Source organism: Gobio gobio, assembly GCF_949357685.1.
Source record: "Gobio gobio genome assembly, chromosome: 15".
In the NCBI taxonomy this organism is placed as follows: Eukaryota; Metazoa; Chordata; class Actinopteri; order Cypriniformes; family Gobionidae; genus Gobio; species Gobio gobio.
The window spans coordinates 7,560,752-7,662,387 of NC_137108.1; the positions used below are offsets into that span (position 1 = coordinate 7,560,752).

Genomic DNA, 101,636 nt, shown 5'->3' on the forward strand with positions numbered 1-101,636 from the left:
TCATCGGCTCTCTTTACCCAGCATTTTCCTTGCCAATGTACGGTCGCTAGTGAACAAAATGGAGGAGATTCGACTCAGCATCACACACAGTAAGAAACTTTTGAACTGTAACGTCCTAATATTCACGGAAACCTGGTTAAACAGCGGAATACCGGACACCGCTATCGAGCTAGCGGGACGCCACACACTCCGGGCGGATAGAACATTAGATGGCTCCGGGAAGAGCAGAGGGGGTGGATTGTGCATTTATATTAACAAAGCTTGGTGCACAAACTCTGCTATTGTTGGGAGTCATTGTTCAGCTAACCTGGAGTTTCTCATGGTTAAATGTAGACCGTTTTATCTACCCCGGGAGTTCACCTCCACCATTATCACAGCAGCCTATATTCCACCCGATGCTGATGCCAAGCTTGCTATGAAAGAACTTCACGCAGCCATCAGTAAACAACAGACTGATCACCCGGAAGCTGCGTTTATTGTTGCAGGTGACTTTAATCACTCAAACTTAAAGTCAGTGCTACCCAAGTTTCACCAGCATGTTTCCTGCCACACCAGAGGAAACAAAACCTTAGACCATGTTTACACAAACATGGCCGGAGCTTACGTTGCAACACCCCTCCCCCACCTGGGACAGTCAGACCACCTCTCTTTGTTTCTCAGACCCAAATATTCACCCCTCATCAACCGCGTGAAGCCATCAATGAAAACCATCAAGGTGTGGCCTGCGGGGGCAGACTCCACACTCCAGGAAAGGTTTCTAAACACAGACTGGAGTATGTTTGCTTCTCAAGCCACCAGTGGCGCTCACACGGACATTGACTCCTACACCTCCTCAGTATTGGATCATATCAATACCACCATCGACAGTGTTACAACCCAGAAACAGATCACCACATACCCAAATCAGAAGCCTTGGATGAACAGGGAAGTACGACTCCTGTTGAAGTCACGCAACACTGCCTTCAGATCAGGAGATGCACAAGCCTACAGCGCATCCAGGGCAAACCTGAAGAGGGGCATCAAAAAGGCCAAGCACTGCTACAAGCTAAAGATTGAGGGTCACTTTTCCAACTCTGACCCTCGACGCATGTGGCAGGGCATCCAGGCCATCAGTGACTACAAACCCCCCCACTCCACCCCCGCAGCCACTGATGTCAACTTCCTGAATGAGCTAAATTACTTTTATGCTCGTTTTGAAAGAGACAACAGAGAAACTGCCACCAAGCTCAAACCCTCAGCTGACCACCCACCAATCACACTCTCCTCCACAGATGTCTGCAAGGCACTGAGCCGGATCAGCGCACACAAGGCTGCTGGACCAGACAACATCCCTGGACGTGTGCTCAGGGCATGTGCGGAGCAGCTCGCTGGGGTTTTTACAGACATTTTCAACCTGTCTCTCGCCCAAGCAGCTGTACCATCATGCTTTAAACGCACTTCCATTGTGCCAGTGCCGAAAGACTCCAGCCCGAGGTGCCCTAATGACTACCGCCCTGTAGCACTCACACCCATCGTCATGAAGTGCTTTGAGCGGCTGGTCCTGGAACACCTAAAAGACTCTATACCATCCACATTGGACTCACACCAGTTTGCCTACCGCAGCAATAGGAGCACAGAGGATGCCGTTTCCATGGCACTGCACTCTGTGCTCACCCATCTGGACAGTAAAAACACTTATGCACGCATGCTGTTTGTTGACTTCAGCTCAGCATTCAACACTGTCATCCCATCCAAGTTAATTGCCAAACTTGGAGACCTGGGCATCAACACTTCAATGTGTAACTGGATTTTGGACTTCCTAACTGACAGACCCCAGAATGTTCGTTCAGGATCCACCTGCTCCACATCCATCACACTCAACACTGGCGTACCACAGGGCTGTGTGCTAAGCCCGTTTCTCTACTCCCTCTTCACCTCCGACTGCAAGCCTGTGTATGGAACTAATTCCATCGTCAAGTTTGCGGACGACACTACGGTGATTGGTCTCATCAGCAACAACGATGAGACCGCCTACAGGGAGGAGATCCAGCACCTGGCCACATGGTGCGCTGACAATAACCTGCTCCTCAACACCACCAAAACGAAGGAGCTCATCGTGGACTTCAGGAAGGAGTCAAGAGGCACACACGACACCATCCACATCAATGGAATGGCTGTTGAGCGTGTCTCCAGTTTCAAGTTCCTGGGGACCCACATCTCGGCGGACATGTCGTGGACGACCAACACCTCCAGCCTGGTCAAGAAGGCTCACCAGCGCCTCTTCTTCCTGAGGACACTGAGGAAGAATCAGCTCTCCTCGGCTATCCTGGTGAACTTCTACCGCTGCGCAATAGAAAGCATCCTGACCAACTGTGTGGCAGTGTGGTATGGGAGCTGCTCTGTTGCGGAGCGCAAGGCACTGCAGCGGGTGGTGAAAACTGCCCAGCGCATCACAGGAACTCCACTGCCTGCCATCGAACACATCCAGAGGAAACGCTGTCTGCATCGAGCTCGCAGCATCCTCAAGGACTCCTCTCACCCAGCCCACAGACTGTTTTCTCTCCTGCCCTCCGGCAGGCGTTTCAGGATCCTCCGGACCAGGACCAGCAGACTTAAGAACAGTTTTTTCCCCAGAGCTGTCTCTTTGCTGAACTCAAACCCCCGTTGATCCACTTCCCTCATAAACTGATAACTCTCCTACCTCACATCTGCCTTCACTTTGTTATTTGCACTACCGACTCTTTATTACAGTAACAACTGTTTACTTATGCATTCTTCTGCACCACCATACCTTAACTGGATTATGCTCATTTGCACTGCCGACTGTATTTACAGTAACAATGTTTACATTTGCATTTTGCACCGTACTTCTAACTGTAATATGCAACCACTTTCCACTGCACTTTTACACTTTCTTTCGGATAGCTTCTGTCCATAATTTATTGTACTAACTTAATCCACTGCTATATTCCTCATGTTAGCCTAACATATTATTGTATACCTCTAACTGTAAAATTCTGTTCAAAGTAATAGCCGTCTGTATATTTATTCATAGTACATATTCACCTGTAAATTCTGTTTATAGTAATAGCCATCTGTATATTATATTCATAGTACATATTCACCTGTAAATTCTGTTTATAGTAATAGCCATCTGTATATTTATTCACTGTATATATTCATCTGTAAATTCAGTTCTGCTTATAGTAATAACCATCTCTCTACTTATACATATTTATATATATTCAGAAAATTTTTATGTCCTGCACTTACGCAACCATTGTATATCCTGCACTTGCTGCTATTGCACTTCTGGTTAGACCTAAACTGCATTTCGTTGCCTTGTACTTGTACTTGTGTAATGACAATAAAGTTGAATCTAATCTAATCTAATCTATAAGTCGTTATTTAGGGGTTTTTTTGCGCACAAAAACTATTCTCGCCGATTCATAAAGTTATTGTAGAACCACTGTAGTGAGATGGACTTTGTAACGACGTCTTTAGTACCTTTTAAATTCTTGAGAGTGTAACGTGCCATTGAGCCAATGGAGGCCTTTCAGAGCCATCAGATTTCAACTAAAATATTTTCATTTGTGTTCCGAAGATGAACGGAGGTCGTACGGGTGTCGAACGACATGAGGGTAAGTAATTAATGACAAAATTTTCATTTTTGGGTGAACTAACCCTTTAAATTTGCTATTACTATTGTAAAAAAATTTTTTTGCTGACGTTCTTTAATAAGTCTTTGACGATAGTGGTTTGACAGAATTGACAGAAGCTACTTCCGTGTTGGCTTCAAGAGAGACCGTGGGAGGTTGCCGCTTGGCAGAAAAGATTTTTTTTCTTTGTCCAATCGAATGAATGGAAAGGCACGTCTTCCGTTGTGGTGACAGAGGTTTAGAGTTGCTTGGAATGGCCGGAGAGACTGCAATGATTGAGGAGAAACTTGTGGTGGCTGATTACCCTTTGCTTGACCTTTTTTTCTGCTAATATGTTTACTTAACAGCAAACCAAATATTCTAGAGCGCTCGCGCTATAGTCCTTCTAGCAACATAAAAAAAACCACTGCGCAATTCTCTTTTCTGTCAACAAAGAAAGGCAATGCGGTGCTCCTCGCGTTTTCGGCCTGATCAGTGTTACTCACGTGTTACAACGCAACCTCCGCATCTGTTTTCAGGCCTTCCCGCTTAGCTCTCTCCAGCACTAGAAAGCTTTTCTAATATTAATGCGAGTCCTAAAGCTCTTTCCTGATCATAACCCTTCATTTTCAAGTGATATTCTTATGAGCTTTTCTCTGTTTATAATGTCTCTCAGGCATGTCTCTTTCTACAGTCTCTTTTTCTTCAAATCTCCCACTTGTTCTCTCTCCTCCACCGTCAAACACCCCCTAATGCTCATTGGCTACACATGTTGTGTCGGTCCGACCAACTTTCAAACAGCGTTTTTCAAATATCGTTTACCCCACCTTTAACTTCTTGTTTGTTGAACTGTTTTATAATGTCAATATCACATTTGCCATATATTCTGGCATATGTCTACACTCTTGCTCATGTGATATTGCTGATAGCTATAGTTATAAATATAAAAAAAAGGAACTGATTATTGGCGCATTTTTGGCCCTCATAATTTTGGGGACATTTTTGTTAATTTTGATGGCATTTTTAGCACAAGCCCCGTTAATTTCAGTCCCTGGTGTGGGTCAATCAAGATCCAAGAAGAATGATAGCTTGATCCCGTTTCGAGATGTAAAATTACAACAATTTAATAAGAACAAAGGTTTGTAGAACACAATTTACAGGTAAATTCACTGCTGAAGGTTTACTGATTTAAAAATGACTGATTTCTTTATATTTAAAAAATGTGTTGTTTTATATAAACCTCTGAAAACAGTTCCCCGGCCAAATTAGAAGAGATCAGTCTTTTAGTAGTTAACAAGCTAACATTATCGTTCAAAACCTGTGCCGAGTAAATGTGATGCAGACAATGCTGTATTGTTTTTTAGAAAAACGTGTATGTGAACTTAGCATTCCTTAGTTTCCTAAATATCTGCAAACATATTATGGTATTTTTATGGTACCTTTACAGTACACTACAGTACCTTTTACAGTAAAAGGCCGTCTGAATTTTTTTTTGCAGGTATAAACGGCTGGAAATGGTCTCGACATACCACTCACTTTGACTGAAAAATTAAGTATGCCTTCCAATTATCACCAAAACCCATTCAAATTGGAATTTCACTTCTCCTCTGTTCACAGTAATGGCTGACCTTTCTTGGAAACTGCAAGATATTATTTAAAGGGTTGAGAATAGTCTTTTACCAGAATAAATGAAGGCCATTCTTTCCTTTCTGCAGGCACATGTCTCATTTTGTTCTCGTGTCATCCCTGTAGAGCCCAGGAAACTGGCGTATTTGTCTTCATTTATTGTAATGGTCAATTAATAAAACAGCAGGGAGGGATGAAACTGGCACTGTAAAATGCATCATAACTCCTTATTAAGCAGGAGGAGCTTTTCCCTTAATGTCAACATTAGAGACGTGGGGTCTAGAATTAGGGCTAGGGATGTTAGTATATATGCCACTAGATGCACTTGAGATGTCAAATCAATTTTTAATTTTTATAGCGTTTCACAATATATTTTCAAACCAGTTTACAGAATAATCCCTGGTTACACTTTATTTCTATAGTCACTTGAGACATTCTAATAATTATAAGTAGGGGAGAGCGGGGCACAACCTAACGCTTTTTGTGTAAATCCACTTGGGGTTCAGAGTAATAATTTTTCCCACATTAATTTCCCACATGTCTAGTACAATTATGTGGTTTTGTTTCATTAATACAGTGTATACCTTTATCTTGATTTACCCCGAAAGAATGGAAGTGAAATGTGACAAGATGCTCCATAGGTACTCATTAGGCACATTGTAACATGACCAAATAACAAACTAAAATATTTAGTCAATAAAATACAATTATTTACTTTTTAAAATAAAATAATGGCATTTTTAATCATTAAAAATAAAAATAAAATTTGAGTTTGACAACAAACACATCGCTAAATACAGCTATACAGCATAGTAAAAAACATAATAATAATAATTAATAAATAATATCTTCTAAAGATTTTTTAATTTTGGCACAATTTTTTCTCTAAATAATGTTGATATGGCAACTAGTAAATACACTAAGTTTCGTCATCCTGGCATGTGTGGAAAGTGTTAAACCATGTGTGTCACAACTAACCCCGCATTAGGATGTGCCCCGCTCTCCCCTACCCTATTTAAGGGTATAGGGGGTGATTTCAGACTCAGCCTATAAACCCTGTGTATAGATCGATTATATAAGCCCTGTGTATAGATCGATTATTTAAACCCTGTGTATAGATCGATTATATAAGCCCTGTGTATAGATCGATTATATAAGCCCTGTGTATAGATCGATTATATAAGCCCTGTGTATAGATCGATTATATAAGCCCTGTGTGTATAGAGGGTATGCATTGACGTCCTTTCCTGCTGGAACACACACCCTCAGCCGGACTGAGTGGCAAAAGAGCTGCTGCATGAATGGAGTTAATAGGGGAGACTATATATATCGTCATACCGTCCAGCCCTAAAACTTGTATCATTTTTGTCAGTGTTTGTTTAAAAACATAAATTTAACTGATGAGTTGTCAATACAATATATATGGTATGGGTTTAAGCCAAAATTCAACATATTGGCACAAAATGATAACTGCAAATCCACGCTTCGCTGCTTGGAGTTCAGTTTCTGTAGCTTTCGGCAGTCTGTAAACATGCACCTCAGATTTCTTGTCAAATACTGTATATTTGTACAGTCAATCTCAAAGCTCTTTCCCATTTTAGATGTGTTTTGTGTGTAAACCAATGCTGCCACTCAGTCTCACCATCCGGCCAATGGTGACGTCACGTGCATATCCTCTATTTACTCATTAAATTTAAAGTGTTTTTTTTTTATCACTTATAAGACTTTTTACTTCTTATCAATTATAAGAGATGAACCAGTCAAAAGTTCTTTAGGGGCTCCGTAGAGCACTAGTAATCCAGATTTGGTGTGTATCTGGATCAGGGTGATCCAATTCAATTTTGCTTTGAAAAACCGGCACAAAAGTAAGATGGATTACCTGATCCTGTCTAGCAAAACATGGGATTTCCAAATCCAGATCATTCTGACCCAGATTAAATGTTTTGAACAACTGGCCCGAGATTCTGTTAGGATAAGAGACCGCAGCACTGACCACAGACCCAGAGGACACATTAAACCCCTCAAACCAAGACTGAGATTGATATGATATGCTGTTCTAGTCAGGTGATATTAGAAATTATACAGTTCATATTTAACTTATCATATGAAATATTACAAATGAGCCATGGATCTTTCAAGGTGTTAGTTTGCAAAAAAAATTTATTTGCTCAAAGAAACGAGCAGAGATGAAGAGAGCAGTAGTTGCTTCAGCGTCTCTCTCACTCTTTTTCTCATCACTCCTTCTCCTTTTTCTTGGCCTGTATCCAGGTGAGCAGAACTGCCCATCTTCTTTTGCACCCTTCTTGGACAGGAGAGGTATGGCCTTGTTGGGCCCCGGAGTCTCCCATTTCACTGGGATCCTCTTCCTCATATCCCTGGATCTCCTCTACTTCACTCCTCCACCCTTCACTCCTCCACCCTTCCTCCTGTGCCTCGCTGACCTCCTCCAACCAAGCAACCGTCCTTCTTAGTTTCAATTCAGCCTCCGGCGTTTGGGAGCGTTCCGGCTTGAGTAAGTCGGCGGCCCGGTAGGTCTTCCCGGTGAACTCCACGTACTCCGTCTCCTCATCCTCTATGTCCACCAGGAAGAGCCGCGGAGGCTCAAACGGGGAAGAGGAGAACGGCTGAGGCTTCCGGCTGAGAGGACGTCGCAGAGCAACGACTTCATGGGTTGCAGGAGGAGACACTCGGGATGGGCGGAGGGAAAACAGCTCATCGGGAGCTGGAGTGGGACGTGGAGGAACCACCAACAGTCTGGGAGGATCCGCATGAAGACGGGATACCTCAACCTCAGATGGTTTCTGGAGACGCACGGGTGGTTTGGTCACTGGAGGCAGGGGGTTGAAGCGAGAGGCTGGTAGAGCGAGGCGTCCGGAGACACTGGGAAGCACTGGGAGCTTTCCCACTATGGGCTTCAAGACTGAAGATCTAACTGGAGCATGCAGAGGTTTGACCTCCACAACAACCTCTTGTTCCTCCTCTCTCTCTCCGTGCTGGCCCCTCTCAGGCACCTTGCGGTGTCTCTTCCTGCCATTGGCTGTGAGGTCGAAGGCCTTCATTGATGGAGAATCTGGAAGTTTCTCCAAGTCTTGCGCTGCACACCGAGGTGTCACCCTTCTGTGCAAGAAGTGAGCAAAACGCTCACACAGTTGCCCAAACACACTGACAATCAGCGCCATTATGAGCATCCAATGCTGCAAGTGAATTCAATATTCGTCACAAATATCTGCAGAAAGTCCCGAAAGTATCTTTGGATCTGTTCCACAAACAGCAGAGCCGAGTCAGAACTGCAGTTTAGACAGAGCGAAATCTCCACGATGATGTCACCGCGAAGAGAGAACTCTGCTGTATCTTAGCAACAGTAAACAAACACACACTCACATTTTTGAGTTTGAAAACAAACACATCACTAAATACAGCTATACAGCATAGTTAAAAACATAACTATAATAATTTCTGAATAATATCGAGGATCAGGTAATCCATGAATGGAGTTAATAGAGGAGACTATATATATCGTCATACCGTCCAGCCCTAAAACTTGTATCATTTTTGTCAGTGTTTGTTTAAAAACATACATTTAACTGATGAGTTGTCAATACAATATATATGGTATGGTTTTAAGCTGAAATTCAACATATTGGCACAAAATGATAACTGCAAATCCACGCTTCGCTGCTTGGAGTTCAGTTTCTGTAGCTTTCGGCAGTCTGTAAACATGCACCTCAGATTTCTTGTCAAATACTGTATATTTGTACAGTCAATCTCAAAGCTCTTTCCCATTTTAGATGTGTTTTGTGTGTAAGCCAATGCTGCCACTCAGTCTCAGTCGTCCGGCCAATGGTGACGTCACGTGCATATCCTCTATTTACTCATTAAATTATAAATCTTGTATGTTCAATGTTACACTGCAATTCTGAGCCCTTTAATCCTGTGTTTTAGTTTTGATATTTTGCCTGTTGTCCTGGATTTCCTGTGTTTTCTGGCTGTGTTTATTGTCTGGATTATCTGCAGACTTTTGACCTATTGTTTGTTATATGGATTATGATTCTGGACCGCCCAATAAAGATCAGAGCAGTTTCGTAACACTTTATAAGTAGTATTTTATCATTCATTCATATACTTTATCATCATCTTTCATCAGAAAAAAACAGGTAGCAAATGAAACGATGATAAAAGTTGGGTAATATGATCAAATTATCTGTCAAGGAGTTTGACAGCTGCATTTTGTTTATGGATCCTGCCAGACATCAAGCCAGTAATGCATTACAGTAAATCTTGAAGGCATGAACAAGCTTTTCAGCAAGAGCATGTGTTTCATAACTTAGCAATACTTTTAAGATGGAATATGTCCACATCAAACTGTCCATAAAATAACGATCTGAATATAAATTGGACAGTAAATCAGAATTTATAGTTTATATAGTTTTATCACCGATATATAAAACCGATACAGGCATAACATTATACACAGATGAAGTGAATAACACTGATTATCTCTTCATCACAGCATCTGTTAGTGGGTGGGATATATTAGGCAGCAAGTGAACATTTTGTCCTCAAAGTTGATGAGTTAGAAGCAGGAGAAATGGCCAAGCGTAAGGATTTGAGCGAGTTTGAAGGGGTCAAATTGTGATGGCTAGACGACTGGGTCAGAGCATCTCCAAAACAAACAAAAATAAGTATATGTACAAAATTAGTAATTTTTTAATAAGAGATTTGTTAAATGTACTTTGCTAAAAATTGCAAATGATTTTCTGGATCCATAAATAAATCCTGTAAAGTTTGTCCTGATAAAAAAAAACGCTAAAATTTTTAATCCCATAACATAAAAAATTGGGCAGCCCAAAACTGCAGGATAATGCGCCGCCACAAAGCACAAATGGTTCAGGAATGGTTTGAGGAGCACAACAACGAGTTTGAGGTGTTGATTTGGCCTCCAAATTCCCCAGATCTCAATCAAATTGAGCATCTGTCAGATGTGCTGAACAAACAAGTCCGATCCATGGAGGCCCCACCTCGCAACTTACAGCACTTAAATGATCTGCTGCTAACATCTTGTACAACCACAGCACACCTTCAGGGGTCTAGTGGAGTCCATGCCTCGACGGGTCAGGGCTGTTTAGGCAGCAAAAGGGGGACCAACATTGTATATTAACAATGGTAACGGTATTACATTTAAATTGCAGTGTACTAAAGTCAATGAATATAATAATTATTAAAGCTACACTGTGTGATATTTTCCCCCATCTAGCGGTGAAAAGGTATACGACCATCCAGTGAATATTAGTTTCTGTTCCTCTCAATTCCGATTTAGTTTTAACTCCTACGGTGGCCGATTTAGTCCAAGATTAACATGGCTTCCAGTTCGACCTCGTCCACATTGGACACGCTGCCATCGAGTGTTAACCTGTTAAACTGCAACCCCACTTTGGGGCTCACAGCTGAAAACGACCTACCTGAATTAAAACAATTATAGCTCCTGAGAACAGTGTGCTACAGGCACAATTAAGGTATCTTTGGAAAGAAGACACTTGGGACTCTACTAAAAAGCAATCAGAGTTGATAATTCTCAAACAGATAAAAAATTATAATAGTTGAAATGCCTCAAAAATTATTTGCACTACACAGAATGTTGTATTATTTCATGTAAAAATATATGAAAATAGACCTGGAGGAATCCAGTTCAGTTATGGATTGAAAGCCACACGACTTATCAGTTTATATTTCAAGTTTGAGGAAGATATAATGAAAAATGTGGTTCCTGCAAGCTTTTTTCCAAGACTATGTCTGTTCCATTTCTCCCTCCGCCTGCTTGAGGCACATCCCCAGAAATGACATCTCCCAACTAAAACAATTGCAGTTGCTAAACAATTTGCACTACATGCACAATTTAGACATCTTTAAAAAGAAGACACTTTACAGTTTATTACCCAAACATTAAAGTAGAAAAAAACTTAGAAAGACAAACAGTTATAGAAGTTGAAGTGTCTTGAAGATGATTTGTGCTACAATGAACACTTTATTATTTGATGTAAAAATATATGAAAATAAGCCTGGAGGAATCCAGTTAGTTAATGAATTGAAAGGCAAAAGTCTCATCAGTTTATATTTAAAATTTGACGAAGATATCATGAAAAATGGGGTTCCTGCATGCTTTTTTCTAAGAATATGTCCAGGTGCCAAGAAACCTACAGGAGACTTGATAACCTAATGTTATGAAGGGTACTGCAAGCTGTTTTAGCCATCATATATGATGCTTGAATGCTTTTTCAACTATAAAATAATAGGCAGAACCATAAGACTTTGTATTAGTGATTTATTTGTACAACAGAACTTATAAAAATATAATAAAAATGAAATATTAATAAAAAAGAGCTAAACTTCTTTGCAACTGAAAATACAACAAGTAATATAAGTATAATAACTATAAATATAACTAGTAATATAAATAACAATATAATATAAATATATAGCTATAAAAACACACACAATTTGCAAATGTAAAAAAAAAAAACATTTACTGGCCTTTTACTGGCGGATTCAGGTCTACAACAGCAAGTGCAGATCTTGAAGAATCTGAAAGCGTTCTTCTCTTTTCTGCTGGTTGGCTGGTGCTTGGATGCCATAGCTCATCTGAAGACTCAACCTGATGCCTGTAGAATGGCAAGGAAAGGAATGAGAATTAGCACTGCATGTCCTATTTCTGTATAGTTTGCCCATTCAATCAACAATCACACTGTCATCATTCACTCTAATTACAGGCCATCCCATGAACAATGAAACTGATGGGCAGTCGATTAGACAGCATTCATATTGACGGCGGCCCATACATTCTCACACAGCCCAAGCATCAATCTAACGGCCGGCTATACAGTGAGCATTCATATTGACGGCGGCCCATACATTCTCACACAGTCCTACAATCAATATAATGGCCGGTGAAACAGTGAGCATTCAACAATCACACAGATGGTCGGCCGTCCAGAACTTTTCTTTTTTCGTCAATTTGTTTTTGTAGCACAGGGGAAAAAAAATGCATTTTATATATTATATATATATATATTTTTTTTTTCTGTGTGCGCTAGAAAAAATGCTAAATATCAGTATATGTATAATCTATACTGGTATATTGTAATTTTTCTAGCACACAGGAAAAACATAAAATAAATACAGTCTCATATATATATATATATATATATATATATATATATATATATATATATATATATATATATATATATATATATAAACAATTACATGTGTTATATATATATATATGTTTTATTTACACACACATGGGGAAAAATTATATATACTTTTTCCCCATGTGTGCTAGGAAAAATGCAAAATATCAGCATATGTATAATGCATACTGGTATATTGTAATTTTTCTAGCACACAGGAAAAACATAAAATAAATACAGTCTCAATATATATATATATATATATATATATATATATATATATATATATATATATATATATATATATATAAACAATTACATGTGTTATATATATATATATATGTTTTATTTACACACACATGGGGAAAAATTATATACTTTTTCCCCATGTGTGCTAGGAAAAATGCAAAATATCAGCATATGTATAATGCATACTGGTATATTGCATTTTTTCTAGCACACAGAAACAATAAAATACATACATTCTCACACACATTCTCAATATACATAAACAACTACACATAGCAACTCACCGGTATGTTATTGGATCAACTTCTCTGTCAACAAGCACCGTCACCGCTGTGTTCACTCTCCTTTTTCACATCGCTGCTTCGAGTGAGCTCAAATAAAGCATTTCAGCACAATAAAAACTTCTTTTGACGATCCATTGGATAATACATTCCGTCCAGTTAGTAAGATTAGCAAACAGTTACTACAAAGAGACCTCTGTTTGTTTACTAGCGCGTTAGCTTTTAGCTGTCAGATGGGGGGTGTCAGGCTCGCAGCATCTCGTCGGAGATAGCGCCACATTGGCACATTCAGATGAATAAATATTCACGCCCATGTGACAAACATACACATGCAAGGTCTCGTTGGAATCGTGTGCTCATTGGCTACATTTTCTGTCAGTCATGACGATTCAATGCTTTTATTGGCTCCAGATAAACAGACATTATCATTGGATGAGCACGTCATGACATCAGATAAAACGATCGCTATGGTTGGATATTTTTGACTATATCGCGGCTATCTTTGCATGTTTTTGAGTGGGGTTAGTTGGATTTTGTTCGTAACATTCTAAGCTTTAAACCCATGCCACTTTATTCTACCGGGAGACTGTTTTTGGTGCATTATTTTATTGCATAACAGTCTAGTATGATACTTCGCTCCGCAGAAATGCAATGTAAACAAAGGATTAACCATCAATATTACACCGTTATTGTTTCGTTGGATTAAAATGCTCTATGGGATGTTATTCAGTGGACCCTCACCTTTCCATTCGTTCTGGAATTGTTTGCAATGGATGCGTGTGTGGCTCGTAATTAGGACACTAAAGGTATGTACTCTGTTTTTATTTATAAAATCGTTGATGTGTATTGCTTACATTGATGCAAAAATACAGCCGTTATAAGCTTTTCAATGAAAAACAGTGGTCTGTCCTCGATGCTTGAGGTTTAGACCTTTAGAATGATATATAGTTTGTCAAGATTAATGATGTTTTTTTACGTTAAATCTATTAACAAACATTACACTCGTGCTAAAAATAGCGCTTCAACCCGTGCACGCGCTCATGAAGCTTATCAGGTTAAAACGCGAAAGGCGAAGCTTGAATTTACGGGTATGTCCCTCTTTGGCTAATGTACTTTCAAGATGGAGGGGCAACATGGCGACCCGCATTTGAACCCCTCACCCGTATGTATTTTCAATGGCATATTATAAACTTACGAGAATACTTTATTACTTGAAAGAAGTAAATATACATTAATGAGCACATATATTTTTGAAAGAACAAAGTGTTTTTAGCTAAGAATAAACTGAAAAAGTTACACAGTGTAGCTTTAAAAGCAAGTAACAGCGAGACTAGAGCTGGAGTTTGCATTTATTTATGCAATTCTGTTTAGTGACATCAATGGCACAGAAATGACACTCTTCACTTTAACGAACTAAATTGGGGTTTTGCCGACTAGTGTTGATTAGTTAATCCGCTACTTGATGCATTCGGCCGCTTTGGACTAGTCAACTTCATATAATTAGCTTGATATAGTAACCTGAGTTATATCTGTGAAATCATCAGTACCTATACCTTTGATGGGCAAAAATTGTGTTGGCAAAGTCCTCACATAATCTTTTATACAGTTGGTCATAAACTGGAGTTTGGCCAATGAGTTCAAGTGGGCATGAAGTGATTTAAGACTTTTGTTTATTTAACAGGACACATTAAATCACTGCGTGATTGTGGTGCTTCATTTTCAAACATTTTACAAACGAAATATAATCTCTGCACCTATAAAATGTGCAACATTTTCGTTTCACAAACAAATGATATGTAACATCTAATTATTTTAACTTGCACTGGAAAGGTTTCCTAGACATGACGCGTGGCAAGTTCCTGAAAGTGATGAATGCTGGGATAAGCTTAGCCTCAAAGAACACTCAGAAGAGGCATTAGAGATTGTGTGGGTTTAGTGTGTGTTAAGTGTACTGTGCTTTGGCATTTTTCAGACCTGGAACAGTCTTGCACACTTACTTCCTGTCACGTGCACTCAAGTGTCCGAGCGCGCAAGTGTGGGTGTTTGGACAGGCCCAGACGGCGGTTGGTCATTTTACTCAGTCAGATGACGTCCTCTTCCTGTGGGCGTGAATAAGCTGCGATATGGACCAGACTCTATGCCATGTCCCTGAGCCTGGGCAAGCCCTAGAATGAAATAATAAAAGTGAATGTGAATCACATCTGTATTCCCGGTGTACATATTCAAACTAGTAAACGCATCAGTTGGAAAACAACACAGTGAGGACAAAAGCAGCTGGGAGTGATGGGAAGAGAAGCAGATTTTTACAAGCATCGGCAAAAAATGCTTTTCTTACTTAGTATTTTTGTCTTGTTTTCAGTCCAAATATCTAAAAAATCTTACATTAAGAAGCATTTACTAGACAAGCAAAAGTTTTGTCTTGTTTTGGGGGAAAATAACTCAAAATTAAGGGAGTTTTTGCTTAAAATAAGCAAAACATTCTGCCAATGGGGTAAGCAAAATAATCTTGTTTTCTGTTTGAATTAAGATTATTTTGCTTACCCCATTGGCAAATTATTTTGCTTATTTTAATTTCTCATTAATAACCAACTACTTCTTGAGTGTTAGAAAAACAAATGATTCCGTGAAGGGGCATTATGTAGTTAAACATTTCCGGAAACTTACCATGGGAAGATAAGATGGGGAATTTGGGGAATATTCCAAGTTGGACACTTAGAGAGAATTTACAGGAATTAAAGGGGATTCATTGGAAATTTTAGGTTATTTATACAAACTTTATCATATACAAATAAACATTTTGTTTGGTCATAAGCAGACATGCATGCAAACTAATACACATTTAAAAAAATAACATTTTAAACTGTACCCAGTATAATCATGTACTTTTGGGTACTTTGGTAACTGAGGTGAAAACACTTCATACACTTTGACTCTGGGACCAGTCGGCTAAATGACTAAAGTAATAATACAAATAATAATTTGCTAAATTTATATAGTGCTTTTCTAGGTGATACAGTCAAAGCAACATTTATTCAGACACCTTCGACATTGTCTCACATTATCATAGTTTATGATAAAATTAGACAAGAGTTAAACTGTGTCAGAACAAATTCATCTCAGTTAACTTTGATAGAAATATGTAGTGGATTACAATCAACCAATCAGCTGTTAAATTTAAGTACACAATTAGATAATACCAATTTAGGTCAACCAATGACCAAGCAATGCTTCAGTCTATGGTGTAAAAGTTCGCATTAGCAATTAAAGAAAAACACTTCGGCAAAACATGGTCAGGTCAAAGTGTCTCAATCATTTTGGTCCCAAATTTGTATCAATTGTAGTCACTGTATAAAGACTTTTTGGGTTTACTATGTCAGAATGTACTTTATTTTGCTATCCTCACTTACATAAATGAACTTTAGTGTCCTGCACCCACTAGTAAAACATGATATCTGGTGTCTGAATAATTTTTGGTTTGACTGTATGTTCTGAGATAAAGGCTAAAGCAGAAAGTTAGAAACAATCTGGGGCTTTTTTGGTCACAGACTAGTTATACACGTTTATTTAAAGGGATAGTTCACCCAAAAATGATTTACTCACCCTCAAGCCATCCTAGGTGTACATGACATTCTTTCTGACGAACACATTTAGAGTTATATTACAAAATGTCCTGGCTAATCCAAGCATTATAATGGGAGTGAATGGCAGCCCAAAAAAGTGCATCCAGCTCCGGGGGTTAAAAAAGGCCTTCTGAAGTGAAGTGATGCGTTCGTGTAAGAAAAATATCCATATTTAAAACTTTATAAAGTAAAATATCTAGCTTCCGCCAGACCGCCTTTCGTATTCAACTTACGAAAAAAGCATAACTGGCATGACTTATGACTAGGACGTAATGTAAGAGTTTGAACGGCGAAAGGCATTAACGTTACACTTTCTGCGTTTAATACAGAAGGTCATTTTTTAATATAACTCTGATTGTATTCGTCTGAAAGAAGAACGTCATACACACCAAGGATGGCTTGAGGGTGAGTAAATCATGGAGTAATTTGTGTTTAGAGTAAACTATTGCTTTAAGTTTCATTGCAAGCTATGGCAATACAAAAAGCGATTAATACATATTGAATCTTAATCTTTAATCTCTAGGTTTCAAATATACGTTTTGATTTGAATTTGTACTGTTTATACTTTTTTTTTTTAGGTTTTGAATGTATTTGTGCTGTGTATTTTGAATTTAATATGTACACATTTATGTGTATTTAAATTAAATGCTAGACTCCCCAATATTTAGTTTGACATTGAAAATGAATATTTTAAAACGTGTATTGTTTTATACAAATAAACAATCTGTATTTGAAAATGTGTATTTTATTTATTAAAATAAAGACATGAATAAAAATAAAAAGTTAACTCAACTGTTGGGTTACTTTTAACCCAACTGTTTTTTAACCCAATGCATTGTTGGGTTATTTGTAATCCAGATTTGGTGTGTATCTGGATCAGGGTGATCCAATTCAATTTTGCTTTGAAAACCCGCACAAAAGTAAGATGGATTACCTGATCCTGTCTAGCAAAACATGGGATTTCCAAATCCAGATCATTCTGACCCAGATTAAATGTTTTGAACAACTGGCCCGAGATTCTGTTAGGATAAGAGACCGCAGCACTGACCACAGACCCAGAGGACACATTAAACCCCTCAAACCAAGACTGAGATTGATATGATATGCTGTTCTAGTCAGGTGATATTAGAAATTATACAGTTCATATTTAACTTATCATATGAAATATTACAAATGAGCCATGGATCTTTCAAGGTGTTAGTTTGCAAAAAAAATTTATTTGCTCAAAGAAATGAGCAGAGATGAAGAGAGCAGTAGTTGCTTCAGCGTCTCTCTCACTCTTTTTCTCATCACTCCTTCTCCTTTTTCTTGGCCTGTATCCGGGTGAGCAGAACTGCCCATCTTCTTTTGCACCCTTCTTGGACAGGAGAGGAATGGCCTTGTTGGGCCCCGGAGTCTCCCATTTCACTGGGATCCTCTTCCTCATATCCCTGGATCTCCTCTACTTCACTCCTCCACCCTTCACTCCTCCACCCTTCACTCCTCCACCCTTCCTCCTGCGCCTCGCTGACCTCCTCCAACCAAGCAACCGTCCTTCTTAGTTTCAATTCAGCCTCCGGCGTTTGGGAGCGTTCCGGCTTGAGTAAGTCGGCGGCCCGGTAGGTCTTCCCGGTGAACTCCACGTACTCCGTCTCCTCATCCTCTATGTCCACCAGGAAGAGCTGTGGAGGCTCAAACGGGGAAGAAGAGAACGGCTGAGGCTTCCGGCTGAGAGGACGTCGCAGAGCAACGACTTCATGGGTTGCAGGAGGAGGAACTCGGGATGGGCGGAGGGAAAACAGCTCATCGGGAGCTGGAGTGGGACGTGGAGGAACCACCAACAGTCTGGGAGGATCCGCATGAAGCAGGGATAACTCAACCTCAGATGGTTTCTGGAGACGCACGGGTGGTTTGGTCACTGGAGGCAGGGGGTTGAAGCGAGAGGCTGGTAGAGCGAGGCGTCCGGAGACACTGGGAAGCACTGGGAGCTTTCCCACTATGGGCTTCAAGACTGAAGATCTAACTGGAGCATGCAGAGGTTTGACCTCCACAACAACCTCTTGTTCCTCCTCTCTCTCTCCGTGCTGGCCCCTCTCAGGAACCTTGCGGTGTCTCTTCCTGCCATTGGCTGTGAGGTCGAAGGCCTTCATTGATGGAGAATCTGGAAGTTTCTCCAAGTCTTGCGCTGCACACCGAGGTGTCACCCTTCTGTGCAAGAAGTGAGCAAAACGCTCACACAGTTGCCCAAACACACTGACAATCAGCGCCATTATGAGCATCCAATGCTGCAAATGAATTCAATATTCGTCACAAATATCTTTGGATCTGTTCACTCCTAAAACACACAAACAGCAGAGCCGAGTCAGAACTGCAGTTTAGACAGAGCGAAATCTCCACGATGATGTCACCGCGAAGAGAGAACTCTGCTGTATCTTAGCAACAGTAAACAAACAGACACTTACATTTTTGAGTTTGAAAACAAACAAATCACTAAATACAGCTATACAGCATAGTTAAAAACATAACTATAATCATTTCTGAATAATATCGAGGATCAGGTAATCCATGAATGGAGTTAATAGAGGAGACTATATATATCGTCATACCGTCCAGCCCTAAAACTTGTATCATTTTTGTCAGTGTTTGTTTAAAAACAAACATTTAACTGATGAGTTGTCAATACAATATATATGGTATGGTTTTAAGCTGAAATTCAACATATTGGCACAAAATGATAACTGCAAATCCACGCTTCGCTGCTTGGAGTTCAGTTTCTGTAGCTTTCGGCAGTCTGTAAACATGCACCTCAGATTTCTTGTCAAATACTGTATATTTGTACAGTCAATCTCAAAGCTCTTTCCCATTTTAGATGTGTTTTGTGTGTAAGCCAATGCTGCCACTCAGTCTCAGTCGTCCGGCCAATGGTGACGTCACGTGCATATCCTCTATTTACTCATTAAATTATAAATCTTGTATGTTCAATGTTACACTGCAATTCTGAGCCCTTTAATCCTGTGTTTTAGTTTTGATATTTTGCCTGTTGTCCTGGATTTCCTGTGTTTTCTGGCAGTGTTTATTGTCTGGATTATCTGCAGACTTTTGACCTATTGTTTGTTATATGGATTATGATTCTGGACTGCCCAATAAAGATCAGAGCAGTTTCGTAACACTTTATAAGTAGTATTTTATCATTCATTCATATACTTTATCATCATCTTTCATCAGAAAAAAACAGGTAGCAAATGAAACGATGATAAAAGTTGGGTAATATGATCAAATTATCTGTCAAGGAGTTTGACAGCTGCATTTTGTTTATGGATCCTGCCAGACATCAAGCCAGTAATGCATTACAGTAAATCTTGAAGGCATGAACAAGCTTTTCAGCAAGAGCATGTGTTTCATAACTTAGCAATACTTTTAAGATGGAATATGTCCACATCAAACTGTCCATAAAATAATGATCTGAATATAAATTGGACAGTAAATCAGTATTTATAGTTTATATAGTTTGATCACCGATATATAAAACCGATGCAGGCATAACATTATACACAGATGAAGTGAATAACACTGATTATCTCTTCATCACAGCATCTGTTAGTGGGTGGGATATATTAGGCAGCAAGTGAACATTTTGTCCTCAAAGTTGATGAGTTAGAAGCAGGAGAAATGGCCAAGCGTAAGGATTTGAGCGAGTTTGAAGGGGTCAAAGTGTGATGGCTAGACGACTGGGTCAGAGCATCTCCAAAACACACAAAAATAAGTATATGTACAAAATTAGTAATTTTTTAGTAAGAGATTTGTTAAATGTACTTTGCTAAAAATTGCAAAAGATTTTCTGGATCCATAAATAAATCCTTAAAAGTTTGTCCTGATAAAAAAAAACGCTAAAATTTTTAATCCCATAACATAAAAAATTGGGCAGTCCAAAACTGCAGGATAATGCGCCGCCACAAAGCACAAATGGTTCAGAAATGGTTTGAGGAGCACAACAACGAGTTTGAGGTGTTGATTTGGCCTCCAAATTCCCCAGATCTCAATCAAATTGAGCATCTGTCAGATGTGCTGAACAAACAAGTCCGATCCATGGAGGCCCCACCTCGCAACTTACAGCACTTAAATGATCTGCTGCTAACATCTTGTACAACAACAGTACACCTTCAGGGGTCTAGTGGAGTCCATGCCTCGACGGGTCAGGGCTGTTAAGGCAGCAAAAGGGGGACCAACATTGTATATTAACAATGGTAACGGTATTACATTTAAATTGCAGTGTACTAAAGTCAATGAATATAATAATTATTAAAGCTACACTGTGTGATATTTTCCCCCATCTAGCGGTGAAAAGGTATATGACCATCCAGTGAATATTAGTTTCTGTTCCTCTCAATTCCGATTTAGTTTTAACTCCTACGGTGGCCGATTTAGTCCAAGATTAACATGGCTTCCAGTTCGACCTCGTCCACATTGGACACGCTGCCATCGAGTGTTAAAACGCGAAAGGCGAAGCTTGAATTTACGGGTATGTCCCTCTTTGGCTAATGTACTTTCAAGATGGAGGAGCAACATGGCGACCCGCATTTGAACCCCTCACCCGTATGTATTTTCAATGGCATATTATAAACTTACGAGAATACTTTATTACTTGAAAGAAGTAAATATACATTAATGAGCACATTTATTTTTGAAAGAACAAAGTGTTTTTAGCTAAGAATAAACTAAAAAAGTTACACAGTGTAGCTTTAAAAGCAAGTAACAGCGAGACTAGAGCTGGAGTTTGCATTTATTTATGCAGTTCTGTTTAGTGACACCAATGGCACAGAAATTACACTCTTCACTTTAACGAACTAAATTGGGGTTTTGCCGACTAGTGTTGATTAGTTAATCCGCTACTTGATGCATTCGGCCGCTTTGGACTAGTCAACTTCATATAATTAGCTTGATATAGTAACCTGAGTTATATCTGTGAAATCATCAGTACCTATACCTTTGATGGGCAAAAATTGTGTTGGCAAAGTCCTCACATAATCTTTTATACAGTAGGTCATAAACTGGAGTTTGGCCAATGAGTTCAAGTGGGCATGAAGTGATTTAAGACTTTTGTTTATTTAACAGGACACATTAAATCACTGCGTGATTGTGGTGCTTCATTTTCAAACATTTTACAAACGAAATATAATCTCTGCACCTATAAAATGTGCAACATTTTCGTTTCACAAACAAATGATATGTAACATCTAATTATTTTAACTTGCACTGGAAAGGTTTCCTAGACATGACGCGTGGCAAGTTCCTGAAAGTGATGAATGCTGGGATAAGCTTAGCCTCAAAGAACACTCAGAAGAGGCATTAGAGATTGTGTGGGTTTAGTGTGTGTTAAGTGTACTGTGCTTTGGCATTTTTCAGACCTGGAACAGTCTTGCACACTTACTTCCTGTCACGTGCACTCAAGTGTCCGAGCGCGCAAGTGTGGGTGTTTGGACAGGCCCAGACGGCGGTTGGTCATTTTACTCAGTCAGATGACGTCCTCTTCCTGTGGGCGTGAATAAGCTGCGATATGGACCAGACTCTATGCCATGTCCCTGAGCCTGGGCAAGCCCTAGAATGAAATAATAAAAGTGAATGTGAATCACATCTGTATTCCCGGTGTACATATTCAAACTAGTAAACGCATCAGTTGGAAAACAACACAGTGAGGACAAAAGCAGCTGGGAGTGATGGGAAGAGAAGCAGATTTTTACAAGCATCGGCAAAAAATGCTTTTCTTACTTAGTATTTTTGTCTTGTTTTCAGTCCAAATATCTAAAAAATCTTACATTAAGAAGCTTTTACTAGACAAGCAAAAGTTTTGTCTTGTTTTGGGGGAAAATAACTCAAAATTAAGGGAGTTTTTGCTTAAAATAAGCAAAACATTCTGCCAATGGGGTAAGCAAAATAATCTTGTTTTCTGTTTGAATTAAGATTATTTTGCTTACCCCATTGGCAAATTATTTTGCTTATTTTAATTTCTCATAATTTCCCATTAATAACCAACTACTTCTTGAGTGTTAGAAAAACAAATGATTCCGTGAAGGGGCATTATGTAGTTAAACATTTCCGGAAACTTACCATGGGAAGATAAGATGGGGAATTTGGGGAATATTCCAAGTTGGACACTTAGAGAGAATTTACAGGAATTAAAGGGGATTCATTGGAAATTTTTGGTTATTTATACAAACTTTATCATATACAAATAAACATTTTGTTTGGTCATAAGCAGACATGCATGCAAACTAATACACATTTAAAAAAATAACATTTTAAACTGTACCAGTATAATCATGTACTTTTGGGTACTTTGGTAACTGAGGTGAAAACACTTCATACACTTTGACTCTGGGACCAGTCGGCTAAATGACTAAAGTAATAATACAAATAATAATTTGCTAAATTTATATAGTGCTTTTCTAGGTGATACAGTCAAAGCAACATTTATTCAGACACCTTCGACATTGTCTCACATTATCATAGTTTATGATAAAATTAGACAAGAGTTAAACTGTGTCAGAACAAATTCATCTCAGTTAACTTTGATAGAAATATGTAGTGGATTACAATCAACCAATCAGCTGTTAAATTTAAGTACACAATTAGATAATACCAATTTAGGTCAACCAATGACCAAGCAATGCTTCAGTCTATGGTGTAAAAGTTCGCATTAGCAATTAAAGAAAAACACTTCGGCAAAACATGGTCAGGTCAAAGTGTCTCAATCATTTTGGTCCCAAATTTGTATCAATTGTAGTCACTGTATAAAGACTTTTTGGGTTTACTATGTCAGAATGTACTTTATTTTGCTATCCTCACTTACATAAATGAACTTTAGTGTCCTGCACCCACTAGTAAAACATGATATCTGGTGTCTGAATAATTTTTGGTTTGACTGTATGTTCTGAGATAAAGGCTAAAGCAGAAAGTTAGAAACAATCTGGGGCTTTTTTGGTCACAGACTAGTTATACACGTTTATTTAAAGGGATAGTTCACCCAAAAATGATTTACTCACCCTCAAGCCATCCTAGGTGTACATGACATTCTTTCTGACGAACACATTTAGAGTTATATTACAAAATGTCCTGGCTAATCCAAGCATTATAATGGGAGTGAATGGCAGCCCAAAAAAGTGCATCCAGCTCCGGGGGTTAAAAAAGGCCTTCTGAAGTGAAGTGATGCGTTCGTGTAAGAAAAATATCCATATTTAAAACTTTATAAAGTAAAATATCTAGCTTCCGCCAGACCGCCTTTCGTATTCAACTTACGAAAAAAGCATAACTGGCATGACTTATGACTAGGACGTAATGTAAGAGTTTGAACGGCGAAAGGCATTAACGTTACACTTTCTGCGTTTAATACAGAAGGTCATTTTTTAATATAACTCTGATTGTATTCGTCTGAAAGAAGAACGTCATACACACCAAGGATGGCTTGAGGGTGAGTAAATCATGGAGTAATTTGTGTTTAGAGTAAACTATTGCTTTAAGTTTCATTGCAAGCTATGGCAATACAAAAAGCGATTAATACATATTGAATCTTAATCTTTAATCTCTAGGTTTCAAATATACGTTTTGATTTGAATTTGTACTGTTTATACTTTTTTTTTTTAGGTTTTGAATGTATTTGTGCTGTGTATTTTGAATTTAATATGTACACATTTATGTGTATTTAAATTAAATGCTAGACTCCCCAATATTTAGTTTGACATTGAAAATGAATATTTTAAAACGTGTATTGTTTTATACAAATAAACAATCTGTATTTGAAAATGTGTATTTTATTTATTAAAATAAAGACATGAATAAAAATAAAAAGTTAACTCAACTGTTGGGTTACTTTTAACCCAACTGTTTTTTAACCCAATGCATTGTTGGGTTATTTGTAATCCAGATTTGGTGTGTATCTGGATCAGGGTGATCCAATTCAATTTTGCTTTGAAAACCCGCACAAAAGTAAGATGGATTACCTGATCCTGTCTAGCAAAACATGGGATTTCCAAATCCAGATCATTCTGACCCAGATTAAATGTTTTGAACAACTGGCCCGAGATTCTGTTAGGATAAGAGACCGCAGCACTGACCACAGACCCAGAGGACACATTAAACCCCTCAAACCAAGACTGAGATTGATATGATATGCTGTTCTAGTCAGGTGATATTAGAAATTATACAGTTCATATTTAACTTATCATATGAAATATTACAAATGAGCCATGGATCTTTCAAGGTGTTAGTTTGCAAAAAAAATTTATTTGCTCAAAGAAATGAGCAGAGATGAAGAGAGCAGTAGTTGCTTCAGCGTCTCTCTCACTCTTTTTCTCATCACTCCTTCTCCTTTTTCTTGGCCTGTATCCGGGTGAGCAGAACTGCCCATCTTCTTTTCCACCCTTCTTGGACAGGAGAGGAATGGCCTTGTTGGGCCCCGGAGTCTCCCATTTCACTGGGATCCTCTTCCTCAAATCCCTGGATCTCCTCTACTTCACTCGTCCACCCTTCACTCCTCCACCCTTCACTCCTCCACCCTTCACTCCTCCACCCTTCCTCCTGCGCCTCGCTGACCTCCTCCAACCAAGCAACCGTCCTTCTTAGTTTCAATTCAGCCTCCGGCGTTTGGGAGCGTTCCGGCTTGAGTAAGTCGGCGGCCCGGTAGGTCTTCCCGGTGAACTCCACGTACTCCGTCTCCTCATCCTCTATGTCCACCAGGAAGAGCCGCGGAGGCTCAAACGGGGAAGAAGAGAACGGCTGAGGCTTCCGGCTGAGAGGACGTCGCAGAGCAACGACTTCATGGGTTGCAGGAGGAGGAACTCGGGATGGGCGGAGGGAAAACAGCTCATCGGGAGCTGGAGTGGGACGTGGAGTAACCACCAACAGTCTGGGAGGATCCGCATGAAGCAGGGATAACTCAACCTCAGATGGTTTCTGGAGACGCACGGGTGGTTTGGTCACTGGAGGCAGGGGGTTGAAGCGAGAGGCTGGTAGAGCGAGGCGTCCGGAGACACTGGGAAGCACTGGGAGCTTTCCCACTATGGGCTTCAAGACTGAAGATCTAACTGGAGCATGCAGAGGTTTGACCTCCACAACAACCTCTTGTTCCTCCTCTCTCTCTCCGTGCTGGCCCCTCTCAGGAACCTTGCGGTGTCTCTTCCTGCCATTGGCTGGGAGGTCGAAGGCCTTCATTGATGGAGAATCTGGAAGTTTCTCCAAGTCTTGCGCTGCACACCGAGGTGTCACCCTTCTGTGCAAGAAGTGAGCAAAACGCTCACACAGTTGCCCAAACACACTGACAATCAGCGCCATTATGAGCATCCAATGCTGCAAATGAATTCAATATTCGTCACAAATATCTTTGGATCTGTTCACTCCTAAAACACACAAACAGCAGAGCCGAGTCAGAACTGCAGTTTAGACAGAGCGAAATCTCCACGATGATGTCACCGCGAAGAGAGAACTCTGCTGTATCTTAGCAACAGTAAACAAACAGACACTTACATTTTTGAGTTTGAAAACAAACAAATCACTAAATACAGCTATACAGCATAGTTAAAAACATAACTATAATCATTTCTGAATAATATCGAGGATCAGGTAATCCATGAATGGAGTTAATAGAGGAGACTATATATATCGTCATACCGTCCAGCCCTAAAACTTGTATCATTTTTGTCAGTGTTTGTTTAAAAACAAACATTTAACTGATGAGTTGTCAATACAATATATATGGTATGGTTTTAAGCTGAAATTCAACATATTGGCACAAAATGATAACTGCAAATCCACGCTTCGCTGCTTGGAGTTCAGTTTCTGTAGCTTTCGGCAGTCTGTAAACATGCACCTCAGATTTCTTGTCAAATACTGTATATTTGTACAGTCAATCTCAAAGCTCTTTCCCATTTTAGATGTGTTTTGTGTGTAAGCCAATGCTGCCACTCAGTCTCAGTCGTCCGGCCAATGGTGACGTCACGTGCATATCCTCTATTTACTCATTACATTATAAATCTTGTATGTTCAATGTTACACTGCAATTCTGAGCCCTTTAATCCTGTGTTTTAGTTTTGATATTTTGCCTGTTGTCCTGGATTTCCTGTGTTTTCTGGCAGTGTTTATTGTCTGGATTATCTGCAGACTTTTGACCTATTGTTTGTTATATGGATTATGATTCTGGACTGCCCAATAAAGATCAGAGCAGTTTCGTAACACTTTATAAGTAGTATTTTATCATTCATTCATATACTTTATCATCATCTTTCATCAGAAAAAAACAGGTAGCAAATGAAACGATGATAAAAGTTGGGTAATATGATCAAATTATCTGTCAAGGAGTTTGACAGCTGCATTTTGTTTATGGATCCTGCCAGACATCAAGCCAGTAATGCATTACAGTAAATCTTGAAGGCATGAACAAGCTTTTCAGCAAGAGCATGTGTTTCATAACTTAGCAATACTTTTAAGATGGAATATGTCCACATCAAACTGTCCATAAAATAATGATCTGAATATAAATTGGACAGTAAATCAGTATTTATAGTTTATATAGTTTGATCACCGATATATAAAACCGATGCAGGCATAACATTATACACAGATGAAGTGAATAACACTGATTATCTCTTCATCACAGCATCTGTTAGTGGGTGGGATATATTAGGCAGCAAGTGAACATTTTGTCCTCAAAGTTGATGAGTTAGAAGCAGGAAAAATGGCCAAGCGTAAGGATTTGAGCGAGTTTGAAGGGGTCAAATTGTGATGGCTAGACGACTGGGTCAGAGCATCTCCAAAACAAACAAAAATAAGTATATGTACAAAATTAGTAATTTTTTAATAAGAGATTTGTTAAATGTACTTTGCTAAAAATTGCAAATGATTTTCTGGATCCATAAATAAATCCTGTAAAGTTTGTCCTGATAAAAAAAAACGCTAAAATTTTTAATCCCATAACATAAAAAATTGGGCAGTCCAAAACTGCAGGATAATGCGCCGCCACAAAGCACAAATGGTTCAGGAATGGTTTGAGGAGCACAACAACGAGTTTGAGGTGTTGATTTGGCCTCCAAATTCCCCAGATCTCAATCAAATTGAGCATCTGTCAGATGTGCTGAACAAACAAGTCCGATCCATGGAGGCCCCACCTCGCAACTTACAGCACTTAAATGATCTGCTGCTAACATCTTGTACAACCACAGTACACCTTCAGGGGTCTAGTGGAGTCCATGCCTCGACGGGTCAGGGCTGTTTAGGCAGCAAAAGGGGGACCAACATTGTATATTAACAATGGTAACGGTATTACATTTAAATTGCAGTGTGCTAAAGTCAATGAATATAATAATTATTAAAGCTACACTGTGTGATATTTTCCCCCATCTAGCGGTGAAAAGGTATATGACCATCCAGTGAATATTAGTTTCTGTTCCTCTCAATTCCGATTTAGTTTTAACTCCTACGGTGGCCGATTTAGTCCAAGATTAACATGGCTTCCAGTTCGACCTCGTCCACATTGGACACGGTGCCATCGAGTGTTAAAACGCCAAAGGCGAAGCTTGAATTTACGGGTATGTCCCTCTTTGGCTAATGTACTTTCAAGATGGAGGGGCAACATGGCGACCCGCATTTGAACCCCTCACCCGTATGTATTTTCAATGGCATATTATAAACTTACGAGAATACTTTATTACTTGAAAGAAGTAAATATACATTAATGAGCACATATATTTTTGAAAGAACAAAGTGTTTTTAGCTAAGAATAAACTAAAAAAGTTACACAGTGTAGCTTTAAAAGCAAGTAACAGCGAGACTAGAGCTGGAGTTTGCATTTATTTATGCAGTTCTGTTTAGTGACACCAATGGCACAGAAATGACACTCTTCACTTTAACGAACTAAATTGGGGTTTTGCCGACTAGTGTTGATTAGTTAATCCGCTACTTGATGCATTCGGCCGCTTTGGACTAGTCAACTTCATATAATTAGCTTGATATAGTAACCTGAGTTATATCTGTGAAATCATCAGTACCTATACCTTTGATGGGCAAAAATTGTGTTGGCAAAGTCCTCACATAATCTTTTATACAGTAGGTCATAAACTGGAGTTTGGCCAATGAGTTCAAGTGGGCATAAAGTGATTTAAGACTTTTGTTTATTTAACAGGACACATTAAATCACTGCGTGATTGTGGTGCTTCATTTTCAAACATTTTACAAACGACATATAATCTCTGCACCTATAAAATGTGCAACATTTTCGTTTCACAAACAAATGATATGTAACATCTAATTATTTTAACTTGCACTGGAAAGGTTTCCTAGACATGACGCGTGGCAAGTTCCTGAAAGTGATGAATGCTGGGATAAGCTTAGCCTCAAAGAACACTCAGAAGAGGCATTAGAGATTGTGTGGGTTTAGTGTGTGTTAAGTGTACTGTGCTTTGGCATTTTTCAGACCTGGGACAGTCTTGCACACTTACTTCCTGTCACGTGCACTCAAGTGTCCGAGCGCGCAAGTGTGGGTGTTTGGACAGGCCCAGACGGCGGTTGGTCATTTTACTCAGTCAGATGACGTCCTCTTCCTGTGGGCGTGAATAAGCTGCGATATGGACCAGACTCTATGCCATGTCCCTGAGCCTGGGCAAGCCCTAGAATGAAATAATAAAAGTGAATGTGAATCACATCTGTATTCCCGGTGTACATATTCAAACTAGTAAACGCATCAGTTGGAAAACAACACAGTGAGGACAAAAGCAGCTGGGAGTGATGGGAAGAGAAGCAGATTTTTACAAGCATCGGCAAAAAATGCTTTTCTTACTTAGTATTTTTGTCTTGTTTTCAGTCCAAATATCTAAAACAATCTTACATTAAGAAGCATTTACTAGACAAGAAAAAGGTTTTGTCTTGTTTTGGGGGAAAATAACTCAAAATTAAGGGAGTTTTTGCTTAAAATAAGCAAATAATTCTGCCAATGGGGTAAGCAAAATAATCCTGTTTTCTGTTTGAATTAAGATTATTTAGCTTACCCCATTGGCAGATTATTTTGTTTATCTTAAGCAAAAACTCCCTTAAAGGGTTAGTTCACCCAAAAATGAAAATTCTGTCATTAATTACTTACCCTCATGTCGTTCGACACCCGTCAGACCTCCGTTCATCTTCAGAACACAAATGAAGATATTTTAGTTGAAATCTGATGTCTCTGAAAGGCCTCCATTGGCACAATGGCACTTTACACTCTCAAGACCCTTAAAAGGCACTAAAGACGTCGTTACAAAGTCCATCTCACTACAGTGGTTCTAAAATAACTTTATGAAGCGGCGAGAATCGTTTTTGTGCGCAAAAAACCCCTAAATAACGACTTATATAGTGATGACGATTTCAAAACACGGTATCATGAAGCTTCGAAGCGTTATGAATCAGTGAGTCGAATCAGCAGTTTGGATCGCCAAATTTCAGCGGTTTGACACGCGATCCGAATCATGATTCGACTCACTGATTCATAACACTTCGAAGCTTCATGAGGCCGTGTTTTGAAATCGGTCATCTATAAAAGTCGTTATTTAAGGTTTTTTTGCGCCCAAAAACTATTCTTGCCGATTCATAAAGTTACTGTAGAACCACTGTAGTGAGATGGACTTTGTAACGACGTCTTTTTTTACCTTTTAAGGGTCTTGAGAGTGTAGAGTGCCATTGAGCCAATGGAGGCCTTTCAGAGCCATCAGATTTCAACTAAAATATCTTCATTTGTGTTCTGAAGATGAACGGAGGTCTGACGGGTGTCGAACGACATGAGGGTAAGTAATTAATGACAGAATTTTCATTTTTGGGTGAACTAACCCTTTAAGAAGCTTTTACTAGACAAGCTAAAGTTTTTGTCTTGTTTTGGGGGAAAATAACTCACGGGAGTTTTTGCTTAAAATAAGCAAAACATTCTGCCAATGGGATAAGCAAAATAATCTTGTTTTCCGTTTGAATCAAGATTATTTTGCTTACCCCATCGGCAAATTATTTTGCTTATTTTAAGCAAAAGCTCCCTTCATTTTGAGTTATTTTCCCCCAAAACAAGACAAAAACTTTTGCTTGTCTAGTAAATGCTTCTTAATGTAAGATTTTTTTAGATATTTGGACTGAAAACAAGATAAAAATACTAAGTAACAAAAAGCATTTTTTGCAGTGAGATTTCTACTTCGAGAAACAAAAAGCAGCGTCAAATGACAAAGTTGAAAAAAATAATATTCAATGCTGCTTTCATCTATTTGGAGTCCAGGTTTATTATGCACAAGGGGTTATTAAGAGGCTGCAATAGCAAAGCGAAAGCACCACCCCCTCCTGTACACCAGCTTTTATAGCTCCATCCAAATTACGCCTGCCCTACCAAGCATGTCTGAGCTACGTAGCTCAAACTCGTTAATAAAAGTCTGCCGAGAGTCACCCGCCGCACAGCGAGTGCATAAGTTCAAGATTGTCACCATGGAAACGTGAGATAGCAAGCACCTGCTTCTTCCCTGGAGAGGGGCGACCGAGCCCTGTCCTCCAGGGACGGAGTGACGACGCCTCAGAGTGTCATCGGCTGCCAGATTAAACTCAACACAAAGAGCCACATTCGATACAGCCATCGAGCTCTTGCTCCGCTCTGCAGGCGAACGCTGTCAACAATCCATCAAACGGTTGGAAAGCTGTGGTGTTGTTATTAATGCTACACTGGGCCACAAACACACTGTACAAGTGCTCACGTTTGGCCCACACATTGCAAGCGCGTGATGCTGCTGTTTGTTTTATTTTGGTGGTAATACACTTTCAGGTGGAGTTATTTTTAAATGTGGCGTTGATGAACTTTACCTCACTCTGGAAGATGTTTGCCTGCATAGATCAAATGGAAATTGCAATGCCAAGGTCAATGGCACAATAGCCAGGTAACACACATACTGATGCATTGCAATTGCATTCCTTGAATGCTAAATGTGTAATGGATGGTTAAAGGGATACACTCAAAAACTTTCACTCAAATCACCCTTGTTCACATTACTTAAAAACTTATGTGACTACACGAACTTAAATTTACTGAGTTGTTTCTACTAAAAATGAGCATTGTCAGCTTTACTTAAGTGTTTGTTCGGTCAACTTAACATTGCTGAGTGAAATCTGTAGAATCTGTAGTTCCCAGCATGCTTTGCAAGGGGCTGCATTATAATAAATTTAGGGATTAAAATGTTATTTTATGTGTTTTTTCAGTAAAGGGAAAGTTTATGTTAGTGTTTAATGTTCAGTTATCCATTATGGTGCCTGTGTTTAGGCTGTGGGAACTCATATACACATATTTATTGGATGGATTTTAGCATTTTGTTTCTAAAAATATGCTTGTTGTTATTTAATAGTTTTCCACTTACTCTTGTAGCGCAAATAGTTAATTTAACTATTTTTCGAGAATCGATAAATGTTCACTTTTATAAATTTAACAAAACATTATTAAGTAAACTGTATATATATATATATACATATACATACACACACACATATATATATATATATATGTGTGTGTGTATGTATATGTATATATATATATACACACACACATATATATTTATATATATATACACACACACACACATTATATATATATATATATATATATATACACACACACACACATATAAATATATTTATATATATACATATACACACACACACATATATATTTATATATATATATATATATATATATACACGTATATTATGTAACAGTGACAAATTCAAATGGTTTGTAACTAACTAAATTGTTATTTGTAAAAATTACTCAATATAGTTGTGTGGAACCACTTGACGCTGCTTTTGTAAGTAAATTCAAGTCATTTTTTTGAGTGTAGTTCACCGTGAAATTAAAATAAAGCCATCTTTTACTCCCCCTGCTGTTGTTCCAATGCCCTGTCTTTCTGTTCTCGGACCTCAAAAGCAGAAATTTAGTCCTGCACGCACTCCTTCATTTAATGGCAGTGAATAGCGACCAGGCTAAAACATTACAAAAATGATACAAAAGTATCACGTAATGATACAGTGAGACGCGCGCCATATATGGAAAGTGTTCAGGAGGCGTACTATGAGGTACTATGCGATAATCGTCCTGCTGTGCACAGGCCTTAACTTAAAGGGTTAGTTCACCCAAAAATGAAAATTCTGTCATTAATTCCTCACCCTCATGTCGTTCGACACCCGTAAGACCTCCGTTCATCTTCAGAACACAAATGAAGATATTTTAGTTGAAATCTGATGGCTCTGAAAGGCCTCCATTGGCACAATGGCACGGTTCACTCTCAAGACCCTTAAAAGGTACTAAAGACGTCGTTACAAAGTCCATCTCACTACAGTGGTTCTAAAATAACTTTATGGAGTGACGAGAATAGTTTTTGCGCGCAAAAAACCCCCTAAATAACGACTTATATAGTGATGACGATTTCAAAACACGGCCTCATGAAGCTTCGAAGCGTTATGAATCAGTGAGTCGATTCAGCAGTTTGGATCACCAAAGTCACGTAATTTCAGCAGTTTGGTGGTTTGACACGCGATCCGAATCATGATTCGACTCACTGATTCATAACGCTTCGAAGCTTCATGAGGCCGTGTTTTGAAATCGTCATCTATACAAGTCGTTATTTAGGGTTTTTTTGCGCCCAAAAACTATTCTCGTCGCTTCATAAAGTTATTGTAGAACCACTGTAGTGAGATGGACTTTGTAACGACGTCTTTAGTACCTTTTAAGGGTCTTGAGAGTGAACCGTGCCATTGTGCCAATGGAGGCCTTTCAGAGCCATCAGATTTACACTAAAATATCTTCATTTGTGTCTGAAGATGAACGGAGGTCTGACGGGTGTCGAACGACATGAGGGTAAGTAATTAATGACAGAATTTTCATTTTTGGGTGAACTAACCCTTTAAGCGTTCTGGGAAAATAGATAAAAACTGGAAGAGTTGAAGCTTAGTGATGGTTGAAGTACCTTTAGCTTTTTACTTCTGGCGACTGCATTTAGGCTTCAAAATTCATCAAATTTGTGTTCATCTGTGATCATTATCTTAATGGACAAAACTTTTGTTGATCAGATAGCTTGTTTTTAGCGGTAATCCAAAAGCCTACGGGAAAATCCTACTGGGTTTTTCTGGAGGGAACCGGCGTGATGAGAAATGGTTCAAATGCAAATTACTATAAAACTTCAGACAAAACAAGGATTAATGAAATATTTGTGTTATTAATATTATTATCATATTAATGTTATTAAACACAAATCATTTGTCATCACAATGACATTTTCATCATCATTCAATGATAAAAGAGAGCAGAGAACGGTTTGGGTAAAATGATGTGTAGTCACACAAGGCTGAATAGGAATAACATATTTGAGCTGTTGTTTGGGTGGGTTAATATGTTATTATTATATTTTGGGGAATATTCCAAGTTGGACACTTAGAGAGAATTTACAGGAATTAAAGGGGATTCATTGGAAATTTTAGGTTATTTATACAAACTTTATCATATACAAATAAACATTTTGTTTGGTCATAAGCAGACATGCATGCAAACTAATACACATTTAAAAAAATAACATTTTAAACTGTACCCAGTATAATCATGTACTTTTGGGTACTTTGGTAACTGAGGTGAAAACACTTCATACACTTTGACTCTGGGACCAGTCGGCTAAATGACTAAAGTAATAATACAAATAATAATTTGCTAAATTTATATAGTGCTTTTCTAGGTGATACAGTCAAACCAACATTTATTCAGACACCTTCGACATCGTCTCACATTATCATAGTTTATGATAAAATTAGACAAGAGTTAAACTGTGTCAGAACAAATTCATCTCAGTTAACTTTGATAGAAATATGTAGTGGATTACAATCAACCAATCAGCTATTAAATTTAAGTGCACAATTAGATAATACCAATTTAGGTCAACCAATGACCAAGCAATGCTTCAGTCTATGGTGTAAAAGTTCGTATTAGCAATTAAAGAAAAACACTTCGGCAAAACATGGTCAGGTCAAAGTGTCTCAATCATTTTGGTCCCAAATTTGTATCAATTGTAGTCACTGTATAAAGACTTTTTGGGTTTACTATGTCAGAATTCACTTTATTTTGCTATCCTCACTTACATAAATGAACTTTAGTGTCCTGCACCCACTAGTAAAACATGATATCTGGTGTCTGAATAATTTTTGGTTTGACTGTATGTTCTGAGATAAAGGCTAAAGCAGAAAGTTAGAAACAATCTGGGGCTTTTTTGGTCACAGACTAGTTATACACGTTTATTTAAAGGGATAGTTCACCCAAAAATGATTTACTCACCCTCAAGCCATCCTAGGTGTACAAGACATTCTTTCTGACGAACACATTTAGAGTTATATTACAAATATATTATAAATATATTACTAATCCAAGCATTATAATGGGAGTAAATGGCAGCCCAAAAAAGCTGCGGGGGTTAATAAAAGCCTTCTGAAGTGAATAAATCTGTGTAAGAAAAATATCCATATTTAAAACTTTATAAAGTAAAATATCTAGCTTCCGCCAGACCGCCTTTCGTATTCAACTTGCGATAAAAAGCATAACTGGCATGACTTATGACTAGGACGTAATGTAAGAGTTTGAACGGCGAAAGGCATTACACTTTCTGTGTTTAATACTGAAGGTCATTTTTTAATATAACTCTGATTGTATTCGTCTGAAAGAAGAACGTCATACACACCAAGGATGGCTTGAGGGTGAGTAAATCATGGAGTAATTTGTGTTTAGAGTAAACTATTGCTTTAAGTTTCATTGGAAGCTATGGCAATAACAAAAAGCGATTAATACATGTTTAATCTTACACATAGCCTCTTTAAAAATATTTGATTTTATTGATATTTTGATTGCTTTTTTAGGTACTATGTTGGGTCGCCACTGTCTGTGGTTTGAGAAATGTGCAGGGTAGAAATTCAACTGAATTTGCATTTAATCAGGTTGTTTAACCGAGATTATGCTGCAAGATTTCAACTCCATTTAAAGGGATAGTTCACACAAAAATGAAAATGAGCCAATGCTTTACTCACCCTCACGTCATCCGAGGTGTATATGACATTCTTCTTTCAGACGAATAAAATCTTTTGTCTTAATCTGAGTTATATTAAAAATGTTCTGGCTAATCCAAGCATTATAATAGCAGTAATAGTTGCTCTGTTTTTGAAATCCATAAAAAAAATCAAATCAAAAATCAAGTCAAAAAATCAGTCAATTAACTGCTCCACGCGGCTCTGGGATGTTAATAAAGGCCTTCTGAAGCGAATCGATGCGTTTGTGTAAGAAGAAAATCCATATTTAAAAATATATTTTTTTCTATAGCTCTGCATCAGCCGTCCCCGCGCCATAACTTCCGGCGAATAAGGTCAAAATACATGCAAAATACCGGCGTGATCATAGATATATACAGATTCCTCATTAGTGCCTGCGCGGATCGTCGAATGAGGCATCTACGTTTATATATCTTTGATCGCGCCAGTATTTTGACCTTATTCGCCGGAAGTTATGGCGCTGGGAATACTAGATGACATTCGTCTGATAAGAGGTAAAAAAAATAACAAATACTGTTGGGTTTCTCGCAGAAACCAATCGTTTCGTGTCTTAAGACATCAATGTGTCGCCACGAGTTTAATAAGGATTCGTATGTCTATGTGTTTTTACTCTCATACTCTAAATTGACATGCATTATACGACTATCACACTGCAACGGTTGGAGTTAAAAATCTTAATTTGTGTTCAACTGAAAAAACAAACACACCTACATCTTGGATGCCCTGGGGGTAAGCAGATAAACATAAAAAATCTTTTTTTGGGTGAACTATCCCTTTAAGTTCCCTGTTATAGGCTAACCTAATTTTGCAAATTTCCAGTTTGTTCTCTTTAATTCCCATTTATTCCTAAGTTTTGCAACCCTAATTTCAACATAGTCAATGTGCAGTGCTGTTTTGAGCTCTGTAGTCCAACATATTAGCAAATGCAGCAGAATTTTCAACAAGAAAGATTGGCATGAGGTGGTTTTGAGAGAAGGGATTTCTGAGATGGGATGAAAAATGATATTTCAATGCTTTTGTGTTCCGAGAAACGTTTGTGTTTGCTCACTAATCATTCACCCGAAACATTTTGTGAAACTATTTCAGTGCTTTTGTGAGTGAACACAAAGCTTCTCTGGGAACCCAAAACAATTACATTTTACCTTCAATCTCGTTTTTTTTTATTTTTTTTTTTACATCATGTCCCTCTAAGGGCTTCAGTTTTGTGATGTTGGCAAAAACAAAATCAGTTTCGGAGATGATAAAATGATTACACTGATAAAAATGACTGTAATAACATGCCCAACAAGACCAGGGTATGTGCATTAAGAAGTCCTTTTTAATTTCATGCGAACTCATGTGCAAGTGCTTCACAAGCATAAACATCACAAAATAACAAGCTAATAAATGCCGGCTATTAGTTCTGTTTCTGGAAATGATCAGGCATGTGCCTCTAATGTTTGTCATTTTAATATTATGCAAGGATCCGATGCACAAACAGATGTTTTGGATTGTTATGCAAGTCTTTGCAGCTTCAGTACCTTGAGTTCCTGCTTTACTGTGGTCAATCCCCACGGCCTGAAGGATGATATAAAAAAAATACTTTAATACAGTCACGAGTGTGAAACTGGGTGATAGCCCTAATAATGTAGTAATAGTGTCATTAGCTTTACACACACACCTCTTTGAACCTAAAACCACTGGACTGGAGAGAAAAGATCAGCGCAAGAGCTTTAATTCGACAGGGCATCCCGAGAAAAGAGTTGATCTATGTCCAGTCGACAAATTTAATATAAAACCAAATAACCCATCATTAAAAAAGTGGAATAATCAATGAAAAAATACTTAAATACATGCATGGCAGTATTTTTTGCAGAAGAACTCGCCTATAAAAATAACATTGACATTGTGCAAGAGGACCTGTAATCAGAATTTCCTCAGAAAAGACAATATAAAAAAAAGGGGGGGGGGAATGACTTCCTAATGTATTGATGTTCTTGATTCATGCATCACTGGACGACATTATAGCAACACACCAGCATACATAACAGGGTTGATGTCCTACAGAAAAGACTGCATGTCACAGCAAACCTCTACAGTTATACGTATTCATGCAAAGCTACAGTCATTGATCAGCAAGCCAGTTCTCCGTCACACATCGGAGTTGAGGCTGAGGTTGGCTAGCCGGGGGTCCGAATTGATCTCGTATCTGTAATGGTATCCCTCCATATGATCTCTGCAGGCGTCGCGGATATTGTAAATCCACTTCTTGATCCCTTTCCTGTTAAGGTAAAGGACCAGAAGGAAAATGACCCCAATGAGTGCAAGAACCATCCCCAAAAACACATAGGAGGGCTCCAGAGCACGCTCGATATCTCCAGCGTTTCTCCAGCACGGGAGCTGGGATTGTTCCAGGTGTAAAAGTGGGGTGTTTTTCAGTGATGCTGGGAAAGAACAGGTCAAGTTTAACCGGTCCACCACAATGTCATGACTCTCCAGCCAAATCAACATGTCCTCAATGTCGCAATCACAGCGCCAGGGGTTTCCTGCCAGACTGACCCGCAAATCGGGGCTCAGGGTCACGTTTGGAAAGACTTTCAACGCATTGTCTCTCAAGTCCAACTCTTTAAGAGCCTGATTTGCAAATGTGTCATTCCCGAATGAAACAAGGGTGTTGTTCCTCAAATCCAAAACGGCTAGGTTTGACAAATCTGTGAACATGCCCTCTGGAAGGAACATCAGGTCATTATTGGACAAATCAAGATGGGAAACTTTAGATAGGAGGCTGTGTTTGAAAAGATTCGCAAACACACTTATGTAGGAGTGATTGTATAAGGATTCGCTGAGGTTAAGAACCTCAATCTTGTTGTCTTGAGGTAAAGCCTCAATGTTAAACTCTGAAATCCTGTTGTTGCTGAGGTCAAGTAAACGCAAACTTGGCAAGTTTTTAAACACCATTGAGTCCAATTGCTCCACTTGGCTTCCAGACACGTAAAGACTTGTTAAATGTCCCAAAGTGCTGGGGAATGATTCATTGTTCAGACTCCTTATATTGTTTCCACTGAGGTTAAGAGTGGTGGTGTTTTCGGGAAGGGGCTGTGGGATGGAGCTCAAGTTTTGGCTTACACAGTTCACGACTGTGGTTTCGCACGAGCAATGGGCAGGACATAAAGATAAAGATGAGCAGGGACACGTCAGGAAGAGTAAAACACAGAGAGTCAGGTTACACGTACTCTTTTGTCTCCTCTGGAGTTGAAGCAAACGCGATAATCCAACATCGGACATTTTGAAGCGATATAAATCAAACGCCGGGAAAGTTCGTTAATTCTCCTCACAGAGACGAAAGGAACGGACACGCGCTTCTCCAACGGCCGTTTCTCGTAAAGTCTCACATCTTTCTTTGTTTTCATTCAGCGTGTGCTCCTTAACTCCTCAGTTGAAGTGCAAATCAAAGCGTTTATTTCTTGTACGTTTATGTCTTATATAGTCACTTCTTTATCAAGTTCGAAAAATGTGTTTCTTTTCATGAGTTTCCCCAAAAGTAGTGACCAATCCCACGAGCAAATCCTGTCCAAAACAATACCGATTTGTTATTGAAGGTCTTGATATGTTAAAAAGTAGACGTAGAAGATCCACAAACCTATAAACGTGTCTTTGCCGTGTTTCTCGAGTAATGTACGGGGCTAGTCATCTCACTGTCCCGCTGCGCTCGCGCTGCTCGCTCTCGCTGTAAATGAGTCTCCCCCGCCGCTCCCTGAATCCACACTATCCACGCTATTCACCGGACTGTACCATTGTACGCGCACAGGGGGGTCAAGGACCACACACGCTGAGTTGGGAAGTTTTGCAAGTGGTACATTCTTTTAGGGGGAATGTACAAGTAATAAAAACATTTTGGGTAGAAAACATTAAAAACACGCCATGAGTACATTCACTTATATAACTAAATAAAGTTTTGATATAATAAATAAACACCGGGTATTGAGGATAACGGCCAAAGTACTATAAGCCAGCACTGAGGTACTATTTCGAGTTTAATTATATATAATAAATAACCATTATAAACTTAAAAAAAGAGTCAGAATGATGATGTTTCAGATTGTACAGGTAAATAAACTAATAGTAACACATTCTATTGTAAGTACATTCACTTAAATAACTAAATATAGTTTTGATATAACAAATAAACAACATAACATTGGACCATAATTAACGGGCAATTGGATAAGTCAGTACTGAAGAGGTAATATAAAGGCTTCAAGTTCAATGAATTTTAATTAAAAAACATAATACAATAAAAAAAGTAGGATAAGAATGATGATGTTTCCCATTGTACAGGTAAATAAAATAATAGTAACACATTTGATGTAAAACCACACAAGTACATTCACTTAAATAACTAAATATAGTTTTGATATAATAAATAAACACCGGGTATTGAGGATAACGGGCAAAGTACTATAAGCCAGTACTGAGGTACTATTTCGAGTTTAATGATATTTAAATAACCATAATAAACACAAAAAAAGTGTAAGAATGATGATGTTTCAGAAACTAATAGTAACACATTTGATGTAAAACCACACGAGTACATTCACTTAAATTACATATAGTTTTGATATAATAAATAAACACCGGGTATTGAGGATAACGGGCAAAGTACTAGCCAGTACTGAAGAGGTACTATTTCGAGTTTAATGTTATTTAAATAACCATAGCCTAATAAACAAAACAAAAAGTGTAAGAATGATGATGTTTCAGATTGTACAGGTAAATAAGCTAGTAACACATTTAATGTAAAACCACACGAGTAGCTACATTCACTTAAATAACTAAATATAGTTTTGATATATAACAAATAAACAACATAACATTTGACCATAACGGGCAAGGTATTGGATAAGTACTGAAGCTTCGAGTTCAATGAATTTTAATTAATAAACATACTACAATAAAAAAGTATAAGATGATGCTTTAGTGTACAAGTAAATAAACGAATAACACATTTTGATGTAAAACCACACGAGTACATTAACTTAATTTAATTCAGGGTTGATTGGGACACTTTTTGCGATTGAGATGACTGGGAAAAAGTGTCCTAATCAACATGAATTCACCTAAATTAAGTTTTACTGTGGCCGAAATACAAGGGCAGGGTACTACATGTGTTTAATACGTCTGTTTGTGTTTAATTTGCATAATAAAAGACAAAATAATGTAAAAGAAAAAAAAATGTCATTATCACTACTTGTAATTTTTTACACGATTATTCATGCGAGGCAGAATTAAAACAATTGAAAGATTTAATTCTTAAAAAGGCATACCAATTATCTTTTAAAAAAACAACAACAAAAAACTATTGTTTTCCTGGGTGACGTATTATAAAGTCACGTGACTCTGTGGAAGGTATGCCCCGTACGCCCCGCCCCCACAGCGCTGACGCAAGAGAGGGGACTCCCATGCCAACTCGCTATGTCACTGGCAAGTGGAGTCCGTCTAACAAGCCATAAATAACGCATTAAGATTTGTGTCACAAGCGCAAGACTAGTTATAGATTGTTAAGTCGTTTACACGCCGATCTGTCCAATCACAAATAACGATGCAAGGCTTCAAGTTGAATTGCCCAATGAAATGTAAGGATACATGTCTGAGGGGCCAATCAGAATTCGGTTTACTCTTGTGTGCCTCCCTCCACCTCTAGATCTTACTTAACTGACTATCTCTGCTGCAACATATCCACAAAACACCTTTAAACATGTTCCTCTGGATCTGTCGCATAGGGGAAAACACAAACATGGCCTTTTCTTTCAACTAGCGTCAGGTGAGTGAGAGATATTAGCGCGTTGTCTTTCAATCTGGCAGTCATTCAGTACATCGTTCAGCCCAATATGGTTCATAAACTGATGATGATGATGATGTGTCAGTGACTCAGGACAGGCTTCATGACGGATCTCATGTCACCTATTATTAATGTACACGATCTGCTCGTGCTGTATTAAATATTACACATATTAAAGCTTGATGAGTGCGTAGCGTGTCCCTGACTGACATTACATGGAGTGAGTGAGAGGTTTGCGGTTTCAAAATGTAAACAAACGGCTTCAACTGACGACGTATTTAAAAGTATTGCATTTGTTGATTTGGGATCACAAAGTTATTGAATATCTAGAAACGGATGCAGTAAGACTGAAGCCATATTTAGCTGATGGATTTGGAAGGTGTCAAACTGCTCTGCCCAAGTGTGGCTCTTGATAATGCTGGGCTGTTTCTTTAACTATGTGTACTTTTTATTATTTTTAGTATTTGTTAACAGATTTAACTTTTTTTGTTTTTGTTTGTCAAGGTCACGCATCATTCTGCCATTTATTTACTTACTTACTACTTCTAAAATGCCTTTTTATTCTTTATATATATATATGTATATATATATATATATATATATATATATATATATATATATATATATATATATATATATATATATATATATATATATATATATATATATATGAACAGACCTAATCTTAAAGGTGCAGTGTGTAATATTTTTGAGGATCTATTGACATAACTGTGTTTTCAGTTGTGTATAAAGACCTTACATAATGAACCGTTATGTTTTTATTATCTTAGAATGAGCCATTTCTATTAGGGCTGTGTGATATTGAAGAAATATGCAATATCCTAGTTAAATAACGCGATATACGATATTGCTTTAAGTGTGTAAAATCTATTTCTTTCCCCAACTGATATCGTTCACTTAAAGCATAACCGACTGTGTTTACATGAACACTCATCAAGACAGCCGTTTTGACATATCTGTGTGTGTATTTGACAGTTCAAGTGTGTAACAAGACATGAAAAAAAGAACGGCTTGTGCGCACGTTTCGGTGTGTGTGTCAGACAGCGCGAGGCTGCAAGAAGATGTTTTTCGCAAGTTATTGCGTTTAATAACTCTTTTTAACGTCAAGCAAGTCACATTAGTAAAAGTCGTGTGCTCAGTCTATTCTCTGCTATATGCGTCAACCTAAAACGTACACTTTTCACAATGTTGAAGTAGCCTAAGATCATTCAGATATTGCGTACCCTTGCGATATGCATATTGCGAAATGTACATTTGCGATATTTCGATATATTGCACAGCCCTAATTTCTATCTACACACACACACACACACACACCGCGGGTCCCCTTTACAGTGAAGTCGCCATTTTGTGCCGTCATGTTTCTACGGTAGCCCTAAACGGACATACTGCTCTACAGAGCGCTAGCTAATCTCCGCTCTCTCCAACGACGACATCTTTGTCCTGCGTCAGCCACCGTAGCTTCTCTATGTGCTCTCACACCACACACATGTTCCCACGCAGTGAAAAACACATCTCAGAGCAAAGAGAGGATACTACAGGTTACTTTTAATATGAAACAAAGTCTCAACTCTAGCATTTTGTCTTTTTTTTTTATAGAAATGTAAACGATAAATACCGTTTTGTGGCTCTTTAATGTGTGGTGACAGGTCACTGTAGCGCCTCAGTTAAAGCTGCTCGTGAACCGATCATCTCTTCTAGTTAATTTACAGTATTAAATAAACATGAATGAAATTCAGAAGGAATGTTGTTTCAAATGCGGAAAGACGTCAGTACACACCGTTTTTCAAGTTCAGGTCCACCAACGTTAATCTACGAACTCTCTTGACTGCTTTGTCAGACAAAAATGGCGGATTCGGCGGATGGGGGATTATGATTGGTCAGATCGCCTGTCAATCAAACTCCTGGCAAAGAGTGAATTCACAACCTCACCACTAGATGCCGCTACAATTCAAACTGTGCACCTTTAAAGTATGACCATCAAATTAATAATAATTAGTACATTTTATTTCTATGGTATTAAGTGCTACAAAGTTCACTGCTGGATACTGTTTGTGGACGAACTAGTGAGTTTAAAAGCAAGTTTTTCTAAAAATCTACAGGGCCAAAAAGTGTCCATAATTGAAGAAACACCTACTCATATTTTGTATTTTACATCATTAAATTAGATTAAATCAAATAATTTTTTTTTTAATGCACAAATATAGGCACAACAGAAGTGATTTGTATGATGTAGAGCTTGCACAGACTTGTCGACTTTAAAGTTGCAGTAAGTGATATCTGAGAAACGCTGTTTATATTTATAATCACCAAAACATGCACGCCCTATATACCCAAAATGATCACACTTCTATCTTGATGGCTCCGCCCCCAAATTCACAAACGTGCTATGCAACACAGGCACCTCCCCCCTCATGAGTGGACACGCCCCTTGCTGCTGATTGGCTACAAGTGTGTTTTGGTGCTCGGTCCAATCCACTCTCAACAGTGTTTCTCAGAAATCGCTTCCTGCACCTTTAATGCTCTGCCATGATGCTTTAGGCTTGACGTTGTAGTCGCTGATCATGTGATTTTGACTCTAACAACATGGCCGCCTTGCAGAAGACCTTCAGACTGTTCTGACTTATTGTGCTATATATTTTCTATCTACATCAGACTTTTTCGTAGAAATCACGATCAAACATTAAAAAAAAACATAGCCCCACCCAATCTATGTTACACTCCATTTCTATCAGTTAAAATGAGTGGTCGGCCGATATTTGGCGTTCTTTAAATATCAGCATTTTTCTGTTTGGCTGATGTATCAGTTGAGAACTGAGCACACAGAGCTCCCATTCTCCGTCTTCACTAGTTTACCATCTCTGTTTAATAGTTGTTCTGTTAAACAAAGAAAGTAAACATACGGAAAAGTGTTATAGCGTTTGCTTTTTATATTATTAGTAATAGAATGGCAAACACTTGAATAATTTCTCATATACGGTCAGCATTCAGCAAATACACATTTATATAATTTAAACAAATCTTTTGAATATCTGATATATAAAAAATATATATATTATTTCACAAACCTTGCAGTTACGCACAATCAACAATAGGAGTGGAACAATAGATAGGGCAATATATTGTTGTCCTTCTCCATGCGATACGAGAATCGATGTGCTGGCGCCAAATATAGTCATTTCATTAATAAAATAAGGTGCTCAAAATAGATTTCCCTGCTCCCAGCATCGCTACTTCATGTGTGTGTGTGTGTGTGTGTGTGTGTGTGTGTGTGTGTGTGTGTGTGTGTGTGTGTGTGTGTGTGTGCGCGCATGTTACAATGTAGCAGCACATTCGTTTAGAACTTACCTGTAAAGTGTAAACTAAATGCATGTTTTAATCAAATGAATAACAGGTGACTGTTTAAAATGCATTCACCCCATCAATGTTGAGTATCCAGATGGTATAGACAAACATAGTTTGTGTAGTGCTCTCAGAGTATGCATTTATTTGTCATTTTAACTAGTGTTCGACAGAAATTGCCCAATGGCTTATATATATATATATATTACAGTGGCAAGAAAAAGTATGTGAACCATTTGCAGAAAATGTGAATAATTTTAACTAAATAAGAGATCATACAAAATGCATGTTATTGTTTATTTAGAGCTGTCCTGGAAACGATATTTTACATAAAAAATGTTTACATATAGTCCACAAGACAAAAAAAAAGCTGAATTTATTAAAATGACCCCGTTCAAAAGTTTATGAACCATTAATTCTTAATACTGAGTGTCGTTCCCTGGATGATCCACGGCTGTTTTGTTGTTTTCTGATGGTTGTTCTTGAGTCGCTTGTTTGTCCTGAGCCTGGGGGGGGCGAAACTTATTGAATTTGAAGATCAAGGAAAATTGTACTCAATTTGTCTTCTGGAAAACATGCAAGCATCTTCTGTTGCTTCTGAAGGGCAGTACTACATGAAAAAAAAAGATATTTAAACAAAATAAGAAACATTTGGAAACATCTCCATCCTGTTCAAAAGTTTTAACCCCCCAGCTTAAGGCATTGTGTTTCCTTCTGGAGCATCAGTGAATGTTTCAACCTGTTTTAATAGTTGTGTTTGAGTCCCTCAATTGTCCTCAGTGTGGAAAGATGGATCTCAAAATCATACAGTCATTGCTGGAGAGGGTTCAAATATGAAAAAGATGCTGGAAAACTGAAGAATGTGCAGGACCTGGAGGATTTTTCTGAAGAACGTTGGGCAGTTTAACTGCTCAAGACAAACAAGGGACTCAAGAACAACCATTAGACAACAAAAAAACAGCCGTGGATCATCAGGGAACGACACAGTATTGAGAATCAATGGTTCATAAACGTTTGAACGGAGTCATTTTAATAAATTCAGCTATTTTTGTGGGCTATAATGTAAACTTTTTTTTAAAATGTAAATTATTCAGGACAGTACTAAATGCATTTTGTATAATCTATTTTATTTAGTTAAAATTATTCACATTTTCACAGATTCTGCAAGCAGTTCACATACTTTTTCTTGCAATATATACAGTAGCCATATATATCAGCCATTGGGCAATTTCGGTCGAACACTAGTTAAAATGACTGAGAGCACTCCACAAACTACCGTCTGGATACTCAATATTCATCAGGTGAATGCATGTTTTAAACTGTTTATTGTACAGGTAAGTTCTAAACTAATGTGCTACATTGTAACATGCGTGCACACACACACACACACATATGGACAGTAGCTCACATATCACATACAGATCGCGCTCAAATTGAAAAGTTCTGTCATATATTTCTTTCTTTTTGAAGTAAGTAAAACCCACAGCTTCACTGTTAGTAGAGAAACGGTGCCAGGTAGGACTAATTCACACACAATCGCTCTCTCACTAATGCATTTGAATAAATGTAATCTGTACTGTGCTACTTTATCTGTATCTGGAGAAATCCGTAAGGAATATAGCGACCCATAGACAAAAGAACTGATAAAAATAAGCTGTTATGTAAGAACAATAGCCTTGTGGGCAGCGCTGTGTCATATGCCGCAGCTGTGCACAAGGCGACCCGAGTTCGAGTCTTGGCTCGAGGTTCATGCTTCTCAAGCCAAACATCAAACTTTAGCCTCTAGTCGCAATTCCCATCGTTTGTGTTTTTATTAATAGCGTCATCAGCGGTTACTCAAGTTCAATCACATGCCTATCGACCTATCGTTCATTCATATGATGTGCAGCTTAATTTCAGTTTTTGGGATATGAAGTTGATATTAATCCGAAATCCATTTTCTCTTTTCAGGCACCTTTTGCAATTATGGAGGCTTAAATGGTGGAGAGTTTTGGGGGGAAGGAATCTTTCCCCTCAAAGTTGGTGGACTCTTTGAATGGACAGTGCAAAGAACTGAAGGATTTGCCTTTTGTAAAATACGAAACACATATCACAAGTTAACTTATTTTTGAGTCAACTGGATTATATTTGTATGATTTTTGTACAGAAAAATGTGTATTTTCTTTGATGCAAATGATTGTTCCAAAGGTTTTGTTGAATGTGTTGCTGACATGGTGGACTGAGATGAGGTAGATCTTCACTCTGGGGCCGCTAGGGTGCCGTGGAACCGTAACACATGCACAAGTCTAGCGCCCTAAATTCACAGTAAGGCTGAACATATTCCCTGTGTTTTCATTTTTTTCTCCTTAATTTATTGCAGCTGTTTGAGAAAGTATTTGATAGAAAGTTTAAGCTCAAGCTTGCGAGTGTTTTTGGATTACTCTGGGGTTGTAACTCCGCTTGAGGGAAGCCAAAATGAGTCTGGGAATCCCAGACTGCACACCAAAGTGCCGTTCTGAAAGGCACGCTGATGAAGTGATATCCGCTTTGACCAGCGGTTCAGAGGGGTGTCTGCGGAGCTACCTGTCTGTCCACTGTCACAACGCGGCTACCCTGCGGGATGAGTTTGGACGCACGGCTCTGCACCTCGCTGCCTCGCTGGGTAAGCGCGACCTGCTTCAGTGGCTTCTGGACTGTAAACATGCCGACATGCTGGCAAAGGACAAGGAGTCTGGGTGGACCGCACTTCACCGCAGCGCCTTCTACGGGCAAATTCACTGCCTTATGACGCTCATCAAGGTGAGAACTGCTTCATTAATATGAATGTTTTAAAGGGTTAGTTCACCCAGGAATGAAAATTATGTCATTAATTCCTCACCCTCATGTCGTTGGACACCCGTAAGACCTCCATTCATCTTCGGAACAGAAATGAAGATATTTTAGTTGAAATCCGATGGCTCTGAAAGGCCTCCATTGGCACAATGGCACTTTACACTCTCAAGACCCTTAAAAGATACTAAAGACATCGTTACAAAGTCCATCTCACTACAGTGGTTCTAAAATAACTTTATGAATCGGCGAGAATAGTTTTTGTGTGCAAAAAAACCCTAAATAACGACTTACATAGTGATGACGATTTCAAAACAAGGCATCATGAAGCTTCGAAGCGTTATGAATCAGTGAGTCAAATCATGATTCGCGTGTCAAACCGCCAAACTGCTGAAATTCAAACTGCTGAATCGACTCGCTGATTCATAACGCTTCGAATCTTCATGATGCCGTGTTTTGAAATCGTCATCACTATATAAGTCGTTATTTAGGGTTTTTTGCGCACAAAAACGATTCTCGCCGCTTCATAAAGTTATTTTAGAACCACTGTAGTGAGATGGACTTCTTTAGTAACGACGTCTTTAGTACCTTTTAAGGGTCTTGAGAGTGACCCGTGCCATTGTGCCAATGGAGGCCTTTCTCAGCCATCAGATTTCAACTAAAATATCTTCATTTGTGTTCTGAAGATGAACGGAGGTCTTACGGGTGTCGAACGACATGAGGGTAAGTAATTAATGACAGAATTTTAATTTTTGGGTGAACTAACCCTTTAATATGAATGTTTTAACTAGGGATGGCGAAAACTAAACATTTTCTTGACCGACCACCGAGCCTCATTAACCGGTTGAAACCGGTTAACCGATTAGTTTAAAATATGCTGCGCTATTTGAAATAACAGCGGCGAGCCGCGCCTGCAATTTCGCAGCTCTGTCGCATCCCTCTGCCGCTCTGCCTCCCGCTCTCACACACACACTGTCCCGGCGCCGCCGCCTGCCTTCCACTCACGTCACTTTTTTAAAATCCCCTACAGCGCGAAACATATGTCCCGCAAACGCGGCGCCGAGGAGCTTGTTTGTAATCGGAGGACAAATGGCTCCTTAGTTTCGAAATGGTTTGGGTACAAGGTGATCGCGTTGAAAATAAAGGCATTTATCTAGCGTTAGAAGCTCATTTGAAACATTGCCGCGGCTCATTTAAGAAAATGACAGCTCCGAAGAGACGCCGCTTTAGTTCGAGGTAGTGCTAACAATAATAAAGAAAGATGATGATCAACACCTTATGTGTTACCACTGAAATGTAGATGGAATATATTTCCAAATGTAAGCCCATCTTATGCGGAATGTTGTCTAATAGACTGCAACACGATAAAGCCAATGGATAAAACCGGCACCTTCAGAATGCGTAAAAGACGCACCGGCCAAGGCAGGTCTAACTCACTGTGTGCCTTCTAATTAAGCACTGTATCACACAAGTTGCATCTTAAATCTGTGTCGTGCTTTTTGGTGAAATGGTCCCACACACTACTTTTCTTTGCATGCTTCATACTGTCGTCTGCCCTGGCTCTAACCGCAAACCTTGTGAGCGCGCAAACCCAAACGGTGTACCTCTTGCCAAATGTTTTTATTGGTTTATTAAGTACAAACAGTCGAGTTATGAAAAAATGAGTGTGAGGGATTTGTTCACTTCACACAAAAAGATTTTGGAATGAGATGGCTAACTGTAGTAGCGTTTAGTCCACTGTCTATAATAGCCTAATTTAGAGATCACTTTTTTTTTTTTAACCGACAACTTTGATCGGTTAACGTTGATACGGTCAACCATCGGTCAAACGGTCATCGGTTAACATCCCTAGTTTTAACCTATGTTGAGCTTGACCGATTGAACGGTTTTGCGGATTAATCGGCACGATAACTAATTGCTGGAATAATTGGTATTTTTGCAAAAGTCCATACCGATAGTTTTTGCGGGTTGTGTCCAGAATGGTACGCTGTCATTATTCAGGACGAGAACGGCCTCGTGGAGTTTGTTTTGACGTGAGACTGCGCGCTGCTCAGAGCGGGACACTTCAGATGCGGATTTAAAACAGCGATGAACATTGTATTGGAATATAATAATATCCACTTGTAACATTAACTAAATAAAAGTATTGTTGATTTCAACATACTAATAGATTTTTACATTTTAAAGTTGTATCTCTTAACCAGTGTTGGGGAGGTTACTTTGGAAATGTAGGTTGAAGATTACAAGTTACCCTATTTAAAATGCAATAAGTGCAATTATAAGTGTAATAATAGTAACTATTTTGATTACTTTATTAAAGTAATATAACTGATTACATTTGATTACTTTTCTAATTTCCTGCACTGGAACACATTTTTATCACTTGTCATGGTGGCAACTCCCATAGTTGAAAGCTTTAGGCTACAACCTGTCGGAAAGCTCATGAGTAGCAATTTGCAATGTAAAATGGCATTGCATTTCAGTATTTAAATTACATTTTCCATACCATGTGTGCAACATTTGGAGCAAAATGATGATTCAAATTGAATATAATTTACATTTGCTCTTTCCTACACTAGTTTTAACATAAAATATAAACATATTTAAACGTTTTATAAGTTGCAAATTTAAAATTAAAATGAAGTTATTAGATGTGTTTAACATGTTCAAGCAAAAATTTAGCAAAATTATCATTTAAATGTTATCTTTCTTAATTGCATTTACACTCACAGTTAAGATACTTGCGATTTTCATTAACTACTTAAGATCTGGGACCATTTCCGCCTGGATTTCGCCTACCCAAATTGAAAAGCTTCTCATACACACATACAGTGGTCTAAATACACAATTTTGGTGTAATTTTAAAGGAAACCCTTTGAAGTTTCATAAACCACTGCTAAAAGTGATAAACATGCAAGTATATGTTGCCTGAGCTGTAATAATCCACCTCCCCAAAAGAGAGGCGCTTTAAAAAATAAATTGGCTATAAATTCATTTTTGAAAGTGTGTAACTCAGGCCCTGTGTGCTCGAGCACCCTGCAGACAGTTTGGGCTGTTTCCACTAGATTCCAGAAAATACTGGAAAAAAAATATTTTGTCTGTATCATGTTGTATGCAGGATGTAATCAAATGGGAGGAAATGCAACATTTTGTATTTAGACGACTGTGTGTGTATGGGAAGCTTTTACATTTGGGAAGGCCGAAATGGTTCCAGAGTAATTTAGTGTAAATAAGTTACTTTGTGTAAAACAATTGCCAAAGTGATGCATGTCTCCAGAAAGTAGAGACTCTAAGCTTTCAAATGGTACCACATATGAGGTCCGAGCTCCTCCACAGACATTTAACATATAAAGTAGATACTTGATGATGTCATTCTGTACAGGGTCCGCAGAGTTTAATGGGTTTGAAAATGCAATCCGAGCCGATCAAGTCTCCGCCCCGTCAACCTTTGCATTAAGGCAGGACCAGGTGTTGGAAACATGGCGGCTGGCAGCAGAGCTATTAAGAGGCATTTACTGACAAATGAAGTGGCGCAAGAACAGAGAAATATCAATGTTCCTGAAGATTATGCGTGTCTGTCAGTGATAGAACCAGTACCAAAATTGCTACCCATGAGCTTCCATATTCAGCGGGAATGTGGGTTATTAAACGCCCTTTAAATAGCAGCAGGCATTGTGAACAGGGAAAGCAACAAATGAATATCATTCAACATATCCTAGCTTTTTACAGAAAATATTCAGATGTAACCCCCTTTGTAATTATTAAAATTTGTATAAGTAGCTAATTAAATTATTTTTTTTTCTTCTCAGAAACTGTAACCTAATTATGTAATCTAATTACATGTAAGTTACTCCCCAACACTGCTCTTAACATTAGTTAATGCACTATAAACTAACTTAATGATCAAGGTGTAATTTAATACATTAATATTTTAAAAGCACAGTACATTTTCATGGTTCAGTACTGTTTTTCAATTTTTGTAATGAAGCTCAGCACTACTTTAAGTGTGTTGTGTTTTTTTTCTTTCATTCCGTATCCATTTTAAAAACGATCAGTTATCGGCCAGTGTGGACCAACTTAGTTCTCATTATCGGTAAAATCCACTATTGGTTGACCTTTAAACCAGTGCCAATATTAGAGAGAAGGGTGACCGATGGCCAGTATAATGCCAATATACATTTTAAAGCAATTAAATACATTTAATGAACATTTTTTAAATTTCTCACCTTTTTAAAATATGGACTGAAAACCAAAAACGTGCATTTGCATGCAAAGCTGGTCGATTCGGAAACTGTCACATAAGAAATATAACACTTCTGTTAATTTGTCCAAGTGGGAATTATCATTTTAGGCCAATAATCTCAAAATAAGAAGATAATGCCTGATTAAATGGCCTGGGTTATTATTCAATCACTGTTGAAAACTGATTCTGAAACCCAGTGGACTGTGGAACGGGAATCACATTATCTTTTCCACCCCGTTCTATTGGTTTGCATTGCTGTATTTCATTGGTCCATGCATCTTTGTGTTCCAGCATGGTGGAGTACTGTCCATCCAGGACAAGGAGGGTCTTTCTGTCCTCGACCTCACCATGAAGGACCGCCCAGCTCATGTTGTGTTCCAGAACTCTGGTAATTACAATGGGTTTAATGGCCTTCCTTATATTTATAATTGTACCAGTGTTAATGTAGTATTTATAACAATAAAACCTTTCAATTCTGTCCTTATTTATTGATCCTCATATGGTTCCCAACCTGTCTGATTCTTTGTTAAAAAAACAAAGTTAGAACTGACCAGTGGTTGTCATGCTCCAAAAATAATGACAAAACATGACAGAAGTTCATTTTGTCATTTTATATAAATATTTTATTTTTAGCCATGGCACTTTTCCATATTCAAGCTAGATGCATGGCATCCTGTTATGAAACCTGTCAGAATAATGGTGTTTGGTTTCATTGTTGTCAAAACTGGTGTTTTGCATCTTTATGCTTCAAGTTCATATAAGTGTAAGCGCGTGAATGATATTTGACAATCTCGCAGTACTTGGGACGCTTCACAGTCCCTGGTCACTGACTACTTTCATTCAGTGGAAAAGAACAGCAAGGACATTCTTCCAATTGAAATATAAGGAACCATTTTAAATGCTGGTTTGGAAAGACATGAGGAGAGAGAGAGAGAGAGTTTAAAATGAGAGAGTTTATTTTTGGCTTAAACCTTAAATCAATAAACCCAAACTTCACTGTCGCAAACGTCGCACGTCACTGTTTTTCCAGGTCCAGCACTCTTATCAGATCCCAAAAGCAAACAACAAATGGTGCTAATATATACTGATGCTACAGAAATAGCATGATCCTAACCTTTATCTCCATTCCGTGACAGGTAGTGATTCATCGTGTTAAAATATTGGGGTCCGGGATGCCGTGAGCATATTAAAAACACTGAGTATTAAAAGCTTAGCTTAAATGTGTGATATGAAAGTGCTCATAAACAGCTGTTGAGATGGTATTCTCACTTGAAATGGACTTGGAAAAAGTTTTCAATGCGTCAAAACAAGCAGATGACAAACATTAACTTGTATTCTTGTTCTGATCTCATCGCAGATCCTACTGAAGTGTACACTTGGGGAAACAACACAAATTTTAGTCTTGGACATGGAAACCAGCAGAGCAGACACCATCCTGAGATCGTGGACTTGTTTTCAAGGTCTGGGATCTATGTGAAGCAGGTAAAAGTCTTTTTTAGGGTTTTTTTGTTTTACACTTTATTTTTTATTAAGCCATATTCGGATGGGATTAGTTTTTCAAGGGTAGATGGAGTAATGTAATCTGTAATATTATTGGCCAATTCGCACAGGATAAGAAATCTCATGTATTGATTAATTAATTAATTAATTAATCACGATTTATTAATTAAAATGATTCTGTTGGTAATAGGCAGTTTAGGCACTTACCCAAAGCTAAAAGAAGTTTTGTGCCTCTGACAAGTGCTTTTTTTATCTATATGGTAAGCAGTAAATATTTGAGGTTTGCCACAGACTTGCCCCACGGCCTAGTACGCAACTGAAGGCTTTTTCAAGCGCCTCCATATTTCAAAAACTGCCTTTAAACAGGAAATCACAGAATATTTACTTAAACTTTAATATTTACATATATATATTTACAGCAGGTCTATTCACACTGGATTAGTATTACCTGAGGTAATTTTTTCGGACATTTTTCCAGAAGGTAAAAGTCGCCATAATCTTTACTGACTTTGTCCGTAATGATTACTGAGATGACCCATTCGGACTGGACTAAAATCACTGAGAAGCTCTAGTAATAATTACTGTACCCCAACTCTCCATGTTAATCTAATCCCATCCGAATAGGGCTTTAGTTAACTGTGGTAGACCGTTAGGTTAGGGTTTGGTTTAGTAGAATAAGCTGACATGTACACTCACCTAGAAGATTATTAGGAACACCTGTTAAATTTCTCATTAATGCAATTATCTAATCAACCAATCACATGGCAGTTGCTTCAATGCATTTAGGGGTGTGGTCCTGGTCAAGACAATCTCCTGAACTCCAAACTGAATGTCAGAATGGGAAAGAAAGGTGATTTAAGCAATTTTGAGCGTGGCATGGTTGTTGGTGCCAGACGGGCCGGTCTGAGTATTTCACAATCTGCTCAATTACTGGGATTACTGGGCCGACTGATTCAAGCTGATAGAAGAGCAACTTTGACTGAAATAACCACTCGTTACAACCGAGGTATGCAGCAAAGCATTTGTGAAGCCATAACACACACAACCTTAAGGCGGATGGGCTACAACAGCAGAAGACCCCACCGGGTACCACTCATCTCCACTATAAATAGGAAAAAGAGGCTACAATTTGCACGAGCTCACCAAAACTGGACAGTTGAAGACTGGAAAAATGTTGCCTGGTCTGATGAGTCTCGATTTCTGTTGAGACATTCAGATGGTAGAGTCAGAATTTGTCGTAAACAGAATGAGAACATGGATCCATCATGCCTTGTTACCACTGTGCAGGCTGGTGGTGGTGGTGTAATGGTATGGGGGATGTTTTCTTGGCACACTTGGGCATCGTTTAAATGCCACGGCCTACCTGAGCATTGTTTCTGACCATGTCCATCCCTTTATGACCACCATGTACCCATCCTCTGATGGCTACTTCCAGCAGGATAATGCACCATGTCACAAAGCTAGAATCATTTCAAATTGGTTTCTTGAACATGACAATGAGTTCACTGAACTAAAATGGCCCCCACAGTCACCAGATCTCAACCCAATAGAGCATCTTTGGGATGTGGTGGAACGGGAGCTTCGTGCCCTGGATGTGCATCCCACAAATCTCCATCAACTGCAAGATGCTATCCTATCAATATGGGCCAACATTTCTAAAGAATGCTTTCAGCACCTGTTGAATCAATGCCACGTAGAATTAAGGCAGTTCTGAAGACGAAAGGGGGTCAAAGACAGTATTAGTATGGTGTTCCTAATAATCTTGCTTTTTACAGAAAATTTGTGGAAAACAAGAAAAGGTTTTGTTATGCATCCGTCTCCCATCAGCATCGCTTTCTGATTAGGTATAGTTTTGTTTCATGTGACAATCTATAGAGTGTGTGATTGTTTGTCCTCGGGGTTCCCCTCACACAACAGATTTCTGATGTTGGATGTTTACGATTTGAGTGTTTGTTTTCATGATATTGTATTTATAATATTATTTTGTAAAATGTTTAATATGTACCTGCCATGTAATATCCAATGATGCTGATATGGCAATAAACTCAAATACTTCTACTACTACTACTACTACTACTGCTACTACTACTACTTTACGATTTGAGATCGGTGCGGCCCCCCTGACGTTCTTCACTCCTAACTGACCTCACCACAGGAGAATCTGATGAGAGAGTCTGTAGAACCATCAAGATAATCAGGACTTTATCTAGGATTGTTGGGAGATTTGGGTGTGACTGCGTTTAGCAGATATTAAGCAAAAACTTTACTAATACTCTAATGAGAGTTAGTTGACAAATTGCAAAGTTACTTATAGTTAGTAGAATGTCTAAAGTGGACCATCAAAATAAAGTTACCTTTTTTTAAATTAAAAATTTAACTATTTGTTGTTTGTTTTTTTCCGTTTACTTGTTCAAAAGTTTTCATTAAAGTCTTCATGAAAAGGAAGTTGCGATTAGACTTTTCTTCCCTATTGTGACGTATATTTGAGTGAAACGGCTTCTGCAACAAGACTACAGGCTCTCTCATACTCAATGCATACTCGACATTGCGACGCAAGTGTTTTTTGCTAGTTTCAGCCTGACGCAGTTATCATTTTCACGTCCAGCGCCAGGTTGTTTAAATAGCAAAAGCCCTCGCAACCATCTGTTCGCCCATGCAGGTCCTGGTCTGAAAACCAGGTGTGTTCAGGCGCATTATTGGTGCGTTGCTATTTTGAGGAACTGAAAACGACTGCGCCATTGACACAGTATTGTTTGTGTTATTTAAAGGGCATGTTAGTAATGTGCACCTATAGGTGGGTACACAACGCACGTACACTCTGCTTATTAGCATACACAGGGACCAGCAGCAGCACACACACATTTTTAAATATGAAAAATAAAAGGATTCCTCTCTGGAGAAGCGTTCAGTCTTTCCTATCACAAATTCCTCCATGTAAATAGTGAATCTGCCGTGGTGTGAGCGCAACTAGCTTTTAAAGGGAATGGGAGAGGAGACTCTGATTGGTTTATTGCGCATTACGCCCAAAACACCCATGACTCATTAGGACACTAGGTACAACCCTTTTGGACCATGCGCCTGGTGCGCTGACTGTTTTTTTCCGTCGTTAAACTAGCAAAAGTTGATTTGGACACACCCTAAGTGCACCTGTGCCATGCGCTTCAGACCATTCGCTCAGATCGGATCGGCTCAAGTCAAAATAGGGCCCAAATGTAGGCCGAAATATGATTTTGTCCATGTGGAATTGATTGGATGGTGTGGTTTGCTATTGGTGGATCTCATGTGAGTGACAGGTTTACCCGCCTTCGAGGTGCCAGTAAACGTATCATCAGAGAAGAGAGGCCACTGCAAGAGGAAGGGGAACTTATTTTCATGACAGATTATGAGATGCATGAATAAAAAAGAAAACAAAAAGAAAAATTGATGATGTGCACTGGTACAGTATACATTTATTATAAATACTGCAAAGTCTATTTTGATTTCTTGGTGACTGATATACTCAATGTGGTCCCTCTCAAACTTCTCTTCATATTATTACTTCTATCTAGATACATTTTTGCTGATGAGGCGCATAATGCTAAGAATCCCTCATCTGCAATGTAGTTCCTCAGGGTTTATACAAACAGGGCCTAAAACTCCCCAGGGTCATGTGTGACAACAAGAGACGACGGTTAAAAACAGGACCTGCTAGTGCTAATGTTGCCTTGATAACAGGCTTCTCACGGGGGAACTCCTTCAAAACAAAGATCTCCAAGGGTCCTTGCAAACCATCTGAGGAGGCTTGGACCTCTTTGTTTCTCTGTAAATGGTTCTCAAATGCCCTGGAGGATGAAAACTGTTACTGCTGATGGAGAGAAGCTCTTTGTGTTGGAACTCGGGCGTTTAGCAGATGTGCATGAGCACTTTGGTGATTGTCACTGCTATGGCATACTTGATCCCGAAAGCTCAACTCATGCCAACATCGTGCTTTTAACGGTGTATAAGCTTCCCTTTTTTCCGTGATCATAGCGGGGACTCATTTCCATTTTGGATGGATGGATAACCAACATGTGCTCATATGTGGATGGGAAATGTGATCCAGTAGTGTTGCATGATCCCATTGTCAGCCTTTCATTTGGGATTTGGGCATTTTTGAAAGGAGAAGAGCAAGAAGGTTACGAGTGTGATTGTAAGTCAAATCTGTCAACCATTTGGGATAATGGGGAAACTTCTGGAGATGCTTCTCACCTATGGAAAGACACTTCATAAACACTTTTCATTGTTCGTTCGGTTGTGTGTACTTACAGTCGGCTGATTAATTTCTGAAGTGCAGGTCAGTCCTTTAATTTTACAGTGCTCATTGTGATGGCGGATCCTGTTTCCCGACCCTTTCATCAGCTCTCCAATGCCCCCAAAGCGCATTGTGACCTGCCACGCTGTTCTGCAGATGCTTTCAGTTAAATATTAAAATATTCATTCAGGGATAACAGCAGCAGATTAAATAAGCGCTGCGAATGCGTGCGCACGGCAGCGAGTGAGAGCGGGTGCCAGTCAGTTCTTTGGGCGCAGAGGTTGGACGCTCTACAGAACATCTCTTGCTTCTGTTTTGGCCTTGAGGAGTGTGTTAAATTAATGATGATGTTGACCCTGGCACTCCTGCTCCGCTGTAGTCGTCTCCGAGCCAATCCAGAGCTGGCAAGCTCTGCATAGAAAGGGCAGAGCTGTCATGGCTAAAAGTCAAGCCCTTATGATGAGCACAACACAGCAGGTTCATTCTGGCATAGTTTTCCTGTCTCAGTTCTTAATCAACCAATAATCTCACCACTATGAATTTGTCTATTGTATTTACAGTGGCCTCAAATAGTATTTGGTCTAAAAAACGATGTCTAAATTTCATTGCGTAAATGGCTCAGAAAAGTGAACATTTTCTTTGCTCTTGCTTTGATATTTTTGCAGTGACATTTAACCAGCTTGTCTTAATGGTTGTGTCTAAAACTGAAGCTGCCGAATCAGTCAGTGACTTAGCAGAAAGTGTGTTTGTGTGTATGAATTTACCTCCCAAGTGTACTTCCCAAAATAATTTCAGATTGAGTACCATAGCATCTTGTCTAAGGATCTTGATCAAATTTGTAATGACAACAAGACTAGACTGTGCATCTTTCTATCCTGCTTCTGTTACAAATTTGCGGGGACGAATCACAAACCGGCTTATCCACCTGGCGTGCTATTGGCGGGTTTAACACAATGGCGGATAGAGAAGCGATGAATCATTGGTCTGATTGGTTGAAGGACTATCCAATTTTGTACAGAGTCATTTGAACTATGCCCGTTGATCACACCTCTTGTGCAGTAGAAAATACAGAGCAGACTCCCCAGACTAATGTTCAATCTTAAAAGACTGAGCTTGGTCTGGTGATAGCCAGACAACAACAATTCTTATTTTTTTGGTAAAATAGAATTATGAAATGAAAGACAAAATAAAAAAGGCATTTAATGCATTAATTTATTTCAGTCATTCCACATATACTACCATTCAGAAGTTTGGGGTCAGTACTTTTTTTCTAATTAAAAACTAAGTAAAATTTTTACTTTTTATTAAATTGTGATGCATTAAATTGATCAAAAGTGACTGTTTGAAATAGAAATCTTTTGTAACATTATAAAATGTCTTTACAATGTTCATTTGAACTTTTTATTCATCAAAGAATCCTGAAATAAGCGTATCATATGAAAATATGAAGCAGCCCAACTGTTTTTAACATTAATAATAATCAGAAATGTTTCTTGAGCAACAAATCATCATATTAGAATGATTTCTGAAGGATCATGTGACACTGAAGACTGGAGTAATGATGCTGAAAATTCAGCTTTGATCACAGGAATAAATTACATTATATAATATATTACAATAGAAAACAGTTAATTTATACTAGTAATTTCACTATTTTACTGTTGTTTTATTTTATTAAAAATGCAGTCTCAATGAGCATATGAGAAATCTTTAAAAAACATAAGTTCTTACTGACCCCGAACTTTTGAACTGTAGTTTATTCTGGTTTCATATTGATCAGATGATGGCATATTAAAGGGGTGGTAAACCACGATTTCACTATTCTAACTTTAGCTAGCGTGTAATGTTGCTGCTTGAGCATAAACAACATCTGCAAAGTTACAACGTTCAAAGTTTAAAGCAAAGGGAGATATTTGCTTTTAAAGAAATCAGTTTCTAAGAACTACAGCAAACGGCCAGTAGGCGACTACACACATTCCTCCAGGGTTGGTGACATCAACAGGCTCAATATTTACATAAACCCCTCCTCCGAGAATATTAAATAGGGGGGGGGGGGTGAGGCCATTTTGTATCGCGGCGCTGTTGTGGTATAGTTAGGCTGGAGTGTTTTTGCCGCGATGCCGAGGAAACGCTGTTATTTTCATCCGGATTGCAGGTCTGGGGTACTTGCTTTGTTCAGCCTTCATAGGGACGGGGGTGCGTTGCAGAGCGTTTAACATACAGCATGTTAAATGCACGTGTGCATGAGACAGAAGGGAACAGGCACGTGCGGGGCTCCCGCAGCACATCTCACGGAGGGAAACTTTCACAATGTTCGCGAGTTCAACACCGGATTTGCACAACGTCAGCTGCATAAGACAAACACTGCCAGTGTGTGAATGGGAATGCACGACGCGCGCGGGGCTCCCGCAGCACATTTCACGGAGGGAAACTTTCACAATGTTCGCGAGTTCAATGCAGGATATGCACAACGGCTTGACCTGAAAGCTGGATTTACAAACAGAAGCTGTTTACGGGCCACAACCTGTAAGTCTGATTTATTTTTCATCGATGTGTTTTCCTGTAATGGGTTGTAGCAAGGAAGTAAACAGATGACAACACTGTTCTGCAAACCAGTCTGTTAAATGCTTATTCATACTTAACGTTATCCGACGAACACCTATCGTTACAAACACTAACGTTAAAATCTCAACAGCGAACTTGGCATTAGTGTAAATGATTCTTTGATTAGAGCTTTTATGTATTGTTTATCTACAGGCATGCTAAACATGATTCTGTGTGTGATTTGGCTAACTTACTAGTAAAGCCAGTGTTTAGTGTTCGTTTTGGGTTAATAGTTCTTGCGACAGATATTTGGCTATAATCGTTCTAAAAATACAAAAGTAACAGTGCCATTCAGTAGCGATCACTATAGATCCGCAGTCTTTACTCTTGAGGACTGAACAGGTTCTGCCGATCATCTTCACTAAAATGTTCTGGGTCTGATTCGGGCTCAGATTGGTGTGGTTTTATTGACGCCATCGTTTCTAATGCTGACCAAAGCAAAGTCTACCGGTAAGGTAAGGGGCGTGACGTTTCCGACAAACATACACTGCGTTTAGCGAATCACAACACACTGGGCCAGCTAACCAATCTCAGCCCATTGCGTATTTTTGAGGGACTGGCTTCATACAACCCGGAAAGCATCAGACCGTTTTACAAGGAGGGACAGAGCAGTGTAGAATAAATGTCAAATATATGAAAAATAATGTTTTTTTTTTTAAAAACGAAGCATTAACACATGTTACAGTGCACCCCACAAACACAATCAAGCCTTCAAAACAATGTGTTTTACCACCCCTTTAATATACAGCAGGGGTGTCCAAAGTCGGTCCTGGAGGGCCACTGTCCTGCAGAGTTTAGCTCCAACTTGTCTCAACACCTCTCAAGACCTTGATTAGCTGGTACAGGTGTGTTTAATTGGGGTTGGAGCTAAACTCTGCAGGACAGTGGCTCTCCAGGAGTAGGATTGGACACCCCTGGTATACAGGATGTTACACAAATGTTACTCATTCCTTGATGCATTCCACCTTACTAAAAACTGACAAAGGCAAAATGAAAATGATTGAAGTGATAATTATTGGCTAAAACCCAAATTTCTGAACTTGTGTGGGATGATAACGTAAAATGCAAATTGTCAAGTAGCCTTTATTTATTTTTATTTTTTTAAAGCTTTATTTTCCTTTTTTGCAAAGTTCTATTTATCTTTTGCTGAAAAAAACATGATTGTGCTAAATAAGTGTGGCTTATGAGTTGAAATATCAGAAAGAGGACCATGCATGCATGTGCAAACATGAAAGATGATGATGATGATGGCAACATTGTTGTGTTTCTGTGTCTTTTGAGGTGGTGTTGTGTAAGTTCCACTCGGTCTTCCTGTCCCAGAAGGGTCAGGTGTACACATGTGGACATGGCCAGGGTGGACGACTTGGACATGGTGATGAACAGACATATCTGGTAAGCTGTTTTGGTGTGGGGTAACGCATATATTTCTGCTTCTGCTTCTGCTTTCTAAGAGTTGGTGTCTGTTCACATCAAAGGTTCCCCGAATGGTGGAGGGTCTTTTGTCCCATCATTGCTCACAGATTGCAGCGGCCCGAGATCACACTGTCGTTCTGACAGAGGAGGGGTACGTCTACACTTTTGGGCTCAACACCCACCATCAGCTGGGTCTGGCACCTCCTCCTGCTTCCAGCCAAGTTCCCAAACAGGTCAGTCAGCCTGGGCCAAACATTCTTAAGAAAAAAATGATTTCTTACTTAAAGGGTTAGTTCACCCAAAAATGAAAATTCTGTCATTAATTACTCACCCTCATGTCGTTCGACACCCGTCAGACCTCCGTTCATATTCGGAACACAAATGAAGATATTTTAGTTGAAAGCTGATGCTGAGAAAGGCTTCAGATAGGCCTGCATTGGCATTCAGTACATTCACACTCCCAAGACCCATGAAAGGCACTTAAAACGTCGTTACAAAGTCCATCTCACCACAGTGGCTCTACAATAATTTTACGATGCGACGACAATAGTTTTTGTGCGCAAAAAAAAAATCAAAATAACACCTTTATCCAACTTGTTCTTGTCTTCCGTGTGCCTCCACGACGCATGCGCGAGAATATGACGTAGCGCCGGCGTTCGGGAATCCATGAAATGCGCACTTAAGCCCCATTTTGAGAACTACGCCGAGACCTAAAGCACGATCAATGTAGAATCCAACAGCTGAGACACGCGCGTCTTCCTCTGCTCGTAAACAAATCACTACAAAAAACCCTAAGATTGTTCCTAAATGAAGGAAAATAGTTCCTAGCCATATCGGCCTTGAAAATCACACTTAGTACACAATGTAACTACAGAAGAGTCAAGTTTTAAATAGGAAAAATATTGAAACTCTTTAGTCATTTTTTTGAGCGAGATGCTAACGGTCCAATCAGATTCAATGACCTATGCTAAGCTATGCTAAAAGTGCTCCCGCCAGACCCGGAGATCGGCTGAATGGATTAGAAAACGGTAAGACTCAACTGTTAACCTTTAGGGGAGCTGGAAAATGAGCCTATTTTCAAAAAAAGTGCAGTGTTCCTTTAAAGGTACATTGTGTAACATTTGTCGCTCTAGCAGTTAATAAACAAAACTGCTTGCTTCTCTCTGTTCAATGTATATGATGAGTCAGGCAGATACTGGGCTACTCTGCAGCGGTCGTCGTCCCGTCTGGTCTAAAATAGTCCATATATATATATACGATCAGACCACTAGTGAATTCAAATGTCACTAGCAGATCTATGTATTTATTCACAAATGCGAAGAATCTCGGGACTAATAATATATTTGACGCAAATTAATGCAAATATTGTTTGTAAATAGTCCCAAAAGTATTATTTCCCAACTAAAATTAGACCTAGAATTTCGTTCACTGTTTTATGATTATAAAATAAATATTGCCCCCCCTCCCTCCAATGTTCAAGACATGGTTATGGCCTTGGATTCAGGATAAGACAAAAATACAGTTTTAAAGATGGATTCATGATGTACTCACTCATTATATAAATTGTAAACAAAAAAGGGTAACACTTTACAATAAGGTTCATTAGCTAACTTTAGTTAACTACATTAGTTAACATGAACTGCACTAAAACAGAATTTATTTGTCTTTGTTAATTTCAACATTTAATAATGCATTATTAAAATCTTGTTAACATTAGTTAATGCACTGTGAACAAACAATACAAATACAGCTGTTCGTGGTTTATTCAACTAATGGTTAGTTCATGTTAATTAATACATTAACTAATGAAACCTTATTGTAAAGTGTTACCCAAAAAAGTTACGTAAGATTTTTGTGAATCCGACTCCTGGTCTTATGCATGACACACTGTATCACAAATTTGATAAACTCTAGGTAATTCCATAAATAGCTTTTTTTATGTTATTTTCTATTGACCACAGGTCACATCCAAGTCCCTGAAAGGGAGGTCCGTGATTGGTGTTGCAGCCGGCAGGTTCCACACTGTTCTTTGGACCCGAGATGCGGTATATACCGTAGGATTAAATGGTGGCCAACTTGGTAAGAGGCTCAAGTACTCAGTTCTGTTTATCACAGAAAACACTCTGGGCTGCCTTTGCCAAAAGCATTGTGAGCTAATTTGATCATAGAGACCATTGGTGGTCATAGTTCTACGATCTACTTCGGCTTACGATGCTTTTGGAAAACGCAGCCCAGATTGTTTAACTGATTTGAAATCTCTCGGGTGTTTAGCAAATCCTCTACATGCTATTTCATCAGAGAGTCTGCTTCATTTGCCTATCCCCATATGAAAAGTTGTGGTCTTACCATTGTGATACATTCAGGTTACCTGCTGGAGCCCAACGGAGAGAAGTGCGTGACTGTTCCTCGCCAGGTGTCCGCTCTGCACCACAAGGATTTGACCATCACTATGGCGGCAGCGGGCAATGGGGCCACTGTGTGCGTGACCGAAAAGGGAGATGTGTACCTGCTGGCAGATTATCAGTGCAAGAAACTGGCCTCCAAGTGAGTGGAGTTCAGAGACCAGAGTTTGACAGTTGTTGCCTTAGCAAACCAGATTTTGTACAGTTTTTAGAACTTGAAATGTAATTGGCAACAGGTAGCTAGGTTTCCATCCACATATTGTTATGCAAATTTTGGGGTACTGCATAAAAAAAGCTAGATGGAAATGCCAAGATGCACATACAATCTTAAAATGAGCATAAAAAATGTATGCACTCAATTAATCCTCTTTTTTTTTAAGAAACCAACAAATTCCAAACATTTTCCAAATACATTCCTGGATGTGCAACAAAAAAAACTTACATGACTTTACCTCAACAGATCGTGTGATAGGATAACTGGAGTAACCAATGGACCAATCTCATTACACACCTTTTAAAATATTGTTTTAGTCGCTCTGAAATGCCTGAGCCAAAGTAAAGATAACAAAATAAAGCTCTCTGAAATGCAAGTAAAAAGAGTAACAGGAGCTTTAAAATGAACTAATAATGAACTGCACTTCTACAGCATTTATTAATCTTTGTTAATGTTAATTTCAACATTTAACATATTCAACTAATACATTATTCAAATCAAAAGTGTGTTTACATTAGTTCATGCACTGTGAACAAACAATGAACAGCTGGATTTTTATTAACTAACATGAACAAATATGAATAAATACAGTAACCGCTGTATTGTTCATGTTAGTTAATACATTATACTAATGATCACAAATGAGACCTTATTGTAACGTGTTACCGAATTATTTTATTGCTGATACATGTCAGTTTGCCAGGAAGTTAAAATTGTTCTCTTGAACACATGGGATGGAAATGGTGCTTTATTTGGAAATGTTTTATGCAATATTACAATTACAATTCCACGTTCAATGTTCAGTTGGATGGAGGTCCAACACTGTCCTTGTGTTGTTCTCCAGACAGATGAACCTGAAAAAAGTTCTAGTGAGCGGTGGTAGTTTGGATCATCGTATTGATCCTCAGCTTCTGCATGATGGTGGAGGAGAGAAGCTGGTGATTCTGGCTCTAGATGAAACTGGAAGGGTGAGTGATTTACGACACTGAACTGAACTTCAATATGCACATCAGAGACGCTAACAGGATCAAAATATTACCCAATATTTACTTGTATAACTAAGTTTAAGATGAGATTGGGTTAACTTTAAATATTGGGTTAAAGCCTGAAACGGTCTGTTCCGATAATCAACTGTCATTACCATACAAATAAACATGTTCCTGCCTAAAAATGCCCACGAGGGAATTGTCACAATACCTTTATTTTACTGAAGGAGAGAATCTATCATTCAGGAGTCAGATGAAGATGCTGTTTGTATTCACAGGGGGGACAACAATACTGATGTAAACACAGTCAATCTCAAAAAGTCTCACTCTCTCAATATAGCTACTAAAAGTAAAATGTCTAGCTTTGCTCTGTAGCTGTAAAAGGTGCTTCCGTTAATCATAATTTGGCAAATGGAAATTTCTTGACATGCATTCTTTGCATCCACCAACATGGACAAATTTGATCTGGAAGAAGTATGGAGATGTTTGTGGTCTATATAACAGTGACAGCAAATGCTATGTTTCCTAATATTATCACCTAAAGTGCAAGAACAACAAAGGTCCTCAGACCAAGCCTTGTGGCATGCCATATTTTGCAACGGGTCAGGCAGATTTTCATTTACACAAATCGGTGGCAACGATTTGACAGGTAGGACCTAAACCAAACTAGTCCATATTTGCCAACATGATTCCCTAGCCTGTGTAAAATAATGCTTTGATATATAGTAGCACTTTGTTCTAGTGGTACTAGCATCAGATGACAGAAATAAGTCATTTGTCACTCTGTCAAGTTCTGTGTAAAATGCTGTGAGCAATACTTAGCTGCTTGAATGGTTGTTGAACCACTAACCCATTCCAGCTACTTATAAGTGTCCAAATAGTGTTTTATTGTTGACTCCCCCCACTTAATATACTGTGATGTTCAGCTGGTTCTAATGTCTGTTTAACCAAGATGTTCAGTCTTGTGGTCCTGATAAAAGACTATCAGCTGCAGCAGGCCAGTTAGTGGAGTGGGGTCCAATTTTTTAGTAATGTTTTATTCATTTTGCACCAGTTTTCTTATCTATAGATTTTTATTACATGTTTTTATGATATCATACAGGGCCATACTTGGGAATTTTTTTTTTCCGAAACTTGTTTGAATCCTGAAGGAGTGTATTTGGCACAGAAATACTCATCATACATCCAACTCATTAGACTGGCATTAGACCCCCCCCATTAATTGAACTGGGGTAGCGTATCATAGCTTGAAGCAGAAATTTATATATTTTTTTGCTTATTTTATGCCGTGATAAACTGTATGTTGATAGCTGTATGCTAACTTGATTAGCATTGCAAAATACTTTAATTGAAAGCACACCACAGAATTTCTGAAAAAAATAAAAACATAATCCCTATTTTTGTACAAATGTAAATTAATCATTAAATTGTTAAAGTATTATGGATTCAATTGATTAGACATTAAAATTTTGTTAAACCAATAAAATAGGGGGAACACAGAATTTGGGCAAAAAGATTAAATTTAATGGTTAAACTTTTAATAAATTGTTGTTCAACTGTATGTTTTCTGATTAGATTTGCTTTTTGATTTACTAAAATGAAATGTTAACCATTAAAATGTAATCCAGAAAAATGTAAATAGTGAAAAAGGCAGAATACAGAAAAAATATAACTTGAAAAACTGAATTTGAGAGAGATTTCATAGGGCCCCTGATTATTTTTTGTATTTATTTTTTTCTTGTGTTCTTTTGACTTGAGTCAGTAAGACCCCTTTCAACCACTCTGAACACTTGAGCAACCATGTAGCTGGCATTGTATTCATTTTATTCTTCTGTCTTTCTCTGATGTTCTTGCAGGTGTTTTGCTGGCGCTCCATGGGCACGTCAGTGAGGCCGTGTCGCTGGGCGTACGGACGACAGGTCATCATGTCAGACATCGCCCTGAGTAAGAACAGCATGATGTTTGTTACTCAAGATGGAGAGGGCTTCAGTGGACAGTGGCTGGAACAGTACAAGAAAGCTGTGGACAAAAAAGGTACTGAGAACATCAGTTTGAACTAAATATACATTAAAATAGAATTTCATAACTAGATATGCTTTGTTGTGTCAGATAACTTGGAGGTGTCCGGCCACACAGACGGAGGGGTTGCTTATGAACGAATCCGTCTGGAGAAGCTTCATTACGTCCACAGAGCCGTCAGCATCACCATGGATTCTAACGGCCGGAATTTCGGAGTGCTGCAAGCCGATCCCAAAACCAGGTGCAGATAATGATGACTAGGTTCACAGATGTGTGTGACTGAAGACATTTTTGGGGTTTTGAGTTTAACATTTCTGGCTTCTGATGTCACTAAATGGTTCCAGTTCCTTCTGATCATCAAAGTTGTTTATTGTACAGAGGTAAACAAAATGTCCTTCGAACCCGAACACTGATTTTGTTTAAATAACCATGAACTACATAGGCTCATCAAAACCAGGAAATTACCCACTTTACAGTTTTTCTAGACAAACAACACCAGAAGTGTGATTTACCAACATATAGCACAAGACTATAAATATTATATTAGGATCAGCCATGTTATAATAATAATACTGTAGTTTTATTGGACACAAAGCTTCACACCCTTCATCAGAAACAAAATATATGGCTGGCATTCTCTCCTCCCTTTTAACAGTTGATAAACCTGTTTATTTTGGTATCTTAAATATGTAGTAATTATGGTTAGTTAAAGGTAGGGTAGGCATTTTTTTTTCATAAACACTTTTTGTTATTCTGGTTGAAACTCTCTTCACATCCTGATAGCAATCAATAACAGAAGTGGTCTAAATATTAAAGGATTAGTTCACTTTAAAATGAACATTTCCTGATAATTTACTCACCCCCATCTCATCTAAGATGTCCATGTCTTTGTTTCTTCAGTCGAAAAGAAATTAAGTTTTTTTGAGGAAAACATTCCAGGATTTTTCTTCACACAATGGACCTCAATGGCAACCAAAATGTTTAATGTTCAAATCAATGCAGTTTCAAAGGAAGGGCTTCAGAGGCTCTGCACGATCCCAGCTGCGGAATAGGGTCTTATCTAGTGAGAAACCATCGTCATTTTCAAGAAAAAAGAAACATTTATTTACCCTAAATTGCTCATCTTGCGCTGCTCTGCGACATACCACGGATTGCGTAATCACGTCGGGAAGGTCACATTAGACGTAGGTGAAAGTACCGCCTCAAGCGAACGTGCGAAGACTAATGCAAACGCCCTTTACAAAAAAAAGGTCACACTAGGGCTGCTCGATTATGGAAAAAATCATAATCACGATTATTTTGGTCAATATTGAAATCACGATTATGTAACACCATTATTTCACATCACTTTGGGAATGTGTTGTATTTATTAAAAATACACCTTTCAACAATTCAATTGAAATTGTAACATTTGTTGTACTTTTTGAACTATTAAAATAAATAATATAACACATATTCAAATCAAAGTATAAAAGTATTCACGTAAAAATGATAACCACAAATAAATAAGATCAACAATATGGTTCGGCTAGATATGCTTTTCAGGTACGTCTAACATTAGTTTTCAGGTACAGAAATGTATCAAATGTAAAATAACATTGCATATTTGAGTGCATAAATTAAAGATGAATCCTATTAAACTTACAAAAGCTATTCAATCAAGAGCAGTGAGTGATATCCTTGTCTTTTGTTGTTTGACATTAAACAGACAGCAGTAAAGGCTACTGCCTCTTTAAGACCTAATGATCGGATATCTCGTATAAAGTTCACTTAACCCTTAATCGTCCCTTGGGGTCCAGCTGACCCCACTGGACTTTTCCTCCATTTTTTAAAAGTGTTCCCTTCATCTCAGGGCCATGAGACTCGGTGACTTTTACTAAATAATCTATCTAAACATGCACAAAAAATCTGGGCTTGATTTGGTTGTTCTAAAGGTGTGTAAAAAATGACCCCACATTGAAAATGAATGGGAAAGTGTAAAAAATACATTTTTTTCACTTTCTTTGTCAATTTTTTTTTACTAAATCCAGTATAAATCTGAAAATTTCCACATTTATATCAAGGTCTGGTCCTAGAGCATAAACACAAAGTAGAACGAACTTTCTGTCTCATACACACATGCACACACACACACACACACACACAAACACACACATGTGTGTGACTGCAACAGAGAGCATTTTTATAGAAACTGGCAAATAAAATCAACAAAACTGGCATAAATCTGAAAGATTTTCATACATAAATGAAGTGCTAATACTAGAGCACAAATGCAATATGGAACAAGCATGTTCACTCACACGCACACACACACACAAACACAGGTGTCTGGAGCATTTTTTTGTATTTTGGCAATGAATGGGAAAATGTAAAAAATGCTTTTTTTCACTTTGTTTGTAAAAACAAATCAACTAAATCCAGTATAAATCTAAAAATGTCTACATTTATATCAAGATCTGGTCCTAGAGCATAAACACAAAGTGGAACGAACTTTCTGTCTCATACACACACGCACACACACAGACAAACACACACATGTGTGTGACTGCAACAAAGCATTTTTATAGAAACTGGCAAATAAAATCAACAAAACTGGCATAAATCTGAAAAGATTCCATACATAAATGAAGGACAAATACTAGAGCACAAATGCAACATGGAACAATCATGAGAAAGAGAGGGAAAAGGGCAAATAAAAGGAAGATGAAAGGCAGCTTAACTTCTGCATAACTTCCCTATGGACCTCTATTGGATAATGTGGTCATTGCACTCTCTTTCTCTTTAAATATAATTCCTAAAGTTTTTCCACAAACCTACAGATGGCGGTATTCTATTCCTAACACATAGAGCAATGTCCAAAAACTATTTATATTTATTTAAGATCATCATTCAAGTGATTTTTTCATAAAACATTTTTTTTTAATGAGCCAATTTATGACATAGTTAAGTATTTGTGCAGTAAATAGGTAAAAAACTACCAAATACCCACAAAAACACAGCATAAATGTATAGTTGAGAAGTAAATAAAAAAAAAGATATATAGTTTTCCATGTAAAAAAATTATATTTCCTTATGCAATCGCTCTGTAAAAGTTTGGGGTCTATCTGACCCCAAGGGACTCAAACGTAAACCCAACTTGAGGGGCGATTAAGGGTTAAGGCATATACAGACTATGTCTGCTAGGATACTCATCAAGATGGACATGTTGACATACGTTTTGTGTGAGTTTGTCTGTTCAAGAGCAAGACTTGAAAGAGAACTCAATATTTGCGCGCTGAGAGATGTGTGCGCGCTCTCGGATGAGCGCACAGAGACACATTTTCTCACAGCGCGCACGGCTTCTCATTCGCGTCTTCTGGCACTAAACCCGGGTGATGACGGTGAAAACGACTGGTCATATTCAAACATACGGCAGCACTCGCATGCATTGAACAAAGTTTACAAAGAGAGAATTATTTGAAAAATATGAGGGGAAAAAAGGACGTTTACACGGCACCCCTGTTCTCGTCAGTTTTTGTTTCTTTATTAGATTGTCATAGGTCACTCTGTTTAATTTTCAAGTGGTTAAACAAATTCGTGGTGTTCCCTTGCGTCGCAGCCACTGCCATGTAGCAAATCTTGCACGTAGCATGTTTCTGCTCGTCGTCTGATTCCTCAAAGCCAAACTGTTCCCAGACAACGGAGTTGGTTTTGCCTTTTTTGCTCACCAAACGCTGCTGTAACTGCCCTCCTTCTGCCATCTTTACTCGCGCCGAGTTTTTAAATTCCAGCGGATGATATGCACACGAGACTCACAATCTGAGAAAGTTTGTGGCTTCGGGAGGGGCGGATGAGCGCGTGCGCGTTTCATTCAGAACGCAAGACAAAATAAGAGTGTTCTTGCAAAACTGAACATGGCAAAATAATCGTTTTTTCTCGATTGTACTATTTTGGTGATCGTTGGGAGGCGAAATCGAAATTCGATTAATTGCACAGCCCTAGGTCACACCCTTTATTTCTTTCCGATGTGATTACGTAATCCCTGGCACGTCGCAGAGCAGCGCAAAATGAGCCATTTAGTTAAAGTATATAAATGTTTATTTTTCTTTAGAAAATGACCGGTGGTTTTGTTAGATAAGACCCTATTCCTCAGCTGGGATCGTGCAGGGCCTCTGAAGCCCTTCCTTTGAAACTGCATTGATTTGGACCTTCAACCGTTGTTTGCCATTGAAGTCCATTATGTGGAGAAAAGTAATTAAATATTTTCCTCAAAAACGTAATTTCTTTTCCACTTAAGAAAGAAAGACATGAACATCTTGGATGGCATGGGAGTGAGTAAATTATCAGGAAATATTCATTTTGAAGTGAACTAATCCTTTAAAAAATGGACATATATCATCTCTGAAAGTTTCAGGACCAAAAAATGTTTGTCCAATCATTGCATTTGGTCTGAATTCGTTCGCTATTTAACGGCGTCTCTCTCATGACGCTTTGCAGACTCTGCTCTGGCTGTGTACACTCGCGTTTTGGATGAGGCGTGGCTTTGGAGACGCTCTTAAAGCTAGCTTGCAATTGCTAGCCTCACTGAAATTACCTACCCTACCTTTTAAAATGTATTATTTGTATTTAGTATTGTTTTCCCCCTGCTGCATGGCGGTTGTTCCAACTGAACAGATTTACCATCTGCCACAACCCCATTTTAGGGTTGCGGCTCATCCTTAAATTTTTTTGTTCCACGGAGCTCAGCTTTTCTCTTATCACATTAAGGGCCTATTTACACTTGTCACTTCATGCTTTTTTTTAAAAACTGATCATAAAGCTATCAGAGTTGTCAAAACTGCTTCATTTACACTTGGCCACATCAATGACTAAAAACAAGTAGGGCTGGGCGATATATCGCATGACATTGTTAGGCGCATCTCGTCAGTAAAGCCGGTTCCTTGATTAGCAGTAAATCGCCATCACCTGCTTTCAGATAGAGCGGCATTTACTACACAGAGCCATAGTTCACTGACAAGCTGAGCCATATCGCATTAATTATCACGGACGTATCGCCTATCTTCAATTCTTCTGCTATATGCAGATTTAAAAAAATTCACGTCAGCAAAAGCAAGAAATATGTTGCATTTTATCATTAGCTGATTTCAGGATCAAAAACCGCAATAGGAGAGAGAGAGGCGTCAACACTGGTGAAAGAATATTTAATGCAGATGAATGTGCGTTAAGCTTTAGGATGCAACACTGAACATTAAGTTTAATTAGCGGCAGTTTGAGTACTGAAGAGAGATGCTCATCTCCAGCGGGCCATATCTGTGGAGATTCGTGCTACTGGGAGCCGCTACAACACGATCTCTCACTTTTATTTTTTGCTGTTTTGGGAGGTGTAAAATGTACATGTGGCTTCAACAGCCAACTTATCCTGTTGTGTCTCAAACTATCTCCTGAAGTGTTTTTGTGCAGCTGGATTGCAATCCGTCTCACAATCGGACAGCTATTCGATCAGAGTAAACTAATTAAGTGGCAGAGTGTAAATAGGACCAATTTCAGTTTGTAAACTCACTATTCAGTTAAAACCATTCAGCTAAAATGTTTATCACAGTGGTGCAGCCAGAGCTCAATGCAGCACTTGTTGCTTGTAAAGTGTTTGGTCCACACCGGTGTAAGAAACTCTCAAGAACCATTAATGGAGCCAAATTAAAATTACTCAAACTCAGAGCAGATGGCGGTGGATCTTGAGCTGCTCACTTGTGAATGAACACAGTGCACAATAAAACTAAATCATTGTGCTTTTGTAAAATTAAGAAAACAAACACGATGCCGCTTTCTGCCGTCCTGGTTTCCTTTCTGTGAAGTTTGTGCAGCGCGTCAAAAAAGAATTGAAATTCAGCGTATAGGGCACTAGCAACTCTTGCGTTCCATCTGAGCTCTTGTTTTGGGTTGGTGTATAGATCGTCTCTTCTTCTTCTGCTCTTTTTCCTGTTTCCTGGCGGTTAGCAAACAGCGTTGCATTAGCACGTGCGCCTCGTTCTGGAATGTAGTGTGGATCGCATGTGACTGACTGTTTTCGTACATGTACCGTTAGACCCCTACCATATGTGATATTGCTTTTATTTAGTTTCAGGGTTCCCACGCTTCTTGAAAGTACATGAAAGTCCTTGAATTTCAGACACATGGATTCAAGGCCTGGGAAGTACTTGAAAACAAACATAGGTCCTTGAAAGTGCTTGAATTAAGCGTGAACTACATTTTGTTAGAGTAGCATGGTGCTATTACGAAAATTGGCCTTTATGCACTGCCAAAGCCATAAAAAAACAGCGCTACTGATTGGGGAGGAAGCGGGAAAAACCTGAAAAAATGCTGTGTGAGCGTACAAATATTAAGTTGTATTAGTATTAATATAAAGGAAAGTCCTTTTTTTAACAGTCATTTTATGGTTTAGGAAACTTTCCATAAATGCTGATATTACTCTGTGCAGGTCTTAAAAGTCTTAAAATAGATTTTTAAAAAGGTACCATGTACAGGTGATTAATAAATAATTTAGCATATTTTTAATGCCTAACAATTAACGTGTCCATATCTTTTCATTTAATTGGAAAATTCATGTATACAATATTATCTCTATATTGATGTTTTAATTAAGTAATGATTTATTAAAAAAAATAAAAAAATAAAACCAGTGTGAAATAAATGTTAAAAGCAGAAATAAGAGCTGCAAAATTGCATCTCTCGTTAAAACTCGCTCCTCCTCTTGTACACTCTACCTGCCTCTTTCCTCATTAGATTTTAAAAGTTGCATGCCCCTATTTAGTTGTCAGTATATGCCTTAGCGTTACTGCAGTAATGATAGACACAGGTACAGTAGGTATTTGATATACTGTGCAGTTTGGCTGTAACACACCCACCTTTATCGTATTGATTGTGCTTGATTTAAAATAAAAGAAAGTCCTTGAAAGTCCTTGAATCTGGTGTTCATGAAAAAGTGGGAACCCTGTAGTTTAATCATGCAGCCCTACATTCACTTTTCTTCGCTTTTTCAGCTTGTTTGAAGTTCCCACCACTTCTGGGTCCACATTCTCCCAGCACTTCCAGCGCCTCTTGGCCGAAGCCGATGAGACCGACAGCATCCATGACGTGACCCTGCAGGCCGGCGATCGCACCTTTGCAGCACATAAATACATCCTGTCCATGCGGTCAGACTTCTTCCGTAAATTGCTCCTCCCCGATGGCTGCAAAGAGGGTGATGGAGAGGTGAAGAAAGGGGAGGACGCGGTGGGCTGTGACCTGCTGGTTCTAGAGAAGGTTCCTCCTGAGATGCTGGAGCACGCGCTGCGCTTCATCTACACTGACTCCTGTGAGATGCTGGTGCATGGGACCCAGCCCATTATCCCCCGCTCCAACCAGAGCTCTGACCCCGAACCACAGCAGCAGCTTATCCACAGTCTACAGGCTTTGGGGCTGGAGAACCGCTCTGCTCTGGAGGTGTACCGCTCTCTTCCTGCTGAGACTTGTGAGGAAGCAGCCAAGGGTAAAACCACTAAGTCTGGGAAAAAAGCTAAGAACGGAAATATTGGTGAACCTGGACGCAACCCTGTGAAGATGCTGCAGGGAGTCGCCAAAAAACTGGGCTTGGGGAGTCTCTCCGCACGGTGAGATACTTTTTGTAGAGTATTTTTTCCCTTCACGTTCACCTACGATGTTAATCAAGGTGTCTTGCATCAAAAACAGTCATAATTTGTTTTAACAAGGCTGATAGTCGGCCTATATGCCATCTACATTAAGGATACATGCAATTCTGCCTTATAAATGGGTCAAAACAAGGTGTTTTTGGAGGAAGCATGTTTACACCCATACATACACACACCGATCTGGTATAACATTATGATCACTGACGGATCAAGTGAAAAACACTGATTATCTCTTCATCACGCTGCCTAATATATTCCACTAACAGGTGCCAAGTGAACCTTTTGTCCTCAAAGTTGATGTGTTAGAAGCAGTAAAAATGGGCAAGCGTAAGGATTTGAGCGAGTTTGACAAGGGCCAAATTGTGATTGCTAGACGGCTGGGTAAGAGCATTTCCAAAATTGCAGTCTCCAGTGGTCAGTGTCTATCAAAAGTGCTCCAAGGAAGGAACAGTGGAGAACCGGCGAGCAGATAATGCTCCCTGCCACAAAGCAAAAATGCTACAGGAATGGTTTGAGGAGCACAACAACGAGTTTAGGAAGACACAATATTAGGAAATATTGGTCATAATGTTATGCCTGGTCGATATATAATCACTTCCTTTTTTTCTGTAAAATAAGACTTAATTTAAATTCAACAATATATATCTAATTTGTTATCATTAATATATGATGGATACCAAATATTGGCCACCCTGTACTTTAAATATGAATATTAGCTGTTGTAAAAATGGGTTGAATTGCCTGTTTTTGCTGCTGTACCTTTAATATTTATGCATATAAATGAGGTGCTATTATTGTCTATTGCTGTAATGCATCAATAAGTATTTTATGATTGACTAGGCTTGATGGAGTGAAGTTTGAAAATGGGAAGATCAGTGTGGCGCAGAAGAAGACGGGCAACAAGCTACGACTCAACCAGAAAAAATGGTGTGTTCCTTTGAGAAACATCAGTCGAGGTCATACACTCTTTGAGTGGCTGTGAATACAGATCTTCTTGTTGTGTGTCCTCAGCTCGTACCTCTGTGACGTCACACTGCGCTCTGAAGATGGGAAGGAGTTTCCTTGTCACAAATGCGTTTTGTGCGCTCGGATGGGTGAGATCAAATGTTTTATTTCACACTTGTGTCCACCGCCGTAGATTTTATTCAGAATCATTCAGATACCATATTCAATTTGACTCAGATGAAACTGAAACTGTGAGCGTTGGAAGGTGAAGAAGTCTATTACATTGTGCTGTTGTGTACCGTTCAGCTGATGAAGCTTTGAAAATGTCTTAAAGGGTTAGTTCACCCAAAAATGAAAATTCTGTCATTAATTACTCACCCTCATGTCGTTCGACACCCGTCAGACCTCCGTTCATATTCGGAACACAAATGAAGATATTTTAGTTGAAAGCTGATGGCTGAGAAAGGCTTCAGATAGGCCTCCATTGGCATTCAGTACATTTACACTCCCAAGATCCATAAAAGGCACTTAAAACGTCGTTACAAAGTCCATCTCACCACAGTGACTCTACAATAATTTTACGATGCGACGACAATAGTTTTAGTGCGCAAAAAAAAATCAAAATAACGACTTTATCCAACCTCTTCTTGTCTTCCGTGTGTGCCTCCACGACGCATGCGCGAGAATATGACGTAGCGCCAGCGTTCGGGAATCCATGAAATGCGCACTTTAGCCCCATTTTGAGAACTACGCTGAGACCTAAAGCACGATCAATGTAGAATTCAACAGCTTAGATACGCGCGTCTTCCTCTGCTTGTAAACAAATCTCCTCCTCGCTTCTGGGTCATGTGTCCGAGCGCCGGATCTGCGTCATATTCTCGCGCATGCGTCGTGGAGGCACACGGAAGACAAGAACAAGTTGGATAAAGGTGTTATTTTGATTTTTTTTTTTGCGCACAAAAACTATTGTCGTCGCATCGTAAAATTATTGTAGAGTCACTGTGGTGAGATGGACTTTGTAACGACGGGTCTTGGGAGTATTAATGCACTGAATGCCAATGGAGGCCTATCTGAAGCCTTTCTCAGCCATCAGCTTTCAACAAAAATATCTTCATTTGTGTTCCGAATATGAACGGAGGTCTTACGGATGTCGAACGACATGAGGGTGAGTAATTAATGACAGAATTTTCATTTTTGGGTGAACTAACCCTTTAAAATAGGAACTTAGGGCAGTATATGTCTATCCTTCACAACCTCACTTTTGTTAAATAAATACACTAACGTTTAACACTAGAACCACCAGGGGCCGCTGTATATCTAAAACCACCAGCAGGTAAAATTGACCCATGCAAGATGATTGATTACTGTTTTGAAACGGCTAAAAAAACGTAATATGTCACTGCTTTATGCCACTGTCTTCACAAAGTAACATCTAGAGTCATGAAATGATTATTGTTAGTCATGTCCTGTTGTTTTATGCCATTTTAAGCAGGCTACACTAATCACTTTTTGGTGAAATATAGGCTAAATCAGCCTGCAATGACAACGAGAATTAGAAGGAAATGCATATTTGGGTGGTGTAATATTTTAATAAAATGTCATTTATCACATATTATGATAACCCATGTTAATTAAATGACTAAAATGCCCTAAATAGACAATAAAGAGCAATAATAATTCACCGCACTGCATAGGATGAATGACAAAGGATGACACACAATGTATGACATGTGCAACAACAAATTCAAGTGCACAGTTTAACCTAATTAATTATTCATTTGTTTAGTTATATCATCATTTATAACAACACCAATAAACTTGAGATAAATGTATAAATCGTTTTATTTATTACATCATAGATCGGAAATGTTGTTTTTCAAGAAACAGGCAGACTTACAATACATGATTTTTCCAAAGTTTGAAAATTTATAAATAGGCTAAAACATCTTAATTTGAACGTGCATTGAGCAACACGTTGGCTTACTGTAGACAGTCACACAAACACAGTGTGAAAATAAAGGAATTATACATTGGTAAATTTGACCCACTGGCGCTTATAGGTATAAATGGCCCGTTTTTTTAATTTATTTTTTTATCTGGTTTTATCTAAACAATTATTAACAACAGGGGATTGTAAAAAGCACAATTTTAGTAAAAGTCAATGACTGGGAGACTTGGATGTTTTATTGAAAATCTGCCATGTACATTTGAAACACAATCATGGGTGAATTTTTCCCCGTGGCGGTTCTAGTGTTAAAGCAAGAATGCATTAAATTCATCAAAAATGCCAGTAAAAACATTTATAATGTTACAAAAGATGTATATTTCAAATAAATCCTATTCTTTTGAACTTTCTATTCATCAAATAATCTTGAAAAATAATATGTATCACGTTTCCACAAACATATGAAGCAGCACAACTGTTTTTAACATTAATAATAATCAGAAATGTTTCTTGAGCAGCAAATCATCATATTAGAATGATTTCTGAAGGATCATGTGACACTGAAGACTGGAGTAATGATGCTGAAAATACAGCTTTGATCACAGGAATAAATTCACATAGAAAAGTTACTGTATTTTTTTATTAAATTAATGCAGTCTTGAAGAGACTTCTTTCAAAAACATAAACATACCCATCACAATCTTTTGAACGGTAGTGTATCTGTTTACTCTGACTAAACTCGCGACAATGATAACTGACTCCCAGTCATTTTAGTCTTTCATGGACACTTCACCCCCAAATTCTGTCACCATTACCACAGGTTTAATACACGGATGACTCCTGTGGAAGCAAAACTAAGAGATTTTAAGCTGATAGTGGAGAGAAACGTAATCAGTTGAGCTCTAAATGACTAGAAAACATAAAAATACTTGTTCTTTTTTTGTGAGAAACAGACTGAAATGTAAGTTTCTTACTGAAGATCCTTAATTTCGTTGTTGAAAGTCCCCATTCACTTTCATTTAGCAGCTTGGACAGTTATACAAATGATCAATGATCATATTTTAATACCTAATGTATTTTTCAACTCTCTTAATCCTGCAGAGTACTTCAACAGTATGTTGGGCAACCCCTGGATAGAGGTACGATTAAACAACAATGAAGCAGCATGGTCTCTCTGAACTGGAGCGGTTTTATAATGTAATCTCTTCTGCCCTCTGCAGGCCACCAGCTGCACTGCCCTAGATATGCCCACCACCTCTGATGTCCTGCAGGTTATTCTGGAGTACATCTACACCGACGAGTCTCCCACTGTCCGAGGTTTCACCCCAGATTTTACGCTTTGCTGTTATTTCCTGACTTTTTTCTCCCTCTCTTTGTGTAATACACATCTCGTCTCTCTGTGTGTCTCAGAGTCTATGAATGTGGAGTTTGTGTGTAACGTGCTTGTGGTGGCAGATCAGCTGTTGATCACTAGGCTGAAGGAGATCTGTGAGGTCGCCATCACTGAGAACTGTAAGTCTCTCTTTCAGTGTTACGGAAAGTTGTCCATGTTCTGATATTTTGTTGTAAATGTAAAATGTATGCATTACTAGTTATTTGAAAAAGTCATCTAATTACGTTATTTGCGTTACTTGTAATGTGTTACCCCCAACACTGCTCTCTTTTAAGAAATGTGAATAAAAAGTTCCATGACTAATATACAAGAGCTTCCAAGAACAACTGCCCTTTTGAATAGCATGGAAATGAACAATATAACAATTATATATAATATAACAATTAAAGGATTAGTTCACTTTCAAATAAACTTTTGCTTATAATTTACTCACCCCCTTGTCATCCAAGATATCCATGTCTTTCTGTCTTCAGTCGAAATGAAATGAAGATTTTTGATGAAAACATTTCAGGATATTTCTCCATATAATGGAAGTCAATAGACTCCAAACGGTTCAAGGTCCAAATGAGAGGTTCAGCACAGCTTCAAAAGGGCTTTAAACCACATCAAACGGTACCAGACGATCAATAAGGGTCTTATCTAGCGAAACGAGCTGCCATTTTTTTAAAAATAAATAAAGTTTAAGTTTTATTAGCACAAATGCTCGCCTTGCTCTGTTCAGTGATGCACGCTCGTGACGTCACGTAAAACGCAATTACGTTGAAAAGGTCACACTAGACGCAGGCGCAAAGATGTTTGAATATGTGTATACGGTCCTCCTTCAGCTCATTTGTAACATAGATATCCATAATAAAGGCTAGATGTCTCGTCTGCGCTGCTGGCCAATGGAGGTCGACATCCGCACCTGGCGGCCATCTTGTCACAGGCAGCTCGCTCACGCGTAACTTTGTTTTCATGGTGCTTGCACTTTTTAAATAACCATAACTTGCTCAATTTTCTACCGATTTTCAAACTGTTTGGTTTGTTATAAACGTCAGAGATGTAGTTATGACACTGTATACTTATGAAAAGCATTTTTCAAGCATCCATAATTATAGCCACGTTAATAAGGTTTGTAAGAAACCAAACCATTTGTAAATCCGTCAAGATTTCAGTGAGATAAGAGTATTTGTGTTCATGCAGATCACTCGCCTTACATCAGGAGCCACAGAGCCCTACCTGTGACAAGATGGCCGCCGGTGATGACGTTAGAGACTCCGCCGTAAGACATCTAGCCTTTATTATGGATATCAATGATTTGTAAACACTGACTCGGTACTTCCGCCTGTGTCTAGTGTGACCTTTTCAGCGTAATTGCGTTTTACGTGACGTCAAGAGCGCGCATCACTGAACAGAGCAAGGCGAGCATTTGTGCTAATAAAACTTAAACTTTATTTATTTAAAAAAAAAAATGGCCGCTTGTTTCGCTAGATAAAACCCTTATTGATCGTCTGGTACCGTTTGATGTGGTTTAAAGCCCTTTTGAAGCTGTACTGAACCTCTCATTTGGACCTTGAACCGTTTGGGGTCTATTGACTTCCATTATATGGAGAAATATCCTGAAATGTTTTCATCAAAAATCTTCATTTCTTTTCGATTGAAGACAGAAAGACATGGATATCTTGGATGACAAGGGGGTAAGTAAACTATAAGCAAAAGTTTATTTGAAAGTGAACTAATCCTTTAAGCTTTTATCTTTCACTTGACTTGATTTTTGTTATTGATTTTCATGATTTATTGTTATTAAATCGCAAGAGTCTATGGTTGTATAATTTTTGCAGTGATTATTATTGGCGCTTTTCCACTGCATGGTACGGTTCGCTTAAATAATACCACCTCGGTTGAGGTTTCAAGCGTGCCTTACCAATACTAAAATGTGATGTGTAAACACTGCAGATCACTGATTGGTCAAAGGAAATCGTCACTACCATTATATGCTTTTGTGACAGTGATTTAGCGGTTAGGACCCTAAATACAAGATTAGCTTCACTTGATTTGCTCGACGGCACACAAGGGTATGTCGTCGTCTGCGCTTTGCTGTACGATTACCTAAGACTCTCTTATTTTTAGTAGTATTTTGTTTGCTGCAATCAGCCTCCTTTAAAACAAACTTCTTCGTCTTGTGGTTAAAAACATCCTCATGCCGAGAAGTAGAGGCGGCGCAATTATAACGATCATTCTATAATCCCACCCGCTTTTAAAGTGGTTCTAGCTGCAGTGGAAAAGTAAACCGAGCCGTGCTGAACCGAGTCGTACCACCCAGTGGAAAAGCAAAGCGAGCCGAGTCGTACCAAGCAGTACCATGCAGTGGAAAAGCGCCATATGTTTCTAACATGTTATACGTTTGGCATAATTGATGGAGTGTGTAGCTTTTCATTTCTTAGGGTGCGTTCACACTTGTAGTTTGGTTCGTTTGGTCTGGACCAAAAAACAAAATATATATTCCTGGTCTGCTTAGCGTTCACACTGGCATTTTTAACAGCGAACCTAAAGTTACCGAACCAAAGGCATAGGGATACGGTCACAACCTGATTGGTCGGCTTTTATGACGTATATTTTGCGACGGAGCTTGCTTACCGAACATTCAAAACAATGCTGTGTGCTGGATTAAACGCCATCATTTTATGCGTGTACATATGGTTTTATTTTTACAAGCTGAGAACTCACAACGAGCTCATAAAATGTTCAAAACATTCAAAACAGCAGCAGGATTTCCTCCGTTGTGCAGAAACGAAGATCTGCATATATTGATGAGGACTTTACCTCCTCGTTGCTCCACGTTTGCCCTCTACTCATTTTGGATACACCGATCTTACCTCGTCGTCAAATCAGCTGACTTGTAGCGGCATCTTGTGACATCACGTCCTGTTTTTGGTTTGTTTACATGTCTTTGGTCCATGTTGCGTTCATATTTCAATCGAACCACACCAGAGTTAGTTTGGAAGCGGACCGAGACCCGTCTTTTTAGCGGCCTCGGTCCGCTTGCATGGTGCGCACCTGGGTTGGTATGGCAGCGTTCACATATGTTCAAATAAACCGCACTAACCGAGCACTCGCACCAGGGTTCGTTTTAATCGAACCAAACATGACAAGTGTGAACACACCCTTAGACAACCATGTAGGAATATTACATATTATATGGCCATATTCCAGGATGACAATGTCAAGATTCATCAGCTCAGAATGTGAAAGAATGGTTGGGAGGGAGCATGAAGAATCATTTTCACACATGAATCGGCACCTCTGAGTCCAGATCTTAAATTCATTGAAAGTCTTTGGGATGTTCTGGAGGAGACTTTACAGAGTGCTGGACTCTTGCATTGGCAATACAAGATCTTGACCAAAAATGTTGTGAAAATAAATATTTCCATCAGTTTATTTCCAATGCTCCCAACCATTCTTTTGAGCCTGATGAATCTTGACATTGTCATCCTGGAATATGGCCGTGATGTGTCTTCCTACATGGAGTGTGTAGCTTTTCATTTCTTAAACAACCATCAACTAGGGTTAGAAGAACTGTTGCCAAACATATATAGCATGCTAGAAATATAATAATCACTGCAATAATGATCCAACCATGGACATTTGACATTGACAGTCACTTTTTTTTGGCCAGGCAGTGTACTATGCATAGTCTAAAACTCTTGCAGTGCAAAATAGACACAGAAATGAGATGATTTTGTCTGGTAAGCTTCAACATTCCTGGACACGTCCTGAAAATATCTAACTCAGAGTGTTGTATTGTGTGCAGTGACGCTGAAGAACGCAGCAGAGTTGCTGGAGTTTGCCACCGTGTACAACGCTGAGCAGCTCAAACTGTCCTGCCTGCAGTTTATCGTCCTCAACATGGCGGCGCTGCTGGAGTCCAAGTAAGATCGAGAATCGCAAGCCCCTCCTTTACTACGGTGACCGGGAGGGGACCTGTTCAGTTCACTTGGTTTTGTCGTGGCCATGACATATTAACCCGTAGGAATGTGATATTTTGTGTTCACGAGATCATTTTGCGCTAATTCTAAAGCAAAACTAAAATGAGCACGGCCGCACGGGCATTCATTCATGGCCGCACAGTCATTCACGGTGCGTGTCCAGTCTGGCGCATTTTCAGTTCATGTCTATGGAAGCTTAACTTTCATAGGAATTCATTAAAAAAACACTCGCTTTGCTCCTCACCGCTCCGTTATGAATGTCCGTGCGACCATGCGCATTTACATTCTGTGAGTGAGATCCCACCCCTATGGCCGGGTTGAAAACATGCAGAACTAGCTCCTACTACTGGCTGTAGTCTCTAGCCTCTGGCCAAAAAAGCCTCAGATGACGCAAATATCTCCTTATGTCATCAGAGGTTTTTTCCAGACAAAAAAAATACAAAAATCTCAGGCGAACAGAAGCACGGTCATTCGAAAATACTACCGGGTTTCTACTGATACAAAGCTTAATGCTAATCACTGAAGTAACCCTTTAATGGTAAATTAATATTATGATAAATATCGATATCGTATGATATGGAAAAAAAATTATAATTTGTTTGGCCATATTGTCCAGCCCTATTATATTGTCTACCCGAGCCCCGCCCCACTGGAGACAACACTGCCATACAAAAGTTTGGGGTCAGTACGATTTTTTTTCATGTTTTGAAGATGCTCACCAGGCTGCATTTATTTCAAATATAAATGTGAAATATCACAACTTAACCATTTTCTATTTTAATATATTAAAAAAATGCAATTTATTCCTGTGATGCAAAGCTGAATTTTCAACATCATACAGTAGTGTATGAACATGTTTCTGTCTCTGTCAGAGCGCTGGAGATCCTCAGTGACGACGTCCTCCTGGATCTAACCACTGCGTACAGGAAGACGGTAAGTTAAACCATCACTCTTATGGGGTCCATTTAAAGTTCTGCTCCGAGATCCTGACATCAAACTCCTCCATCAGATCCCAGCCATGCAGAGACGTCTCATTACACCATACGCCGACGCTCCTGATCTCAGCACCTATGAAGACCGAGAGTGGGACTCTGCTGTGGACTGTAAAAGCGGCTCTGAAGCCGATCACTCCAGGTGTGAATTCTGCCCTGCTGAAACACTGTTAAATAGATGTGATGGCCTGTCCATCTGTAAGAGTTGTCACTGTGTTTAACTTAGTGATAGCCTGCTGAAGAAGGCCAAAATGAGGGCTAAGAGGAAACCACGGCGCCGCTTTGACAGCTCTGGCGGATACAACCTGTCTGATGTCATACAGAGCTCTCCTACTGATGTCACCCACAGCCCGCCCACCCCAGGTCAACTTACTCGCTAATAAAAGACACTAATTAGTTGTGTTTTCTAAGGCAAGCATCACTTTTACTATTGCTTATAAAAGGGAATAGGGAATTATTCAGATCCCTCGGTGGGCTCTTTTGTGCTGGGTCAGTGAGCAACCACGCCAAAGTACCCTCACAACAGATAAATACCACTCACACTTTCTTCAGACAATAAATATGATCATCTAAATTAGTGGTTCTCAACCACAGCATCAGCTAGCTTCTAAAAGAGCCGCAGGATTAATTTAAATTTAAGTGCCAGTGCCCATATTAGGCTCCACTATTACCACTGATCTAAATATCTCTGTACACTGAAGATCATGTGATCACAAAGCAAATGTAAATGATTCGATCATTTTATTAGTTTTCCTGAATAGAGATGCTCTTAGTTTGGACTGGATGTGGTTGACGCGGTTGTGTTACCCTAGGTTTGGGTAATTCGGTGAAGGCCAGTTCAGTGGAGTCTCTGCAGGAGCTCATCACATCTGACTCAGAGGGCAGTTATATGGAAGTGGGCAGCCCTCGAGACCTGCAGTCCCCTGTTTTCCAGGACAGGCCTGATACGCAGGTAATGACACAGCAATAAAATGTTGTTTCACGTGTGACAGAAAGCAATAATAATATTTATTGGGTAATATTAAACCCAAAATGAGCATGTTGCATGCTGTTGCGTTTCATAAAGCATGATAAAATGACTGTAAAAGTACCAACAATTTAGTCATTTTTCTCTGAATATTTTACCTCCCATGAGAGCTCTCATATATCTTTAGGCCGGGTACACACTGGCTGCGTGGCGTTTCTGTTGCGGGTCGGCTGTGTGGCGTTTTCTATGTCTTTGCACACCAGAAACGTGTCTTGATGTGGCGCTTGCTGCTGCTGTTAGGATCACCCTTGTTCGACATATGAGGCGAGAGTAGTGGAAGGCATATACTATGTTAAACATAAATATATAGCCTACTGATACAGCAGATTGAATATTATGATATGATATATTATGATAGGACGTGCTGCGTCCCGTTCCGAACGTCCGAACGCGACACATACTGGTATTGCGGTATCATCAAAATTAATATCATAACAAAAATAAATACCGTGTTCAGTATGAACCGGTATACCGCCCAGCACTACCTTAGGCTCAGTAAATGATGGCAGAACTATTAGCCCCTTTCACACAGCAATACCGGGAAAATTACCGTAAAATGACCAGAATGACTTTACCAGTATGCTGTTCACACAAGCAACAGCATTCTGGCTTTTTACCGGTAAGAGACCGTTCACACATCAGCAGCAAAATACAGGTCAATTCTGTGACGTCAGTCATCGGAAATTATATATAAACGCTGCGTTGTCATCATCCGTCCAGTTAGCGCATATTTAAATAGAAATCCTATTAAAAAAAAAATACTGTAAACAGTGCGGAGTAATAATGTCATCTCTATAAGAATTTATGATTGGCCCAAAGCAGACTTCTTATGTCAGTGCGTTCTGACTTCGTATGTGCTCATAATTTACTGGTATTGTAATTTACCTCTATTTTTGAAAATGTCCTGTTCACACATGATCTGTTACTGTATGTGTGAAAGAGGCTATTCGTCTGTGAACTCTCCATTTAACCCTTAATCGCCCCTCAAGTAGGGTTTACGTTTGAGTCCCTTGGGGTCAGATAGACCCCAAACTTTTACAGAGCGATTGCATAAGGAAATTTTTTTACAAGGAAAACTATATATAATTTTTTTTATTTACTTCTCAACTATACATTTATGCTGTGTTTTTGTGGGTATTTGGTAGTTTTTTACCTATTTACTGCACAAATACTTAACTATGTCATAAATTGGCTCATTAAAAATCATTTTTTTATGAAAAAATCACTTGAATGATGATCTTAAATAAATATAAATAGTTTTTGGACATTGCTCTATGTGTTAGGGATAGAATACCGCCATCTGTAGGTTTGTGGAAAAACTTTAGGAATTATAGTTAAAGAGAAAGAGAGTGCAATGACCACATTATCCAATAGAGGTCCATAGGGAAGTTAAGCAAAAGTTAAGCTGCCTTTCATCTTTCTTTTATTTGCCCTTTTCCCTCTCTTTCTCATGATTGTTCCATGTTGCATTTGTGCTCTAGTATTTGTCCTTCATTTATGTATGGAATCTTTTCAGATTTATGCCAGTTTTGTTGATTTTATTTGCCAGTTTCTATAAAAATGCTCTCTGTTGCAGTCACACATGTGTGTGTTTGTGTGCGTGTGTGTGCGTGTGTGTATGAGACAGAAAGTTCGTTCCACTTTGTGTTTATGCTCTAGGACCAGATCTTGATATAAATGTAGACATTTTCAGATTTATACTGGATTTAGATTATTTTTTTTTTACAAACAAAGTGAAAAAAAAAGCATTTTTTACATTTTCCCATTCATTGCCAAAATCCAAAAAAATGCTCCAGACACCTGTGTTTGTGTGTGTGTGTGTGTGTGTGTGTGTGTGTGTGTGTGTGTGTGAGTGAACATGCTTGTTCCATATTGCATTTGTGCTCTAGTATTAGTACTTCATTTATGTATGAAAATCTTTCAAATTTATGCCAGTTTTGTTGATTTTATTTGCCAGTTTCTATAAAAATGCTCTCTGTTGCAGTCACACACGTGTGTGTTTGTGTGTGTATGTGCGTGTGTGTATGAGACAGAAAGTTCGTTCTACTTTGTGTTTATGCTCTAGGACCAGACCTTGATATAAATGTGGAAATTTTCAGATTTATACTGGATTTAGTAAAAAAAAATTGACAAAAAAAGTGAAAAAAAAAAATATTTTTTACACTTTCCCATTCATTTTCAATGTGGGGTCAATCTGACCCCGAGGGACTTAAACGGTAAATTTTTTTTTTACACACCTTTAGAACAACCAAATCAAGCTCGGATTTTTTGTGCATGTTTAGATAGATTATTTAGGAAAAGTCACCGAATCTCATGGCCCTGAGATGAAGGGAACACTTTTAAAAAATGGAGGAAAAGTCCAGTGGGGTCAGCTGGACCCCAAGGGACGATTAAGGGTTAAGAAATATTGTTTTTTCTAGGATGAGAGGCGTGGACCAATGGGACTAAAGACACCTCCTGGCTGCCCTGTTTCGAAAAATGGCCCTGTGCCCACTAAATCTTCCACCCCTGAACCCATCCCGACAGTCAAAGAAAGGTGATTTAAATCTCCGTCACCGCAAGCAGTCGATATTCTTCATCGGTATTGCTGTAATTCTGAATGTGTGTTCAGTCTCTCTAGACCAGCTCCTGTCCTGGACCTCAGGGCCATCATGGAGATGGAGGCCAACTCATTGAACCTGGGTGCCACAGCCAAAGGTCCCAGCTCGTAAGTCATGGTAGTTCACAGAGTTAAGTGTGTAACTCGTTTTATTCAAAAATTCATTCCTTTTTTTCATAAATAACAGTTTGAGCAGCAGTAAAGTCGCAGCTGTTCCCAGTAAGATGTCTCAGAAGCAGAGGAAGATGATGGCTCTGGCCTCCAGAGAGGGCAGCACAGAGAGCGTGTCTGCTAAATCACCACCATCTGTTACTCCAGTTAAACCTGTGAAGACCTGGTGAGAGTCTGATCGCTTTCTGCTTGCCTTATTCAAAATAAGTACTTACTCAAGAGAGAGACGACATATAGGGAAGATTCCAGATCGGCCCATCTGAGCTTTCATTTTCTCAAAGGCAGAGCAAGACACCCTGGGCTTGGTTTACACCTGTCGCCATTTCTAGCCACTGGGGGACCATAGACAGGCTAGGGGAACTCATATTAATGTTAAAAAAACCTCATAAAGTGAAATTTTCATGTCATGGGACCATGGGATGTATAAATTAACTATTGTTAACAATGTCATCTCCATTTGGAGATGGGATTAAAAAGTAAAATTAAAAAAAGGTAGGAACATAAATACACAATTTGTCACCCTTTATAAAGGAAAGTCAAAGGCCCTGTTTACACATGTTATTAAGATTATTTTGGTCAGAAAGTGGACAAGGGAGACATATTCCCGTTTACACCTGTTGCTTTAATCTGTCTCATGTCCACTTTCAACCACTTCTGTCCTGATTTATTTGGGGGAGGGTCTATGGGCGGGTAAACGTATGTGTTTGTTCAGATATTTGGATCTAATGGACAGAATAAGCTCACGCAATTTATATACGAGACAACAAAAAAACACACAGAGAGCAGCATCTTTCGTTTCTGCTCTGAGCCGCAAGACCAGCCGAACGCTGAAATCAGGAATGGTGAGAGAACATTGTGCTTGATATTTTTTTCGTCTTCAACCCAAACTTGGGTCTCCAGCCAAAGTTTAAATCCCGTCTGGCTTGTGCTTCCCATAATGTTTACATGTTATGTCAGTAGTCGGAGAGTACACAGTCTTGTGTGGCTGTTTGAACACAAAACGTTTTAGACCCCGTTTACACCTGTATTTAGCGGCGTCCCCTTGTGATCTAATTGACCAAAACGCATCTTAATACCAGGTGTAAACAGGGTCTAAAGCCCCTTATTATACATTTCTTATATTATAAGATCTTATCTTAAGCCTAAGGATGATTTTGGCAGAGCCATTAACTTTGTCTCATTTGGAAACGGTGATTGTCTAATGATGTTCGTCCCACCATTGTTTTCAGTTCATCAGTTCCTCACTCACCCAAACCTTACATCATTGTGTTGTCAGGTCAACAGCAGTTCAGTCCCCGCCCTCTTCCCGTTCCTTCCGGGATCTTTTAGTAGAGGAGGAACTGCGAGGAAAACCCTCTCCAGTTTCCCCAGTGAAGGCCAGGAGTCCAGTGGCTACTGCAGGACCGCCGATGTGTGCCAAAAGAGTGACCTTTAAATGTGCCGAGAGCAGCGACCCGGATAAACCAGCAGGGTGAGGAACATCTCATTCAATGCACAATATCCATTCACTACCTGTGTTTGCAAAACTGTTGCATCAAACATAAGTCCAAGGATGCTTTCACACTGGCAGTTTGGTTTGAAACGGCACGGTTTGCATGAAAAACGGTTAAAGTGAAAGCTGTCAGTGCACCGTGGAACCGAACCCAAGACTACCTGGAGGAGGTGGTCTGAGTTCACATGCACTTTACATGCTTTGCCTTCTTACTAGATTAAACCATACCAGACTCCTTAAAGGGATAGTTCACCCAAAAATGGGTGCTCCGTGTAGACCTCTAGTTCCAAACCTGTATGAATTTCTTTCTTTCAAAAGAAGATATTTTGAATGTTGGTAATCAAAAAGACTTCCAATGGGGTACATCAACCCTACTATGGAAGTCAACTATTTAGTTCCCACATTCTTCAAAATATCTTCCTTTGTGTTCAGCAGAAGAAAGAAATTCATGCAGGTTTGGACCAACTTGAGGGTGAGTAAATGATGACAGAATTTTCACTTTTTGGGTGAACTATCCCTTTAGGGATTCTGGTGTAAACTAATCTAGTTGGAAGGCAAAGCATGTAAAGCGTAAACTATCCCTTTAAACCATTTCCTAATGGACATCATCACTTTGAGCACAGAGATCTTGATAAGCTGGAATTATAGCATTGCTTAGCTAACGCCACAATTCTCCAAACTCAAAAAGAAAAGGCAGCGGCTATAAATATAGCTAAACAATACAAAATATGACTGTACAATAGATGCTATTTACACTGTGAAAATAGCAGCATTTCTCTGCGATCTGCAGTATTTAGATGTTATTTGTACTAGTGATCGACCGATATATCAATTTACCGATATTTTCCCCGATATTTAAGCATTTTACCATAATCGGATATCGGTTTTGTAATATCGGATTTACAGATAAACGGTCATTTAATTCTCTCTCTGTTGTCTATGCTCATCATTAGTCTCGTGAAGTCGTCTGTATTTTGCTGTTCACGCAGCGGGTTGATGCTCAGGAAAATAACTTTAACAAGATTCACTTGTTTAAAACACCGTAATTTAATTATATAAACATTTACTTAACCATTAATTCGCTAATAAACATCGAAGTAAACAACTCTATGGATATGAATTATTTATTATCTCCGCGAACGATCGCAGTTTGAGTAGTTATGTGTAAATGCATAGATAAACATCAGTTTGTCAGCAGATATTTCATAATCTAGAACGACAAAACATTAATAATTCTGATATAGCTTAACATACCATTTGCGAAATGCAATAAAATACAATGTTTTGGTTATGTTCCAATATTCCAGAGAATTTTATTCAGTTACTTAACATTATCCAGCGAATTATTCTTCACTCTTTAACCTATTAAACAGTTTATAAATCTACTAAAACTGTAGTTTAAAATTAAGTATTACATTTCTGCAAAGTTGATATGACTCCTGTCTTTAATTAATTTTCTCCATTTGAAAACATTACACATTCTACATTTATTTTATTAGTTATTAGGATTACTGTGGTTTGGAAAAAAAATATGATCAAAAAATCAACGTGCCTAATAATTCTGCACTCCCTGTAAAGAGGGAGTGATTCTTATAAATAAAATGGTTTGTTCAGTTCAGTGGTGTTGTAATCGTGTCAAAAACAAAAGAATAACAGTAAATAAATATCGGTTCTGTATATCGGTTATCGGGCACATAAAAACAAAAATGATCGGTATCGGTTCTAAAAAATCAATATCGGTCGATCACTAATTTGTACTAAATTATATATAAAATTGTTAAAATTATTAAATGAATGCCGCCTTATTGGGATAATAAAGCCCTGCCGATAAACACACACATTAGACACTTTATTTCCACTTTTCAGATATTTTCATCATTTTTATTTTAAATAAATGCCTTTTCGGTCTGATACTGTTTGTGATGGGTAAAGGCAAAAGGCGGATTCAAACCTTGCCGTGTGCTTTAGCCCTACACTACTGCTGCTGTACACCAGTGAACATCCAGTGTCTTCTGTAGTTTTGTCTGGCCCAACCAGACGTCAGTGGGCGGAGTTAGTGCAAATACCATTTGCCAACAAGGCGGGCTATTTGCACTTAGTGTAAATAGACACTCCGAAAAGAAAAACACTAAAATATTTTGTCTTTTGCATTCTGGGATTTTCTCTGTGAAGCACACATGCAATGCTTCCTTAAAATGGCCACAGTTAGGTGTCTTCTGCTGCCTCCCTTTGAATCAGGCTGCTTAGTGTACTGATGATGCCTTCAATCTCTGCTTTTCTAGACGCTCACTAGGTTCGGATGAGACCTTGTGTGTGTGTGTGTGTGTGTGTGTGTGTGTGAGAGCAGGTATCATTCTGATTGTTGTTCACTTGTATGTTCCATTAGATGGCGCTGTAATGCTTCTATATAACAAGGCCTGTGAGTGAACCGTCTCATGTGACTGAGCTGCTGTAGTCTGTGTGGACTCCACATGTTACAGCACATCTCTTGACATTTACTGCTGTGATTCTAGGCTTAAGCGATTTTCTCTGTGCTGTTTTCTCAAAGGAGTAATGGGATGTTTTTGGACCTGCAGTAGGTGAAATGAGCCATTTCACCCGGTTTTACTGTCCATAAACATAGTGTGATCTCCTTCAAACAACGTATAAATGAATAGCTAAGAAAACATTAAATATATAAATGCATAAAAACTGATATATTGTGTGCAAAATATTATATACACTAAGTTTGGGGTCAGTATTTTTTTCCCTTCACGATTTCAACCGAGGGGAAATGTGTTCAAATGTTCATCTGGAAATCACTGAAATGGAAACCAAAGTGACCGTATGTTGGCACTGTTTGCTTTGTCGTGGTGGCGTCTGGGTTTGCATAATAAGCACTGTGAACTTCACATGACACTGGCTAGTACAGATTATTCAGATTTAACCCTCCTAATGCATTATAAACTGTATACACATTTTGCAATCCCGGGACTACTTGGACCCGGTGGAACATAAGCTTATAAAACGGTCATAACTTCATATTTTTTTCAACTAAAACTTCTCAGTAATGAGTTAATACACAACGTTTTTGCATGTTACCACTTTTTTTTACCATGCTTTTACTTAATTTGTCAATTAATAAAAAGGGGTAAATTAAGGAATTCTTTGAAATGTCAATTTTTTTTTAAAGAGTTATAGCAAAAAATTGTGATGCAAGATATATTTTTATCAGTATTTATGAGTAATTGTATTTGAATGTATCGTTAGATGAAATTTATAAGAACATATAATATGAGAGATTTCTGTTTATGGTATTATTTATTGGCATCATTTTATTTATTTTGTAATTTTATTTTAATTTCAGAATTAGGGTGTGTGTGCGTGCGTGCGTGCGTGCGTGCGTGCGTGCGTGCGTGCGTGCGTGCCTGTGCCTGTGCCTGTGCCTGTGTGTGTGTGTGTGTGTGTGTGTGTGTGCGTGCATGGCTTTACACATGAAATTATGCTTTTTTTAATTTAATTTTTTACATTTATTAGTTCGATTTGTGTCAAATGAATTCTGTAAAATATATTTAGCATTTTTGCTTCACTTTCGAGTCAAAACGGACGTGAACACAAAAGGTGTGACCGTTTAGTTTAAATGGTTACATCTCACATTTTTTGTTTAAAAAAAGCTGGAGAAAAAAATATATATTTTGAAAGTCTTCAAAAAAAAAAAGGTAGTTCTTCCGGTCATAACGGACCCGAATGCAACAGGAGGGGAGTGGACGTCTTGTGTTATGCGGCGCACAAGCAGCTCTTGTGTTTTCTGGGCTGCTCTGCTCTCCAGGACGTCCAGTGGGACGTTTCCTCCTCCAGCAAGTGTCAGCACTGATCTGACCTGAGCCTGCAGATGTGTGACTGTGGCCAGGCGTCTCTCTGTCTCTCGCTCGCATCAGCTGCCCGCTGGGCTCGTGTTTATGACTCCAGCGCTCGAGCAGAGGTCTAAATATTTATCAGCGGTGCTCCACTGCCCGTCTGTGATTGTAATCTATATTGATAAGGGCACACTTTACGTCACAAACACTCTCATCCCTGGGGCTCTACGTCATCAATGTTTACGAGCACTCGATGAGAAGGTAGTGGCCGATTGGACAGCCCGTAGGAAATAACGGTATCGCTGTTCTCAGGTGGAAAGTGAAGTTTTACCTTTGTTGTGCAAGTTACAAAAGTAATTATCCTACTAATTATATCTTTAAAAGTGTAATTACTGTACTAATTACCCTCTCTAAAAAGTATTGGATTACTTATTACTTACTTTCTAAATCCCATGTCAAGCTCAAACAGTTGAACAATACAAGGATAGACATGAACGTTGCAAAAATGATTGTCAAACTGACTAAAGTTTTTAAAGAGAGATGCATTAGAACCATACATTTTATCATTAGATGTAGCATTTCATGTTAAATCCACTGTTGTTTTTTATAGAATTGTTTTATAGTCTATAAAGTATTTAATTCAATTATATCAGACGTAACTGTAATTAAATTACAGAAAATTTGAGAGTAATTCTTTACTTTTTCAAAGGAAAAAGTTATTAAATTACTGTAATAAATTACTTAGTAATGAGTTACACCCAACACTGGTTATTCTTTTTTTTTTATATAAAATATTTTTTAAGTTTAATGTTTTTTTTTTATTTACATTCTTCCACCGATGTCGACAGAAAAATGTGAGTGTATTTATTTAGTTATTTATATTTATATATATATATTAGGGCTGTCAAAAGATTAATAGCGATTAATCGCATCCAAAATAAAAGTTTGTGTTTACATAATATATGTGTGTGTGTGTACTCTGTTAATTATTATTTATATATAAATACACACACATTCATGTATATATTTAAGAAATATTTGCATGTATATACTGTATATACATTTATATAATCTATAATATATATAAATATAAATGTTTTATAAATAAAAATAATATTTTTTCTTAAATATATACATGCGTGTGTGTGTATTTATATATAAATAATAATTAACAGAGTACACACACATATATTATGTAAACACAAACTTTTATTTTGGATGCGATTAATCGCGAATAATCTTTTGACAGCCCTAATGTGTGTGTATATATATATAAAACTCTTACGATAATCATGTCTTCTAATATCTTCAATTGTTGCATATACCGAGCTGCAGTGGACACATTTGTAAACATCTTTACTTGCACCCATTGTGCGAGCTGTCTCTTTAATACCGCGTGGTTTATATACATGTTGCTGCTGATTGGACGGACATATTTGACACACCCACCAAACGAGAAAACACCTCTGACTGGCCATTGTGCTCACATGCTCATTGGATGTGTCTGTGATTGGATACAATGATCAACGCACGGGAGCGTTTGAAAGCAGAAAGAAGTGTTTGAAAGTGTTTTCCCAGCAGACCGGTAGGTTGATAGGCACCTGCATACAAACACTCCCATGTGTATCTGTTTAAGCGCTCCGTGAAAAGCATAATTGATGTATATTTACAACATGTTTTTGAAGCGCTGGTCATTGTAGCCAATCACAGACATATTTGATGAGCGTGTGAGCACAATGGGCAATCAGAGGTATTTACGATTCTGCTCAACAGCGCTCAAAGCGTCACATTTTTTAAATTTCAGTACTGACGTGGTATTGCAGTCGGTACTTTTGACAACACTATTTCACTGTATTTCCTGTTCAAATCTCCAAAGCTTTGAGTAAATATATATATATTAGTGCTGTCAAATCGATTAATTGCATCTAACATAAGTTTGTTTTTATAATATACGTGTGTATAATATATCTAATGTGTATGTGCGTGTGAATATATACATACATGTGTGTGTATATATTCAATTGAAGCATACAAAGCAACTTTGTTACTTTGCTTCAGAGAAAGTTACTGAACATTTTGCATTGAACTCATTCCCTCTTGTGTTTTTTTCTTCTTCTTCCCATCAGCCCTTGGGTGCTGAGGGCAGTCGGGAGCCCTCCGTCCACTTCTACATTTGCCTCCATTGTGGAGGAGGAGAGAAAACAGGAAGCCGCACTAATCCGCAGCCGTGACAAGCCGCTAGCACTCATACAGGTAACCAGATTCTGCATGTGTGCGTGACAAACTTATGTCTGACAAATCAGTCTTGTGTTAGCGGTTGACTTAAAGGGTTAGTTCACCCAAAAATGAAAATTAGCCCATGATTTACTCACCCTCAAGCCATCCTAGGTGTACATGACATTCTTCTTTCAGACGAACACAATCAGAGTTATATTAAAAATGTCCTGGCTCTTCCAAGCTTTAAATGTAGACTTATTTCAGAAACATAAAAAAAATTGCATCACCCCAATCATTTAAAAGGTAGTATACGTTTCTAAGAACTTTGCAAATGTGTATTACACTAGATTTTTAAAATATGTTTGTCATCGACCCTTATTCTGTTCTTTTACTGTAGATTGAAGAACGAGCCATTCAGGACCTGCTGCTCCATTACCAGGCCGTTAATAACCCAGAGGAGCTGATATTGGTGGAAAGATCCCCCCAAGGTCCAGTCGCCACCCCCACCTGGAACAAACGCTGACACACACACAGCGTTACCGCAACACCCATGACATCACGCTCACGCTCTCAAGTTTTTAGGCAGTATTAAGGTGCATCACAAGCCTTGTTCTGTTTTACAATGCACACTTGTTTTCTTAGACTGCTTGCTTTTTCCTTCCGTCTGCTTTTTTCATTCATTTAGCCGTTTTCTCATAAGTAAAGACTGAATGTGAAGTGTAATCTATCGTTCTTAGCTCCGAAGAGTCGCCACATGTGCCAAAGGATGTTTGTGTCTCCTCTTCTTCTTTTGTATGATCCTGTGGTGCAGTGATCTACATCTCACCAGTAGTAGTGTGTGTGTGTGTGTGTGTGTGTGTGCTCCTTACGGAGGCCAGGAACACACACATAAAACTCACCCATTGTGACAAGATGAAGAAAATCTAATCAGCCGTGAAAAGCAATAAAGACTTTATTAGGTTGCTCACAAGGGCTGTTTGAAGCGGCTGGTTTAAAAGATACTTGTGCACGGCGAAAGGAGCTGAGATTTACAAATAAGCATTTTAGTTTTAGTTTCCTCATGCAATCCACATAAATTTAAAACATTAAACATTCTCATTTTTGAGGCTGGGTGTAATGATAGTTTTTTTATGTTTAAGTCATATCAGAATATGATTGGTACTATAGTAAAAAAAAAAAAAAAAAACAATGTTCATTCTTTGTCATTTTTGCTTAATGTTAAAAGAAGATATTTGCAGTGGCATGCAATAAAGAGCTGAATGTGAGCATCAGTGATTGTTGTTTTATGTCTTCATGCATCTCTAAAGGTATAGTTCACCCAAAAATGAACATTCCCCCTCATGATCAGTGGTACTGTAGGTCTAACAGAGAGCCTTACAATTGTTACATATTAATCTGTGATAGGAGCAAGTATCTTTTCACATTTCTACATGAACTTACTATAGCAATAATGACAGTAAATAATGCATGCATACAAGTAACCGTTACACTTTATTTTAAGGTATCTCTGTACTTAAATGTATAATTACAGTGTAACTGAGTAATATTAAATAACTACACACCTTTGACACCTCAGGTGATATTTTATGGGGACTTTCCATAGAAATGATTTTTATACAGTACAAACTATATATTCTGTGTTCTAACCCTAAACCTACCCATCACAGAAAACCTGCAGTTTTAAAACACTTCATTTAGTGTGATTTATAAGCTATTTTCCGCATCCTTTCCACACACACAGGTTTGTTTTGCTATCTAAGTGAGGACATTCCATAGGCGTAATGGTTTTTATACCGTATAAATGTACATTATATCCCCCCTTCACTACCCCTAAACCTACCCATCACAGGAAACATTCTGCATTTTTTCATTTTTAATAAAACATTGTTTAGTTTGTCATGTCTACGTCGTAATACCAGTGTAATATCTGTCATTATACACATTTGTGTCCTCATAAATCACAAACACACACACACACACACACACATTATTTAAAGTAGGTGAATGTTTATTTAAAAGGAATACAAGCTGTATCTTAAGTGACATTTAATTATCACCATTAAAGTTTTTGGATTGTTACAAGAAAAATATATTTCAAATCAACATTGATAATAATCAGAAATTATTATTATCACCAAAGGTGCACCAAAATACAGTAAATGCAAATATATGAAGATAATCATTAACTCTATAAAAAAGGACAGTACATTTGATAAACTTGTCCTTAAAAGACTACTAGCATACATTATATCCTTTAATGACAAAATTGTTAGAAGAAAATTAAACCTTGTCAAAAACTTAGCAACTCATTGCTAAAAATGTAATGAAAGTAAAGTATGAAATGCGAAAAAAAAATTTTTTGACTTAAAGGGCCCTATTTTAACGATCTGAAACGCAAGTGTCAAAGCGCGAAGCGCAAGTAACTTTGTGGGCGGGTCTCGGCGCTGTTGCTATTTTCCCGGCGGGATAAATGCCTCTTGCGCCCGGCGCAAATCTAAAATGGGTTGGTCTGAAGTAGCTTCATTATTCATAGGTGTGGTTTGGGCGTAACGTGAATAAACCAATCAGAGCGTCATCCAACATTCCCTGTAAAAGCAGGTGCGCAAGTTCCATTATGGATTGCTATTATTATGGCGTATTTACCAGGCGCACGCCAGGAGCGGTTCACAGCCGAGGAGACTGATGTGCTTGTAAGAGCAGTGAAAGACAGAGAAGTTGTGTTGTATGGAGATGGGAGAAACTCACCCAAAATAGCGTCGATTAAACATGTGTGGGAGGAAATAGCCACAATTGTTTCATCAGCTGGCATCCCCAGGACGTCGCACCAGTGCCGCAAGCGCTACAATGACATCAGAAGACGGGGAAAGTCCAAGCTTGCCAGCATCAATCGGGCACGCCGTGTAACGGGAGGTGGATCTGCCTCTACTCAGGACCTGACGCCAGCAGAGGACATCGCTGCGTCCACCCTCACCGATTTTTTTTTCCTGGTTCTTGACGGACAAACCAATTTGTTAGATGTCCTTATATACATATATGTCTTGCCAGAAGTTGCCACTATTGGGCAAACAGGCCTCCTTAATTATTAGACTACAATTAGCCTGAATAATTTGTAAGCTAGATTTATGCCTATTTTTTCACATCTTCGTGGCACACCACAATGATTTCCGTCATCTCATGTGTTAATATTTTTTAGTGTAACAATTTATGATTTGCAAAAATAACTGTTGCATCTGTGTAGATTACATGAGCAAAGTGTATGCGCGTTGTGCACGCTATACATTATGGTCAAGCATGCGCCCTTAAAATAGCATAATGAACAACGCGCAACGCGCCACTGACTTTAGACTAGGTTTTTTCTGGTCAGTGGCGCAATTGTTTAATGGAACAGCAAAATAGCACCAGGGATTGTTTGCGCCGGAACACGCCTCCTTTTTTGCGCTGAACCGCCCAGGTAGCGCAAGTTCATTCACTAGTTTAGCGACGTGCTTCTGTGGAGGGAAAAGCGTGCTTTGCGCGGGTGCAAAATAGGAATGACACATGCGTCGGTGTACAAAGTCAATTGCGCTGAGTGCAAGATAGGGCCCAAAGTGTTTGTGCTGCCTTAAAATTTTAAGTATAGTCAACTTGAAATATGCTATAAGTGACAACTTAGATATTTGAGCTGACAACTTAAAATGTTAAGGCAGCATGAACGCTTACTTTTAAAGTTGAAACAACATGTTTTACAGTTATGAGAGCCTGCTGAATGTAAGGAAAGAGTACTGGTCGCTGCAAAATAAACGTTTGGGTAACACTTTACTTGAAGGGGTGTGCATAAGACTGACATGACACGTCATGAATATGAGGGAGTTTTTATGCATGTTGATGACAGCTGTCATTGAGTGTCATTCACTCAATTGTGTCGTTTTTAATGCAAAGATGACAGTATTTGAGATGTCTTTGATATGACAACTTGACATAAACCAATACATCATAACCTATCATAAATCTTTTTTTCAGTGGTACAAGTTGAATTTGTCATTTAAAATGTCATTAAGTGTTAATACTCTGTCAAATTATTTTATAACAGCGTTGTGAATATTTTTCAGTTCATAATGTTAAACAGTTAATTACAGCATCCCACACATTTATATTTTCTTGAAATGCTTTTTTACATCATGGATAAGTCTAGCTAAGACATAGTTTAGGTCAAGAAAAATATTTATGACACTATTATAAAATAATTTGACAGAGTATTAACACATAATTTGGATAATATTTAAATACTTAAGTTTGATAATTAATCTGCTATGTCATGTTTATGACAGGTTATGTTGTCTTGGTAATGTCAAGTAGTCATGACAAAGACACTGACAGGTTATGATGTATTGCTTTATGTCAAGTATCTCAAATAATGTCATCCCTGCATTAAAAACGACATAATTGAGCGAATGACACTCAATGACAGTTGTCATAAACATGCATAAAAACTCCTTCATATTCATGACGTGTCATGTCACGATTATGAAGGTGTCATGTCAGTCTTATGCACACCTTGCACTAATTGTTTTAATAGTCATGACAGTTTGTTCAACCATTGTTCAAGATTTGCTACATTAACGTCCACAATCATCTTGTTTTTGATCAGTGAAGTAGTCATTAATAAGTTGAGCAAAATGTTCTGTCAATTGCTTTGACTAGATACGTCAAATGCGGTGCATTTAAAAGGGGGGGGGGGGGGTCTAATGCTATTTCATGCACTCGGACGTATTTACACTGTTAAAGCCCCACTGAAGTGCCTTGAAACACGCAGCATTATTCAATGTGTTGAAGTAATTTCCCCTGAAATGTCCTCCCCTTTATTAAAATGGCCAATAGCATTTCGTTAATACCACAGTTTGACTAGAGCCTTTCTGTTTGGTTTCTGTTTGGTTTCCTCCTAATCTCTAACCGTTTATCATCATAATCGCCTCCATATCGCTTTGAAATACAGCATTCTGTAAATGGGTCCGATATGTTTTGTTGTCTGCGCCGACTCGCGCATATGATCCGCTGTCGTCTCGTGTCTCTAGTCAACGGCTCTGCTCTAGACTATGTGTGTGCGCTGCGGCGGTGTGCGTGAAACCAGACTTAATTCGCCTCAAGTGAAAGCATATTTACAATGTCTGAATCGTTTTACAATGTCTGAAATTAGTAAATGTGTGAACAAGTGACTGAGCGTCTATTTACAGTGTAGGGGGCGGGCGCTTCAGATTCTAGAGACCATTTGATTGGACAGAAATTTGATGAGAAGGTGAAGTCTGCGATGATGTCATCAAAATCTGTGCGAGACTGTAAGTTTTGAATGCTAATATCTCCTAAATACGAATTTTGTCATTGTTTTGGAACACACCAGCTTATTCATAACCCTGAGGCTAACAAAGTCATACTAAAAGCTAAAAAACTTCCATTTTGATTTCAGGGGGCCTTTAAAGAGCTGATCCTCATGCTATACATGGACAAAATAAAATAAAAAACTAGTTGGACGTATGACTGAGTATTTCTGTGCCAAATACACTCCTTCAGGATTCAAGAAGGTTTCGGAATTTATTTATTTTTTGATGAGCGACACACACACACACACACACACACACACACATCAACCAGAGCAAGAGCGAGAGCGCTTCCATCAATGAGTTTCGTTTGGGTTACAGGAGCCGTCGGCAGCGCTGTCATTTTGGTTTTAGACCACAAAATCAACAATGTCACTAAAGAAGTGTGTTTCTGGTTGTGAGGGAAAGATCACCTTGTTCAGCTTCCCAAATAACCCAGTGTTAAGGGAACAGTGGATGCAGTTTGTTTTTCCAGAGCAGCAACAGAGTTCTGCAAGTGTGTTTGTTTGTTCCCGGTCATGAGTCGAAACCGCAGACGGTGGGTGAAACTGCATCAAATGTGTGTGTTTTGTTGGCAATCGGCACTTGAGTGCATATAATGTCAACAACACCAACGTATAGTGAATCGGAAGATGTCCAGGGATAATGCCATGATGTGTGTGTGCACTCGTAGAAGATGATTGGTCTAAATGATGATCTAAAGCATTAGTCTGTGTAGCTGTGTTGATCCACTATT

At 38.7% G+C, this 101,636-nt stretch overlaps 2 protein-coding genes across 4 annotated transcripts; one reads left to right on the forward strand and one right to left on the reverse strand.

Annotated features, from left to right (window-relative positions):
* Positions 1–36,837: 36,837 nt before the first annotated feature.
* On the reverse strand, positions 36,838–39,384 carry tpbg (trophoblast glycoprotein). Of its 3 annotated transcripts, XR_013817990.1 has the most exons (3): positions 39,283–39,384; positions 37,324–39,209; positions 36,963–37,220 (listed from the first exon to the last, which is right to left on the reverse strand). XR_013817990.1 is itself a non-coding variant. In XM_079836165.1 (2 exons), exon 2 carries the CDS (start codon positions 38,925–38,927, stop codon positions 37,794–37,796), a length of 1,134 nt encoding a protein of 377 aa, XP_079692291.1. In that variant the 5' UTR covers positions 38,928–39,209; positions 39,283–39,384; the 3' UTR covers positions 36,838–37,793. The 3 variants fall into 3 exon arrangements, 1 of the variants encoding a protein (XP_079692291.1); XM_079836165.1 differs by having other exon boundaries at positions 36,838–39,209; XR_013817991.1 differs by having other exon boundaries at positions 37,324–39,371.
* Positions 39,385–41,321: 1,937 nt separating this feature from the next.
* On the forward strand, positions 41,322–96,822 carry ibtk (inhibitor of Bruton agammaglobulinemia tyrosine kinase). The gene is made up of 28 exons (XM_079836538.1): positions 41,322–41,463; positions 46,795–47,622; positions 52,187–52,283; positions 53,253–53,377; positions 61,551–61,661; positions 61,745–61,915; positions 63,644–63,761; positions 64,046–64,226; positions 65,143–65,266; positions 67,141–67,318; positions 67,394–67,544; positions 74,320–74,928; positions 75,808–75,894; positions 75,979–76,061; positions 78,959–78,996; positions 79,078–79,174; positions 79,268–79,369; positions 83,041–83,158; positions 84,088–84,148; positions 84,225–84,349; positions 84,434–84,570; positions 85,020–85,159; positions 87,655–87,770; positions 87,846–87,941; positions 88,021–88,170; positions 89,281–89,475; positions 95,459–95,585; positions 95,947–96,822. Exons 2-28 carry the CDS (start codon positions 47,299–47,301, stop codon positions 96,070–96,072), a joined length of 3,987 nt encoding a protein of 1,328 aa, XP_079692664.1. The 5' UTR covers positions 41,322–41,463; positions 46,795–47,298; the 3' UTR covers positions 96,073–96,822.
* The last annotated feature ends 4,814 nt before the right edge of the window (positions 96,823–101,636 follow it).

Coding starts and splice junctions, on each gene's coding strand:
- tpbg (XM_079836165.1), bottom strand. CDS start 38,927: ATGTCCGATGTTGGATTATCGCGTTTGCTTCAACTCCAGAGGAGACAA.
- ibtk (XM_079836538.1), top strand. CDS start 47,299: ATGAGTCTGGGAATCCCAGACTGCACACCAAAGTGCCGTTCTGAAAGG. Junction 53,378..61,550: donor CTGGGATCTATGTGAAGCAG/GTAAAAGTCTTT, acceptor GTGTCTTTTGAG/GTGGTGTTGTGTAAGTTCCA. Junction 84,149..84,224: donor CCACTGCGTACAGGAAGACG/GTAAGTTAAACC, acceptor CTCCTCCATCAG/ATCCCAGCCATGCAGAGACG.